General features: G+C 36.5%; 8 protein-coding genes and 1 long non-coding RNA gene across 15 annotated transcripts in view; 5 read left to right on the top strand and 4 right to left on the bottom strand.

Moving 5' to 3' along the window:
* Positions 1 to 2,176: 2,176 nt before the first annotated feature.
* On the bottom strand, positions 2,177 to 6,203 carry LOC128228715 (FMRFamide receptor-like). Its single transcript, XM_052940186.1, has 3 exons — positions 5,562 to 6,203; positions 4,601 to 5,011; positions 2,177 to 3,313 (listed from the first exon to the last, which is right to left on the bottom strand). Exons 1-3 carry the CDS (start codon positions 5,988 to 5,990, stop codon positions 3,068 to 3,070), a joined length of 1,086 nt encoding a protein of 361 aa, XP_052796146.1. The 5' UTR covers positions 5,991 to 6,203; the 3' UTR covers positions 2,177 to 3,067.
* A 686-nt stretch (positions 6,204 to 6,889) lies between these two features.
* Positions 6,890 to 21,028, bottom strand: LOC128229195 (uncharacterized). 4 transcript variants are annotated; one of them, XM_052940935.1, is made up of 7 exons: positions 20,625 to 21,028; positions 13,161 to 13,503; positions 12,596 to 12,840; positions 12,163 to 12,364; positions 9,100 to 9,180; positions 8,744 to 8,866; positions 6,890 to 7,819 (listed from the first exon to the last, which is right to left on the bottom strand). In XM_052940935.1, the coding sequence occupies exons 2-7, from the start codon at positions 13,494 to 13,496 to the stop codon at positions 7,514 to 7,516; spliced, it is 1,293 nt and encodes a 430-aa protein (XP_052796895.1). In that variant the 5' UTR covers positions 13,497 to 13,503; positions 20,625 to 21,028; the 3' UTR covers positions 6,890 to 7,513. The 4 variants fall into 4 exon arrangements, 2 of the variants coding, with proteins under 2 accessions (XP_052796895.1, XP_052796896.1); XM_052940936.1 differs by lacking the exon at positions 20,625 to 21,028 and adding an exon at positions 18,606 to 18,678; XR_008260047.1 differs by lacking the exons at positions 6,890 to 7,819; positions 8,744 to 8,866; positions 9,100 to 9,180; ... (2 more) ...; positions 13,161 to 13,503; positions 20,625 to 21,028 and adding exons at positions 15,067 to 16,519; positions 16,699 to 16,830; positions 17,050 to 17,144; ... (1 more) ...; positions 17,767 to 17,849; positions 18,606 to 18,688.
* A 279-nt stretch (positions 21,029 to 21,307) lies between these two features.
* LOC128229194 (heat shock 70 kDa protein 12B-like) lies at positions 21,308 to 25,136 on the top strand. The gene is made up of 4 exons (XM_052940934.1): positions 21,308 to 21,884; positions 22,792 to 23,013; positions 23,222 to 23,384; positions 23,561 to 25,136. The coding sequence occupies exons 1-4, from the start codon at positions 21,450 to 21,452 to the stop codon at positions 24,613 to 24,615; spliced, it is 1,875 nt and encodes a 624-aa protein (XP_052796894.1). The 5' UTR covers positions 21,308 to 21,449; the 3' UTR covers positions 24,616 to 25,136.
* A 951-nt stretch (positions 25,137 to 26,087) lies between these two features.
* LOC128227352 (uncharacterized) lies at positions 26,088 to 62,377 on the top strand. 4 transcript variants are annotated; one of them, XM_052937793.1, is made up of 19 exons: positions 26,088 to 26,136; positions 30,768 to 30,883; positions 32,405 to 32,469; positions 33,406 to 36,569; positions 37,121 to 37,193; positions 38,185 to 38,277; positions 38,582 to 38,623; positions 42,674 to 42,822; positions 46,154 to 46,297; positions 46,706 to 46,824; positions 47,130 to 47,280; positions 47,751 to 47,810; positions 49,633 to 49,748; positions 51,109 to 51,286; positions 51,578 to 54,535; positions 54,921 to 55,022; positions 56,317 to 56,502; positions 59,210 to 59,321; positions 60,859 to 62,377. In XM_052937793.1, exons 2-19 carry the CDS (start codon positions 30,801 to 30,803, stop codon positions 61,581 to 61,583), a joined length of 8,520 nt encoding a protein of 2,839 aa, XP_052793753.1. In that variant the 5' UTR covers positions 26,088 to 26,136; positions 30,768 to 30,800; the 3' UTR covers positions 61,584 to 62,377. The 4 variants fall into 4 exon arrangements, with proteins under 4 accessions (XP_052793753.1, XP_052793756.1, XP_052793754.1 ...); XM_052937796.1 differs by having other exon boundaries at positions 38,188 to 38,277; XM_052937794.1 differs by lacking the exon at positions 26,088 to 26,136 and adding an exon at positions 26,373 to 26,613.
* A 5,701-nt stretch (positions 62,378 to 68,078) lies between these two features.
* On the top strand, positions 68,079 to 71,401 carry LOC128226656 (F-box only protein 39-like). Its single transcript, XM_052936628.1, has 2 exons — positions 68,079 to 68,210; positions 69,333 to 71,401. The coding sequence occupies exon 2, from the start codon at positions 69,347 to 69,349 to the stop codon at positions 70,760 to 70,762; it is 1,416 nt and encodes a 471-aa protein (XP_052792588.1). The 5' UTR covers positions 68,079 to 68,210; positions 69,333 to 69,346; the 3' UTR covers positions 70,763 to 71,401.
* Positions 71,402 to 88,390: 16,989 nt separating this feature from the next.
* LOC128228503 (FMRFamide receptor-like) lies at positions 88,391 to 90,016 on the bottom strand. Its single transcript, XM_052939849.1, has one exon. The coding sequence runs from the start codon at positions 89,671 to 89,673 to the stop codon at positions 88,564 to 88,566; it is 1,110 nt and encodes a 369-aa protein (XP_052795809.1). The 5' UTR covers positions 89,674 to 90,016; the 3' UTR covers positions 88,391 to 88,563.
* A 31,886-nt stretch (positions 90,017 to 121,902) lies between these two features.
* LOC128226349 (uncharacterized) lies at positions 121,903 to 122,872 on the top strand. Its single transcript, XR_008259678.1, has 3 exons — positions 121,903 to 122,139; positions 122,321 to 122,408; positions 122,585 to 122,872. It is a non-coding gene; the product is annotated as an uncharacterized LOC128226349 (long non-coding RNA).
* A 281-nt stretch (positions 122,873 to 123,153) lies between these two features.
* On the bottom strand, positions 123,154 to 126,613 carry LOC128226700 (putative nuclease HARBI1). Its single transcript, XM_052936680.1, has 4 exons — positions 126,061 to 126,613; positions 125,448 to 125,583; positions 123,874 to 124,024; positions 123,154 to 123,386 (listed from the first exon to the last, which is right to left on the bottom strand). The coding sequence occupies exons 1-4, from the start codon at positions 126,584 to 126,586 to the stop codon at positions 123,231 to 123,233; spliced, it is 969 nt and encodes a 322-aa protein (XP_052792640.1). The 5' UTR covers positions 126,587 to 126,613; the 3' UTR covers positions 123,154 to 123,230.
* A 13,362-nt stretch (positions 126,614 to 139,975) lies between these two features.
* The window catches only part of LOC128225985 (sialidase-like), a 6,208-nt gene continuing 2,004 nt past the window's right edge, over positions 139,976 to 144,179 (top strand). Inside the window, exons 1-3 of the mRNA XM_052935878.1 lie at positions 139,976 to 139,995; positions 143,469 to 143,871; positions 144,134 to 144,179. The exon at positions 144,134 to 144,179 is cut by the window's right edge and continues 297 nt beyond it. Coding sequence (XP_052791838.1) covers positions 139,976 to 139,995; positions 143,469 to 143,871; positions 144,134 to 144,179 — 469 coding nt within the window. The remainder of the gene's footprint in view (positions 139,996 to 143,468; positions 143,872 to 144,133) is intronic.

Genomic DNA, 144,179 nt, shown 5'->3' on the forward strand with positions numbered 1-144,179 from the left:
GCATCTGGTATACGTTGAGGTTACAAGAAAACACAACACGACCATTAGCCCCTCGACGCATCTGGTATACGTTGAGGTAACGCCGATGGCCATATGGTATTGGTGTTGTTGTTTTTTGGTAACCTCAAAGTATACCAGATGCGTCGAGGGGCTAATGGTAGTGTTGTTTTCTTGGTAACCTCAAAGTATACCAGATGCGTCAAGGGGCGTATGGTCGTGGTGTGTTTTCTTGGTAACCTCAAAGTATACCAAGAAAACACACCACTACCATACGCCCCTCGACGCATCTGGTTTACGTTGAGGTTATCAAGAAAACACAACACGACCATACGTCCCTTGACGCATCTGGTATACGTTGAGGTTACAAGAAAACACAACACCACCATTAGCCCCTTGACACATCTGGTATACGTTGAGGTTACCAAGAAAACACACCACGACCATACGCCTCTAGACGCATCTGGTATACGTTGAGGTTACAAGAAAACACAACACTACCATTAGCCCCTCGATGCATCTGGTATACGTTGATAATACAAAGAAAACACAACACGACCATACGCCTCTCGGCGCATCTGGTATAAGTTGATAATACAAGAAAACACAACACGACCATACGCCTGTTGGCGCATCTGGTATAAGTTGATAATACAAAGAAAACACACCACGACCATACGCCCCTTGACGCATCTGGTATACGTTGAGGTTACAAGAAAACACAACACGACCATTAGCCCCTTGACGCATCTGGTATATGTTGAGGTTACCAAGAAAACACACCACGATCATACGCCTCTAGACGCATCTGGTATACGTTGAGGTTACAAGAAAACACAACACTACCATTAGCCCCTCGATGCATCTGGTATACGTTGATAATACAAAGAAAACACAACACGACCATACGCCTCTCGGCGCATCTGGTATAAGTTGATAGTACAAGAAAACACAACACGACCATACGCCTCTCGGCGCATCTGGTATAAGTTGATAATACAAAGAAAACCCAACATGACCATTCGCCTGTTGGCGCATCTGGTATAAGTTGATAATACAAAGAAAACAAAACACGACCATTCGCCTGTTGGCGCATCTGGTATAAGTTGATAATACAAAGAAAACACAACACGACCATACGCCTGTTGGCGCATCTGGTATAAGTTGATAATTCAAAGAAAACACAACACGACCATACGCCTCTTGGCGCATCTGGTATACGTTGATGTTACCAAGAAAACACACCACTACCATACGCCTCTCGACGCATCTGGTAAACGTTGAGGTTACCAAGAAAACACAACACGACCATACGCCTCTCGGCGCATCTGGTATACGTTGAGGATTCCAAGAAAACACAACACGACCATACGCCTCTAGACGCATCTGGTATACGTTGAGGTTACCAAGAAAACACAACACGACCATACGCCTCTAGACGCATCTGGTATACGTTGAGGTTACCAAGAAAACACAACACGACCATACGCCTCTAGACGCATCTGGTATACGTTGAGGTTACCAAGAAAATACAACACGACCATACGCATCTAGACGCATCTGGTATACTTTGAGGTTACCAAGAAAACACAACACGACCATACGCCTCTAGACGCATCTGGTATACGTTGAGGTTACCAAGAAAACACACCACGACCACACGCCTCTCGGCGCATCTGGTATACGTTGAGGTTACCAAGAAAACACACCAAGACCATACGCCCCTCGGTGCATCTGGTATAAGTTGATAATACAAAGAAAACACAACACGACCATACGCCCCTCGGTGCATCTGGTATAAGTTGATAATACAAAGAAAATACAACACGACCATACGCATCTAGACGCATCTGGTATACTTTGAGGTTACCAAGAAAACACAACACGACCATACGCCTCTAGACGCATCTGGTATACGTTGAGGTTACCAAGAAAACACACCAATACCATACGCCTCTAGACGCATCTGGTATACTTTGAGGTTACCAAGAAAACACACCACTACCATACGCCTCTCGGCGCATCTGGTATAAGTTGATAATACAAAGAAAACACAACACTACCATACGCCTCTTGGCGCATCTGGTATACGTTGAGGTTACCAATAAAACACACCAAGACCATACGCCTCTCGGCGCATCTGGTATACGTTGAGGTAACCTAGAAAAAAACGAAAACGTAAAAGAGAAGATTTATTGCAATAGTCCACTCGACACCATCATTAACTTGACGTAACATTCGTCATACAACCCTAAACGCTTTCCAAAAGTTAAAGCCTCTTGCGACATGCTGAAACATTTTTCTAAACATGAAGTTCATAAAAATCGAACTTCATAAATAGAGAAGAATTAACAAACGTTTTTATATATAGTACTGTATATGAAGATTGAATCGTATGGAAGCAGATGTACATGTTTGTAATGTCATCGCTGGCCGGTCCACAACATAGAATATTAGCATGTTTTATGCGCGTATCCCTCACCATAATGTATTTTGAACTTCAATATGACTTATTACAATAGGCGTATACATGTACTTGGATACTTAATTCTCTCAAGTCCTTGATTATGGGTTAAGATGTTTCCACTTAACACCATAGTATCTACGTCATTGTCTGGATTATTTCCTGTTGTTAAATTTTTCATTGTCTCATTATTTTCTGTGAAAGTCTGATGAAGTAAAAGATAGGTTTCACGTGCAAACTAAGCAAGTCGCGACACTCCTGCTATAGATATAGTTGTTGAGTAATCCCACGATCAAAAGAATAACAGTGTGGGGATTCGAACATGCTCTTTCGATGCTAGGCCAAGATAATATATTCATTTGATTCTCATCCAGATTTAAAAAAAAGAATAATAATCGGGCGGGACGGCCTATTCCGTCTTTAAATAGAGAATAATGATAGTAAAGAACAATCGTTACGTTAATTTCGGCTCCATTTTCTGCCGAGGCAGTATTTTGTTAAATGAAAGAAACTGCTGTTGGTTTTCGACAGACGGGCGAAGATGAGAATTGAAATAATTTAGCTTGGCCTTACAAACGATCAACGAAAACACGTCCAAATGTTTGTTTACACCTTGGATGGCATTTCTGTGACAGCCGTCTTGCGTGAAATCGCAGACGATCCGGTACTGTGCGACATCGATAGGCTTGACGATGATTTGTAGTCACCATGGAAACGCGAGCAGACGACAATTCGGAGCTCCTTCCTGAAGCGTTTGCCACTCAAGCAGTACAGGAAGAAGTTTATGGAAGAGTTGATGACAATGCCGAGCTGAGCAATGGAAAACGCCTCCGCAACAATCCGATGGTTTCCCTAGAATGTAAATTAGCAAATTACATAATCATGAGCCCGTATCCGAAATATGCTCTTGCGTGACATTCAGTTACGACAGCGTAAATACTCTTAACATAAATTTTATGACAACTTAAGTTTTTATCAACTTAACCATGTTTTCTTTTTATACAATCTTGCAAAATATATATAAAAAAAACAAACAAGCAAATTCGTTGAATTGATATTCCTCACCAGGTAAGGCAAAGTAGATGGCATGTAAAACACTTGTTGGTGAAATATTCCAATCAAAGCATGCAATACGGCTTCAGAGTGATTTGGCTCCTATGAACATTGGAAATGAAATTCAATTTTGTTTGCAACTGTTTGAAATATAAGAATATCGTATAAAGTGTACCATTGCGATTTGAACTAGATACATAGATTTTGACCCCACGTTACCCAGTTTCAAACTATTAAACGTTTTCATCACGGCCCGAATGAACCAGAAACATGGCAGATATAGCCTCTAGAGTGTTCCAGAGGTGTGTCCGAGATTTGACCTATTCAGTTTTTTTTTTATCCCATGTGACCTAGTATCAAATTAAGCCTATATTTCATCGAGGCAAATTCTGATCGAGTTTCATGAAGATTAGATATATCACATCAGTTTGTTCAAAAGTTTTCTTTAGTATTTTACCTAAAGACCTCAGTTTTTCCCCATGTGACCCACTTTTAAAATCAACGAAGATTGTATCAAGGGGAACATTCTGACCACGGTTTGAACAAAGTCTGACCAATCAATTCCAATATTTGGTTTCAGACAATATTTGACCTAGTGATCTAGTTTGTGACCTCGCGTGACCAAGCTTCAACTAGTCATTTATTTTTTTCAAGAAAACCATCATGATAATGTTTCATAAATTTAGGACCAGACATATTGTATATTCCTTAGATTTGTTCTAAGACTTGACCTAGTGACATGGTTTTTGATACCGCATTACCTTAGGTTTCAAACTTATCCTAGAGTTTATCAAGGATTTTTTTGGATAAGGTTTTATGAATATTGGACTAAATATACTGTCTCTTGAGTGTTCCAAAGATTTTCCTAATAATTGACATAGTGACCTAATTTTTTACCCCATGTGACCCAAATTTACAAGCGGTTGTGATTTTATCAAGGCGGGCATTCTGACCAAGTTTGAACAGTATCTGAGCAATCCATACCAATATATAGTTCTGCTTGGGAAAAAAAGACAGACGGGCTGACAACGCCAAAAAATAGCCACCTCCCGAAACCTTCGATTCGGCGGGAGATAAAATACTTACTGCCTTAAGCATGAAAAAGCACTGTGTAATGCACTGGAAGGCTATGAGCACGAGGAAGGTGAAGGTTATGGTGAGAAGCAGGCGTGTCAGCTGCGCCTCTGACTTCCGGGTCTTGTCTTTACCAGAAGAGCCGCGCTTGGAGTCCATCTGGCGATTCATACTCGTAACCCGGTGGATAATCAGCATATTGAGAGTAAAGATGGTCGCCCAGGGAACAAGTACCAATATCATGCAGTGGATCCAGAATTCGTAGTTTTGACTCCCCTTGCCGCTACCGTACTCCGTCGCGCGGAAGGATGGATTGGCGCCAGTTACGTGCTCGTAGGTGGCGAAGTGAGGGGCGTTGATGATGAAACACAGGAGAGTGATCACGCCAAGGCCCATCCGTGCGCGCCTCTCGTTACACATGTCCTTTAAGGGAGGAAAATGGAGTTTAAGTAAAATTACAAAACGTGCGTTGAAACACTGTAAATTGTACATCCCATATTACAGCAAAACAGTAAACAAGAGAATTACATAAGATCCAAAATATATTATCTTGAGATATAGGTAGTTAAAAAGATTATTTCATTGTCACATTGCAGTGGTAAGATACCGATATGTTTTATTTTATTTTAAGATTAGCTGGTATTGAAATAAATATCGTTGTACAATTATTTCTGTCCGTGAAGTAGGTTGCCTGGCAGCATTAAGTAGCAGCATTTCAGCCAGTAGCCTGGCAGCGTGAACTTTAGCAGCATGACAGCATAGCAGCCTTTTCAAGCCAAAACTATAGGCTTTGCTTTACATGAAATAATTGAATCCGGCGACTATATACTTATTTTCATTTTAATATTCTGAGTTTTTTTTAGTTACGGTCAAGGTAAAATTGTTTGCACTCCGACCACAGCGACACAAAGCTATGACAATATCTCAAACGAGCATAAAATTATAGAAACGATTTGATTGGTAGTTTTCTTACTTTTGCGCGTGTGATCCAGCAGACCTGAATGTATCTATCGACAGTGACGCCTACTGTGAACCAGATACTACAGACGACAAATAGGAAAAAGAACGGATAGCCGATGTAAGCGAAGAACTCGCCGTACGCCGACGACGCCATCACCGACGGCGCAATTTTCTGGAGGCTGTTCAGGAGGAAGAAAAATATAAGGAGGCACAAGTCTGCCACCGCTTGGCCGGTCAAGTAGGTCCCCGTGCTTGAGCGCATGCGAGGCCGTCGCCAGACGATAATTGATAACACGTTGCCGACGACGCCAAAGATGACGAAAATGATGCCGACGTAAACGCTGGTGACGTAATTCATCATTTCGGCGGTGGCCATGCCGTCGTCTGTTGGATCGGTAGTAGTCCAGGACGTAGAATTATCAATGTCTGCGCTGTTGTTCATGTTGCTTATTTTAAGTCCGTTCAAAGTAACCTATCTATATAGTGCCAGTTAGCTGACTTAATTTATGAACGTCAATTCAATGTGATATAATTTCCTTGTGAACAGATCTGGATATGGTTGAAAATAATTCAAAACAATTTATTATATTTTCTTCAGAATAATTCTGCTCATTAGGACGAAGCTGATGGCTTTGCGAGTTATTTTCAATGTTCGACCTTAAATATGCGTCGATGCTGAACTCTTCTCACTTTCTAACCCGCAGGGTCGTAGCTATGAGAGAGAGAAGTTTGGAAATATTTTGACATATACTTATTATTTTCAAAAGAAGGGTACTTATCCAGAAAAGATAGATGTTGATACTATAGAAAGTTCTAAATCTCCTGCTGAGGAACTGTCGAGAAATAAACCGTTTTTTGAGGAAAAATATAAATAAAAGAAGAGCGTCGAAACCCGCTTTCAATGGTTTCAAATTATAATGCAGTAGACAGATATCCAAATGCTCCTAAATTTTGTTGAAAAAATAGTAGAAAATTGAACTCGGTGATGTGGCGATTAAGTATTGGCAGTTTCCACGGAATTTTTATTCTAGATACCCGATAATTATTCGATATGTTCGAATTGGGTAAGAAATAAATATATTGCTGAAATAAGGTCACGTTGTTTCGGAGTGTTTTGGTTGCGACTAGTTTTTGTAGTCACTACCAAAATTTGTAACACCCTACGCATTACAACAACATAAATAACAACTATAAACAACTAAAAATAATTATGATGATTAAATAATAATAATAATAATAATAATAATAATAATAATAATAATCAGCAGCAGCAGCAGCTGCTGCAGCTGCTGCAGTAGCAGCAGCATTAATAATGATGATGAAAATGTTGATGTTTTTAAAACTGCTAAAATACGTTCCATTGCACGATCCTGAACATGTCATATGTACGCTTACAACGATATTCGCTTCCGAAATTCGACCAAAATATGTCGATTTTCGGGTATTCGGCCTAGTTTGTGTAGTTACTACCACCGCTCGTCCGTACCTCCTGCTACGCGCTTGCCTTCATGAATGGGGAACATTGGACACACGGAAACAAACACTTGGTGTTCATGACTCATTTTATTGTTTATCACTAATTTATTGTTTTCCAAATCCTCTTAAACGAGTTCTTATAAACAATAAGGATACTCAGCGCACAACAACTTCCCCATGTTGTTTAAACAACAAGTGTTTTTGCGAAATCTTCTCACGTGTCAACCATCTATGTTCTAGATTTCGCCCAATAATATCATAACTTTGTCGTAAGCCTGATGGATTTTAAAAGGACATTTGTACAGTCTTGATATGAAAATAGTCAAATAGAGCCACTGGACGTGTGAAATGATTCTCAAAATGAAAAGAACCTTCCCGTTTGTTCTATTAACTCCTGCGGTTCTGTATTGAAATGTTTCTAACCCATTGTTTGACTAGATTAACCAGTGAAAAGATTCCATACGACTGTATTGTCAACTTGTTTTTCTGTTACTCTGGTGTTTCTGTATAAACACAGCCTTTCACAAGCAAGTTCCCATTTTTGCAATCATATAGCGCGGGCCAAATAAAAAACTTGATGGACGCGTCCTCGGATTTTTCACATGACCACCACAGTTTGTGCGTCTCCTCGTCGAAAACCGTGTCATCCGTGCACAGCCACATTGGCACGTGCTGAGCGACCATTTGCCACGTGACACGTGCGCATTGTGCCACATAGCGCTCTATGGATTTGTGACTTAGAAGGCCTTCAAACTGATTCCACTTGGGGTCGGCTGCAATGCGCTCCTTGCACTTCTGTAAAATAAGTTGATCATTTGGTATACAATTTTAGCCGGGCATTATTTTAGCTTTTAGGTGGTTACATGTTGGGTTTTATTTCATCATGATATTTTAACTTGTTCTCTCCATTTTTGGGGGGAGAACCAAGCAAACCAGTCAATCTCACTAATCTGAGTTTAATTATATAGCGATCCTCTTATCAGCGATCGTACATGTAGTAATATCTTTTAGATTGATACAAATTGTTAATGATACGACGCCCTAGTTAGTTTAAACAGGAATTTAAATATGATGAAATAAACACTGTAAAGTGATCAACTGTAAAGAAAATACAACAACGACACAATCACGTCGGAAGTTATTTACAAGATATGCTTTTCTTTTCAATGATAATAAGTGAGTTAAGCATATTGATCGGCGGAAATAATGGACAGTGAGATCGACGAGCTTTTGCGCAGGGGAGGGGGAGTGGGAAAGTGTACGTGGGGGTTGTTGGGGAGGGTGGAACTAATACAAATGAAAATACACTAGCTATCAGGGTTGGTCGGGGGTTGGGGTGTAAGACTTATCATTATCATTTGAACTTTGTAAGTGCTTTGGGTATGGACCCGGGAAGTGCCATTTAACTTGGGTAGGTTGTGTAACGGTACGTACAGGTGCCCAGCCTTCACTAAAGGTCGATGCCATAAGTTCGACTCCACAAGTCTTGTTCTCTTAAATTCTCTGAATAGTTGTTTCTGCTCAAGCGTGATTCTATAAAATTGTTTTGTTCCATTAGTTTCGTTACTGTTACAGTTGAATTTGGGTAAACAGCTGGATGAATACCACCTAGGCATACCCATGACTGACCCATCCCGTTAACCCAAATTATCAGATTACCCAAAGGCTCAGTCGTGGGAATCCGACGATGGGAGAACATTGCATAACAAGTTATCCAACCTGAACAATTGGCTGGACATCCACGTGCTCTGTGTGATGACGGAGGTTTTCCTTGACGGCTCCTAGCAGCTCTTCCGGGAGCGTTCCCGAGTCCCTCGCGCATGTCAGATATCCACTGTCCAGCTTGGGGAATTCATGAATGGAAATATATTTTATGGCATGGTTAATCGGTTAACTCTCATTATACTTTGTTTGTTTGGTTTTTCTATCAACATTCTGCAATGGTCCGATGTAATTTCAATATATTTTGCTAATACTAGCACAGTAGACAGATAATTATATATAGTTCAGATTCATGACCATTGACCAGTATTCACTTTAATGCTATATAATTGGTACATTTGTTTTCTTTTTACCATTTTTGCTGGGTCTTTGAGTATTTCTGCAATTCCACTTTCAACGTCTGTTAGCAGATCCGTGCATACAGAGTAGCACAACTGTTAATGTAAAGATGCCGAGCATTATGTGGAAAAATATATGTGTATGGAATTTAAAAGAAAAATACTTCACAAAAAATGCCCTAAATATTAAAAATCACATTTATACCATCGTCTATGGAAGCGTCCAGGTGCCAAAGTGAAAAATATTTTCCAGTATACAATCTCCTAATTAGGAGATACTAACTCATAATTATGACTTACTAAGTCCTAATATCGAGATACTATCTCATAATTAGGCGATACTATCTCCTAATTACGACTTATTAAGTCCTAATTAGGAGATACTAACTCATAATTATGACTTACTAAGTCCTAATTACGAGATACTATCTCATAATTAGAAGATACTATCTCCTAATTATGACTTACTATCTCATAATTAGGAGATACTAACTCATAATTATGACAAAAACGATAGTGATGACGATGATGATGATGATGATGATGATGATGGTGGTGGTGGTGATGGTGGTTGTGGTGGTGATGATGATGATAATGATGATGATGGTTGTGGGGATGATTGTGGAGATCATAATGGTGGTAGTGGTTATGATTGTGGTGATGATGATGTTGGTTGTTATGATGTTGTTGATAATAGTGATGATTAAAATTAGGGCTTTGCATATTACTGTCATTTTTAAGAAAATATTGGACAAGTTGGCAGCCAAGTTGAGCCAAAATGGCAGTTAATAAAAAAACCCATGGAGTGTTCAAATGACTAGTGCATAGAAACACAATCAATGAAAGAAAGAAGTACATGATGACCCTATTATTAGTTTGAAATGACGTTGAAAGTATGTACGTGAAGTTAGCGTCCTCGCGTCCTAGCGGCCTAGCGGCGTGAAGTTTGCGGCCTACCGGCATGGCGGTCCAAAAGGCTATCCTATTTTCTTAAAAAACAAAGAAATATTAACTGAGTTTCAAGCACACACTATCACTCTGAGGCGATTATCAACATTTAAAAAAAATCGAACAAGCAGTCAGCTTTTTAAAGCATGTGAACATGCCTCTCCTTCTATATTTTTATATGTATATTCTTTTTTTATGCCCAAATTATCACTCTTAAGCAATTATAAACTTTTTTTTTAAAAAGTCGATCGAGCACTAAAGCGGCCTAGCGGCGTGAAGTTAGCGGCCTGACGGCCTAGCACCCTAAAATGGTTTTCTATTTCAAAGTATGTATACATGCGTTTTCTTCCAAAACTGTAATAATCGCGAGTTAGTATCTCGTAATTAGGAGATAGTAAGTCCTAATTATGAGTTAGTATCTCCTAATTAGCAGTTTGTAAGTCATAATTATGAGTTAGTATCTCCTAATTATGAGATAGTATCTCGTAATTAGGACTTAGTAAGTCATAATTATGAGTTAGTATCTCCTAATTAGGAGATAGTAAACTGGAAAATATTTTTCACTTTGGCACCTGGAAGCTTCAATAATCGTCGGTTAAGAGAGTACTTGAACACTTTTCATGAAGTGATAATGAAGTGCCAACGGAATAAAGTACCGGGGTTGCCGACGATAAATTTATAACTAAATGTTAATCAAAAGAAATGTCAAAATGATGATTATGGGGTAATGATCATGCAATTGTAATTATGCGGTAATGATCATGCAATTATGACTATGAGGTAATGATTATGCAATTATGACTATGAGGTAATGATCATGCATTTATGACTATGAGGTAATGATCATGCAATTATGACTATGAGGTGATGTCATTGCAGTGGTAATTATGAGGTTAGGATAAATTATGCAATCATGCAGTCTTACACTGATCTTTACACCAGCAGTAAAACATGTAGTCTGTCTGTGATCTTTACACCAGCAGTAAAACATGTAGTCTGTCTGTGATCTTTACACCAGCAGTAAAACATGTAGTCTGTCTGTGATCTTTACACCAGCAGTAAAACATGTAGTCTGTCTGTGATCTTTACACCAGCAGTAAAACATGTAGTCTGTCTGTGATCTTTACACCAGCAGTTAAACATGTAGTCTGTCTGTGATCTTTACACCAGCAGTAAAACATGCAATCTATCTCTGGTCGTTACTAAAAGGTGATGATCATGCACTTATGACTATGAGGTGATGATCATGCAATTATGACTATGAGGTAATGATCATGCAATTATGACTATGAGGTAATGATCATGCAATGGTAATTATGAGGTAATGATCAATTATGCAATTATGACTATGCATAATTGCAATGGTAATTATGAGGTGATGATCATGCAATGGAAATTATGAGGCGATGATCATGCAATTATTTCTGTGAGGTGATGATCATGCTATAGTAATATAAGCGATAATCATGCAATTATGACTATGAGGTGATGATGATACAATGGTGATAATAAGGCGATGATCATGCAATTATGACTATGAGGTGATGATCATGCATTTATGACTATGAGGTAATGATGATGCTATGGTAATATAAGCGATGATCATGCAGTTATGACTACGAGGTGATGATCATGCTATGGTAATATAAGCGATGATCATGCAATTATGACTATGAGGTGATGATCATGCATTTATGACTATGAGGTGATGATCATGCTATGGTAATATAAGCGATGATCATGCAATTATGACTACGAGGTGATGATCATGCTATGGTAATATAAGCGATGATCATGCAATTATGACTGTGAGGTGATGATAATGCAATGGTGATAATGAGGCGATGATCATGCAATTATGACTATGAGGTGATGATCATGCATTTATGACTATGAGGTTATGATGATGCTATGGTAATATCAGCGATGATCATGCAATTATTACTGTGAGGTGATGATCATGCTATGGTAATATAAGCGATGATCATGCAATTATGACTACGAGGTGATGATCATGCAATGGTAATTATGAGGCGGTGTTCATGCAATTATGACTATGAGGTTATGATGATGCAATGGTTTGTATCAATACTACGAAGTCTTCGAGAATAAACAAAAACAATGACCAACCATGAGCAGTTCCGCCAGTACGCGCGTCACGGCCACCTCATCATCATATCCAGCGTCTTCCAGTGCCTCCTTGGCGTCTACCCACTCCTGGCTCTCGAGATGCGTGTACGCATGCGCCACCGTAGACGGACGGCACCGCTCCTGTATGTTCTCGACAAGCCGCGGGTCCGGTCGCTTTATAGGTTTAACACTGTGTGTCAGCCTGCAAGAACAGGGATTCTAATCCATTATGAAAAGTTTTGAAAGATATATAAACAATGTATTTGCTTAATTATAGATGAAATAATTATGATCGTTCCATTGGTGGACGTGGAATAAAACATGACAAACGATTATCTTAATAACATCAATTAGGAACTCTGGAAACGCGAAACGGTCTCATTTTTGAAATCACGCCGAATATTCTAGACTTCAGAAAAGGCAGACGGCTTACCTCATTTTAAGGGTGTCGTTTTCCGATTTGACGGTCACCAGAGACGATTCTAGTGTGGAGCGTTCCTTCCGGATCTTCTCAAGCGTGTCTTGAGACACTTCCTGTGCTATTTTCGTCCGCTTGAACTCGTCTTGTAGTGTCAGGTTTACCCGCTCTAGCTCCTTGACTTCAGTCTGAGATTTCTCTAGCTGCGACCTTAAAGTCTCATTTTCGCTCTTACATTTGTGCAATTCCGAAATAATCACCTAATAATAATAATAATAATAAAAATAATAATAATAATAACAGCAGTATTAAATGTATATACATGTACTAATAATGATAATTAATATGATGAATGATAAATGATATTATACAATACATTGAATCATGCTTGGTTAGTTTGGTAGAAAGAATTACTAACAATAATACATATATCTATTTTTTATTATATTTCATTATGATTTATCACCAACATTTACAAGAAGCACTTAATGACTGAATTAAATAGGATATCTTGACGGTAAGTCATGTCTTCTGAATTTATTTTCATTGGCAAGTTTTATTCTATTGCTAGGATTCCTACCTCCCCTGGGCTTTGTGACTTTCCAGGGCTTTGTTTCTCCTCACTCTTCTTACTTAACATTTTTCGTCTCATGTCCTCATTTTCCCGCTTCAGTTCGTCCAACTTTATCCACAGCTGCCCCATGCCGCCACCGCCGGTCCCACCCCGGGGCTTCGGCGGAACGACCGGGCGGTCCGCCTTGATACGTTGTTCCTTCAGGAGCGCCTCCAGGAGACCCTTGGACTTCTCTAGGAGACGCTGGGTCTGTGGATCCCGTCTCTTCATCATGAATACGTTGGCGAGGGAGTCGCAGAAATTCCGGGCCTCAATTCGGAGGTCTTTGTCGTTCGACGTCATTGTGTTACTGGTTAAAAATAATACAACAATACAACATATTTTTCAGGAGCACAAGAAAGGTTTAGTGCAAATATAATTATGTACATTTTTATTTTTAATGTTTTTATATGTTTAACTCATTTCACAAATATGATCAAAACAAAAAGCACACGGTTTGTGCACAGATAAAAAGTATAAGCGATTATTTTGCGATTTTGTTTAACTTGGGAGTTTGTTACGTAGCTATTAATAAAAACAAAAACATTCATAAAGGCTAACATTTCTAACTGTACACAAATCATGAGTTTTTTGTGGGTCAAATTAGTTAAACATAATAATGCATTCAAATTTGTCTTTGAATCAACCTATAGTGTGCCCCTTTAGGTCACTACAAATGTAACAGACGAGATGAAATCATTGTATTATAATGCATATACCATGTCAAACATGGAGTACTGTTGTAGTGTCTGGGGACTTACACATTCCTCAGATACCACAAAAATCACTAACATTCAGAAAAGAGCGATTAAGCTAATAATGAAGTCGGGAACTAGCCACTGTGGAAACATGTTCAAACAGTCTGGGTTGCTATCTTTTGAAGACAGGTGCTATTATCATCTCTCATTACTTGTTTTCAAAAGCATGAATTGTTTGACTCCTTCGTACTTCACAGAATTGTTAACATTTGCCAAAAATGAGCACTATAACTTGCGTTCTTCAGAAAACAAGGATCTTTTTGTTGTAAAACCGAGAACAAACTATATCAAAAATACATTTGCCTATAAAGCAATGAAAATTTGGAATAATCTTTCTACATACATAAAATGTCAAGATAAGCTACCAGCCTTTAAACATGCATTAAAAGGCTACTTATTGGCAAAATAATTTTATCACATGAACAAAAAATCTTGACACTTTATTTAAATCACATTATAATAAATAGTTCATTGTTTACATGAATTGTGTTAATGTACGTATATGACATTCTTGCAACAACTTGTAATGGATACTACCAAATATGTAAATATATTGATTGAATGTGGTTTTACTGAATATATCTACATTATTTACAGTATGAAATTATTGCAATTTATAATCATCATATTAAACTGAGTTGTGTTTGTCGAAGAAATGTATGATAGTGATAGTGTGAATGTATGTTTTGTATGTTGCTTAATATGTATAGTACATGTGTTTTTGTAATACTTTTTGTGTGAAGGCCATGCAGGAAATAAGTAGTATGTCTGTAATGATTGTACCCTTAGTATGTAACCTTCGTTAAATAAAGTTGTTATTATTATTATTATTATTATTATTATTATTATTATTATTATTATTATTACAGAATCACTTGAATGCCATTCTTTAATCGTTTTAACAACACAATTAACGTAAAGATATGTGACCAGTCACGGGATTTTTGGCCCGAAACCACTTTTTGGGCGAAAATGAGATAGGAGTAATTTCTGACTGTACTATTCTTTAGGATTAAAAAACTGAAAAGAAAATTCAAAAATTCCTATTTTTAACGAAATTATGACAAAAACTAGAAGGGCACTTGGTTAAGAAACAGCTGGAATTTCGGTAAAGTTCAAGAATTTATTGAAACATTTGTATTCACAGATGCAATAAATATTCATCACCACAATATAAACAATTCCCACATTATAACGACAACAATATATTTTCAAAACCATTCTCAATTATTATTGAGAAAATAAATGAAAATTAATTGGTTACCATGGCAACCTTTATTGAAAAAGGCGTTTTGGGGTCAAATTTGCATTTAAATATACAATAAATGCCATATGAAGCATTCAATAATAATTGATCTGTTTATTGATATCCTCAAACCTTACTGTAAATGGTGTATGTATTTGACATAAAAAAAATCCGAATAAATAAAAACTGTTCGCCAAGTACCGTAGTTTATTGGTAATTTTTCACAATAAATTGACATTAGGTTGGAACTTGCACCTAATACAAACCAATGTATATCTAGAAGTTAAAGTATGTTACCCCTGTAATTGACTATAATTTATCTTATTTGAATGGTATTTTAAGAGTTTGTTTTTTATCCTGGTTACCATGGCAACAGGACACAAATATGATTATAATCACACCAACTTTACCAATTTACCTCAAATGTGATTTTTTGTATAGTCATTCATTGCACATAAAACATGAAATGGTAGTATATATACTCTTAATTTAATAAACATAACAATCCTATACAATTTACACTATTGTTAAATTAGATCAGTTAATAAATGGGCACATTTACATTTTACAAAAATGAAAACAATTTATTTAACATACTAACTTCTTAGCATGTACACGTCATTATGTAGTTTGAAGAGGTATGCAATTGGTCACATAGTACATGACAAATTATATTTTCGATGCTTATTCATAGGTAAAAATTAAAGCTGAAATGTTTATAGGGTTCAGGAAGGTTTTAAAAATAAAGATATTGAAGAAAAACTGAAAGGTTGCTAAGGTACATTTTATCAGGCTGTGAAGTAACTAATATTGACAAACAATACTATAAATGTCTTCAATTCAAGCATTTATAGGCTTCAACTGCCAGATTGTTTTAAGTGTGTATTAATAATAAACATATAGTGGTCTTCATTATGGCAGAGGGGCTCTACCAACAAAAGACAGGGTGTAGCACCCTTCTATCAATCATTTGCTAAAACCACAGTTTTTCACTCAAAATCACTGGTAGCTTCATTTCACATGAACATGTTTCTATTGAATTAATAATTGTCAATAAAAAATTGATGCACGTTTTCATCAGCTCAGTAACGGGCTCATTCTCAAATCTTACAGTTAGTTTATAAAGATCACATATCAGTATATTAGTGTTTTCACTTTTTTAAAGGATCAGAGCCTTTTTGCATTAAGTCCTTTTAATTGGATGCATTCAGGGTACCCTCCATGGGAAAGCCATTGTTGTGGGCTTGTCAATTTTAACTTCAATCTCACTGTCCTTGGCATGCTCTCTCATGAATTCACTCACTGGGTTGTTAGCTGAAGTTCTGCAAAATAATGTTCATATATGTACATCACTTAGTGTTTGGAATAAATTATGCAAATTAACTTGAACATCAAAACTCACATCTAAATAAAATGGACAAAATATCTAAAATTGTTTTTGACTTATTTCATAGATATACATGCACAGGCAGTGATATAGTCTATAATACTTTTGTTATACCTGAAGTGATGATATTGCCTCAAGTTTGGAATGGACTTCAGGGGTCACTTGGTGTACTCCAACCAGTCAAAGAATATAACCAGTTTGCCAAGGTCATCAATCCACAAAGGATGTGTGCTGCCTCCATTTGGTCTAAATAAATAAACATGTTGTTTATATTATGATATAATACCTATTGTTTTAACACAAGCTTTCTTTTACATAATAAGGCATTATAACCAACTTCAGTGTTTAAATAAAGTACCAAATGTCAATATTTATATACACAAAATCCTTTAATTTGGCTTTAAATCAACATTATAGCACCAAAATTAAAAACAAAACAAAAACAACAAGACTCTTACAACTTACCTTCCACAGACTAAATCTCACACATGACTGAACTTTATGTCACCTGCTTCCATTTGAATAAATGCTGTGTCTCTCCCTTCAGAATACATCAGACCCTTGAACATAGAATTACATACAATTTATTGAACTGATTGCCTTCAATCCATGACATTTAGAGAATAAAGAGAACAGATTTAAGCCCAACTATTTTTATAAGACTAATGCATATTTTGAGATTTCTGATTACTTGTATTGAAAAAATAACAAATGTTACATTGTTATGTTATTCTAATGTTCTCATGTGTCAATATGCAGTGCACAAGTGATGTATTTCAACACTGCTTTTTTCAATCATACCCAATGACTGCATTGTTTTTATTCCACCAAACACAGTTGTCAATGTGCAGGTATGCAGAGTCTTCTCTATATGGATGATGTTGAAAATGAGGTACCACACCATTGGCCACATAACAGCTAAACCCTTATCACTGAGATATCTGTGAACCTGAAAACACACACTTTGAAATAGAAAAGATGTATATATATTTACACTTTCATTTTATGTTCAAGTAAGAACTTTGAATAAAGGTGATATAAAATATTTAAACAAGAGCGCCGCAGAGCAATTGTGAGCACTTTCAGTGAATTTACAAAATATAAAGGTTTTCCATTTCTCCTATAATAATTTAGTCAAATGGCAAAACTGTATTAACCACTCATTTAATAAATAAAATTTACCATATGATTTACAGAACACTTCAAAGCAGGGTACTCTTGCTGTGCCTTAGTATAGGTAGAAGACCTGCTCGGCATAGTCAAAGCTGTAATGGATTGTTGTTCTATGTACAGCAGGTGCTTCACATGAAATTCACATTTGATCATAATGTTCTAAAAATATGTATTTACAGAAATACAAATCTTTAACTGTTTATAGTTGGAGTGATGCCCCGGCAGATCAACATGTACACAATATTGCATGCCAAAGAAATTTCCTGTTAGTCTGAATGTCATGCATACTCAAAAAGCAGCTTGCAGCTACAGTCATTAATATTGGTCCTGGCTTTTAGAGTATTGTGCTCTTATTCTATATAAACATTTCCCCCATCTGCATTAGTCTATTATTTTCCTAATCATCATGATCATCTTCATCATAACAGAAATTTATTTCAATGTACCTGAACCTCATGAGATTGTATGTTATGCACATAAATCAACATTGCAAAAAAAAAGTTCATCTACAACTTTAAATTCATCAACATAGCTAAAAACACAGTTAAACTGCAACTCAAAATTATTTCGTAAAATCCATCAATAATTGTATTGATAGTTGGCCGCGGTAAGATGATGAAAAATTGATTATGTCCTTTTTCAGTCATCATAAGTATGCAAAAAGAGATTATCTGCTGGATTTTGATCTGTTTACATTTTCAATGTCAGACTGTCAAATTTCACTTCCGCTTTCTTTTCCTGCGATTAATTTCCATTCATTTGACCGAATTTAGAATATATTGCATTACAATAAAGATATACACATTTGTAAAATTATATGCTTAAACAATGAAAATAATTCTACTTACCAACAAATTCCTAATTTGATGTAAATGCCTTTGGTTCAGCTTGATCTACATCCTCAAATTTGGGTCAAAAAATAGCTCATGACAACTACGGGAGATAACACCAAAAGTAATAAACAATACGAAAGAAAGTGGTTAAAAAACACTATTTCTATGAACATTACATTGTAAAGAATATATTTGACTGAACAATCTAGGGTGACAAATTGTTTAATGGTTGGATTTACGATAAAAACTTCATTACTTTCTTATTTTTTACGCTTCAACTTTGCGCACGTTTTTCTCGAAATCGAGGCTATCGGTTTCGGGCCAAAAGTCTCATGACGCGTCACATATATCAATGCGTTATATGCATTTTAATGTCGCTTGGTACCTGACGGCCTTATAAACGCTTTTAAATTATCCGATGTCCAAATCAACTTGTCATATCATCGAACCATTGGTAACAACATGTTCAAGTTTGATGCCTGATGATCCTATAAAATTTAGGTATTATTTGGAAGGGATTACTATTCTATGACATAACTGACCGAAACAGCATTATAGATGCAATAATTGCCTTCATTTAATTTTAAATTGTGCGTGGAATGCAATCTTTAAATAACAAAGAAGTTTAGGCCAATGTACACGTATTGCTAGATATTCATCCCTTTTTTTAAATGGGGACGGTGAGTATTTTCTTTTCTTAGATGACTGTTTCACCGTTGAATTTCTGTTAATGCTCTCTCTTATTGCATAAGAGACCATAACTGACATGGCTTTGTTGACGAACCACGAACACCATCGTAACAATTCTCCTTTATTACATGTGAATGATTTCATCCACCCCGGTTTGTATGAATAAACGCCGTTCCCGGACAGTACCGGACAGTACCGGGCAGTACCGGACAGTACCGGGCCGATACCCAAATTCAGAACCCCAGTTCAACATTGTTATTTGAGTCAATGAACTTTAAGGGGCGGCTGGGATGAAAATCTAACAATTAATTTGTACTCGCCTTAATTGATTTTCCCTTCAAAATGTTCACATAGTTTTTGTCTACTCATACAACCCTATTAAGAGATATGAAATAAGCATCCAAATAACAGGCATCCAAATAACAGGCATCCAAATAACAGGCATCCAAAATTAATACAATGGTACATCGGATACCTTAGGGCCTTCAACAATGCAAAAGTGGGTGGGGGAGAAATTCAAATGTTTGAAAAGTTCATGTTTAATTAAGTTTTGAGGAACAAACTCTTTCAGCAGTAGAACAAACATCCTTTGCATCATGTTTAGGGTAATAAATCGTTGAGCAAATTTGACAAAAGAATATTTTATCAGATTGGTTCGAAAAGCATTTGCATTTTTTTTGGAAAAGTCTGTCGACAATATAGAAATTGTTAAGTGTCAAAATGATCGAGACTACCCAATCAAGAATGTCTTGCGGGTTCTTGATGATTTATTTTCAAACAAGGAAAATGTTCAGGAAAATAAAGCAAAATAATGGATTTAATATCTTTCCTGATTGCAAAAATGCGAATATGATTCTTAAAATCCCTACAATCACCACAAAGCCGCAAGCCATTTTTGATCGGGAAGTCCTGTCTATTTTGATACAAAAAGTGTGATTTTGTATAAAGACATATCTGTAAAAATATAAATGCTTTTTGATTGAAAATCTGATAAGCTCTTATTCTATAATACACATGTTGCAACGGATGTGTGTATTATGCTTACTAAAACTAAAAAAAATAATATTTTTAAACATGTTTTGGTCCTTCAAACTATTTTTTGCACCATGGAAGGGCCTTAAATACTGTTACGGCGGATCCGCCCAAGCCTGTATATACAAAGCTAAAATAGAAATAAATCGAACTTGAGTTAAATTCATGTGCTAAACTGTACACTTCCATATATTATAGTATTGTCGAACGAAAAACAAAAAATGCAATTCATTATGTGAATTTATACGATAATTATTTCGCGTGATGATGAAACAAATAAGAAAAGTTATGGAATATACAAATCCTACTTACATGCTTGCTATGTGAAGGCACTTTTGTCTTATTTTCCCTTCGTCAAAATGCTACAGCAGACATTAGTTCAGTGTGTCCAAGACTCCAGTCAATCGATTGCGATGTATGACTCACGCCCGCCTCACGCATCCCCTTGTCGCTGACTCTGAGCCTCTGAAACCCATGGAATCGATCTCCTCCAACAATTATGGTATTTAGTATCCCAAAGGATTGCAAAACCATCACATATAATGAGGCAGTATTCCGATATTCTGTAGCATAAATATGCCGTTGTTTATTGCTGGTCCTTGCGTTTAAAGCGTTCATCTTAATCAGATTCCTTTAAATATCTACCAAAATGTCAATTTTGTAAGCTGTTAATAATTTTCATGAAACAATAATCACAGAAATGAACGGTCTAATGTTTTCATATTACTCAAAACTAGGGAGCTTAAAGAGTTGAGATTCACGCGCGTATCGATCCCTTTCCCTAATATCGATGCCAATTTCTGGAATATTGCTATGAGATGAGAAAACACCCAATGACCGATAGTTTCACTGCAAAGATATGATGACGCCTTACAGAAGCAGTGTTTGCATACCACTGTTACAAAGACGCCATTATCTGTAAGGCATCGATCAGTCTGTGCAGTTGCCTTTTTAGAGCTTAAACGTGAATCTGATGCCAGCTATATATAGAGATTTCTTGCCAATGAATCTTTAACAATGGCTGACAAGAGTGACACTGGCATTAGTGACTCATATTGTTGAAATTGGATTGTTTAACTTGATGAAAGACTGTGATTTTCGGATGCAAATGCTTTACATGTACCTTTAAATTCAAAAATGGCTGACAAATGCGATACGAGCATCAATGACTCAGAACATGCATCGACTAAAGAAAACTTGATTGATAAGACATCTGAAGGAGACGAAATATCCATCGCAGAAACGGACCCGGAAGTAGATGACAGCCACACCTCAAGCTCCGCTCTCGATGACACTTTCAAAATCGTCGCCGCCATAGATTTTGGGACTACTTTCAGCGGGTACGCGTATTCGTTCTCTGACGACAATGAAAAAATCTACACGAACAAGAACTGGGGCCAGACCCAGGGTTTCTTACTGCACAAGACACCCACGTGCCTGCTCCTCAGGCCGGATGGGGAATTCGAGGCGTTTGGATTTGAGGCCGTATCCAGGTTTAATGACCTGAGCGAGGAGGAGGCCGAGGACTATTACTACTTTGACCGATTTAAGATGAAACTGTTTGACAACAAGGTAAAACATGTAACTGTAAAGTTAAAAAAAGTAAATACATAAACAAACAGAACACCAACTTTAAGTTAATGTGTGTGTGTGGGGGGGGGGGGGGGTCAGTAGTTAAATACTTTGCAGAAACACTTCATTTAAGTATCCTGCATGCGCCACAGCGTGCAGAGTTTCAAAAAAACATATTTAAAAGAGTATGTGTTTCAGGAAAAGTGCATATGGAATATCTCACTCCTTGAGAAAAATCCGCGAAAGACTTGTAAAAGTACATTTCTTGTATTTGTTCAATAAAGAATACCAGTCAAAATAAGGAAGAGGCAAGCGAATATGCTGTTGATGCATTGCATTCACTTTCGAGCGCCATTGCTGTTTTTAAGTGTTGTATGAGATTGCTTTCAGTACTAGTTAGAAGTCGGAAGGAAATTAGTTTAAACATAAGTGGGCATCTACATACTCATATCTTACTGGTTAACGTATCGACCGAATAGTAACACAAATTACTTTGAAGAATATTGGGTTTTATGCCAGAAATATATAACTATTATATCTTAAGTGTGTTAAACTGAGAAACAAACGTCCCCTTTCATTTTTAAATTATGATACGAAATTAAAGCCAGCTAAAGGTCATAGGATACAATTGAGTCGAGAGGTAATAATTATAGCGAACTTTGCTTGGAAATAATCATTCAGGTAGTCTTCCCCTTTATGGGTCCTGTGGGGAATTGTTATCCTGTTTGTGAACAAACACTTCGGTTTTGCCCAGAAAAGCGAGCAATGCAAGTTAATTCAATACAATTTCAGAATTAGTTCAGTTGTATAAAATAAACTCATGGCCATCACTTAATCCATTTGCCTAATCATATAAATGTATCTATTCGTCATAAAAACATGTTATTTAAAGAGGCATTCATTCCAGGACCTCCACACGGACATCCTACTGGAGGAGGTGCGCGGGAAGCAGCAGCCGGCCGTGCACGTGTTCGCCCTCTCCCTCCGCTACATGCGGGAGCACTTGCTGCGCGCCATGAAGACCAACCTCCAGCTTGAACCGGAGTCGGCTGCCATCCGCTGGGTGCTCACCGTCCCCGCCATCTGGGACGAGAACTCTAAGCAGTTTATGCGGGAAGCCGCTCACAGGGTCAGTGATTTTAGGATAATGCGGTTTTCTTTTTATTATTTGGTTGAAAATGAATTTGAAATGATACGTATCTGAGCAATACATACTGTTTACAAAATAAGTCAACAACAATACCTAATCGGCTAATTAATACAACACACGAACAACAACGACGACAAGCGTGAAAAAAGAAAGAAAAAACATAATGATTACTTTATTTTTACGCCAGGGAGGCCTTATAGACAGCCTCTATAGTAACCAGCTAGTAATCGCCCTGGAACCGGAAGCAGCCTCGCTGTACTGTCGCACACTTCCGGTCGGCACGTTCGGGGAGGGGAGTTCCCGTCCATGTTTTGAGCCGGGAACCAAGTACATCGTCGTTGATGCTGGAGGTAGACTATCAGTAGTATAAATTATATATTGAAAAGGGAAAGTTTTCTTCTGATAACAAACATAAAATACTCTAAAAATATTAAGCGGATTATAAAAACAGGTTGATGTCATGACAACGAAAAATAATCGTTATGGTTTTGAAACAATAATGTTCTTATTCTGTTTCATGTCGCAGGTGGTACAATCGACATCGTGGCACACAAGGTGCGGAAGGACGGGCGGATGCGGGAGCTCTTCCGGGCGACCGGTGGCGCGTGGGGAGGAACCGTCATCGACACGCAGTTCCTTAACCTCCTAAATAAGATATTCGGAGAGGATTACATGAATGCCTTCCGGAATGACTACCCGAAGGATTTTGTTGAACTGCTCCAAGATTTTGAGATCAAGAAACGGGGAGAGTGTGAAGGAATGAGGGTGTCGCTGCCTTATAACTTTTGCAATTATAAACATTATGGAAGGAATGTTCAAGAATGCATTAAATCCTTTGCTGCCAAAGCAGAAGCGGAGATTAAATTTTCTTCTGGCAAATTTATTATGTCAGCAGAAGTCGTGAACGAGCTTTTCCAAGATTCGCTCGTTCAAATTAATGAACACGTTGCCACTTTGCTCCAGAAATCCAAACTGAAAGACGTTCGGTACATATTCCTGGTCGGAGGTTTCGCGGAATCCGGCCGCCTTCAACGATCAATAAAGGACGAATTCAGCAGCGAACTTATAAGTGTCCTTATCCCGGAAGAAGCAAGCCTGGCGGTCGTGCGCGGCGCGGTGGCCTTTGGACGCGATCCGAGCTCAATCTGCCAAAGAATCTGCAGGTATACGTACGGGGTAGGATCCTACCTCCCCTTTGAAGAGGGCGTTCACCGATCGGATCTGAGGGTCGAGTCTGACGGTATGGTGCTGTGTAAAAGTATTCTCCAAGTATGGGCGGAAGCAGGCGAAGTCATAGGTCACAATGAAATCTGGAAAGAGACGTACACGCCAATCATTACAAACCAAAAGGGCATAATTTTCGAGTTCTATAAATCTTCCCGTCGGAAGGTGCGATATACAGACGAAGATGGCGTGGTGAAGTGTGGCTGTCTCGTTGTGGAGATGCCAGATATGACGGGCGACAAAGCACGCTCCGTCGACCTCGAGGTCATCTTCGGCGGCACGGAGATCCGCGTGGTCGGGTACGATCACACGAGTAATACGACGCGGGAAACCTACATTGACTTCCTCACGTCGTAATAACCGCACAGAGTGTCTCAACGTTATTGACCTCTTCATTTTTATAATGATCCAGTCATTCATAGTTCCGATGATTGTGATATGTGAGACATATATAAATATCTAAGAAATAAAGAGTAACGTGGGTCAATATAGCATTCACTAAATTTAAGGCGCATTCCGTTTTGTATTACTTTAAAAAAAATATAAATGATGCCGAGTATTCATTGCATGCGTTTATTTGCAAGAACACGTTAACATTTGTAAATATATTTATCGCGCTAGTTCAGTGTCAGTAACCTTGTTTTCAAGTTGTATCATTTATTTTCCAAATTGATTTCATTCTTGTGTGTAAAATGTGTGTTTATTGATTACCTCATATCCTCAATGTGATTCTGCGATTTTTGTTTTGTTGGAATTCATTTATGAAGTTGTTTTATTTTACCTCAAATGTTGTAATCATTCTTTACTGTTCAAAGTAAATTGTACCTTTTTAAAATATTGCTGTGCTAAAGCCATGTATGTGAATATAATGTAAACGTATGAACATAATAAAAATTATAATAGAAATGTCTCTGTTTTGACGTTTTAACAATCAATGTTCGCTAAGTTCCAGAAGTGAAATAAAAGTTTGGCCAATATGCCTTCCATTTATAATCGCCGTATTCAGAACTTGAAGATTTTAACTATCGGCTCAGGCTTTGAAAAAAAAAAACAGTACAAGTTACGCCAGATTCAAATATAATATGAATATAAAACGGCAATTTCTTTAATCGTAGAAAAGGGAAGCATGCTTTGTTTTCGTCCGTGTTGTTTATAAACCAAAAAAAATCCTTATCAAATTACCTTTCTCTTCTTCATAGTATGTTAAGCCCACAAATATGCTACAAAGAAGCTAGTCTTTTTATAGCTCCGTAAACCATAATGTTAAATTTTGATGCCTGGAAAGGTTAGTAATACGTAAAAAATGTCCAAGACTTCCGGTCTAACTACGGAGTGGCTGTAAACCCTGATTAAACATAGTCATTGTACTTTGTATTTTTGCGCTTCATTTCAACTTAAATCGGACGTGAACTGATTCGTTTGCAATTGAAGGTAATAGACAATGTTTTTTTATTATAATTATCTGGTAATTTTGCGCATAAAAGTATTTTAAGCGATAATAATATAAAATGGGATCGCTCAGATATCTGTGTATCGAATACCTTAACAATAAAAGGGGGGTAACAACAATATACTTTATGGTCGTCTAAGAACAGTTGTCTTTCTAATTTTGAGTTATTCTGTCACGTATTTGCAAGGGACAATTTGTTAATTTAAAGTATCTTGAAAAGATTCCCACATTCAATACTGCAATAACACGATAACACGATCCATGACATCACTTTTAAGATAATCTACCTAGCGTTTTTAGCTTCTGTACTTTCAGTTTTGATTCTATTTTAAGAATTCTAATCATGTGACTTCTCCACGTGTCCAAGGAGAAAATTCGCCCACAATGCACTGCGTAAATATGCATTTTTACAAAATGGCGGATAGTCTGTAAGTCAAATATAGTAAAGTTTGCGTGCTTATAATTAAGCAGTAAGAGTCTCCCTTATCCTATGCTTGTAGGATTTCGTTTCTTGAATGATTTACTTTCTATTTAAATATGTTGTAATTACGAATACTATTCTTCGGAACAAACTTAACGGCGCCGTACGATGGCGATAATAAACGGCGAGTCGGAAATCGCGATGTTACGGCTACTGTGTTGATTATTGCTGATTTTTCACCATTGAAAGCATGTATGACAATATACATTGGCAAGATAATTGAGACTTTAATTCCAAACCATGTGCATTACAATTGGTGACATAAATCTGTATATTCGCGCAAATATCGGGCTTCCAAATTTCATAACATTATCTTCCTAAATGTTAAGTTAGTAATATTTTGGTTGGCGCTAAGGAAAACAATGTTGCAGCATGTACCGTGGTTGAAATAGTGTTAGTAAAGCAATGTTAATATTCTGTTCAGGTAGGTTAAATTATTCAATGTTGTGTGTAATACGTTAGTCATGTGTTTGTGTTTATATTTGCTAAATCGTAAGTATTGAATCCTAGATAATTTGACCTTAATACCTTGCCATTCTTGGTGAAAATGTGCTTCCTTGTGTCATTGACATTGATTGTAACATTGTTTTATGCAAAGTGGATAGGATACTATTAATTTCTATATTCTAATGTTCAAATGACCCAATAGTGGGTTGGTTTATTTATTGACTGTGTTAACCTGAGAAACCTGCATGGTGTGAACAGGTACTTGGTATGTATAACATGAATGTCATGATGAGTGCATATACATGTATCTGTTACACGTTACTATTACCATAATCAAGACAAAACCATATCAAATATATTCGAAAGAATCTCAATGCGTTAGTTAACACGATCGATTCACTATCCAACCTAATCAAGTTATTGTACTATTGTCCCCTAATGATGGTGTAATACCCCTCACTCTTTGTATACTTCAATTTCTACATGAATCCTGCATAACAAATAATATTAAAATATTTTGAGAATCCGCATCCCTTATGTGGTAAGATCATCTCATTCATACCATAGAAGACATTCCATTTTCTGTTCTTGTGGAGTTTTCAGATGAGAAAATGATGTGCAGTGATTATAAAAATTAGATTGAAAACACTTCGCTTTATTTTTTCATTCATCATAACCAGAAATACTTGTTAGGACTAAATGTAAAAAAATGCTAATGAAAGAAAAATAATCGTTGCATTCTTAACCTGAAATAAATATTGTCCACTTACATTATATGAAATACATAATTCAGTGGTCGAAATTAACACAAGCCCTGCACTGGTAAAACGTCTTCCGGGCTTGGTCAAATTCTGAATTTTATATAGCAGGGCTTGTTCAAAAATTTGATGCCAACCTATGGTATATGAATTCGGGCTTGTTCATCCAAAAGCCTAATTTCAATGATTTCATTATTTAGAGGTAGGAAGTTTACTTGTGTTCATTTTCCTTATGTATTTCATCTCACTTTAATGTTCATCGACAACCGACGTACATGTTGATGGTTCTTTGAGAGTTTTGTTTTAAAACATCATTTGAATTTTTTTCAACCAATTTTAATGATCAATGCATATAAAACACTGTATTTCGTGTAGCATACTTTATACTTCTTTAAAATATTAGTATTTGGCTTAAATTATTTTAAATGTAAAGATATTAAAATGTTCAAACATTTCTAGAAGATATCATATAATTATAATCAGAACATGACAGATAAAAAATAATAATATTGATTGCTAATGTATCCTTTCAATTTGATTAATCTATTTGCAGGCTTATAGAAAGTGAAAAACTTCAATAGCTTTTGTAATTTATCATGAAAAATATCAATTTTAATATATATATATATATATGTGAATGAATTTAATGTGATTTTGGCAAACTCTGCAAGAAGGCTCATGTAGGTACCATTTCTTTGGGAATTGCATAACATCCTAAATTTTGCCAAAGAACCTTTTAATTAATTGAATTTTGCCATACTAGAAATTCATTTATCTTCTATTTCAAGAGCGATCATGTAAAGCAACAGTTTTTGTTTACCGAGGACATTATTGATAGATCCTGAGAAGTGAGATTAGGGTCTGGATCAAATACCCTAGACCTTGTTCTTGGCATCCCAGGGTCATGCGTTACTACCAATGGTAGTTTTGAAATGTACTGAAATTATACAAGATTACAAGTAACTAAACTATCTAAATGTTTGATAGTTGAATATGAAGAAGACACCTCTATGACCATTAGAAAGAAAAAGATTAATTTAATTCTTGAATATAGTTGTTTTATCTAATAAGTATTGTTTTAATGTTTATTTTATTGTGACTGATTACCGATAATATATCATGGGGGCAATGACCATTTGCAAATATTTTTACTTCCTGGATGACTTACTTCTCACTGACATGATAAATATTAATGCTGTGTATTTCATTTTAATATTGATACAAGGTGGTATTTAACCGTACATTGTTGTGTTTTTGTTTTTTGTGTTTTTTATGTGTGCATGTGTAATTCATTAGAAATATTTTTAATATTAAAGCAGCAAATAAATCCTGAAAAAAACTGCAGTCTGTGAACAAAGTTAGGACTATATATACTACATGTATTTGGAAATTGTATTAAATGGACATTGTGAACTGTTGATTAATATAGAAAACACAGAATGAGCAATATTAATGACCGAGTTAACAAAATTCAATATTATTAATTACCATGGATAATAAGATTGTCAAGGTTAAAAGTTTTCATGTGGCTCTACTAGTCAAAATGGAAATGAAATGGTTGTAAGTGAAAGGGGAGTCATACGGTAAACTGAACATGCACATACATCTACCCAGTATAATAATTGCCATTATCCAAACCAGACAAGTTGTTATATTTTTGCTGAAGCATTTTCACTGGAAGCATACAATTTAAGAACATGGTGACATTGTGATTTCACAAGACAGGCATGAAAAATAGAGAGCCTAATACAATGTTAACATGTTTTTTTTCAGACAGCTAACGGTATAATTATGGTAACTTTTCATAGACTGATTCTTATTAGTACAATTATAATAAAAATCTTGAATAAGGACCTGAACCAGATGGTACATCATCTTTTCAGACAAGGCTTCTTACAATTATAACAAAAACCTTTTTAGATGGTGAGCTTTACAATTATAGTACATAATCAATTCAGACAGTGAGCTTTACAATTATTGTCCATCATTTCAGATTGTGACTGTTACAATTATGGTACATCATCATTTCAGACAGTGAGCCTTACAATTATAGTAAATATCTTCATTTGGGATGGTGAGCCTAATACAAATATGGTAACATCTTTTGGGTTTTAGCTAAAGAGTTATAAAAAGGTGCTGCTTCCTGTCCTTTATTCTAGCACCATTCAGCCCTCATGGAGACCAGCATGGACACATACCCTCCTGCCTTATTTCATAGAATTTAATGCTTATGACAATAAAACATTTCTATTGTTTTGATTAAAACTTAAAGCATGATTATAAATTCCTGCAAACTTGACATATGTGACTGTTGAAACCTTATATTATTTAATTAAGCACAATTCCTATTATTTTCTGTGAAACTCGTAATGTTTAAATTCTTCATAGCCAGACACAATGTGCCCTTAACATCATGTCCCTTTTATTAAGCACCCGGCCCTTTTAAAAACCTGGCTAAAACCCTACATCTTCATTTCAGACAGTGAGGCACAGTTATTGTAAAAATCTTGAGTTGAGATGGTGAGCCTTAGAATTATAGTAATATCTTAATTTAAGTCAGCTTTAGTTAGCCAGCCTTACAATTGAGGTAGCATCTTCATTTTAGACAGTGAGCATTTAATTATGTTCATTTCTTCATTTCAGACAGCAAGCCTTACAATTGAGGTAGCATCTTCATTTCAAACAGTGAGCCTTACAATTGAGGTAGCATCTTCATTTTAGACAGTGAGCATTCAATTATGTTCATTTCTTCATTTCAGACAGCAAGCCTTACAATTGAGGTAGCATCTTCATTTCAAACAGTGAGCCTTACAATTGTGAGGTAGCATCTTCATTTCAGACAGTGAGCATACAATTATGGTCATTTCAGACAGCAAGCCTTATAATTGAGGTAGCATCTTCATTCCAGACAGTGAGCCTTACAATTGAGGTAGCATTTTTTATTTCAGACAGCGAGCCTTAAAATTGAGGAAGTATCTTCATTTCAGACAGTGAGCCTTATAATTGAGGTAGCATCTTCATTTCAGACAGCATGCCTTATAATTGAGGTAGCATCTTCATCTCAGACAGCATGCCTTATAATTGAGGTAGTATCTTCATTTCAGATGGAGAGCCTAACAATTATGGTAACATCTTCATTTCAGACAGCAAGCCTTCAATTATGGTAACATCTTCATTTCAGATGGCGAGCCTGGAAATTATTTTAACATTTTCATTTCAGACAGAGAGCCTTCAATTATGGTAACATCTTCATTTCAGATGGCGAGCCTTCAATTATGGTAACATCTTCATTTTAGATGGCGAGCCTTACAATTATGATGACATCTTCATTTCAGACAGCAAGCCTTCAATTATGGTAACATCTTCATTTCAGACAGCGTGCTTGTGTGGTAGCTGTCCTGGTAGGATGAGAAGCCAGCTTGTCAACAGACCAGCTAAAACCAAAAAGTGCCATCAACACAAACCGACATCCAACCTCAACCTTACAAGGTACTTGTTGTTTTTTTTAGAAAAAAGGTCTAGGTATTTATGTATCGCTCATGTTTTTTTCAGTGCTCAGTGGAATCTTGCAAAATCTTTGGTAAAAATGACTATTCAAGGTATGCGCATGAAACTTGGAACACAGTCATGTCACCAGGGCCCTCGATGACATTGGACATGTTTTACTTTAACAAGACCCTGTCCCATCACTTGGCCTAAAACTATAGTTGAGTTATATCCTTTGAGCAACTGAGAACAGTAGATGAGCGTTGGCATGTACAATTGGTGCTTCTATTTACTGATGGTATCATTTTAGGCTATGTACAATAATGTGAAATTATGATGCATCATGACCCAACATTATCTTGCTATCATTTGAAAGGGTTTAATGCGTAGAGGAAGAGTCCTATGGAATTATTATATTGATAAGCATAATGCATGCACACTGTTTTTGTATTGAAAATTCGTACATTTCACTTTATATGATTTCACTTGAAATAGTGAACAAAAATACTAACTCCATTAACTTTATATGCAAAGTAATTTCCCTCATTTATTTTAAATATTACATGTAGTTATCAGTAAGCAATACCCTTTGGCATGATATCAATGTTACACGGGTTTTCATGGCAACACGAGATAGCATTATAACCATTGGCTGGTTAAAATAACAAGATACCCAGTAACCCTCATAGATAGGATACCTTAATAGATAGAGGATATTTGTTTATTTCAGTGTAAGAATTTTTTTTTTTCACGAGTGTCATAGAAAAACATATTTTCATGAGTGGCGAAGCCTACAATGGATTTTAAAAGTAGTTCCTTATTTTGCAGTGAATATATCAGATTTATATTTTCACTGTTGTTATTTCACTGGTAAAACTCCATATTTCATCGAAAAGCATGAAAAAAAGTGTAATATAACTGCATGGAGGATATTGATTGTGCATGTGTGGCTTACAAATTTCCCTTTTTCCGCATCTGACAGTCATAATTTATGTGTAAATGAACTCAAACCATAGATTTGTGTATTGTATTTTCTAATTTGTATTTGATCCAAATGAAATTTTATGTTGTTGTAAGCACGGTAGTGATTAAATTAATTTTGAATATTGTTAGTTGATCACGAGCCTCATTGAAATTACCAACAGTTTGGAAATATGACTTAATTTCTCTAGAATAGCACTTTAAATGATACTTTATAAATGCATATAGGCCTATGTACCTAATTGAAAAGTAATAATAAAATGCTCCTGTAGATGACTTACAGGGTTTTCCATGCACCAGGCTAGGATCGTACATAGTCCTAATAAGCCAAATGATCCTGAGTGCCATATTTTTATAATACAGTATGAACATAACATATGTACAACATTGCCTTCCATTGAATGTTAATCAATTTTGATAATGAAATTGATGATTAATCGAAAAGGCCTTGATTATTTCTGATAATTGATTATGGTTTTGTCTGATTTTCAATTATTTCAGTGTAAGCTGTGTGTCTTAAAATTTGTATAACATTCATATCAGGTCTTCAATACTGAGCCCAGAGCTGCCACAGTCCAGGATTTCAGTTTTAAGAAGACATTTAAGAGGTTTGAATAATTAATTAATATGGATAAAACAATGATCAGCTGCTGTTTAAAGTCAGTCTTTTATGATTGCGGCCGACCAATTATCATTTGCGTAATTTTATTGTCAAGATGTCCCTGAAGTCTCAAATAGAGAACTTTATCAGGACTTTTTCTTGTCCATTTTAGGAAAAGTCATGTTATAATTGGCAACATTGGGAATACAACTACTAAACAAAATCAACATTTTGGGCAAATTTTCTCTGTGAAATTTATGTATAAAACCAAACATGCTGATAAATGCATTATTAATAGTAAATGAATTCCTTAATAACTTAAATCCATCAAACTATGTGAGTTATGTCCCATTGAAGTTAAAAGAAAACAAACTCTTTTTCTTCCCTTTATTTCTCTATTTAAGTAAATTTTTGTCTGAAATAAATTTGTTAGAATTCTTAAGCTACTCTTTGATTTTAAATTCAGGGGCATAAAAGTGTATCATTTAAACAGTATAATACAGTACCGGTACTCTTACTTAGATTCAAATTCAGCTTGTTATACTTTTAAATCACATAGCTTTAAACAATTTTTATGAATTTTCAATTTAGATTACATAATTCAATATTATTGAAATGTCTGGACTGATTATATGCTATTAATAATATTGATTTTAGACTTATTTTTGAACCCGAAATATTTAATAGTATAGCTTATTAAAAATGGTATATTTATTATTGTTTTGTTTTTAGCTCTATTTCATATATGCAAATTAAATAAATTCTGTTTCAATGTTCACATTAGTGTTAAGGATGACAAAAAAGGCGTTGATATACTGAAACTAATGTGCATTGCAAATGTTGTAATAAAACTTGCAAAAATGGTTGAAATAACATCTTTTGCATTGAAGACAATTAACAGGACAACTTTTTTGACAGTCAGACATGTCTTTTTTACTTTCAGAGGGATCAGTGGAACCCTTCAAAGAGGTTTCTGACTTGCATCTTAAGTCCCATCATTTACATACTTTTTCTACACAGATTATCTCTGAAGAAAAAAATGCTATTGAAACAACACCAAGTAATGGAAAAAGAATTTGTGTTTTTGAAAGTTTAGATACCGCTTTAGCATCTGTCAAAAGTTTGGACAAGTCTAATAGAACACTACTTGTTTGCTTGTCAGATGTGTATAGTTCCACTAAGCTTGATTATTCAAAAAAAGAAGCATTTCTTCTAGAAAAACTCAACGGTTTAACAAAAACATTAGATATGAAAGGTAGTGGATCAAAGTCGCCCCAATCTAAGTCGCCAGTTAGACATCCCAAAGAGTCTGTTGAAAGTAAAACTTCTACTGCAAGCTCTTTTTCTCTGGCAGCTGGTGATAATGGTGGTAAAAGTATCAGTGACATTAAAGCTTTGTTTGTGCAGACTGATCATGACCTTCTTGAAGTGGAAAAATCTCTTGCTTGTTCAAGCAATGAAGGAAAGATAGTAGCTGATAAAAAAGGGAAAAAAAGCAAATCTACTACAAATTCCAAGAAAAAGGAAGAAGGCAAGAAGTCGCCGCCTAAGAAAACAACTAAATCACCAACAAAGAGAGATTTACCTGACAATAAGAAACAAGCTGGAAAAGTTGAGGATGCTCCTGGACATGAAAAAGTAAGGAAAAGTCCCAAAAATCCACAAAAGAAAAAGGACAATGAAATTTCAGACAGTAAACCAGCAGGAGAAAGTGAAAAGCCTCCTTCACCTAGGAAGAGAGCATCTCCAAAAAAGAAGGAAACTGTTAGTGCTTCAAATGACAAGGTTGAAGTAAGTGATGTGAACAATATTAGTCCAAAGAAAGAAGAATCTCCTAAGAAAAAGGGGAGAGGTTTTACAGTTAGAAAAACTGATGAAACTGCTGTTGATTCTCCTGAAAAACCTGTAAAATCCCCAAGAAAAAAATCATCACCTACAGATAAATGTAAAGAAGAAACCAATGATACAGATTCAAAACCCTCAGGAACTAAAAACAGAAAATCTAGATCTCGTAGTGTTAGCGCTTCACCTAAAAAGCAAAATAAAAATGCTGAATCAAAACCAGATGTTAGCACAGGTGGTACTGCTCGTGCTATTGATTTTGATGTGGTAGATATTGAAACAAGAATTCTGAAAAGTGCTGAAAATGTACTACCAAGTGACTTCAAGTACCAGTATAGTTTGACAAAGGGGTCTCCGTCTCTTGATCTTGGAGGTTTGATAGGGAAAATTAGCAACAACCTGAAAGAAAAACCAGAAGCACTGTCTGAGCTGTTTGGGGAAGCACACGAACATGAATCTGCTTCAAGTCCGGATGCTAGTATCATTAGTGAAGAAAATGACAGTGATAAAACCTTAACTGAATTTGATATTAAGAGTGCAAAGCTGAAAGAAAACAATTTGAAGAATGATTCTTTGGAAAAGAAAGACACAAATAATGAAGAAAAAACCACAAAAATTGAAGAAAAAGAAACCAATAGTGAAGAAAACAATGAAACTTCAAAAGATAGCAAAGATAAACAGTCAAAAACCAGTGATGTGTTAAAAAAATCAAACACAACAACTGATACTTATAAAACTGATGCACCAAATGATAGTAATATGGAGACTGAAACTTCTGATGAAAAAAACAAAGAAACTATTAGTATTTTTGAAATGTATGGACTTAAGCTTAAGAAAAAAGAACTGCATCAGGATTCCAGTTTAGTTGAAAAAAATGAAGTGGCCATCAGAGAACGAAACAACAGAGATAAATTAGATAGTAAAATGGAAGTGGAAAGCAATGAAATTGAAGATGGTCAAAATCGGATACATGAAGAGGATGAACTAATGATTGTTTCAGAATCTAAAGTAGAAGCCAGTATAGTGATTTCTGATGATGAAGAAAATGTAGAAATGGAGACTGAAAATGACACCGGTGGAAATGACAAGCTCAGAAAATTTTCCACTATAACTAGCACTCTAGATCCTAAACCATTAGATGTGTTATCAAGATTGGAGAGGCAGTCGTCTGATAAAAGAAGTGCATTTGCTTGTGATGAGTTAGATGAATATTTACTAACCAATAAAGAAAATCTTGGTCCTTCTAGTGAAAAATATATGAACTCAAACCATTCTAAAGTAGTCTTTTCCCAAGAGGAAGTCAAAGCTGAGGTCGAAAGATCTGAACCAGACATAGATAATGTAGATGGAAAAGTCTTCCTGTCTTTTGCCAGTGAGCATGCTCTTAAAGCTCATATATCTTTGGAGAAGAAAGTTGAATGGTTGAACGAGAACCAGTTGAGAAAAATGGCGCATTTCAAACAGATGAAAGAGAGACAACTGGATGAGGGTACTAGGAGAGTAACTGATGTGAAATCCTTGGATGAACAGAAGCAAAGCTTCAGAGGTGTTCCAAATAGAATGATAAAGTATCAGAAGCTTTTGAAGATGGAACTGGAGGATTTGTTGTTGGGAAGATTGACTTGTTCCCCACTGAAGACACCAGCAAGACCGCCACAGAAAACAGCTGATATTACTAAAATTAAAGGGTGGAAAAACAAGTTTAAAAATCTTGAAGAGTGTCAAGAAATCACTGGTTTGAACATATCCGAATCTGGAAAAGTTCATTGGAAAACTGAAGAAAGGCTGCTGAAAAATATTGATCCGGAAGAAGCTAAGGAAATTGGTCTTGATTTGAAAAAGAAGAGAAGAAAGATGGTCACTTACAACAGAAATAAGAAGCACCTTGATTATGAATACAAAATAGATGAATCAGTAGTGACAGAGAAGGATGTGTACAATGAAGAGGACGAAATGCCGACACCTGATAAAATTCCATATCAAGTAAAATACCTTAGTCAGCACAAGTATGGAGCAAGAAAACTATTTGTTAAGAAAATGAAGCTAGATGCTGAAGATGAAAGAATTCTTAAGAAACTTGGAACTCAGAAAACTCCAAAAGAGGAGGAAGAGGAGGAGGAAGGAACTGAAGCAGGCGACAACTCAAAGTTGAGGAAAGGGAAGGGGCAGTTGGAGATGTCAGGGAAACTTACCTTGGCCATGGCTATCAATGCTGTCAAGGCTTTGGATAATAAGCTCATTGCAATAGCCAAAAAAATGTCTAAGGTATGATGTAGTGTAGTCAGTTTCATTCAAAATTCGGCTTATTTTTGTATGTTGGTTATGAATATAAAATTGATTCAGTATCTTAAAAGTTAAAACTGTATGTTACCCAAGCACACTTAACTATTGAGAACATTCACTTTAAAGTTCAGATAATTTTGATGTAGGAAATACAGAACTAAAGTTTTTGTAAATTGTCCAATCTGAGTTTGCTTCACATTGGATTTTAGAAAACTTTTATGGAACCCATGTAATTTTTTATTCAGCACAGTTATTCCTTTTGAAAAATGTAAGAAGTATTAAACAAAATCCTTGCTTTAAATTGTAGTAAATTTTGATTTACCGGCTATGCTGTCTAAAATAACCATAAGAGAATGTTAGTGGTCTTGCGGTTTAGGTGTCCACCTTTCACCAAAGAGGTTGTGGGTCCAAGCCCCACCAGAGTCATGTTCTCTTTGCAGAAGAAAAATAATACCCAGTACCGGTTTTGACCCAGGAAACTGACACGATAAAGCTAAAAGGAAAATAACTTAAATACCCTTTCTTGTTGCCAGGATGATGGAGGTGGCCATGCAGAGATCAAGGAGGAACCAGAAGATGAAGACTTAAATCAGCATGTGAATGAAAGTAAGAATATTTTTTATTTTATTTTGATTTCATTATACTTTTTTTTAGAGGGGTAGGGGAGTCTTGGTCCTCCAGTAGGAATTAGGATCACCAGTTTTTCCTTTCATTCAAACATATTTGAATATCAAATGAAAGCGAATTACATTTTTGATCTGACAGATAGTTTTCAAAATTGATACGCATAAATATCATGATGTTTACTGGTCCTTAAAGTTTTCACAATCCTTGATAAATTTGTTCAAGATTTATGCACCCTTTTTATACTCCCGCAAACATAGTATAAATTTTGGAGTCACCTTATATTGTCAAGTGGGCAGGGATACGGGGGTGTCTGTTGGCAAAAGTTTCTGGTGCGAACTACTTGGTTTATTGGGTTTCAAAAGTAAGAGGCATTTTCGATACTTGTACACATCACCACCATGATGAGTATTAATTATGCCTAAATACCACAATAGGTGTCAAGATATTCATTAGCCCAAAGGGACCAGTGCTAACTCGCTAAAGATAACTTAGAAGCACACAACATTTCTTGTTTTTATTGCTTAATATTTTTGGTAACAGTGAGAAAACTTATGAAAAAGTTGATTTGGCAAAAAATGAAATAAGATTCTGGCAATTGAGATTTCATAGTTCAAGCAGCCCTGAACATGACCCTGCATAGGCCATATGATGCCATGATATCACAGTAATGAGAGTTATCGATACCATGTGATAAAACTTTCTACTCAGATTTTGGGGATAGTCTGTACTCCCCGTATACTTTTATATGATTATTTAACATAATATCCAGTGTCAAGGCAGTGTGCAGGGGTAGTCATCACTGCTGTGATCACTCTAGTTTCAGTCAGATTTAGCAAATAAAGGTATTTGAAAAATAATATCTAGGTTTGATCTGATAGCAATCATTTTGCAAATTATGTTTAAAATATATAATTTCAATTTTTTTACAAGTCAAAGACATTTTAAAATCTAATGTTATGCTTCAATTCAGAAGTAGTAGAGGTGAAAGAGGGAAGGACGAGGAGTCGCACGTCATCCCGGCGTCAGTCTGCAGTGGAGGAGGAGGTTGGACATGGCTGGCAAGGTATAGGAAACATAGCTTGGATTTAGAGAAAATAAAAATAAAATTAAATTAAGCTTTATTTTAGTAATGTCTGTAAATTCTGTCCAGTGTTTTCTTATGTTAGCATTAAACACATGATTGTGTAAATTATTTGAACAATGTTAGTTAAAAAAGATAAACAATGTTTGTAAACAACTTTCCTGTGAGACAAAACTAATCTGATCAATGCTATTGGAAAACTCTGTGGAGTGTTTAAAAATTTATGTTGCTTGCATCATTCTCTATTTTTTTGTATTTATATAAACATTATCATACTCCACTCCAGGGAAGATCCCTCAAGTCAAAGAGAAGAAGTGCACAGAACCAGGTATGTGCTGTTGTTGTACATGTTTCCATCGCTCAGTACCAGTGCACCCACTGTGCTACTTACATGTCACATTTTCACCAGGTGTTGGTATGTCATCTAAAGGCCCTCACAATTTGGCTTTGAACATTGCTACAAGCCAGGCAATGTAAAAAGTAAATATAGTGTGAGCCAGAAAATCAATTTCCTAATGCTGGGCTTAGCTGTTATGGTCATTTTATCCACTGTATTTTTTTTATATCCTTTCTACATGATAGCAGAAGTGGTTTTCTTCAGATTACATATGGAAGTTTTAGTTCTGAACAAAGTCTTAATATGGTTGAACACCGAGTGATCTTCAGCAATTCTAAAGCAGTGTTAATTCTGAACAGTTTACCAGCCCTGGTTGTGAATGTGATATTGGTGTGTATTGTAATATGATTAGCACTAACCTGCTTTTTTGCGTAGCTAACAAATTTTCTTGCTTCTTCATTTTCACTAATTTACAGATTGAACTCTTTTATATCATTTATATTTATTCTTCGAATGCATGTTATTGTGTTAATGAAGGGCTTTCTAGTAGGGCAATGAATGTTATGGTTTCAAAGCATGTCCATCAGACATTGTGCATGGCTTGCAGCTTTTAAAAAAGCAAAAAAATCGTTAATCATACATTCTATTCTTTGTCTATATTAATAGAGAGATTGGTATTTTTTCCAAACCTTTCAATTTTTACAAGACTTGGCTTATCAGAGGATACATGAACTCCGATGTCCATGATAAACTAGTGGGACAGACGAGTTTCGTGAACTTCGATGTCCATGGTATACTAGTGGGTCAGACAGGTTTGGTAAACTTGGATGTCCATGGTATACTAGTGGTCAGAGTTTTTTTTTATGAACTCTTATGTTGGATGTCCATGGTATACTAGTGGGTCAGATGGGGACTTGGATGTCCATCTTGCTTTATTACATCCTTATTTTGTTATTTGGGCAACTGATTTGCTAGCTTTGTGAAAATTCTTTCGTGTATCTTGTTTGGTCTAAAGTGACATTCAACATTTGCCTATACATTAATGTGTACTGTATATTTTCTGAAGTATTTGTCAGTCAATTAACAATATATTCTTTGATCATAGATTTAATGTTGTTAAATATTCTGATTTCAGCTTTCTTTTCACTCTAGCTAGCTTTATAGCTTACTTCCTGACTAATCTTTTTTCCTTGCTTAGGAGAATGTCAAGTTTCTTGATGATTTGTATACCCCTAAAATGACAACACGCAACTTAAGGTAACTGATTATGACAAATCTGGTATTAACTTTGAAAATAAACTGAATGGAATATATATATAGCATCAAGCAACATGACAAATGCAACTTTTAACCCTACATTTGCTCAGATGATGAAGTAAAGATGCAATAAGGCAAGATGTACCAGTCAGAAAGCAAGATGCAAATGTCAGAGCGCAAGATGTACCAGTCGGAAAGCAAGATGTAAATGTCAGAGATGAAGATGTAAATGTCAGAGAGCAAGATGTAAATGTCTGAAAGCAAAATATTCAAGTCAGAACCCAAGATATAATTTTTGCTTCAAAACCCTTCCATAGGAAAACTTTCATTTAAACTCTTTTTTTGTTTTTGTTTAGTTTTCTTATAATATGATACTATTTTTTAGTAAGATAACCTTTACAATCACAGTTCAGAAACAACAATAATATTTATGGAGTGATTTCAATATGTAATCAAACTTTTGGACATAAAGACTTTTAAACATACCTTTGTTAAATATTTATTGGAAAAAACCTCTACACATGGTACCTTCTTGAAAGCTCATCATATTACATGACATTTTAAGCAATTGTGTTGGTATTGTCTGTCATAGCCTTGGTGTCGCTGCTGGCAAAAGGTTTAACGTTGACAATTATTCAAACAATAATGAGGCTAGACACCAGATGGTCTCAAAATCAGCAAATACATGATTAAAAGAATATTATGTCACTGTCACAGCTGAGTTTACCCGCTTAAAAGAAGCGCATAATGGTTTCCCAGTTTACAGTGTGTACATATATCATATTAGTACAGATAAATATACGGACGCTATTTTTAAATAAAGCGGGATATACTTGGTGGGCAAACCACGTTTATTTCAAATTTGGGAAAAAATGCAAAAATAGGGAAAGATACTTGTGTCGTAAGCGATGTGATACGTCACAGTAAGTAAGATTCAATTCGTTGTACAGAACTTTTTTAATTTATTTAAGTTTTTGACAGTTCAATTTTTTTCCTATGATTGTATCATCTGGTGTGGAGTCCTTTTAGAAAAATTCAAATGAAACCTGGTAGTCATGTTGCTTAAGTGACAATAATTATGCACATCACTTATCTTTTATACATGTTAACAGATGAGCATCGGTGTTTGCTCTGCGGTGCTCTTATTCTTTTGTATGTTACCCCAATCTGGTATGATTTAGAAATCATTGATCTAACATTCCTCCTAACTGCTTTAGGATTCTATGGTAGAGCATGTTCAGTAATGGCTCACTGTAAGGGTATGTTTTTTTTCATTTCTTCTTTACATTGCATGCATATTTGTACTGTAGCTAGCCTGTTCTAGAAACAACAGAAGTTGAGTTATTGTCATAGCATTAGTGTCATTTGCATTGTTGAAAATATGAAAAGTTGTGATCAAGTCCAAAAACCATTCTGGGTATTGTAATGAGTCTTGGTACAAAGGTTAACATCTCAAAAAGAGAACAGTACTGGTTTCTGCAAAGGAACATACATGAGACTTGAATCATATCAGCTTTTAGCTGACTTCACTTTCAAGCTAAAAAAATTAGTACAAACCAACACATGTGTAAACCAGTAATATCACTAGTTTAACATTTGTTGAGGTTTACCCTTTTAAGGAGAAAAGCAGATGAATGTATGCATCCCTTGTTGTAGTTCTGTTTATTATGTATTGGACATGTACCATCCAGAACAGGGATGATAACATTTAAGAATAATCCTGAAAAGAAGGTTGACAGCATTCAATTTTGGAATTACATGTATAGATCTGTTTAGTTGCTTTCTGATGGACATTCGTAAGAACCTTGAAAATGATATATATGGATTTGGAAACAATTTCAACAGGGTCTAAGCCTTGTAAACCTGTATTTGGGCCTGAGTCCATCATGCTCAAATGAAATGTTCAGGATTGTGTTTCTGTTTAGTTATCATTCCTGCATGTTATATGTCGAGGTAAAGTGAACATGACTAGTATTGCAGATATAATTTATTTTAAACATCAGATCAGGTTCAAGTAATATTCATTGAAAACTGTATTGTTAAAGATGCAAATAAAATGAAAGTTCTCAAAAAACATTTGTTTCTCATATGGTTGTTATCTGGTTTAAATGTAATATTACACAGTCAAATAGAAAACTAACTTGGTCCACTTTGACAAGTTATCATTTACATATATTTAATTCTATCTCATAGTTGTTAAGGTAGTTACCTACAAAGCAAAATATACTTAATTCACTGTTTTTATCATACAACATCAAATTTACTTCCAAAAACACGTTGATTTGGCCATGTAACAGATGTGCAAATGGGAATATGTATACATGTATTAATATGGGCTGTTCCGTTTAAACCACGCCCTACCCCAGGAATGCAAAATTAAGAAACGCTATAGAAAGAAGTGCCTGTTTGTTATTTGCTTCTAATTAATTAGATATTCTTCTAAGCCTAAGGCATGACAGTCCAATTATAAAATGCCTTTCTCGGGTGGGGTGTATGTTTGAATGCTTTGGCCTTTACTTACAATGCATTGTTTTTTAACACAAACAACAGGAGTACATGTTATTCTATACTTCTTTTTAAGCCTTTTTCTTGAATAAAAGATGCCATTATACATTCACTTATGAAAGTAAACCTAGCTAAATCCACTCTAGACTATATGGAGTCATTTGATTGTTGTACTTGGATTTTTAACTATTTCCAGAGAGTCTTATACGCTACTTTTTAAATACATTCTATAAGTATGTACTGATACATGATTCTAACAGACATTTGTACATGTACAAGGTTGCCGCTACGGTTGCATCTGCCACCTATGCAAGCTCTCCGACAGCGGAGAGGAGCGGGAGTCAGAAATCAAGCCTCCGTGTGACAAGGAGTACTGTAAACTGGGATGTATATGTGAGAGCATTGATACAAAGAAGGATTTACAGAAGGTAGATTTAAAACTTAGCTGTATATGTTTTGGAAGAGTGAAAGTAGTGTGATACATGTTATTTGATATTTTAACCATACTCCACATTTATGATGGAGGTTGTCAGGGCTTTCTAAATATAGAGATATCAAGTAAAAAGTTTTAGAACTTCAAATTAATGTCAGTAGAGTGTTTCTGCTTGGTGGGAAAATTAGGACAGTCATACCTCAAGAATCTGTTTTAACTTCTGCTCGAGGGCAGATTATTACGGAAATGTTCGCCTTATAGCTACCTGCCAGTAAAATTATTTCAAAATGGTAAAGAACTCAGCTAAATGTATTGATATTTATAGCACGGATCTATAATATATTATAGGTGCAATAGTGTGAGAGTGGTCTAGTTGTAGAGGTGTCCACCTCTCACAGAAAAGGTTGCGGGTTCGATCCCCACCAGGGGTACCTCTCAAATAGCACACAGTACTGGTCTTTGCTGAGGAAAAGGACTCAAGAGTGATGTTATAAGCTATCAACTTTCATATCAATCAAGCTAAAACAAATGAGAATAAGCTTATAGGCGCTATCAGACATAACATATTAAAAAATCTTGTTGATGAGAACGTACATATTGTATTGTTGTTTTTAATATGATATTCTATTTATTTTCACCCCCTTTTAATGATCATAACATTTTTGTCAGATCATTTCTAAGTGTTATCGGGAAAAAGAAATGTTTTTTCATTCACCCCTCGATATACATCATAATGTGCAACCTGGATGGTAGTCCTATAAATTATGTTTTTTTATCAATTAAATGATAACGATGTTCTATGTTTTAGATATATTTACATAATGGAATATGTCACAGAATATGTCTGCAAACTTTAAGTAGAGAATACTTGCTGTTTTATTTATTACTGCCAATATGCCATTTAATTATATGATTTAATTAAGCAAATTTCCGAATTTCAAATATCTTGCCATATAAGTACAAATTATTATATTAACAAAAAAAGTGTTGGAACCTGATCCCTGTTGTGACTCATTATGTCTCCCCCTCTCTGGGGGAGACATATTGTTTTTGCCCTGTCCGTCAGTCCGGTAGTCCGTCAGTCCGTCAGTCCGTCCGTACGTCACACTTCGTTTCCGATCGATAACTGGAAAACCGCATGACCTAGGATCACCAAACTTGGTAGGGAGGTTGGTCATGAGGTGTAGAAGATCCCTATTGTTTTTGGGGTCACTAGGTCAAAGGTCAAGGTCGCGGCGACCCCCAATGTAAAAAACATTTCCGCTCAATATCTTGACAATGGTTTGACCTAGGTTCACCAAACTTGGTAGGGAGGTTGGTCATGAGGTGTAGAAGATCCCTATTGTTTTTGGGGTCACTAGGTCAAAGGTCAAGGTCGCGGCGACCCCCAATGTAAAAAACATTTCCGCTCAATATCTTGAGAATGGTTTGACCTAGGTTCACCAAACTTGGTAGGGAGGTTGGTCATGAGGTGTAGAAGATCCCTATTGTTTTTGGGGTCACTAGGTCAAAGGTCAAGGTCGCGGCGACCCCAATGTAAAAAACATTTCCGCTCAATATCTTGAGAATGGTTTGACCTAGGTTCACCAAACTTGGTAGGGAGGTTGGTCGTGAGGTGTAGAGGATCCCTATTGTTTTTGGGGTCACTAGGTCAAAGGTCAAGGTCGCGGCGACCCCCAATGTAAAAAACATTTCCGCTCAATATCTTGAGAATGGTTTGACCTAGGTTCACCAAACTTGGTAGAGAGGTTGGTCGTGAGGTGTAGAGGATCCCTATTGTTTTTGGGGTCACTAGGTCAAAGGTCAAGGTCGCGGCGACCCCCAATGTAAAAAACATTTCCGCTCAATATCTTGAGAATGGTTTGACCTAGGTTCACCAAACTTGGTAGGGAGGTTGGTCGTGAGGTGTAGAGGATCCCTATTGTTTTTGGGGTCACTAGGTCAAAGGTCAAGGTCGCGGCGACCCCCAATATAAAAAACATTTCTGCTCAAAATCTTGAGAACGGTTTGACCTAGGTTCACCAAACTTGGTAGGGAGGTTGGTCATGAGGTGTAGAAGATCCCTATTGTTTTTGGGGTCACTAGGTCAAAGGTCAAGGTCGCGGCGACCCCCAATGTAAAAAACATTTCCGCTCAATATCTTGACAATGGTTTGACCTAGGTTCACCAAACTTGGTAGGGAGGTTGGTCATGAGGTGTAGAAGATCCCTATTGTTTTTGGGGTCACTAGGTCAAAGGTCAAGGTCGCGGCGACCCCCAATGTAAAAAACATTTCCGCTCAATATCTTGACAATGGTTTGACCTAGGTTCACCAAACTTGGTAGGGAGGTTGGTCATGAGGTGTAGAAGATCCCTATTGTTTTTGGGGTCACTAGGTCAAAGGTCAAGGTCGCGGCGACCCCCAATGTAAAAAACATTTCCGCTCAATATCTTGAGAATGGTTTGACCTAGGTTCACCAAACTTGGTAGGGAGGTTGATCATGAGGTTTAGAAAACTCCTATATTTTGGGGGGTCACAAGGTCAAAGGTCAACGTCGCTGTGACCTCTAATGTAAAAAAATATTTCCGTGCAATATCAGGAGAATGCTTTGATCTAGGTTCACCAAACTTTGAAGTGAGGTTGGTCATGATGTCTAGTTGATTTTGCAATCAGTTGGTCAAAGGTCAAGGTCACTGACCTTGAGGTGAAGAACCGGTTTCTGCTCAATAACTCAAGAACGTTTACACCCAGGAACTTCATACTTGGTATGCCAGTTAGTCATGACTAGTTGATGGCCCCTATTGATTTTGGGATCCATCATTGATTATTTCTCACCTACGACCACACAATGGGGGAGACATGCGCTTTTTCAAAAAAGCAATCTCTAGTTGTATTCTCATTTTCTCCACAAGCAAATCATTTTTGGCCCATTTTTCAGTATCAAATTATGCTGGAGAAAACTTCCTTAATAGCTCAGTCAGTGTTAATGCTCCAGGCACTGGAACTCAGAATATTGCATTGTAGGTTGGAGTCTTATCAAACCCACAAACCATTGTCAGTTTGATTTATATCATTCAACTGAAGCTTAGTCAGTCATTTATCCCATCGTGCCTTGTAGTGTTAGCAGAATGTGTACCATGGACGCCAAGGATGCTTGTGTTGAAGACTCTGTGTGATATTTGCAGCGCTGTTTACTGAAATCATCACTAGCATTTATTAAAGAAAGTCTCCAATGCAAGGTTGAATCAAAACATTAGAAATATTTCATAAATTACTCTTTATCAGGTTAGTCCAAAGTTTCAATGTGATAAAAATATCAGCTGAAAATCGTCTGTTGATATTTCAGAGTCATGAGGATCACTGTAGGAAGCCCGGCTGTATGCTCGAGTGCAAGTGCCCACCCAGACAGCCCAAACCTGACATTCCCCGCGACCACAGCAAACGGAAGAAACGCGGCAAACAGAGGCACAAGAAATCCTCACCAGATAAGGTAATCATTACTTGTTTATGCCACATTAAGAAGCATTTCTCTCATTATATTGTTATCATTTTTGCTATCAATGTGTATCGAGATTGAAATAGAATAAATTAATAAATGAAAACTTCATGCAGCAACAATTATTATTATTTGGTTCAGTGCAGGTAGGCTTACTGTTAATTAAAACCATAAAGTTTCAGTCAAGGTTAATTATACAATAACAAAGCTACACAATTATATCCTATAAAAAATAGCATAAATAACATAATTATAGACTAAGAAATGCCCTGGTTAGAACTCTAACCCGCAACCCCTTTAAAGGAAACACAGACAAAAGTTGCCCACTCTTATGTTTCAGTGTTATACAGCATGGCATAATTGTATATTTAAGGAAAATTAAAATGTGTCTTTTCTTGCCAGGACTGCTTTGTGGATGGGGAAGATTTTGAGGATGAGGTTGGAGGGGCCGGGCCCCATGAAGCAACTGACTTTGAGAACTGGGAACCGCCCAGTAAGAAGAAGAAATATGTCAGACAAAGGTATGCTTGCTGGAACAATATCAATGCGAACCAGAAGTCAGATATTTCCCTTGACAATTTTGTCCTTTGAACTTAAATTTTTATCTTTGGCAAATAATCCATTTATGTCCATTGTTAATATTAAGTTGTGACAAGAGCATAGTATTGGTCATTTTCCAAATTAGAGGAGCATTAAAGGTATACTCATTAGGTCACTTGGTCTAGAAATGCTTCTGATAAGGTACTTTGTTTGTTCTTTGTTTTGTCTGTCTATTGTTATTCATATGCCTTTGACATATTCCTTACTTTCTGCCCTATCTTTGCAGGTATGCAGACTTACCCCGTCGTGAGACCACTTACAGGCTGGCCAAGAATTTAGATGCTGTGAGCAGGAAAGCTATGGAGGTGTACGCTACCAGCGAGATGTTCCAGGAGCGTGGCAGGGGTGGGGGCAAGGGGCCAAGGAGGAGGAAATCTGTAAGCAAGGGCAATGTGCCTGAATGTAGAATGTCATAAGTGGTCTGTATACATGTTTTTAGAAAAATCACAAAGTTTTTGTCTCTTCATAACTTTGGTTTCATTATCAGCTCAGCATCTTCATTCAAAAACCTGTTCAAGATTTTAACCTGAAACTTGAAACATGTTTCTCAGGATAATTTGTGTAGCAAGACCCATAATTCTGGCTTCGATAATAGTCACATCTTGGCCTTGATAGTCTGAAAAAAGTGTGGACAAAACTTTTACAATGAAGCTTCAAAGTAATAGTTGTGTTGACAATCAAATAAAGTGAAGAATAGTAACATTTTTGACATATTGATATTCCATTCCAAGATTATGCAATCAATTAACGCCGACCTCATTTGTTAGTAATTGTTCTTTTTAATAATACTCACTTGCCTATTATCTTATCCCTATTCTTAGAATTATTATTTAAAAAAACATTGCAGGACCAGTCATGGGAAGACGGTTCCCAGCCAGGGCCCAGCCAGGAATCAATACACTCACATGTAAGTACTACCAGAGTCTCTGAGTGGCATCTATGGTAAACAGATGAGGTCATAAGCTCTATTGGAAGATTTCAACAGCGCAAGAAGAACATTGGTATGGGATTATGGTGGGCATTTAGGGCCATATATGTATATCACAGATTCACAATTACTACGAGACTGTGTACATCATATGGTGGCTACGGTTGGCAGATAGGATTTCATTTTGTTTGCTATTCTATAGACACTTGTAGTGTTTAATTTATCTTGTTTGATGATGTAATCATTCTACAAAATGCCTCAGTTTGGTAACATGTAGCTGACATTGCAATCTTCACGACTAAATATTTCGCATCACCAGTAATTTGTGATCATTTTTTTTTCACTTGTTAATCCAAATTATCGTTAATATTAACTTTATATCTGGGACCCGACCAATTTGGATCAACAGTGCTTAAATGTACATGAATCCAAGGAGCTGCTCAATATTTATACCAAGAAGGTCCTATTGGGTTCCAAAATTAGAACTTGTTTTCAACGCACTCAGTGTATTATAATTTAATTTATAGATGGATGAGTTGGAAAATATGTTCTTGGATCTGCAAATGTTATAATGATTATTATCTTTTTGGTAAGATACCAGAACAAAAAAAACATTGGGGGCATGCAGTACGTTTGTACATGTTTTCCTATTCATCAGCTGTCAATTTCTCAGGCAACCTTAACTTAAGCCTTTTTTTAACATCTTATCATATTAGTTAATCCAATTATTTTCTTATTATTCCTATTGAAGAGCATATTCTGCCTTTTCAATGATATGAGTAAGTACATCTGGTCAAAGTATGAACATACAGTTCAGCCAAATTTGTTAAGGATTAAAAGCTGTTGTATTTATGATTGTTTCAGAAATAAGCCCCAAATATTCATAAATATTTTTTCCAGAAATAAGCCCCAAATATGAACAAATAATTTATTGTAAGTTTATTCCCAATATTTTTAAGTTAAACAGGTTTATTGCTTATCATAGTAAAGGAATAAAATGTATGGTCATTTGAATTTGCTTGCATCATGGTCTAGTGAATATGCATGAATCATTATCTTGAAAAACAGTAATTCGGGCATGATAATATGGTGAGTGGTTCAAATATAAAATGAAAATCTTATAATGGGAAAATGGTAACACACCGGCTGGTACTGATATTTCCTCCACACAGGATCCATGGCAAATTCCTAGTCAGTTCTAACTCAACTGAGAGTACACTGTTTAAAACCTGTGTATATTAAAAAATATGAGGGCTGTTTATAATCTTTGTAGCAGGAGCAAATTCATTCCAACAACAAATGATATAAGCAATATAACATATAAAACATGTCATTCAGTATGTATTGTAGAACTATTGACACTTTCATCAAAACATATTAATTTTAAGACTTTCTATGTGCAGCTTTGAAGAACCATGCATTCTGTTTAAAGTCAATTTCAAGGTTTTTAATGTCTTTTTTTTTTGCCCATGAGTTTTGATCACATTCTAATTTGTAAAATGATAAAAGAGGTATTTGGGTTATTAAAAATCAATTTTATGTTGAGCTATATTTCATATGAATTTTGCATCATGTAAACTGTTAAAATGAGTACACTTATTAAGTTATTAAATTCTAGTACTATTAGAGAAATTTGGCCAAGCCTTCAATGTTACATTGTTCAATATTTATGGTTTCTTTTAGGAATGATTTTAAAATTGTTTGTGTTTGGAAGAAAAAAGATTTAAAGTAATGCAGACATTGTCTTTGTCAATTTGCAGCATTAGTTAAATATAACAAATTAGTTAACTTTTCCCCACAGCTTCTCCAAGATCACCCTGTGCTTGAGATCTTGGACTCTGAAGATGAGAGTGGCGGTTTCCTGTCAGAGCCTGTTTCGTGTTCCAGGGTCTTGCCTTATAAAGGACCTTATAAGAGGTTTGTTTTTCAAAGAAAAAAGGGGAATTATCTTAGCCATGGTGTTTTTTTCATCATCAGTGGTGGAGTTGTGCAAAAATGTAACTCCTGGTAATTACTCTTTAACCATTCAGGATATTCAAGTAAAACTTGGTACTCATGTTTCCCTTATCTCTGGATTCAAGAATTGTTCAATCATGTTTCCCTGAAAAACCACTAAACAGATAAGCGTTGGTGGTCCCTCTGTGCACTCTTGTTTTTAGATTAGCACCTCTTTAGTTAACTGTACGTAAAGACCTATTCAGGTGTGCCATTTTCCATTTTGGCGCTAAATGTTTTATTGAAAGTACATACAGTACTATATTATTCTATGTTGCAATAATGTCCTACTTTAAGAGGATTAGGACCATTAGGCATGTCCCTATATTTCTATTGCAATACCAGACATTATTGAAGAAATTGCAGTGTTATTAAGAACAGTGTAATTTCACTAACTCAAGGAACTTCCTATTTTGTATTTATTTAAATATTCTAAGAACGCTTTTGCTTTTATTATTTTGTTTTAGGCATATATTTTATTTTTTTACATCTATACTGGTAGATGGTAGATTTCAAACACAGCACAAAACCTTAACACCTGTCCAAACATGCCTTTGTTAACTGTGATGGATTATTGAATGATCTAGATCAATACAGAGGCTTGCATTGGTCACACTTGCAAAGTTTTATCTTGTTTTGTTGAGCCCTTTGGTAAAATGCCGTTCATTGTTCTAATGCGCTGAAAGATCAAAATGTAGCACATGGGGGAATGACGTCATAGGGCACATCCGCATCTTTGAGGCATTGCAGTTATGTTGACCTTCATTCAAGATATTTATAAACAGAAATCATGCTTTACATTTAAATCACATGTTTTGAAAACCAGCAGAAACAATAAATAACTTTGCAGTGTTTATTTAATATAGCATACTTATTAATAATAATGACCATGAATTTTTGCTTTTCAAGTTTTCGGTATTTGTACCCTCAATAACATAAAATTGATAACTGAATCTTTACTTGGACAGATGTTGTCACATTAACCTAAGATGTTTCATACACATTTTAAACTTACTACAACAAAAACTCTCCAAGATAATTGTTAAAAACCTTCAAAAGTGTTCAGATTTGTGACCTTAAACAGTATATAACGCACATTTAGAAGTTGCTTCCATTTGACAAGACACCAAACCACCTTGGTATTAGTATTCATAAATGTTAAACCAATTGAGAGATTTGCCTGCCATATAATAACACTGATCTACCTATTCTTTTGTTTAATTGTATACAGCATTGTATCATTTATTTACTATTTTATGAAAATCAAAATGGTATCTTACAGGGCAAAAGCTGCAAGCATTGAGCCTGCTGTTATTGACCTAGATGTTGAGGAGCAGTTAAAATTATCAGGCAAAACCCGGCGGAAGAACAACAAGCGGATTCACATCCCTTTCACTGGTGCCCAGACCCCCTCTACAGGCTCAGTGTCGGAGAAGATGGGCCTCACTAATAAAATTCAGGTAGTGAACCATTCTTATAATTTGATAATTGTCTTATGTTTGCTGTCTGTATTTTTTCTCTTATGTTTTGTGTTTGTTGAAGGCCTTGATGTTTGTATTTTAAACTGGACTTTGGTAACATGTAAGGCCAGTAAGCTTGAAGTTTCCATTGTTTTCTTTTAATTTTATCTGTTTAAGCTAGAAATTGAGATCGGTCTTGTGGTTAAGGTGTCTGCTTCTCACCGAAGAGATATTGGGTGAAGTCATTTACATGGCGTCTCAAAATGTTTACCTTTTGCTCATGTATTTCAGAGGCCCATGGACATTCAACCAGCCAAAACAGCATCACCAATAGCCAGTGCAACTCCAGAACCGCCCAAGGTTCTAGAGGACAAATGGAAAACGCAGATGGTTTGCCTGAAGGCCCGGAAGAAACAGGAAGACAAATCAACAGGGCAGAACTCTGAGATAAAGCTGTTGGAAATTATTTCAAACTGTCAGTGGGAAGTTCACAGGCAAAATATGCTGTCCAAAATTTCTCACGCCATTTCTAAGGATACGACACTAGGGGTGACTAAGGTTGATACGTTAGAGTGGGAATCTTTCGTACTCACGTTTCTGCCAAAGTCAGACAAACCTGCGATCATTCCCCCCGAATTAAAGTCGAAACTCCCTGATTGTATGTATTCCATCAGAATTAAGGTTGTGAAGAAAACTGAAGTTGATCTAACAAATGAAAATGAACCGATTGAGATAAAGGATGATGAGGATGAAAAGAAGAAAGTGAACATTAAACTGCAGAAGAAATTGATTGACAAAATAAAGTTTGCTGAAAGATTGAGGAACCTAATAATAGCTGAGGAACAAAAAGGTGTGAAATCTTCGAAATTCTCAGTGAGTCGAGAAGGTATTGAGAGAGCTTTAAAGAAGTATAAGACACAGCTGTGGAAGGCCTACACGGGAACAAGCAACCTTACGCTTGACCAGCTTAAACAAGCTCTACAGGCCGCAAAAGCTGGAGCGAACCAGGGCCAGTCCTCTCCCTCAGTCCCTGTGCCGAGTAATCCCAATCCAGGAGCTGCTCCTGCTGGTGCCAGCAATTGGCAGCCCCATCAGGGGGAAAATATCAATGTGGATATTAAAACAATGAACAGAATTGTCCGAAATCAAGGCTTTACTGTGGTATACCCCACTGGAACTACAGCAAACCAGTTTGTCCCACTATCTAGTCTATCTCAGGGAATACAGAGTCAGACTGTGACTGCGCCAGTTGTTGGACAGAGTAACTCGCATCATGGTGTTGTTATTACAAGCACAGAGTCAGTACATGTCCAGAAGTTTAAGGCAGTGCCTCCACAGAAGTCTGCCAGTGTTAGTTTATTAGGTAATTCAAGTGGTGACACAAGCTATGCACATAGTTTGTCTTTGCATGGAAAGACACCGTTAGTTGCAAATTCATGTGATCTCGCCAAAACCAATACTGCGGCACCAATAACTAGTGCTAAGAGTGCAAATGTTTTTACATGTGCAACAGGAAATGGAGTTGTGCACAATGTAGGGAACATAAATAATATACCAATTACTGAAAAACCTATTATAATAAATATAAGTACATCAAGCAGCAGAATAGGCAATGGATCTGCGCATGGAGAAACTGTTACAACGACAAATGTCATTAAACCAGTTGGAGGTGCCCTTGTCGCTTCAAATGGAGACCCTCCAAGTACCAGTGTGACTTATGTGCCTGTTAATCCAAAAACTGGCCAGACTTTTGTACCTGGAATGAGAAATCCTTCCTCACCCCAAGAGGTTCTATTGGTACCATTCAAAGGCGGAAAACTCGCAGGATCTGGGAAAGTCGTCAAAGCTCCACTTGTATTTGTGGAAGAGGCAAAGCAAAAGGGGCTGAACGCTGGTCAAGTTCAGTCATCAATGACGCCAGGAGGTATTGTAAGGCCAATGTCCAATCCATCACTTGTCAGTATTCAAGGAAATATTGTGGGAACTCAAAGAATTCCATCTCCATCAGAACTAAATGATTCCCTAAGACAGGCCTTACCCTCTGAGCCTGTAAATGGTTCATCAACTCAGCTGACTGTTCCAGGTGTAGTTACCACACAGACTTCTTTCATATCTCCAAATATTTATCCGATCAAAATGGCCAACCCAGCTCCTTTGCAAGATTTCTCCTCCAGATTCCAACCCATTAGATTGGTTACACCCTCTCAGATGCCGAATATGCTCCCTGGTATCCAGGAATCGACAAGCCAGTCTTCACTGAAGGTGGTTACTCTTTCTGGGCGAATTATTTCTGCCAGCAATTCTAATACAGCACCATTCACCTCAAATTCATGTTCAATTGCTGTGGTTTCTTTACCAAAAAGTGTCCCTGGCCAGTCTGGCGTTGTTGGCTGTCATGTGGCTGTTCCTCGCGCTGAGGTGTTGACTAGTCCGTCAAAACCTTCACGTCCTATTGTAAGTGAACAAGTTAAAGAGCAGGCCCAGAATGCAGAGGTGAACAATAGTTTAAGGGATAAAACTGTGTCTGTCAAAGTTGTTGATGATGCTTCTACATGTAATGAAACAAGTCAAGATATTTCTGATAACCACATACTAGAAATCTCTTTTAACAAAGAAAATGTTGAAAACAATGCTGACATAGAAAACAAAAAAGAAATCTCAGACTCTGTCATGAATGGAAACACTAAATGTGAGGTCAAGTATATCAATAAAGATCTTTTAAAGTCTACTGAAGAATCAGATCAAAGCAAGCAGGTTTCAGAGACTAAGTCTGAAGAAGCTGAAGTTAAACCTAAAGATGCTGGGTTAAGGCAAAAAGAAGCAGAAATAATGCCGGTAGAAAAAGAAATAAAACCAGAAAAAGCAGAAACACGACCCGAAGAAGAAACAAGGCCTGAAGTTGCTGAACTAAGGACTGACGAAATAGGAATAAAGCCTGAAGTTGCTGAACTAAGGTCTGAAGTTGCTGAACTAAAGACTGAAGAAGTAGAAATAAGACCTAAACATGCAGCACTAAGGCCTGAGGAAGCAGAAATTATCGAGTTTGAAGAGGTAGAGAATCAATTTACCGAAGAGATAAAGAAAATGATGGCCAATAGAAGTGAGGAGGAAGTGCCTTCACAGAATGTCGAGGGTGGAAAGAGAAAGAGGAACTCTCCAGACCTTCTGGATGAGATCAGGGAGCAGGATCAGGCTCGGAAGAAAGCTTGCACTGGCAATTATGGGGTGGCTGTTCTGATTGATTCAGAGGTAAGTTTGAATTTAACTAAATATCTTTAGAGAAAATACTTGTGACAATCATTGGCCCTGGCACAGCTTTTGTATGAGTATAACTTTCAGATTTAAATGAAGTGAATAATAATATATGAGTGACCAATAATGACCATGTAGTTTTGATTGCTCTCAAATTAGGAATATAAATAAAATAACTTGGTCATATGTATATTTCTTTATTATGGGTTATGTTAAACTGATGTTACCTACACTCAATCTCTGATTAGTGACTAAAGTTTGTTTAGTAGTGATATTTCAGATACCCATTGTTATTCAGTATTTATGAACATGCTTTTATGAAAGTTAATTTGAAATAAGATGTATAAGTTAACATTGATGATGATAGTGTTTGCCTTTGCAGGACTCTGATGTGGACATAGAGACCTTTGAGACAGTGTTTAGCACCCCTCTGTCAGTAGCATCCACCTCTGCTGCCCCATATTGCATGGGAAGACAAGTTCTGGTATGTTGTTACTTTGTTATTGCTTTTACGTTTTAGCTCATCTGTTTTTTTGGAAGAAAAAAGCAATGTATTATGATTGCTGGCATTGTCATTGCAGTGTAGAAACTATAACCCTGGCCATACTCAAAACTCAAGATGTTCAAATGAAACTTGGTACACATGTTGCCAGAGACAATATGCATAGCAATGCCTATGCCATCCTGGCTTCAATAATGTGTGGTTAAGCACCTTCTTCAACTGAAAACTACATGCAGTAAGGGCCCCCTCCTCTTCACCCTTGTTTTAGTTTCAGTCAGTTTATGGGTAGCGTTTGCTGAGTAATTTAGCATATTGCCCTCTGAATCAGAGAATTCTGAAGGATGTTTAATGTAAGAAAAAACACTGATGTTAGCCTAAAATGGTTTTAAGTTCAGTTAGCATTATCGAGTTTTTACACAATAATAATTGAAGTGCTAAGAAAAAATGGTTGCTTAGACGAAGCAGGACATGTCAATTTCCTCTGAATTCTTCCATACGTCAAAGACAGCAATGTTACTTTTAAATAATATCATTCTGACAAGTTCCATGTACATTGATATAATATCTATAGGTAAAAAATGTATTGCACTTTTTATGCCCCCACAAAGTGGCGGCATATAGGGTTGCCCTTGTCCGTACGTACGTCTGTGTGTCTGTCTGTACGTACGTACGTACGTCCCGAAGATTGTTTCCGATCTAATTCTTGAAAACCGTTTGTCCAATCCTCACCAAACTTTAAACACATGTTTGTGACCATATTATCTTGATCAAGTTCGATAGTCATGGAAATCGCTTTAGTCATTTAGGAGTTACGGCCCTTTTTTGCCAAAAATACTTCAAAAATATATGTTTCCAATCTAATTCTTGAAAACTGTTTGTCCAATCCTCACCAAACTTTAAACACATGTTTGTGACCATAATATCTTGATCAAGTTCGATAGTCATGGAAATCGCTTTAGTCATTTAGGAGTTACGGCCCTTTTTTGCCAAAAATACTTCAAAAATATATGTTTCCAATCTAATTCTTGAAAAGTATGTGTCCAATGTGGATCCAACAAGCTTTTTCCTGCCTGAATGGCGCCATATAACCTATACAGTCTTGCGATGCCGTAAAACCCAACTCAACTCAACTTATCCTATATGTGCAGATTATCCTGAATAATCATTATGGCTTATTTTCTGTGACAAAAAATCGAAGTGGGGGCATCCGTGTCCTATGGACACATTTCTAGTTGTTAATTGAATCAATTAAAAATCTCCACCCTCATGCTTGCAGAAGCAGCATATGATACCCACAGACAAGCAGTCAATAACAGGCACGTTTGTGAAGCTGGCCAGTGAAAGAAATCGCCGCGACGAGCTGCGCTACCTCATCAGGAATCTTGGACAGGTTACCTTCAAGTACAACAAGAAAGTGAAGACTTTCAAGACGGGGGTTCCGAAACATTTCGTTTTGGCAGAGGTAGGATATAATTTTACATGCATAATAAAAAAAGTAATTTTAGTGCGCAATACTCTGTGAGTTAAAAGATGAAACAAGTCTCAAAATTTTGTTTGAAGGAGTTTTAAACATTGAAATTAAAATCTCCTGCTATGGGTATGGTATAAGAATTACATGTGAAAGCGTGTGCAGTTCTCTTCTATGAGAGACCAGTAGTCGTTATTAGAGTTCGGGGGTCTATCAAAGCCACTGATACAGTGAGGTCTACTTAGAGAGCTTCAAGACCTATGATTTCAAGATCAGACCTACAAGAACACTGATTAGCCAGGTTTCTGTGAAGATGAGAATATCATAGGACTGTGCTTCAATATAGAATATCAAGTTTAGGTAAGATGCTCATGATATTAAGATGCATAACACTGAGGCCATTGTCGATAGAGTTCTGAGAATGGAGTACACGGGAACGCTTGATGGCGTTGATGAGGGACCAGGATTTGGATGACTTAACCTGCTATGATAAGTAACATTAGGAAAAAGTAAAGAGCGACAGAAACTTTGAGACATAACAAAACTTTTTGATTGAAAATGTGATTATCATAAGACTTATCGGATGCATTCATTCTATAACGCTTTGAAACAGCAGTGGATGTGCGAGAGCTATCTAAAAGAAGTAGAGAAGTAACAAGCGAGCTGGCTACACCTGTAGCGTCACATAAGAAAAAAGTAGTAATATTATAATGAAGTGAACATGGTGACAGTCAATGTGCTTTACGTATAAAAGAGCACGATAAGTACATTTCATGTCAAATAGTTGTATAGTTGGCGCGCGATTTATAGATGACAACTCTGCCAGGATCGTAAGCGTATAAAAGATGGTGGAGGTCCCAAGCAACCTTGACTGAATAGAATGGTGATTCAGAACACATACTTGTAATAATGTCATAATAGTGGTTGAGTGTGTAGAAAACAATTTGTTGAAGTGGACAGTAGAAGTACATAAATGAAATACAGAGAGGCAATTTAAGTGGAAGGTTACATCTGTTAAAAAAGAGAAATACAAGTTATCATGTTAGCCAGACCCTGGGCTGATTGTGATAAATCTAAGGGAAAGAAGTATGATCAAATGTTTGCTTCGTATGAACAATAATTAATTCCCTTGCATGTAGAAAACAATGCTATTTACAAAAACACCAATAATATAGAGTGAGAACTGCTAAAGCTATACAATCTTAATTCATAATTACAGGTATGTAATGTTAAGGTTTACCAAAAGAAAATCAGGTTTTATTCTGGTAAAGGAACAAGACTGTGAAGAACAATAGAAAGCACTCATAAATCAAGAGGAAAAGAGAAACACATATATATAAATATATATACATATATATAAATGACAATAAGGAAACTAGCAGTGATTCAGCAGAAACGTTTCTTTAAGTTCATATTCATTAAGGATTTAAACCAAATAATGTTTGTCCAGTAGCGTACTTGACTTCATGATCCTAATACTGTCCATTTTCCAGTACTAAAAAAAGCAGTGTTTTAAGACACTGAAATTTAATGGGGAGGTTTTCTTACATTGGTCAACAGAACTGTAAGTTTTAAGTTATGATCAAATTGAGCGACAGAGGGTGAGAGTGGTTTAGGTATAGGCATCTGCCCTATACGTTTTTGTGTTCCATCCCCAGTAAGGGACTTTCTCATGGGCTCTCAATATGGACTCCAGCATGTTTGAACCTAGGAAACAAACTTGAGCTTGATAATATTTATCAGCTTTTATGGCAATCAAGTTTCAAGAACAGTTCAAACTAAATCAAGCCCTATTTTTGTTATGTGAAAATTTTCTGATGATTTTCATTGTTTAAATTCCATGCTACATGTTTGATTTCACTCACTGCATACATTATGTCATCTTTAAATATTTAACAAGAGGAGTTTTAGTTGTGTAGGTAGCAGTGCTGGTTTCCAGGAATCACACTTCTCCACATGTGTTGAAATGTTCCAACTTAGATGACATTGCTTTTTATAGGATTTCCTATTATTCGTATAAAATAGTAAGAGTCAGTAAAGCTTTTACTTCTAACTTGACTGTCTTCATGATATTGAAGTGTCTTTTAAATTTAATGCAGCCACCTGATATGAACAATCATCCATGGAAAGGTTTTTTAACTGGTTGCTGATCACTGGTGATGGATAGCGATTTTCTGATACGCCATTCATTGTTTATGTGACACTCTTATTCAAAATCAGTACATTCACATGTATAAAGGACATACATTTTGAGTGATAAACTTCATAAAGTTTGAACTACAAGTTAAATAATGCATGGAAAATGTTATTTGCTCATCGAATAACAAGATTGTAACCGTGTATTTAATAGCTGAAAACCTAAAAATATTAAATGATTGGTGAGTGCTAAAAGATTTACTGTGATCTACGCTAGTCTCATAAGGTAGATATACTGTGTTTTCGGCACCTTCCTTTCAAATTGAACTCCGTATCCGTCATAAGAACCATTGTTTTTCGACATTAAATCGTCCTTTTTGGCATATTCAAACAGTTGTATTAATTGTGGTTAATCTTTTTTGGAAGTATTTTTTAAAGAGTGCATCTTTAAGCAGGTTTTTTGTAGAAAATGAAGGAGTATTCAGTTTGCAAGAGGGGTGGGGGAGCTTAAAGAGAAGTATGTATAAACTGAATGTTTTAAGCATATGACTTATCAATATTGTAGGCTGTAAAGCTGGTGAGTGCCTTAAAAAAGAAGATGCAGGGCCTGGAAGAATGTATTGCAGATGGAAAACAATACCAGAAGTCACTGTATGAAAAGCTGGAGAAACACATCTGTAAGAGATTGGTGTCATGTTAAAATATTTCAGTATACAAACTAAACATCATAATATAGAAAAAATATTCAGTTGGTTAAGTAGAGTACATCAATAAGACCCAATTTTTTAAACAATCTTAGCAAAACAAGCTTCAGTCTCTTATTACAATAGCCAAATTACTTGCTTAAACTTGACTCTACAAAATAAAGAAGTGTTTTTCTCCCACCTCAGATAAGTAGATCCAATAATTTAACCATGCTAGATATTCTTATCTTGCCCACGGGCGAAGATAAAATGCCTGTATGGAACTCCTTTTTTAATGGTCACAACATTGTAATTACCTCCCTTGTTGAAGACTGTCGTCAGTAGCATCAAGGAAATCTTGTCTTATGGTAATATTTAGAACGCTAATTATTTTTTTCTCGCTTCAAATGTCACCATAAAACAGTTTTCAAGCACCATTCAAGAAATAATGCTTCATTATCCTTAGAACTATTTAAAAAAGCCGATTTGACTATTAACATTAACTGGATCATTGCGCGCATATCCATGACAACCACGTGCTATCGCATATCCATACGCAATTATTTTTACTTAGCACAAAAGAGTTCCAGCAAAAAATACATTTTTACTTAATTTTGTTTAACTGAGGTGGGAGAAAAAGCATCTACCATAGCCGCTCGTGTAAGATAGGTTCATCCCGACCCTCGCGCAGGGTGTTTTGCAGAAACTCTGTAAACCTCGTTTCTGCAAAACACCCTACGCTCGGGTTGGAATGAACCTATCTTACACTTTCTGCCATGGAAGATACTTATAATCTTGATCATCATTAAACTGATTTCCTTTAAAAATCTCAGAATTCTTAAAAATTACACAAATTACACCTAGAAAAAAATAGTAAGCTTAGCTTGATTCTGTTATAAAGGATTTGAAATTATTTGAAAAATTATCATTACATTAATAATTATTAAAAAAAAAGGTGCTTGATTTTGAATCTCAAATCTCATTTAAATTGTTTCCATCGATTGGCTTGATCTTTATTCAAATGATGGAGCATAACCAATTCAAAGCAGCATTTACTTCCATTTGCTATATATCCTTAACAGTTTTATTAGGGTTACCATGAAGGAGATTATGAAATTTTTAGCAACCAGTGAGTGTAAGAAATTATATCTTTATAAGACCTCATTTCTTGAGATATGTTTTGTTAAAATGTTTATTTATAAATAATTTTAGTATATTGATAAATTTTCTTAGAAAAAAATTACGACATAACATAGCCCTAGTGTCGTTGTCAATGTTTGTCGGAAGTAACAAATAAACCTTTAGTATTATTACAATGAAACTTGGTACACATGTTGCCAAAGACAATATGCACTTGTAAAACAAGGCTCATGATTCTGGCTTGAATTATTATCGAGTTTATTATCTAGTTGTTCCCCTTTTCTGACATCAAGGACAACATCAGATGACTGCTTGCCTTTGATTTGTGGTGCTCTTGTAAAAGTAGGTATTTGTCTAACCTTTCTGAAAAATAAATATATATTTCTTCCAGCTTCATTTGTGGAGTCTGGGATACCTGAAACAATCATCAAAAACTTCCTTAAGAGTGTCTCAGCAGCAGCCCTCTCTAGCCGCCCTAAGAAAAAGGAAAAGAAGGGGAAGGAGGCCCACAGTTGTAGCGAGGAACAGTGTAACTGTTCAAGTTCCGAGGAAAGTGACAGCGGGCTGGACTACCAGCCATGCACAGCCTCAGAGATTCTCAGTGTTCATAGCCCAATCACTCCGATATGTAAGTCCGAGTCTGGTGCTAGTTCTGTTGCAAATGAGGGAGGGGAGGATGGAAGTAGTGCTCAAACTTTTGTGAGATTTAGGCTCGGAGATACAAAAAGCACAACTTCTAGGGGTAGAGTGAAGAAGGCAGCAGAAAACAAAGAATATAGGGTTGTTACAATGCCACCTAAAGGAGTTAAAGTTTATCGGGCTGGGAGCATTGAAGATGATGCATTTATCAGTGATGGCATATATCCACAGGGTCAGATAATCAATACACCGGGATGGAAAGACAATGCCTTCCCTGATGGTCTAGATGCAAAAATCAAACAGGAACAAGAAGATATGCAAATACATATAGACTCGAGCGATGAAGATGAAATTCAAAGTACTACTGGAGATATAATGATTCCAGATGAGCTAGACTCTGAGGCTGAAATTGTTGAGCCTACTCTGGAGGAGTCAGAAAGTCCATTCCCAGTAAAAGTTGAACCACAAATGTCATGATCTGATCTGGTGATCACATGAAAACAGGGTGAAACATGGTAAGGTGGTTACTTAGTATGTCCGGGATTCTTGTGTTCTTTTTCAGATTTGTAAATGCAGGAGAGGTTAACCATTTTCTTGAAATATTTACCTTTACATGTACAAAAATGTAGCTCCAGGGGGTTTATACTTTATCATTATAAAAAGGCCATCCCAGAAAAATGTTTGTTTGAAGTAGCTAGATCCACTCTTTTTCTATGAATAGGTAGGTATGAAATTGTACGTATGATGACCAACCAACATGCTACAGTCATTTCCAGTGGTTAAAAGGAATTGAGGGCAAGTGAGTAAGCAACTACAAACAAACATTTTTTTTAAAGGAAAGCCTTGATTATAAATCACTGTTCATGCTTGGAAATAGTCAAGTGAAATCCATATGTTGTTTGTGTTTTAAGTTAAGTTACCTTATTTTCTTCCGTTTCATGGCAGGCAGCTACTTAAATTGTATTTGATGTAATCTTGATCAATCTATTTTGTTAAATTATGAAATAAATTTTGTTTATTAAAAATTTATAATTGGTGAATTTTTTAATTGTTGTTTAAGTTGAAAGACATTTCATATATAGAACATTAGAAACCAGTTGCAGATAGTAACTGATAGTGGTACTGATTTGTATTTCGTTTGCATTGACTGCAGTTAAATTCATGTTTGCTTACCGTAACTTACATTTTTTGGTGATATAAATTTGTTACTGATGAGATTATATAAATATGCATCTGTGACTTCATTAAACACAATAAACAGAAGAATCCTGTTTAATGTTTTCATTTTAGAGTCTAACACTGTCCTTGCAAGTATACAATAATATATATTTATATATAATGGGCTGTCGCTGGAATTATATTTCTTGCATTTAAAAAGAGATCTAAACGCTTGTCTTTCCCCTGAACATATGGGAGTACTGAACGCACTGTGGCGGGACTTTCGTCAATATGACCCGGTATTACGCCATGTTCTATTAGTAAACTGAGGCATGTAGTGTGTTCAAGTAATTGGTACATAACAAAGGTACGAGAAGAACGTCAACGCTCATTTGATGTTTCAGTGGCACAACAGACAAAACTCTACAATTATTAAAGCCAGAGAAGTGTCCAATGCTTTAAAAGTGTGTATTGTCTGTGTGAATTATCTGTGTGTATTGTCTGTGTGAATTGTCTGTGTGAATTGCCGTGTGAATTGTCTGTGTGAATTATCTGTGTGTATTGTCTGTATGAATTATCTGTGCGTATTGTCTGTGTGTATTGTCGGTGTGTATTGTCTGTGTGTATTGTCTGTGTGAATTGTCTGTGTGAATTGTCTGTGTGTTGAATAGAGTAACATGTGTGCCAAGTTTCATTTGGCTTCATCGCGAGTGTTATTGAGATGTGGCCAAATAACCATCATTGTATTTAGACGAGATCGTACGATACGAATTATTCAAGGTTAATATCTCCGATAGCGGAACACTCAAAGTAAAACAAACAACAAATAGTAAGATTTTTCAAAACAGTTCTTGGTATGATTTGGTACGAACCGTCCACAATATATCTGGGTCTGAAACGGGCCTTGTACGAAACGGCAAAGTTTTCTAACGAATACAAAATAAGTGTGAAGGCCATCGACCACTTAGTCAACTTCTTATAATTAACTGAAACGCGAAACACATCGTAAAACTGATGAAAGTAAAATCTAAAACATGAGAAAACAGTTGCTAATTGGTTGGACGTAACCACTGTGTATTTGATAAAGATAGTCTTTCATTATTAGGAGTACAAACAATGCCTTGAAAAAGTAGACCCAGCATGCTCAGCAGTTTTTTTCAGTTTATCTTTTTTAACAAACCATTCAGTTTTAAAAATCTACATAGATAGAAAGCAGCCAATGGTCGGATAAGGTCATAACCATGCTTTGGTTCACTATGTTTTATGGTGGCATATAACTGCCGGAAGATAACCTGTTAACGTTCGCGAATTGTTTCGTGTTAACCACTAAAATTTCGCGATAATTATCTAGCTTTCTAGTTAAAAGTCGCCTTACCTTTTTGGTAAAATAATACCATAAAATTAAAACAGGCTTGAACGTGCCCAAAACTGCCACCTATTACCTTTTTTATTTGTACAACACTAAGTAAGCTAACTAGTTATGGTTTGCGAATTCCACTTAATAAGTAATATGGTTAACGTAATAAGATTCGTGTTACCACTTACTATCTAAAATGAAATTCGCAAATCATCCCAGTTGTATAAATATATTTTGGATAAGTCGCGAACGGTAACAGGTTATCTTACGGCAGTTATATGCCACCATAGTAACTTGAAAATGATGAGATAATGAAAAAAAGAAGAAGAAATAAACGCATGTTACACCTAGGAGGATTGTTATTGGTCTTGAGAAGTCTCTTCAGAATTGATGTTATTTGCCCTGAAAGTCCAACATGTGTTTATAGAGAGAACTTGTTTCTTCCTCGAATCAAAGTTTATGTATTGCCAGTATATAATGTGACCCATGTTCATTACGCATGTGTACAATTGTTCAGTATATAGTCATTTCCATGCGTTATTTTTCCTCCGTGTGATGGAACCAATTTTGTGAGGCAGTTGTCAAAAATATAAACAATCTTTGGCCTATCATTCAGACAGCAAGCGTATGAACACAATACTATACAGATTTATGTTTTATGTATTGATAGCTGAGTATTTATTTCGCCTTTTTACATTTTGTCTGACGTCGTGGTCCACTCTGTCATATTGTCCATGGCGTCACAGTTTTATGTCCGGTCTTTGACTTGATTAGGTTTTAATCCAAATGCTACGTGTACGGGTCCGTGTACGGATACTTGTGAGGTAAGTGTGGACTTCTTCACTCAAGTATGAACAATACATGCAATAAAGCGCGAGGACAGTCAGATTTGCGCGATAACAGCGAATCTTAAACGCCGTTTAAACCCAATTGCAACTTTACCCTGCACCAATCTAGCTTCAGGTACAAGTTCATGTTCTCGATGTAGCAAATTCCGGGTAAAATCTCCGTTTTGCGGGAACAAACTGCATGGTAAAAACTCCGCCAAATGCCCCCTCACCCCGGTATACAGTGTGTGTATACCACGTGATAAATTGCGTCATAAATGCTACGAGTCGGAAGGCAATATTTTGCTTCGAATGAAAACTTTAAACAAGAAAGACCATTGATGCAAAGCATCAAAGGGCGCCGTTTAATAGTTTATGCACTTGTTATATGTTGAAAAACAAGAAATGTCAAGGCCAACAAGCATATTATGGTGCATTGAACCGCATCTATGAAATTCTCAAAATGTTTGTAGTTTTCTGCATGACAACATAGGCAAAAGCATTGAAATGGAAGATTTTCAAGTTGAACATTTCATTAGGGGTGGGGTACATTAATGAACAAGACAGAATTAGGGTGCTTGTGCACTGTACTTTTTGTCATTGCCACATACCCATATACCAAGTTTTATTTCAATACCATAAGTAGTTTTAAAGTAATGCTCTGGTCAAGAAAAAGCGGCAAAGGGCAATAATTATGTAATTAGCTTAAAGACAGCTATAGTCATTGTGCACTGCACTTCCTCTCGTTGTGCTAAATACCATTGAATGATGTTTAATGAAATTCCAAAAAAAGTAGTTTTCTAGTTATGCTCCGGACAGGAAAAGATACAAAGGGAATAACTCTTGCAATACGCTGAAATAGAGTTATTGTTCATGTACACTGCAGTTCTAATCATATAGGGGGAGGGGGCAACGTCACCATGCTGGAATGACAACTTGTAGGGAAGAATAAGTTACCTCATTCATCATCAAGAAGTGATATGAAATAACAATTTAACAATTTGTGTAGTACTTTAATAAATATTATCATTTCGTCCGAAAGTTGCAAACATAAATAGAACATAATTATTGAACTGTAAAGTTGCAAACATAAATAGAACATAATTATTGAACTGTTATATAAAAAGTGAACATTGTTTACTAGATGAAATGCATTTATAACATAACATGCCTTGTTTTTAGCAGTTTAATAATACTAATGTTAACTTCTTCATTTACATAGTAAAGAAGAGTAGAAAATGGATGTTTTAGTTGATATTAACACAAAAACAGCATGTGTCTTATTGGACAATGGCATTTTTTTCAAATATGATAAAAATAACGCTTTCAAACTGAATATGTATCAGACTATGTATGAAGAAAATAATACTGTATCTATTTTTCACAAAGGTTTTGAAATACAACAATGCACATATAAGCATAAATAGGCCAAATATGCAAAAAAATAATAGTAAATAATGTGTGAAAGTGATACTGAACACTTAAAATAATTTCTTTGTGCATTAAATGAATATATACCAGAAAAGCAATACTAAATCAAGTCCAAAATGTATAATAACATGAAGAACACCCCTTTATGAATATCTTCATAACAAATCAGAGTACATGTAAACAATAATCATTTATATCATTAGTATCAAATGTGTCCAGTTTAAAGTGTGTTTCCATTTGCATTAAATTACATTGTAATATATACCAGAAAAGCAATTATAAAAATCCTTAAATGTATAAGAAACTGAAGACAATAAAGAATAACACCCATTTATGAATATCTCCAAAACAAATCAGAGGTCACCTATATATAAAACAATAATCATTCGTATAATTAGTATCAAATGTGTCTAGTTTTTGTGTGTCTGTTCATTATCTTTAAATGAGCATCTTTAAAGTGAAACTCTTATTTGAAATCAATACATATATATAATTGTATATATAACACACATCAAATTGAATGAAAAAAACAATAACTACTTACTAAATAATGCATTTACTGAAATATCGTTTACTGATAACAAGCTTGTCACCCTGTTTATAATAGCAGAATGCATGACAAATATTAAATGATCAATTGGTGATTGCTAAAAGATTTACTGTGGTCTACTATAGTATCACAAGGCAGAAATACCATGTTTTAAGTTCATTCTTATTAGCAAATTGAACTCAAGATCCTTCATTAGAAACATTGTTGTTGACATCTATCAACCCATTTTGAAAAATGAAAACAATAATATTAATTATCATAAGTCTTATTGGGGAGTAAGAGTGCATCTTTAAAAATAGCGTGTGTGTTTTTTCACTTAAATATGTAACAATTCAATTTGACAAATGAGACAAAAGTTAGGAAATAGAAGTAGTAATTGTACATAAAACAAAACATCAACACAAATTGACAAAGCTCAATATAACAGGAAATCTATATTATGAAAACACAAATCCTTAAAGGCCATAATTATTTGAACTGAATTAAGGTATAAGTAATACACACTTTTATAAAGCTTTTACGGACAACATAGTCATTATCATGGTACGTTATGGGACTTTTATCCAAATTTTGAAGATTTTTTACTGTTAATTAAAAATATTTTGTCTTTATTTGATTTTTTTTTCACATTATCAGAGATTATGAAATAAACACAACAGTTTCTGGTAAAATAAACTTCAGTTAACAGAAAAATTACGTTCAACCGAACATAATATTGATACACATGGAAAAAAATCATTTTGATTGATCTTGTGAGTCTTCGGAACAGAGCAGTATTTCGATGTTTGAAAATATATAGCAGTTTTATAAATTCATAAAAAATAGTTAATAATAAGACAACCTGCTGAAATCATTTAAATATTTTCTATGATGTCTAATGAACAATTCAAAAGACAATTTATGATAGTTTACCGTTCAGTTTTGAAGAAAATAAACATAATGTCATGTAACTATACATTTTTATAACTAATAAAATGCTTAAAAATCAACCTTTTCTTGTAAAAAGCTCAATTGGACTTATTCATAAAATGTAATCATTCAAATAAATGAATTTTACTTATGATACTAACTCAGAATTCAGATTTAAAAACAATGAATGTACTTTTAAATTAAAATATGTAAAGAAACAAGAACACTCCAGGGCACAATACGTTTTGGAGGTTTGGCTCTTAACTGTTAAAGTTATAGAGAGAGGTGATAGATAATAGCTGGCAAAATTGGCCAAAATAATTCTTAATTAAAATCAAAGCTTGATTTCAATGTAGTTACTGTATTGAGAAGCAAGGGAAATGTTCACAAATATCGGGAGCGAAGCTAGGAAAGAGGGGACGTAACTCAAAGGCGCCCCTCGCTCAGACTGGCTGAAATGTAAAAAAGAAATTTTAAACATTTTCTATTCCGAAACATGATGGGACATTTTCTTACATTTTATCGCCGATAAAGTCATAAATAGTAAACTAAGACCGAAAGAAGGTATGTTTAATAGAATACCATGCTAAATTCAATTTCATAGAGCAGTAAAAACTTCTGTCATGGTAGTTTATATAAAGAATACTTTGTAAGTTTATCATATATACACCCTGTTACTCTAATGGTTGTTTGTAACCTTTTCTGTAATACATAAACTACCTCCCTTTGACTGCGACTCACTCACCTGTCATTTCTATTTATAGAACACTTAGCGATTGCTTTATTTATTTATTTTATTAGGAATGTGCAACAATGACGATGATTCTGTTCTTTTAAGAGAAATGTAAAACTTATCCGAGGAACGAAAGTTGGTAAGTTGACTTCTTTGGTACCTGATTGATTTGATTATAAATGGTTTTGCTACAGTGGTTTGAGGAGCCTCACTATTAGTCATAATAAATCAGTTCAACTAACTCGGCTGTAAACATATGATATTTTACACGTACTTGGACATGTACACACATATATATATATATATATATATATATATATATATATATATATATATCCTCAAAATAATGCATTGCCTTAAAAATAAAATAAGATTTGAGAAAAATCAGAAGTACCCTTTTCTGTAATAGCCCCTGTCATGATCCACATGGGCAGGGTGCGTCGTTTTGACACACCCCTTTGACCACGCCCCTCACCTCCCCTATTTCCTTTTTTAATAAAATCCCAGGCTTATCAATAATGATGGGGGAACTCTAACTAAGTTAAAAAACGGTGTATCGAATTATATTAAAATAAATTTTGTTATAAAGTTAATAAATATAGGGCCGACCGTTATATTTTACTCAGTTTTATCCAAAAAACAAGGCCCATTCATAAATGCATCAGTTTGAAGGACAATAGCCGCGCTTGAACATGACGAAACAATTCAAGACAACAAAGTTTAAAGAGAGGTTGAGATATATATTTGCATCAATTTGAATGTTTAAAGCAAAGAAAAAGTACACAAAACGCCCTCCTGATTCATACAGATGACACAATTGCACACATTGACATAAATTTCAGATAATGACAAGGAAGGTGGAATAATTTATTATTTGCTTGACTATATGTATAACAAAAACGACGATTTTAAAAGGTCATCAAGGTCATTGTTTTGAAATAATCGTTGAAATGATTGTGTGTTCTGGGGTAAGAGAAAAGGGGAAATTGATTCCTATCATCACTTAAAACGTACTTAATAACATAGTAAAATTAATCACTTTAGATGTTTAGAGCAAGGGTGATACATACATGAAGCGGTACCCGTAAAGGCTAGGGTTTACTGATAGTTTGTGCTGCGGACATGGTTCGTCAAGTCCACACGTAATTATGCTTTGCTGTGAGTCAGACTGCTATTACCCTGCGTATAAATATATACATATGTGAGTCAGACACAATAACTGAACTAAACCAATAAATGTTATGATTTGTCTTCATTATAGATTCTTCAAGCAACATGTCAGAAAACGGCGCCGCTGATGTTGATGGAACGAGCCCCGATTTCAGTTCTCTACCGGATGTGGCCTGGGTGCGCATCCTACAGCATCTCCCCCTCCAAGACCGGGCACGTGCAGCCCGCACCTGTCACGCGCTAACAGACGCCTTCAACCATCCGTCTCTCTGGAGCACCCAGACGCTTCACTTTCTCGGAAACGACGACAACTTTCGTCGAAAGGCGGAGGCTGTTACAGCGTCAAACTACTATTTAGCTTTGACGAAACAGTTTGGCCAGTACTTTCAACATCTTACAATTAAGATTTCCGGCCATCTTCGGAAAATGGCGGGCGAATTGCAAGAACTGTTAATAGAAGTTGCGGAGAATTGTCGCCTTGAGTCGCTGACACTGGACGTCGGGCGACAGACGTCACAGTTCCACACGAATTATGGCTTTCCGCCAGACACAGAATCGATTCGTGTGCTCGCGGCGTTCGTGCGCCACGCTTTCCGTATGAAACACCTAAATATTCGCTCTTGGCCGATGTTTGAAGGCATCATTACGAAGGATGAGTGCAACATTTTCAAGGCGCTGAAATCGAACGAAAAGTTGAAGAAAAATCTCGAGAAGCTGACAATCTTTTGGCTGGACGAGGTCACATGGTCAGAAAGACGCCCCATTTTGTTATCACCAGAAGATTCCCTTGACCTTGTCTGCAATTTTCGCAACTTGACCACGCTCGGTTTGCGGTCTCCGATGATCAGCAATGAATTGCTTATTTCACTTGCGGATCGGACTAGAAGAAAACTTGAAAATTTAAAAATTGTTGTTCATTTTATAAATGACAGCAAGTTTCAGGTACCTCGCGTGACTCCTAAAACGTGGCAATCTCTAATTGACCGAAATCCAAACCTCAGAGTTGAAGTTCTCGTCTTTCTCGCTACACCTGATTTTGAACTTGCGAACTTACTGCCTCCGGAAGTGCCTGTTTCGCACTTCATGTACATGAAATACTCAAAAGTGGACCCTGCGACACTAACAAAGCTGCACACACAATATAACACCACCCTAACTGCATTTCATAGCCTTTGTGATTCGTATAACATGGACGATGAGCTCATTCTTCTATGTGAACGATGCGAATATCTAACTGACTTTATTTACCATGGTGAAATTTATGTTAACACCGTCATCCGGTTGGCAAAACTTCGAGGTAACAAATGGCAGCGCTTTGAATTAAACGAGGCAAACGTTAAAATCCACACTGAATATGACGATATTGATGATGATCAAGTCTTGCAGAGGGATGCAGACGGAAATCTCGTGCAAGTCGGCCTCTTCCGGTTCCACGCAGCAGACGAGAATCAGTTACAGACGATGATCGTGGAAGTGTCATCTGCGCTTGGTACATCGTGGCGACCAAGGGTTGTGCGTTAGTTTCGACATGGTTTTTAGAATTTATTTCTTGTGAATAAGCTGCAAACATTTTTTTTGAAATATGTTAGTTTAGTTTAATCGTATTTAATTGTATACGATATACACACATGATATAAATCATTTCGACAAACAATATTATTAGACACCTGGGTTATAACAACATTAGAAAATGGCTATCCCATGTGTTCTCCACCTTGATACCTAGGGGCTAAGTGTGCTTACGCCTTACAGCCTTTCCATTTATCTTTGGCATCTTAGTCTTGGAAACTTATCTTTTTGGTATCAACATTTTAAGCCATAATGTAGTATATACCATTTTTTAAATATTGAAATAACTGGCAATAAAATAAAAATAATTGAAACCATAAACCAACACTGTGATTAATCAAAGCATTTTTTTAAACAAAGTAGATGCATGTGTAATTTGATAAAATAATATCTTTGTTCGAACATTTTTTTACTGTGAAACTACCTGTATACTTAACGTTTTTATTTATTTTTTGATTTCTGATTCTGTTTATTATATGATTTTTGTTTATGAATGGAAGGTTTTGACCTCTTAGTTTGAAGCAGTTGTTAACACAATTCTGAGCTACTTGTTTGTTATTCAAAGGCAATATCATTAAACTCATATCACGATGCTCACTTGACTTCATTTCATAACGCTATATATAATAACGTTGTGTAGCGGATATATATGAGATCGCTTACTGAACGGTTTGTATGTTATTTGAACATTTAAGTTGTTCAACGGTTAAATCGTTGGCACATTAATGGATTGATGATGAGCAATCACATGAATTCCCTTATTTGCAAACAGTAGTATATAATTCCAGACCTCGTTACTGTCGAACATAAATAAAAACAATCGATACACTATTGATGTTATATACTTATATATATATATATAACCTACGGACCGTCTGGATACTGTATCGGCAGCAACATATAGGACAGCAGGCCGTCCGGAAGTCGAGGAAAGTCGAACAGGGTGCTGCTTGGGGTGGCCGTTACCTTTGTAAATGACCGTGGGCATCGACCTTGGTGATATTTAGGGGTAAAACACATCAAATGAATAACTTCTCACGAGATAAGCCCGCCAATGTTAACAAGGACGAAATAAAGCTGCGTCATACATCTATAATGTTTTGCCCCTTCATGGCGGTGGGTGAAGATTATATGGCGCATATTTTGTTGAAATCAACATCGGGGATATTTCAGGCACGAAAACAAATCTGGCCGATTCTATATCCGGGTTGGCGGTCTCACCGGACCTGTCAAAATCACGCACGCATGTCGGCAATCACCCACTGTCTGGCATGTAAGTCCCCTGTGCCACGTCTTGCTCGCTGATTTCGACCAGTGCTACTGTAAGCAGTTGTTTGAGACGGATAATCGTCCCATAGTTCCAACCTCATTGTACTAGAATGACATTTCTAAAAAATATAGTGCTAACATAATCAGACCTATTGGTTTTATTCAAGTTAGTTGGAATGCTGTTTTGATTCAGTATTTTGTAAAAGCAAAGATTCTGTTTCAATAAGATACGCATTTAATCAGCGGCTGGTGAAGTATAATCAGCCTGTATCCGTAAAAAATATTTAGAAAATATTCTTGCTACTCGGTGTTACCGTACCATTTATTCGACCATGGAATGTAAAACCATTGTTCAGTATTCCATTTTTGTGCTACCATTCACATGAAGTTTCAAAATAGGAAAACTAATGGTTTTCTCTAAAAATAAGCATAATATCGAAAATGCACCATGCAGGTTGTGCCATATTTCTTCTAGGGGTGGTTTAACGCTCTCACCACTCAACAAAATAAAAACAATTTCACCCTAACTACTCGTTAAAACAGAGCAGCAAGATAATATAAATTAGTTTGTTGTCTATCAGGAAGGTTTTTTTTACTGAAAATTACAATCTTTAAAGGTGGGCGTGTTATTGGTACATAACACTGGCTCACCTTTGTGAAGTCTCTTGATACCTGTTTTGAGCCTTTGCTCACCTTGTAAAGTCTCTTGATACCTGTTTTGAGCCTTGGCTCACCTTTATGAAGTCTCTTGATACCTGTTTTGAGCCTTGGCTCACCTTTATGAAGTCTCTTGATACCTGTTTTGTGCCTTGGCTCACCTTTATGAAGTCTCTTGATACCTGTTTTGTGCCTTGGCTCACCTTTATGAAGTCTCTTGATACCTGTTTTGTGCCTTGGCTCACCTTTGTGAAGTCTCTTGATGCCTGTTTGGTGCCTGGACTCACCTTTGTAAAGTCTCTTGATGCCTGTTTTGTTCATTGGCCCACCTTTATGAAGTCTCTTGATACCTGTTTTGTGCCTTGGCTCACCTTTGTAAAGTCTCTGTTGCCCGTTTTGTGCATTGGCTCACCTTTATGAAGTCTCTTGATACCTGTTTTGTGCCTGGGTTCACCTTTGTGAGGTCTCTTGATGCCTGTCTTGAGCCTTGGCTCACCTTTGTAAAGTCTCATGATGCCGGTTTTGAGCCTGGGCTCACCTTTGTGAAGTCTTTTGATGCCTGTTTTGAGCCTTGACTCACCTGTGTTAAGTCTCTTGATGCCTGTTTTGTGCCTGGACTCACCTTTGTAAAGTCTCTTGATGCCTGTTTTGTTCATTGGCCCACCTTTATGAAGTCTCTTGATACCTGTTTTGTGCTTGAGGTCACCTTCGGGAAGTCTCCTGATGCCTGATTTGTGACTGGGCTCACCTTGTGCTCTTGATGCATGTATTGTGCATGGGCTCACTCTTGGGAAGCGTCTTGATGCCTGTTTTGTACTTTGGCTCACCTTTGTGAAGTCTCTTGATGCATGTTTTGTGCCTGGGCTCACCTTTGAGAAATCTCTTGATCTCTTGATGCCTGTTTTGAGCCTTGGCTCACCTTTGTAAAGTCTCATGATGCCGGTTTTGAGCCTGGGCTCACCTTTGTGAAGACTCTTGATGCCTGTTTTGAGCCTTGACTCACCTGTGTTAAGTCTCTTGATGCCGGGTTTGTGCCTGTGCTCACCTTTGTAAAGTCTCTTGATGCCTGTTTTGTACATTGGCCCACCTTTATGGAGTCTCTTGATGCCTGTTCTGTACATTGGACTACCTTTGTGAAGTCTCTTGATGCCTGTTTTGTGCCTGAGCTCACCTTTGGGAAGTCTCTTGATGCCTGTTTTGTGCCTTGGCTCACCTTGTGAAGTCTTATGATGCATCTGTTTTGCATCGGCTCACCTTTGTGAAGAATTTGAAGATTTTTACCGCGACGTCAATAATTATACTTTGGATTAATTGTGTGAAATTGAACATGGTGTCAAAATTTCCATTAAGTAATTTTATCATTTTTACTAATTTATATGGTATATTCATACCTAATTTCAAAACAACATAGATTGTAACTTAAGGACTGTCACAATAAATAAAAACAGTTTTAAAGAAATCCACTGTTCCATAAGATGTTCATCGCTTTCCCAACACTCGTAGCGAGTTTATACAGCATGCAAGTGCAGGCAGCGTTATTGATCGGAAAAAATACTGCCGTAGATGATGATGCATTGTTGGGTCTCTTATAGATAATTGTTGTAGTAGTTTAAACTGGAGTCGCATCTTAAAAGTGCTAAAGCGTTAAACATTTTATCACGAGTGTGTCATATGTGATATCCAGTGTGTTTAACACTTGTTTTGAATGGTTTGACCTAGAGACCTAGTAAAGCAATCATGCAATGGAAACCACAGGGACAAGACCTGCAGCCAAACAACATACCATAGCCACGTTTAATGGAACAATAACCAGAGGCAAAACCTAATAAACACGGTAGACAGCACATACAGTGTGTATTGATAAGACACTACTTTTAATGAATTCAATATGCTTCACTAATACATTACCTGCATATTATACAGGCAACATTGATGCAACCTGTTGAGAGCCTTCGCTTTTAAAGTTTCCATACGTGATATTTAAGTATACACTAAAACCACGTGTTACTGAAACAATACTCCAATGAGATGTTGTTGAAAAGCACCAGTGCCAAAGCCTTAAATACACAGAACAAGCCACACAGAACGTCATTAGACAACGAAACATAAAGATTTTCTTATGAATAAATGTTAGCGTTTCCACCTATCAACGGATGATGAAAACAGGAGTTAGCGTAAAGGGTAAGTTATGATAACTTAGGCTACTTCACAGCTGTTCTTACTTTAAACAACAAGGAAAACGTAGCAAAGCTTATGCCTAATCCTTTCAAAGGCGTTTGTGATCTAGAAACAGATGTAAAACGGCTTATGCAAGTAGTACTTTTGGTGACATTTGGCTCTTGGTCATGACAATAAAGCTTTAACTAAATAAATTGATATTTATTTAGTGTCTACCTTTCTCAATGAACTGTCGCAACAGCAAGATGAAGACTTGCGTTGTTGTGTTAGCTGTGTTGGTTGCATGTGCTATCAAAAACAGTGAAGGATGCTCCTGTGTACCTATGACAAACACGCAAAAGGGTTGTGTTGGAGACTTTAGTAAGTATAAAATTGATAGATACTTCTTCAATAAAACGTATTCGTTTTACTGTTTTAACTTGGTTTCAACGTTTCATTAGCCCACGCAAATGTTGGTATATAAAAGGCATTAAACGCACCTAAATCGTGATACTACTGTTTGCAATATTTTTAGGATTTGAATCATTGAATAATCATGTTTTTATTCCGACCCAAACAACACCGACTCCTGACGTCAGAGGTGTTGCGTATTCTCAGAGCCATAAGTGTCTACTGAAGAGTCGAGCATCCGCACATGTTCAGTTTACATTGGTTTAACTTCCAATTTAATCATAGCCTAAATCACGGGGCTGTGACAAACGAATTGCTTTGAAGAGATCAAACTGTTTGTCTCTTAGCTGCAACATTGCATTGCGATCGTGCTGTATTTAAAGTGACATTTTACTAACGTCAATACAAACACATGTACATGTATAACAAACATCAATTTTGACTGATAAACCTTTAACAGCTTACTAAATAATGCATTTATGGAAAATATTAATTACTGATATTAGAAAACACAAAAACATGAAATGATTGGTGAAGCTGAAAGATTTACTTTGATCTACTATAGTCTCATCAGGTAGAAATACCGTGTTTTATGCTCATTTCTTTTATATTAAACTCAGTATCCTTCATAAGAACCATTGTTTTCGACATTTTTTCATCCCTTTTGGAATATTAAAACAATGTTATTAAATATGGTAAATCTTATTTGGGAGTAAGGGTGTATCTTTAACGGATTGACGAACGGTTATGGTAAGTTTATTTGCAAACAGTAGTAATCATTAATACTCAAATATCGATGCTTTATACTTTAGATTTAGAGAGTAGTGATCATGACCTTTTTATATAATTGATATTATTTGGATTCAGATACGAATTTGGCAAAGGTTAATTGTATTTCAAATGGTTAGTTCTTCTTTTAAGGATGCACTCTCAAAGATTGGCAGTTTGACCTTTCTTTTATTTTTGTTTGTTTTAGAATCAGCTGATGATGGTACCAATGCCTTCAATTCAGTCATTTAAGATAACTTACAATAGAACAGATCTCAATTATGTTTGGAAAACTGCCAAAAGACTCACTTTTCAAAAAACTACCATTTTTTCGAACGTAGATATGAAAATATGCGATCTGATCTTTGTAAGAAGTCTTATATTACTGTTTTCCAGATATTTGATATTCAATTCTCTCATTCCAAGACAAAAAAAAACTTGTCAACACGGTCGATCTGCGAAAGTGAAGCTTTACACTGCTACTTTCTGGTTTCAATAGGTTTTTTTTCATTTCGAATAACTCGGTCAAATATGCTTCACCTCTTCAGTAATCAAGGCGAAGGTTAAAAGTGTTCTTATCCAACCGCCAGGAGTCCCGATGTTTCACCTCCACTATTACAAGATAGTACCGAAGCGCAAATACAAGGTCTGTATACATGTCAAAATTTCGTTAGTTTAACCAAGTACGTAAGGTTTACTCGGTCATTTTTTTCAGTTTAGATATGACAATTTAGAGCATTGGACTCGCATATATTATACAAAATCATGACAGGCTCTCAAGTTTTCAATTGAGGAAGTCGTGAAGATGTAAAATATAAGATACCAGTAACAGGAATGACACATGAACGGCGTCCCCAAACATCTACAGTGTGTGTATACCACGTGATATATTGCGTCATAAATGCTACGTCGGAAGGCACTATTTTGATTTGGAAAAAGACTTCAAATAGAGATAACTTTACTATTTCTTCACCATTTAAAATGAAATATAGCGCAATCTACGCTGCTTACGGGGCCCCACATTCGGTCTTTAACCAGAATTTGATTGCGAGTTTAGTTTCTTAAAACACTTCGACATTATTTTGGAAACAGGTTTGTCAAAGTGTTTGATGAAACTAATGACCTCCAATTTCAGTAATAAAACAAATGCGGGGCTCTTTAAGCGGCATAGATTACCGTTTGTTTAATTTAAAATGGTGTTGTAAAAGAAAACTTATATTTGATTGAAGTCTTCATTTTAAGCTAATTTTGGCCTTCCCACGTAGCATATATGAAGTTATTTGTAAGGTGGTATACACATACTGTCTATATAGTATTCAAAAAGCGATAGATCAAATTCCAGCGCATCGATCTCTTTGACCACGGTTGTATTTTTTACATATTTCTATACCGATTATAAAATATATATGTTTATTTAGTGCTTTTAAGCGTATTTTATACACTACTTGCTGTTTAGCGGTTTTAATAATTTTATCACAATTTGACTGCGCTATATTTCTGAAAACTGATGAGTGGTGCACTGATGGTTTCGTCCAGGTGACATCCTTTCGAATAGAATATACTGTTTTGCAGGACAATACATTTGTTTAGATCCTCTAGTAAAGATTAACGAACCAGAACTTTTACAATTGTGATTTTATTGAAAATTGGTACACTCTTTGTCAACACAGATTCGTCACTATCAGTTTAACGCGTATAATAACCCAAAACATTCAATGTACTAGTGAGTCGGATACTCTCGGATAGTACTTGATGTACATATTGTTCTTTTTTAGCTTAAATTCGGGGCTGTTCTAGGCAAAAAGGGTTTAAGGCGTGTTTACACGGCCGAGCACGGCGCTACGTGCGGGGTAAGCCTTCAGAAGGACAAGATCTACCTTCTATCAGGTATTCTGTCGAGGAACATCTTCTTCTGTAGTGTAATTGAAATAATATAACGCGATATTTGCGACTTTAAATTCGGTGTGTTTAAAGAAGGATTTGTCAAACAAGAAGTTTGAGGTTTTTTAATTTATAATAATGTGAGTGTTTTGTTCGCAAATACAGCTAAAATTCCTCAATACAAAGAGATAAAACTGTAACAGCCGAAGCTCTTCCTCTGATTCTAATCTGAGCTAAACGCTTACCATTTTGACGTTAACTCTTTATTGAAAGAGACTGAAATGAACAAAAACTGTGGTGTATTAAAAGATGGAACGGCGTAGATAGAATGATCTTTACAAAGTCAAATACTAGATAGATACTTGTTTTCCAGGTTCCGTAAATCAGTCAGAGAAGCGTCTTGAAATCAATTCGTGCGTTTCCTGGGTAGAGGGTTTCCCACTGAGCAGACCATCCCGTCGCCTTGCAAGGAAGTTCAAACGGGGAAAAGTCGTCTGCAACAAATTCGGTCTTATAAATAAGGTATTTAGATAAAAAAAATCCGGAAATACTCTGAGATTGGGCGTCTATAAACCAGTTTACGTCCTTATGTTTTTATAGGCCTTATGTTTATTTATAATTGCATGGAAATGTTTGTATTCATTGCATATTTTCAGCGTTATAAGCATTCATCATGTAATAATTCACGTAATTAATGATTCAGCCGTGTCATTTATAACACAAATCAAACACATACAGCCTTTTGTCCCTTAATAAACGAATGCCAAACCTTTCACATAAAATCTAATGAAATCACATTGCTAAGTGAAACTTATTAATAACGCACGTCACGGAATGACGCAGTGGTCAGTTTTTATTGACATCATTCCGTTGTATTTAGCTATGGCGTCAATAGAGCAGACTCCGTAAGGCCGTTTCTCGCTTATGAATTAAAATGGCTAATAATACAGGAACAAAACAATAAAGCACCGATATCACACTTTTTGGTCACATCCTTATCGTAATTGATATATCTCACTTGAATTGTTACGCATCGCATTGAGTCCTTAGATAACTGTTAGTGGCATTAACGAACTAATTGTGTTAAGGGCCTTTCTTTATTGTTGCATGGTTATAACTTACCACGCTCCTGCCCCCTCTCCTCCCATCCCTTCAAGAACACTGGCAAAGCACCTGGCATCATATAAAATACCGTTACAAATTTGTAGAAATCTAAGAGCATGATTATGCTCTTACAATATGATGGCTTCGTGTGTTGGTTATATTTCAGTTGACTGCTGGTGATAAGAAGTAGGAGCCCTTAACAACTGAATGGAATGGCAGAATGTCCATAGTTTGTTGGTTTCTCTTAGAGTGTATATTGAATAAATTCATCACAACCGCGAATTGTTTTTCAACATCAATCTATGTACAGTGTGTGTATATGAGGTGATAAATGACGTCATAAATGCTGCGTCAAATGATGACTTGAAACAAAGATAATTTTTCTTTTTTCTTCAACATTTTAAATGAAACCAAGGGCAGTCTATGAGAATCTATTTGTTTAAAAACGTCTCAGACCGATGGTGACCGTAGAGTTATTTTATGTTTGTTTAAAAACCTTCTTGATTATTTCTACCAAATCATAGAAACCATAGATACTCTTTAAAATGGTAAGACCGATAGGCTGCGGATTGGAAGTTTTCAATTGTTTGGAAATACATTTCCAAATATGCACAGTTAGAAACAAAACAAATCCTGTAAACGAAATAAAAAGTAAAGCCAGTTGCAGAACTCGATCCCAGGAAAAACATCTGGATTGCTAGACGAGGTCTTTACCACTGGTGCATTGATGTATGCATCATTTGTAAGTAAAACAAGATACAGACATTTCATTATTGTATCGGAATTTGTCAACATCGCAGTTAAAGTTGTCGAAACAAAAATCTTAATGCTTATATTGTACAGGTGAAGTGAGCATACTTTTGGATAAAGTTTCATTTTTGTTGACCTTGTTCGCAACCAGGCAGAAATAAAAAACGTTCAAAAGACCTAAACAACACGTTATTTGCTCTTCAATGTAAGAACATAGACCAATTAGCGAGAAAGTTGCTTTATTAATTTGTCGGATAACATTATTTTTTTGTAGATAAATTGATAAACAACAAATACAAGTCGTAATACAATTTGGTCGTTGCTTGTGAATAATTCGTACAAAAGCTTATCCTATCAAATGCGTGTTGGTAATCTATGAAAAATGATAAAAACTATTTTTGAAAAAAGTAGCTTGTGGTAACAATTGGCTTTCTTTTAAAATTTTAAGTATCAATATAAAAATGAACAAATACACGGACGCGTGACCACTTTCATCTGTATACAAAACTGATCTGTATAATGCCAACTTTAATCACTGAGATAATTTTAAAAATGACGACGCCTTGTATTTTTAAACGTTAATAGCGATAAATGTTTTCTTAAACTAGAGCAAAGCAGAACCTCAGTTCTTAATCGGAAGCTAGAAGGCTGTCTCAAACTCGGTCTGCAGACCCTCAGATTTAAACCGTATTAAATATGATCAGATTTAATATTTTTGCAACTTTTCTTAGAATCTTATCTCAGCAGAGTGATATTCATTATATGCAGAACAGAGGGAAGTTGTTGAGTCAATCGCTATAAGTATTGACGACGCAAATGTGTCTTCTTTTTGTATTGACAAGCTGCTCATGTTTATGATGATGTAACAATTTCAGTGCGGACATACCACGTGGTTTGTGACGTCACAATTTGTTATAACGTGAAGCAAAATACCACTCGATTCGGAAATGATTATCGCTGTAAGTTTGTTATTTTCATATCAATTTTTATAAAACCTAGCAGAGGCTAAGCGGAAAAATGTACACTTTACTCGGTTACTGAGCGATGTGTTGAGCAATATATAGGTGTTTTTTTCAAAAATCGTGGGCAAATGCTGATAATGTACAAAATATTGTTTGTTAAAGCGAAAAGCAAATTACGTTTCTGGTCCGAAAAGTTGTTTCTCTATATATTTACCTATATTTACCATGTTTGCCTTAAAACAGAAGTCTTGGAATGCATATTTTATCCCCAGGATATATTAAAGCGAAAAGCAAATTACGTTTCTGGTCCGAAAAGTTGTTTCTCTATATATTTACCTATATTTACCATGTTTGCCTTAAAACAGAAGTCTTGGAATGCATATTTTATCCCCAGGATATATTCATACAAATGAGGCACACAAGTACATAGAAATATTAAATGTTTGTATTTTGCTATGACGAAAAGCAAAACTATTTGGTTATAAAGAAAAGCAGTTTTTGGAGGAACAATTGTCGACCTCCCTCCTCCTTGCCATGAGCCCAATTAAAACCCGGTTTGCAATATCAGTTTACATAGACAGTAGTTATGAGCATCGGTTATGTTTTACAGCAATTAAAAGACACATATATGACAACTAAATGTCGCCATTATACTGCTTAATGTGTCACTCAATTGTTTTATCAGTCAACTTCATTATTCCAACAAGACGTTGCATGTTCTTCACCAGCTCGTCTGTTATTTTTTACAATAATAGAGTTTATTCGTGTGTAATTTTATTTTCATTATATACGTTACTTAAAGTGATAATTAATAAGAGCAACATAACGTTTAAATAATATCAAATTATCAATCATTGATAACAAGATCTTTTGTTACCGTGTATTTAATTACTTTAAACGCTTAAATATTAAATGACTAATGTATCCTGAAAGATTTACGGAGATCAACGATCATCTCCGTAAATGCGTCTTAGGGATATCGTTTATGCCATTGACGCCATCTTACATACTAATGACAGAGCGGTAAAATCAAAACGGATGCCACAATATTAGCATGTAAACAAGTTGTTTAACTGACAAAAAAACAAGACATAGTGGGGTGAACATGATATGGTGACTTTTCGGGCACATTAGAAATCTATTCACCTCATTGGACTCAGCGTAATATTTGGAAATAACAATGTTTTTTATTTATAAACTGCATGAATACAATATTTCTTTTTTTTAAACAAAAATGATGTTTATAGCTGATGATCCATGTCTTCCTTTTTGTGATATTAATTATCGTGTGTGTTGTAGTTTCGACTGCCACAAATGCTATCAATCAATTTATTATAACCATATGTTGACTGACGTATCATTTAGAATGTATATTTTGAGTGCCACTCAAAAAGAGACATCAGTATCTTCTACACAATGGTGTGGAAAAACACACCGTGTCTTGTACTGGAACTGCGGTGCTTGTGTCTAGGGGTTGAAACTCGTTTCAACAAGTTCATATGTTTTGGCGGGGTTGCTTTCAAATGGGAATTTTGGTGTTTCGAATTGAATTGTATAACAGACGGCTTTCGATATGAGTGTGCTAGTTTATTCGACATGGCGTATACCACTATTAAATATTTCTTTTGTTTGGGCCCATGCATCAGGCAAATTGAAAAATGGTGATCTTCTTTTCTTTGTCCGCCTGTTGCGCTTCTCGAATGCAAGGGGAGGCCGCATCATTCTGAAAAAAAGATAACATTTTGTTTGATTAAATCATTGCGCCTCTTTATTGTGCCAATACACATGGATTTGCTTCAGTTGTTCGACATCAATGTTTATTCCTGAAGTATTCACTTTAACATATGTGTATAAATATGCATTTAATCAAGTTTGATAACGAGAAAAGACAGAATGGCACCTTTTACTTCAATGAACGTATGTTTAAGTTACATCCAATTGTTTTTAGGGGTTTAATTGATATACGACAAAGGTGAACAAAAACAGTTTGCACCTCAAACCTACCGACGACGCATAAAATCCATTTTTGTAAAAAAAAAAACCAGACGAGCTTATGAAGAACATGCAACGTCTTGTGGGAATAATGAAGTTGACTGAATTGAGTGACTCCGTAAAATCAGTGTAATTATAATTTATTAAAAAATGTATTTCACAGGAAAACATACGAACCTCAATCCAAGTGATGACTTCAGAGTTTACAAACTATGGACTTCATAATTATGAGACTGATTGCAATAGAATTGCTACGATTTAATGTTGAATTACGCATACTCATCGTAAAGTGAAAATAGCAATGTACAAATGTATCAAGTTGGCAGTATTCTTTTCTTGTTCCAAAAATGCAGCAATGGAAAGTATTTATTTTCATTTGTTGTGAAAAAGGCGAAAAACATATTCTTTACATATAACCATATATAACAAACTTTATTATCACTGCATGACTAACACTGTTAGATATACATGTACTACATTATATAAAACCTAATTATCCATTTTTTCATTCAATTGCACATGAGTATAATTTGGTTGATATTGATACTTTTGTAGTAAGTAGACAGCTTACGTTATTTTAATGAAAATTGTAAATAAACACCCCATGTATAAAGTTATTCCGTTCGAAATTAAATCAAACGATAAGACTGAATATTTTTCTTTTATGTATTTCAATTTTCATTTTTTTTGCTATAAAATCAATGATTATGGTATCTTTTTATTTTCATGAATAGTTAAAACTAAAGAAAAATGATATAAATTGCTTTTCCATAGTCATCATGAATTTTTGTCCAGAAATCATACTGAAGTTGTACTCTGATAAATATGTTCTGACCCTAAAACTGACCATGGAAGAGTGGTAAATGGGCCCCTGCTGACAGAAATTGGATACCTCAATTTCATGCATAATAAACACCTAGCTGTGAAGTGAGGCTTCGAAAATTGACCAAAATCCAGAAACCTGGCATAAACTGTAGGACTGTACTAAGCAGAACAATGGTGACATTTAGTTGTCATGGATATGTCTTTTAATTGCTGTGAAACATAACCGATGCTCATACCTACTGGCTATGCAAACAAACATTGCAAAAAACAGGGTTTAATTGGGCTCATGGCAAGAAGGAGAAAGGTCGGCATTTGTTCCTCCAAAAACTGCTTTTCGTTATAACCAAATAGTTTTTGCTTTTCGTCATAACAAAATACAAACATTTGATATTCCTATATAGTGTGTGATTCATTTGTAGGTATGAATATATCCTGATGATAGAATATGCATTCCGAGACTTCCGTTTTAAGGCAAACATGGTGAATATATATATATGTATAAGTATATATGTATATATATATATATAAACATCTTTTTGGACCAGAAACGTAACTTGCTTTTTGTTATAACAAACAATATTTTGTACATTATCAGCATTTCCAAACGGTTTTTGAAAAAAAAAAACACCTATAAATTGCTCAACATTTGCTAAGTAACCGAGTATAGTGTACATTTTTCCGCTTAGCCTCCGCCATGTTTTATAAAAAAATGATATGAAAATAACTTACAACGATAATCCTTTCCGAATCGAGCGGTGTTTTGCTTCACGTTATAACCAAATGCGACGTCACAAACCACGTGGTATGTCCATACTGCATAAAGGTATTCTAAGATAACCGTAACGTAAAACGTAACATGAATCGTAAAAAAAATATAAAAAAATCAGACATTTTGTTCTGACATATGATTCTTTTCCTTTTTAGTATATGTATATTAGGGATATAGAATGATAACTAATTGTAGTCTCTAGCTCTAATGGCCAATGGCAAGTATTGATATCGTTATCATGCAAATCGTTTTTTATTTGCATCGCCTTCCCCCAAAAATTGTACGATTGGCACTGTTCGACTTTTTGCAAAATATTTATTACCTTTATTGCACAGATAGTCTGTAAATATAAGGGTTATCGTATCGATGTTACCTGCATCGTTGATTTCTGCAGTTATACGACTATACCCCCAGCAGAGCTATTGAAAATGTGTTTTCTTACGCTTTTAAGCGGATCGTGCACGAGAATCTCGAGTAATCCTACTAGCTAATACATTGTATTAAGAAAGGCTATACTAATAACCTTATGCTTATCTTTGGAAAAAAATCTATTTATCAATTTATATCTTTGTATTTATTCATTAATGCATTTATTTCGTCATTAATATATGCAATACACTAATCGTCGTATAAGTCGGATACAGCTACTCAATTGTTCGTTATTTCGTGGAGAAAAACTCATACTGTATCTATAAATTAGACCTCTCTCAGACGAGGTAGATCACATGTCTTTGACAAAATAAGGGCAGAACGTAAATGTCAATTATGTCCACGGAATTCTTTTGAGTAAGAATTTCAGTTTCTACTATGTTGTTCCACTTAGAGTGATATACGTAGAAAACATGGAATTAAATCGAACTGGCTTAGCTAAGTTAAATTTAATAATTTATATCAGACGCTATGAAGGTTTTTGCTCATGTACGTTTATGTCTTGGCCATATTAATATATATTTTATGTTATCGACCAAAGGCAAAATGCTGATTGGCCAATAAAAACTTGTGACAAAATAAATGCATATTTTAACGTCTCTCCACGATTCATTGACGCACAACCACGACGTATTAACTTTCGCCCAATGCAGCTGCCATGGAAATATCAACGAAAGGCAAGTTCAATTCTGCTACTTTCTTGTATACTAGGATGAGTTTAAACCCAAAACATCTCTTACATTTTAGTTATTGCACTATCTTCACTATAAGGATAATTTCCCATGAAAAGTCAAGCTTAAACTGTTTTCTCGAAATAGGACACTTTATATTTCAAAAGCTTATCATTTATGAACTACAATAAAATGGAAAAAAAAATGAATTAAGTACTATTCTAATAAAATCAATAATTGTTTGAGCGAAAAAAAAATCAATCTTCGTATTAATAATTAATAAAAATATAGAATTTCAAGAATTGCAAACAGGCTTTTCTGTTGGTTTAAGAAGTACATCAAGATTTTTTTCATTATACTATTTGTTTTAGTAAACCTTTTTGAATAGGTGACTTCATCAGTTCAGCACTTTCAGCGTCTATGGTACCGGTATTGTCCATTCATCCAACCGGAAGTGATGCCCCTGGCAGTGGAGTTGGCTAGGTGACCAGATGGCTGATGATGAGTACCAGCTGAACAGTGTATCATCGATGAGGTTAAACAATCGTTTAATATTATTTTGTATCTTGATTATGGTCTGTTCATTTGCATTGTTGTTTTAAGAAATGGACTTGTAATTTGGATGTGTTAATTTTATTTCTTTGGTTGAATATATTAGCCTTTATTTCTGCGTTTTGTAAAATAGCATTCTTGAAAAAAAACTTACTAACGTTCTAAATGTATTTAGTCCATCCACAAACTCACTTGTGACTTGTTCAGATTTCTTTGCCTTATTTTTAGGATCTAAACACATTTTCAATAACGTTAGACCTATCTTAATTTCCTTACAACTTGTCATCATTGACAATGTTCACATGAATAGCAAGGCTCATTTATTTGATTGTAAATTATAGTTGTTTGTAACTATTGAAATAGGTAACTGCATCTGTTCAATGTTACAGCGTCCACGGTACCTGAAGTGGCCAACCGTCCAACTGGAGGAGATGCCCTTTGCAGTGGGGTTGGCGAAGAGGCGTAATGCAGCTACAGTGGCATTCAGGTTTATGTAAGGTTATGTGGACAACTTCACCATATGAAGTGGTATATGAAAAGTGTAAGCATGCTATTTTAATAAAGCGAAATCAGATATATAAGTATGCAAGACTTTAAATTAAAAATAATCAGTCGTAAAAACGCGATTTTTAAAGGAAATATTTAACGTCAATAGTGATTTAAAATTACTGCGCTTTATGACGTCAATAGTAACAACGTCGCACGCGCTTTTTAGTGAATTGTACAAAAGTGCCTTTTCTACGTCATTTTTTTCCACAAATTGATAATTGTAGATATGCAAGAAAAAAAATCAATCTTGTTTTTTTTCCGGTCCGGATCGCAAAATCCTTCCTTCCGTACCGGAACCACATGATAGATACTTATAGTGTTATTGATTGTCAATGCGGTATTCCAAAATAATCGTTTTGTTTCTAGCTTGACCTTACGAAGGATAAGGATGGCTGTAATTATCGTTTGAGCGTTGTTGTCAGCGTTCATACTTTACAGAGTTGTTCAGAACCATCACACAATTAGGTTACATACCTCCATATTATACTAAATACAAATTATGACCCCTGATAGACTTAGGAACCTGAGATTATATTTTGGGTACAGTGTTTTCTTGTTAATTTTTAAGGGAAGTTTGGATTTTCACAAATAACTTTTATACTCTTCATTCAGTTGACTTGATACAATTGTTTACGGCCATCAATCACATACCTCCATGTTATCGACTAAGAAACTTTGGGTTTTTACTCAGATATTACGTTCATTAAATGGATTTTATTCTTACCAGTTGTACACGGCTATCTAACAAAAAGATTACATATTCTTGCATACCGGACGTGTGTTTCCGGTCATGTGACCAGTGCTGGAAAAACCAATCTTAACAACGCGCCACTTCTTATTTCATTTATTGTATGGTTTATGAACAATATATTACTAGTATGCCATTTCAATAAAGCGCAATCAAATATATATATATATATATATATATATATATATATATATATATATATATATATATATATATATGTTTGCAAGACTTTTAATTAAAATTGAACATAAATAATCGTTAAAAAACGCTATTTTTAGTTCTTCAAAATTACTGCGCTCTATGACACGGATGCGAAACAGTGGCTCCAGCTCTTTTAGAGCTGTGTATAAAAAAGAGCCAATGACACTTCCGAGCTAGAGCAAAAGTAAGGATATCATCATAAAACGTAAGTATGACTCGTTATTTTATCTAATATCACAATTATGAGGGCTTATTTGAGAAATCGGGGAATGCAGTGCCATATAAATATGTTTAATCTTCACACGTATTTCGGTTATTTTGTAAACATATTGTTCATGGAGTTATAAACCCGATTCTCCCATCAAACAAATGCATGTTTACAAACGAAAGTAGTTCATTTTCACCAATTTTCAGCTAAATATCACTCAAAAAGCTTACATTTAAGATAAAACCAGTATTATCGAGTGCTTTTATTTTGTCGGGAATAAAAATAACCGCCTGTTTACCGGAATAAGCATGTTTATACTCTTTTTCTGGGTTGAGCTGGAGCCAAACGCCAGGGAGCTGGAGCCAAAGCGTGGAGGCTGAGCCAATACGCTGTATAATTATGCACTCAACTCGGCATATTTGGAATAGTTGAAGTTCTGTATTTATAACTAGTATTAAGATATTGCTGTATTTTTTAAAACATATAATTATTTATGAATATTTAATGCAACTCATCTGATAAGTGAAAGTCTTGCAGCCCGAGAACCCTAACATTGTAGTTATTGTATAGAAATGTTTATTCATGGGCCTGCTATAACTTTATGTTGTTTTTCTTTGATGAGTATGCAACATATATTACATATACGTTGATGGATAATAAAAAATAAAAACAAAGAAAGCTACACTTGAATCGTATATTACATTTGAAAAAAAAACAACAGCACATATTATAGCTGTCCTTCTCATCTAAATCATTGACAAAATTCAGCATTAGACATACGCCAATAATCACGTTCCTCATCTTAAATCAAAACTGGTGGTGACGCCCATTTGTTCTTGTCGTGTAGGAACTAGAGTCCAGTGGTGGTTGTACAATTCACAGAATCACTTTGTTCATCCCCTGAAGCAACTGAACATGAGTTGACATAGGTGGACGCGGAGCTTGTCCTCCAAACAGAGGCAGGACGGGGACGAAGCGTTAACTTTCTGCAGCAAACTAACATTTTAAGGTCAGATCTAAACTTCGAACCAAACATGATATAAAGCACAAAGTTTATAGCGTTATTCATGTACATCAACATATGGACAATTCCGGAGAAAAGTAATAACTCCGCGTACTTCTCGATTGTCTTTTCTTCTTCAGGGTACCAATAAACCTGTCCTATTTGAAATGTTACAGACGGCAGGACTAACAAGACGAATGCAACGTTGAGCACAAAAGTGGTCCTTGTCCACTGTGAAACCGCGTCCGTTGCCGATAGGCGGTTTCTTCTTACATACGTGTTGCTCGAGTTTGAATAAATACTGAGTGATCTAAATTTTCGACTAGAACGTAGTTTGAATACAATTATAATGTTTCCAATTACAAACACACATAATGGTAGAGCAAATGCAAGTGAAAGGTCTATCCATCCCCAGACGTTGAACATAAAGTTACGGTAAGACTCGCTATTAGCAGCACATTCAAATAAGTCTTCTTGATAATAAACATGCTCGTATCCTACAAGAAAATGAGCATTGAATGCAACTAGTATAGCTATGAGTGTCACCAGAGCAGCTGACGTTCTCTTTCTGGTGAAGACCTCTTTCACACTATGTGGCTTCAGAACACAGTATGTCCTTTCAACTGTAACAAGGACCAGAATCCATGGGGACAGCTGGATGAGAAGATATGTGAAAAATACATCAGCTTTGCAGACACCTTCTGTGATATGTCTGAACTTCTCATTCTTCAAAGAAAATCCCCATTTCGTAAGTAGACAAACTGACAATACCAGTGTATCTGTTACTGCCAAGGCAATCAGCAGTAGCCCGGTTGATGTAATTGCTCGTCTTCTTAAAACTAACACAGAAAGAACATTGCCACATATTCCAAACGTGGCGAGAATTGGTGGATAAATGCGTGTCATTCTTCTATATGTAATGTAGTTTGGTAACGATTCGAGTACAGACGTATTCATATTAATCTTAGGCTGATTTCAACAAGAATGCTATTTTGAAGTGAATTATCACAATGGATTGTACTTTCCTTTTATACGTTTTGTAAAGCCCACCTGCATCATGCGCTGTATCTCCCTAATGCATTTGATAATTGACTTCTAATATTCACTAGTCATCTGTAAATAATATGATTTTCCATTATGTATTAAGTTTCCAATCCTTTTGAGTGTAAAACTGCACAGCTCTTCGGGTCCTTTCATAAACCTGACGAACATTTGCATAACATTCAGGTAATAAATCTAAATAGATTGTAGTCAACTATCTGCTTTAGATATTCCTATTGAATATAAATGATTTCATACATCGTACACCACAAGCTTAAGTTACAATGAAATTTACATATCCTGCATTATAGAACGAGTTCGGATATTACGCATGTGGTGTACTCATTTGTATCCTGTTGTTAATTAGACTAGTGAATTTGATCTTCATAAAACCGTTCATAAGGAGTTCATTTCGAGCGATTAGTGTCAATTAATACCATAACTAGTTGATTGGTAAATGCAATATTCATGTCTATCAGGACATTGAATTAAATGAAACAGGTGTTTAGTTAGGCCAGTATGCATGTCTACCATGTCCTTGTATTATATGGTACAGGTGTTAAGTAAGGGCAGTATTCATGTCTACCAGGAGCTTGTATTATATTGTGCTTGGGTTTTTGTAAGGGCAGTTTGCTTGTCAATCATGAGCTTGAAATATATGGTGCTAGTGTTTAGTCAGAGCAGTATTCATGTCTACCAGGAGCTTGTATTATATGGTGCTAGTGTTTAGTCAGAGCAGTATTCATGTCTATTAGGAGCTTGTATTATATGGTGCTAGTGTTTTGTAAGGGCAGTATTCATGTCTATCAGGACCTTGTAGTATAAAGAGCTAGTGTTTAGTCAGAGCAGTATTCATGTCTACCTGGACCTTGTATTATATGTAGCTAGTGTGTAGTAAGGGAAGTATGCATGTCTATCAGAACCTTGAATTATATGGTGCAGGTGTTTAGTTGGGGCAGTATGCATGTCTACCAGAACCTTGTATTATATGATGTCAGTGTTTAGTGAGGGCAGTATTCATATCTAAAAGAGCTGGTATTATATGGTGCAGGTGTTTAGTTAGGGCAGTATCCACGCCTATTAAGAGCTTGTATTATATGGTGCTAGTGTTAAGTTAGGGCAGTACTAGTATTCATAGGACAGACATACGTCGATGTGGGTTAGTGTGCGACGCAGTTGCGTCGATGTTACGCCATGGAGGATCACAGAGGGTCAGACATGTTAAAGGCTGCGATCTTCGTTGATTTAAAATAGTGTGATTTTAGGCTTGGGGTGGTCCAATCTAGTCCAGTCCAGCCCAGGGACAGAATTGATGAGCATGTACTAGGACATTTCCAGGCTGATCTGATTGTTCAGCATCATGCCTACATCCATGCCCAGGCCGAGGTCCTGCAGGAAAGAAGGAGGCAAAGGGACCGAAGAATATATCGCAAGAAGCGGTTCTTGGTGAGGACCTGGTTAACAGAAGATGAGCGAGTCTCAGCTGGCCAGTACCACAACCTTATGGTCAAGCTCCGGTACGATGAAGAGCAGTCTTTCACTAACTACCTGCGCATGTCTTCAGACATTCCAGTTCCTGCTCAACCGGCTGACGCCTCGCCTCCAGAAGAGGGACACCAAGGTCAGACGACCACTGGAACCAGGGCTGAAGTTGGTTGTGGTACTCCGGCACCTGGCTACTGGGGACAACTACCCAAGTTTGCAGTACAACTTCAGAGTGTCCAGACACACCATCGCCAGCTTTCTGCCAGATGTCGGTCAGTCCATCATCCAGAGACTGGAAGAGCTGCCATACAGTCTCCTCCCGGAAGGTCAGGGCTGGTTGGGCACCAGATCCGGACTTGCCCTTCTTGTTCTTGACACGACCAAACTTGGACTTAATGCTCCTGTACCATTGTTTGAGATGGCTGCCAATCAACCCCATCTTCTGGCCCTGCTCTTCCCACAAGAAGTCCTTCTCAGGTGTCTTCCTGTAGCTTTCATTGCGCGTGTTCCAGACTTGTGGGAACTGTCGGGGCCAGTCACAGACGGCTTGCTCTTGTTTGGAGTGAGCACCACCTCTGCGGTCTTCTTTTTCTTCTGGGCTGGAAACTCCGTTTCATTTTCTGAAGAAGTACCACCATTGATATACTCGTCCTCCTTCTCAGCACCAACGTCTGCTTCCTCCATGGCCACGGCTACAATATCTTTATCGCCACGTCAACATATACACCCTCTGCTCCCTGCACCACGACCACGACCTCTTGGATGCTCCCCTCGCTCCACGATGGTTTGCCCTTCATCTTCTTTATTGCCTGGAACAACGTTTTTCTTGGTTTCTTGGTGCTGTGGAAGACAAATGTATCACTAACCAACCGTGTGTGGCGCACCCGTATTTATAGCAGCCGACATTGACAAAACTACAACCCAAGCTGACCGAATATTGACGTAACACTGCCGCAGGCTGACGCAGCATGACCGAATGGCGACCCATGTCTAACCCCGCCAGGCAGTGCATGACTGTCCCTGACATTGTTGGCTGACTGAATGTGACCGAATGTCGACGCAGAGCATCGGTCAACATTAACGTGACGTACGTTCCTACCATTGATAGAAGATCTGTCAACTATGGACAACTAGTGTATTTTAATACCTTTATTAATTATTCTGTGTCCACTAGAAAGTATGTTTCTCGTACTATAGAGAGCAGAAACGATTTACTTCCTATATGCTTGTTGTTGTGTGGAGATATCCATCCGTGCCCCGGACCCTCAGCTGACACTTCTAGTTCCACCACAAGTGATTTTAAAGTTTTCAATAAACGTGGTCTTCATTTTATTCATGTCAACACTAGAAGTCTTTTACCAAAACTACATGAAATTAATTCTGTAGCTCGTAGATCTAGAGCCGCATGTATTTGTGTTTCCGAAACCTGGTTAGATGACTCAGTTCCAGATTCAGAAGTTAACATCAACAACTATTGTATTCAGCGCAGGGATCGAAACAGACAAGGCGGTGGCGTTTGTATATATATATCAGGAAGGATTTATCATTCAACACACGCGATGATCTCAATCATGAAGGATTAGATACTACATGGATTGATATACTTTTGCCAAAATCAAAACCTATCTTATGTGGAGTTATTTATAGACCTCCTGTGCAACAAAACTTTTATACAATTTTAGACTCTTTATGCTCGTCAAGTAGTGACTTTTTACAATGTGAATCTATAATTTTAGGAGATTTTAATACAGATGTGTCTAAAGTTAAGTCTTATCCTCTTTTGCAATGTTTTAAGTCATTTATTAATATGTTTCATTACAAACAATTGATCTCAGAACCTACTAAAGTTAGTACTACAAGTGCAACTATTATTGACTTGATATTGGTGTCTGATAATGATAAAATTACTCAGTCAGGTGTAATTCATACTTCATTTAGTGATCATAGCTTAATATTTTGTACAAGAAAAGTCAGTAAAATTCCTATTTGTTCTCATAACAATAATTTCTCATAACAATGTCACTTTAAGATCTTTGAAAAATTATAACAAAGATGACTTTCAGGCTAGTCTTCAAGCTACTGACTGGTCTCCTGTTTTTTGAGTGACAGTGTAAATGATGCCTGGAATATATTTAAACAGTTACTTTTATCTGTGATAGACAATATAACTCTTGTAAAACAGACTAGAATTAAACAGAGAACAGAACCATGGATTGACTCAGACATTCTTAGTGTGATTAATGATAGGGATAAAGCTTTTAATAAATATAAATGTGATAGAAACTGTGATAATTATGAATTAATTAAGACTCTCAGGAACAAAGTTCAGAATCTTATTGTCAAATCAAAAAAGGAATATTTTACTAATACACTCGAGGAGAACAAAAATGACTCAACCTCTTTATGGAAAACTGTTAAAAATCTTGGTTTGCCTTCCAAGAAGGGTTCATCTTCAACTGGTTCAAATATTTGTTTAAATATCGATGATAATGTGTTTTTGAAAAGAAACTTATTGCTGAATCATTCAACAAATTTTATACAACAGTTGCATGTAAACTTGTTGAAAAGTTGCCAGAAAGTGTGCATAAATTTAGTAAGAATTTTGTTAATACTTATTATGCAAATAAGGGTGTTTTTGCAAACAGTTTTTCTTTTTCCATTGTTTCTGAAAGTAAAGTTCTTAAATACTTAACTTCATTAGGTGTCAAAAAAGCTACTGGCTTAGATGGTATACCTTCTCGTTTTATCAGAGATGGATCCCCAGTTATTGCTGGTCCATTAGCTCATATCATAAACTTATCCCTTATCCAAGGTCAAGTCCCTGATGGTCTTAAATCTGCAAGAGTTGTTCCCCTCTATAAAAAGAACGACAAATTGTCTGTTGGTAATTACCGGCCTGTGTCCATTTTAAATGTTGTATCTAAATTCCTTGAAAAGGTGGTTTATGACCAGGTTGAAGCTTATTTTAAGGATAAAGATCTGTTGTATAAATTACAATCAGGTTTCAGGAGTGGCTTCTCTACTGATACTTGTCTAATTCACCTTACAGACTTTATCAGGTATGAAAACGATAAAGGTAATGTTGTTGGTATGGTGCTGCTGGATTTGCAGAAAGCGTTTGACACAGTCGACCATTCCATTCTTTTAATGAAACTGCAAGCATCAGGTCTAAGTATTGACGTCCTAAATTGGTTCAAATCATATTTATCAGATAGACAGCAGCTTGTAGATGTCTCTGGTACTTATTCTTCCAATTCCAAAATAACATGTGGTGTTCCTCAGGGCTCAATCCTTGGACCCCTTCTCTTTTTAATTTATGTAAATGATATGTCAGCTGTGGTAAAAAATAAATTGCTTATATATGCTGATGATTCTGGTATCTGGTAAAAGTTTATCTGTTGTTGAAAAGGCGTTGACAGATGATATGGAATTGGTCAGCCAATGGTTAGTGGACAATAAGTTGTCACTGCACTTGGGTAAAACCGAGTCAATTTTATTTGGGTCCAGGCAAAAGCTTAGGTCACAATCTAACCTGCATATAACCTGTTCTGGTACATCCATTGAATCAACTTCTTCTATCAAGTATCTTGGGATTACTATAGACCAAAATCTGTCATTTTGCTCCATGGCCGAATCTGTTCTTAAGAAGGCCAACTCTCGGTTAAAATTTCTTTACCACAAGAAAGAGTTTCTTACTCAGCATACCAAGAAACTTCTGGTTATGTCTCTAATTCAGTGTCACTATGACTAAGCATGCTCTGTTTGGTATAATAGCTTGACACAGTCTTTAAAAAATAAGTTACAAACTTGTCAAAATAAAATAATGAGATTTGTACTTGACTTGGATTCCAGAGCCCATATTGACCCATCCCACTTTAAGTCCCTTAGCTGGTTACCGGTCCACAGAAGAGTTGAACCGATAATGTTGTGTCATGTTTTTAAAATAAAAAATGGCCTGTCTCCGGATTACATGGGTGAACACTTTATTTCGCAAGATTCCGTACATAATTATAGTACAAGACTTAGTCAAAAGGGTGGGTATTGTCTACCTAAAGTCAAAAGTCATGGTTCTAAGTCCTTTGCTTTCTCTGGAATTAAACTATTGAATGATTTACCTGTAGAGTTAACGGAGATCAACAGGTTACAAAGTTTTAAGGTTGCCATCAAAAGTCATCTATGAACAGTATTTAAAATTGTTTTTACCTATTTCGGCTCAGGATTTTAAATTGTTTGCTAATATCATTTTACAATTTTAGTAATGTGTTTTAAATCCTAGCTGCAAACAGGAGTGTCACTAAATCAAGATTTGACTGTGATATACATTTTTATGACTCAATAGTACTTTTAAACATGATTATATTTAGGTCCGCCTCTCTATGTCATGCCGTCAATACAAAGGACCACAATGGAAATAAGGGCTTGCCCTTTTGTGTGTTATCATTGGTGTTGGTGTGTATGTCATAGTGTTCTCGTATGTGATATAGTATTTAATAATGCTCATTATTTTATCCTATGTTATGTTGTGAACTATGTATATGCTTCCTATGCCGAAATAAATCGATCTATCTATCGATCTATCTATCGATCTATCTATCGATCCATCCATCCCTCCCTCCCTCCCTCCCTCCCTCCCTCCATCTATCACGAATTGTCTTATAAAACATTTTTCCGAATGTATCCCAAACAAATCTCAACGCAGTACTCAGGTCCACTTTACTCCTTACGGAGTACATTCCCGTCAAATGGCGGTAGTGTTGATCAGAGGACCGGTGTGCTGTGTTGAGATTTTTTTTGGATACATCCGGAAACTTGAACAAATTTCGTCAACTAAACACATGTTTATGAAATATCTTTCATACTTATGTTATTTGCAGATGATATTGTTATAATGGGACAATCCCCGGAAGATTTGCAAAAAAGCTTAAATTTGTTGGTATAATTCTATACATAACAGCCCAGTCTTGTGTACTTACAAACATTTTAAAACTTCTTCGAACGCTCTTTGTATCTGGATAAATTTTCTTCAAAGTATCGAATTCTTCTAACTAAATTGAGACTCTCGTCTCACCAGTTACGTATTGAAACTGGACGTTATGGAAATAACAGAATTGATCATTATGAACGTTATTGCACCATGTGTAATAATGGTGACATTGAAGATGAGTTTCATTTTTGTTTGTGTTTGTGACGTATATGATGATTTACGTAGAATGTATTTGAGAAGAAATACATCGTTAGGCCTAGTATGATGAAATTTATTGATCTTATGCAAGATACGAATTATTCCGAACAGCTTAATTTGTGCAAATTTGTTTCTAAAGCATTTGAACGTCGTCATAACATTGTAAATATTGTTTCATGATCTTTATTAAGGTATACATTGTGGCTTTTTTTGCATACCATAATATATCTTTAAAAATCTAGCTTTCATAATGAAAATTATTATATAAATATTTACTAATTAGTTGTTAGTCCATCCTCACTGTGTAAGTGAAATGTTAGTGCAATGTAAAAGTATATAATGTTAAAATATTAATTATCAGTTCTTTTCTCATGTCTGAGATTTCAAACCTATCATGTTATCGTTGTATATATGTTTAATTGAATGTATTAAATCCATCATGTAATGAGGAGCACTTTGTGTTCAAGCTACTTAATAAATAAGTTGAATCTTGAATCTTGTATCTTTATATACGAATACTGGTTGCTATTAAAAGATTGGAGTGTTTTCTGAATGTAGGCTGCATAATTTTGTTACAACTTTTTCATTGGGTACTTTTCTTGGCATGATTTTCGTACTAAAAATCTGTTCAATTAAATTGAAGATGTTCGAATCCAGTCTATTCAGGCCTTTCGAGATTTTCTGACATTTTTAAACTTTAGTAATGCATATCTATTTCATGGTTGACCATAGGGGTGGTAGGATTGTGTTGAGTGAAGATGCGCGCCGGATCGGTTTCAGGGTGCGCCGGTTTGATGGAGCCTAGGTGGTACACCTCACTGATGAAAAGGTCTCAAGACTCAGGACTCTTTTGACCACCCATCTTAAATGTTTTACATATATGAAAACCTTTGTTTTTCTACCTGCAGAGCAGAACTTCTTGACACGGACGCCAAAAACGGAAAAGACGAAGGAAACCAGCCGACCGTGTCACCTGCCCCGTAGTAAGTAAATAAAGATATACATAAATACATATACATGTATTTGGAAGATATATGAGAATTTATTGTTAAGTTTACCATCCACTCACCTAAGCCAGGAAGAGTACTAGTAGTTAAGCGGTAATGCCTTTGACTAAACTGTTTACATGAATGTTAACGTTGTTACATTTATAACAGGTAAACAGAACATCACTTAATTTTTATAACTCTGTGAAAATTGCGTTTCTTATCTGATTGAAAACACATAAAACCTTCATCTTATTTGTTGTTGTGGAAGGCCTTTGGACGAGCTGAGCATACCTGGTTGGAGTCGATTGTGTACATGTATGGTTTGCTAGAAGAGAGGTCACTGACTGGGCAAACGATATGATTTCAATGATGGGGATGTCTGTAATGTAGCTGCCTGTACCGTGGAAATTGGGAACACTAAGCTCGGGCTTGGATAAAAAAACTTTCTTACAATTGCTTACCAATTATTGGGCTAGTGAATATTAAAGATAACTGTTGTAAAGCGTGAAGCATTTAATGTACAACGTGAACATATGGTGAACTATAGGAAACGGGAATCCATAAGCGTTTGTTATGAATATAAAGAATTGAAAATAATAAAAGAAAGAAGTGTCAACACTTATTCATTGAAGTCAATGTTTCCTACTCAAATATTTCCTAGAAATATACAAATGAGGAACTGAACGGAAGTAAAATCTTACAATGGTATATATATATACGTTTCCTGTTGACAATAAAAGTATTCACTGAGACTTCGACTCTTTATAGCACGTAATCTTCTGGGATGTCGCCGACGACCTCGACACCATACGTTTCGTTCAATATAAGGAGGCCAACGTGCCAGCAACCACTCAGGGGATATTTGTTTACGTGCATGTAATTGTATCAAGTATGGATACATATGATAATCTGTTAATGGAGGTTGACATTTCACTTGTGATTTCTAGTTCGCTAAATATGGTAATGCCATTTTACATCATGATTTGTAGTTCTGAGAAACAAAGGATTTGAATATCAATTCAACTGGCATTTCCTGTGGGACAGTTTTGTAATGTTTATCACATGTTTTTCCGTTCTAATACTGGCTGAAGCTGCACGTTTTATATTAAAACCAAATTGCCGCCCAAGTCCTCTTAATATTTCATTTCGTGCTTCTCAATTTCACGCAAAAGGTTTTCAGTAACTCTACTGAATCGTCGCATTGCATGCACATAAAAGGTGGGCTCAAATAATAACAATATGCTCTTTGTTTCAGTGGAATATTGATGTTGTATGAGCCGGATAGATAGTTGCTTGCTAAGAGCTAACGACTGTTTATACAACTTGTACAATAAAAAGCCGTCAGAGGAGGAAGTGTATGGAACGCCAAATCTACATAAATTCAAATATTTCAAGACCGCTTCAAACAATTATATTTATAGACCTCTTCAATTCAATTTAACATAGCTCTAATCGAATTAATTATAGCATCAATTGAATTAGATTGTATAATTTGGCGAGCGAATATATCTCAAAATCAATTAGCTGTTCAATTGAATTAAGAGCTTTCTCCAAATCAATAAGAGCTTAATTTGATTAATTCAATTTGCTCTAAACCATTATTATACAGAACATTTCTACGACGTAAGCATAAACAGCTCATCGTCAAAACAATTTTAAAGAAACAAAACATAACATCTGACAATTAAACTACTAGTAATATTAGTTATATATTATACGCTTTACATAAATAATTGGACATTAATAATGTGAAAGTGTGTATAAAATCATCAAGAATGAGTAATGTATTTGGTTAATATAGATACGTATTTCTATACATACTGATTCACGTTTAATAAGTACAATGACAAGGTTGATTGGTACATACAATTTAGTGAGTAACTGAATAAGACTAATATTGATTGGTACATACAATTTAGTGAGTAACTGAATAAGAGGCTAATATTGATTCTATAAGTGTATCAATAATAAACAGTATATGTACACAATTAAGTTTGATCACTACAGTAAATGGTACAATCAACAAACCATCATATACATAGGCATATATAAGGAGCTAGGTGAGAACGTTAAAGGGAAAACGAAATAAATAGTTATACTATTGTCATGAATTGTATTTGTATAGTATTACGCGCGAACTTACGTAACGTGACGTCGCGGCGTTATGACTTAACTTCGACGTCACTTCCGTTGTTTTGTATATTTGACACGACGTGTTACTTACTTTCTCAGTCTTACAAAGACAACTATATTAAAGAATCACATAATTTTAAGGACTTAGTACAATACAGCGCTAAGTTCCTTCGGATAGTTTGGTGATTACTTAGCATTCTAATTATATATTTGAGTGTGATAATACCTCGATCTAAGGTCTGCATAATATATATATATATATATATATATATATATACATACTGGGCATTTGAGGATGCATTTGGATACGTACTCAATATCATTTAGATTAAAGACTGTACATTTTCTATCATTCCTCCTAGCATTATGGTGTCTACCTAACTCTATGGGATGATAAGCGTAATGAGGAGTGTTCAAATCTGGCCTGAATTTCTTTTGATACATCTAGGGAAAATCAAGTCTAACGCAGACCTCCAATTACTGACATAAACAGTTCTTCTAGTCCTTCGGACACCACGCACTTTAACCTCCCCAACTGCGCTAATACCGAGATAATGACATCAATCCGGCAACCCATTCCTTAAATATTTATACCTCGACTTCCGCTCCTTAAATGAACTGCCTTTCGGCAAGTGCGAATATTTTCCGATGAACGCATCATCTTCGGAAATGCTCGGATCGCGAATCATCGCATAACAATATACTTGTAAGTTGAATTTTGTTTATCTTATTATTTTTTGTTTTATGTCAGCTGGCCCCGAAAACCCTAAATTAACAAGTTAGAAAGTGTTAATTTAGGTTTTGTTAAACGAATTGTTGTCATTAGTGTTTAAAAGTGATTTTAATTGATTGATTTTTCCCGCGTTATTGTGACTTAATTTGATAAACTGTTTCCGGTTGTGGTTGGGTCGTTTTACAGAAGGAGAGGGAAAGGATTATTGTATTTTTTTTTCTTAAATGAAATTAACAATTATTGAATGAACTCCTCACACTTTAACCAGCCCAACTGCGTTTATACCCAGATAATGACATCAATCTCACAATGCATTCCACAGCAAATGACATTAGACAAAATGTAGTCAAAAACTTCGACAGCCTAACTAAAAGACTGCAACAAATAACAGACTTGATTAAAACTATGCCGGTCAAAAATCTCTCTACTGCCGGAAAACCAACTTCACCTAACACAGTTCCAACAGAGCGACCAGCTCAGAGTTCAATTACTAAAATACCGGAAAGGACAAAGACTCTATTAATAGGTAGCTCAATTGTGAAAGGGATACAGCCCCCTGGTTTATCTACAAACGTAGAACTCGTCAAGATCAGCGGCGCGAAAATTAGGGACGTGGCTCAGAGGCTGAATGAAATTGACACACGTCACTATAACGACGTCATCATACACGTTGGCGGAAATGACGTCAGTGACGGAAAACAGCCCGACGCGTCTTACCGCGAAATTTTGAACGTCACACAGAAACTACAGGAGCAGCGTTGTAAAGTCCACCTCTGTACCGTCTGTCCACGCAGAGACGCCGACGTTTCGGAGTTTAACAGCAGGGTGCGACAAGTAAGCCGGGAAACAGGAGCCGATCTCATCGACTGCTACCAGGCGTTCGTCTACGGAAACGGAGATACAGTGATACCATACTTTACCCGCGACGGAATTCATCTCACTGAGCAGGGATCGAGAACACTAGTTGCGACTGTAAACAGTCGAGTTCATATTATTCGTGATAGAGACGGTAACCAGAAGATACACAGAACACAGAGACACTTTAACACACCTCCAACGCAGACGTGGGGCACGTTTCCCAGACAATCTAGGAATAACTTTCATTTCAGAATGGTAAAAAATGGAAGATATTCCCAATAGGATAAGCATGACAGACACTCTATTGATTTAACTCGTTCTTGCAATAGATATCATCATTTAGCTAATATATGCCAGGAATGTAATGAGGTAATATGTTCATGCAGTTTTTTTAGGCAAGTTATGTGTGTTGACCAAATTGAAACGTGTAAAAACATCGAAAGTATACATTCTGAGTTAACATACGACGTCTGGCAAAATGAGAATAGATCTAGCACAAATTGTATCGAAAATAATGTTGCGTTATACGGTCACGTCAACTCGCTAGGAACCGATATTAAATCTGATAAAATTATTACCGATACCGATAACAACGTAAGCACCATAATAAGCCAAAAATGCTGTCAACTAAATTGCACGAGTGTGTTGGGCGGTAGTCATAATTCGCAGTGTATTAATACAAATATGGAAACAAATGGAAACACATATACTCCAGCAGCCTCTTCTCAAGGTGACACTGTGTTCATGTTTGATAAGAAGGGTGTTCGGTGTGCACACTTAAACGTATGTCATTTGCTTCCGAAACTTGAGGAAATTAAATACCACCTTTGTCAATCGTATTCGCCAAATATATTAGGTTTATGTGAAACTTTTTTACACGCAGATATCAATGACAATATGCTGCAAGTTAAGAATTACACGTTTGAAAGGAAAGACCGAGAACATAAAAAGGGAGGGGGTATTCTTGTTTACGTGAACAATAATATACAGTACCGTAGACGTCTAGATCTCGAGGTAAATGACATTGAATCGATTTGGCTTGAAATTAATGGTCTATATTGCAAATCGTTCTTAATCAATTTCATTTATCGACCTCCGAACTCCCAACAAAAATGGATTGACTTATATGATAAGCAGTTAGAAATAGCTGATAGTTCTAATATTGGGTTTCATTTAATTGGAGATTTTAATATCAATTATTCGCCGGAAAGTGGCAAATATAACAACACTAAATGGGCAGATCTTACCACGAAGTATGGCTTGGAACAATTAATCAAATCACCAACAAGAATTTCAAAAAATAACTCTACTATAATAGATCATTTATATACGAATATGAGTAATCATGTAACTGAATGGTGTGTGTCTCACTTATCACTAAGTGACCACTTTCCCGTTTGTTTCACACATTCTATTACAGACAAATTACCAAAATTGGCCCCTAATAGCCATACAGTTATACAATATAGATCTTTTAAGAAATTTGAAAAAGAAGCTTTTCAGGCAGAATTGATGTTTTCAGGACTGGATGAAATAGACTCATTGTCAAATTCCAATGATGCACTGAAAAGATTTTATGAAATTCTAAATGGCATTTTATCTAAACATGCCCCAGTCAAAGATAAACGTGTGAAACGCGAGAATCAGCCTGATTGGTTTACTGAGGAAATTATATCTATAATAAATCACAGGGATAAATGCCGAAAAACTGGCAACATAGACCAGTATAAAATACTTAGAAATAAAGTAACTTCTATGATAAAGAAAAGTAAAAAGAATTTTTTCAACAATGCAATAAAAGACAATAAAAATCCGACATATTTATGGAAAAATCTAAAAGATATTTCACATTTGAATCAATCAACTGTGACAGCATTACCTCATAAAATGACATTTAATGAATTTCCGGTTCAAGATCCGTCAAATATTGTAAACGAATTAAACAGTCATTTTGTAAGCATTTCAAACATTATAAATAAAACAAAGTTTTTGAATACAAATTTTAGAAACTTAAAACATATTCTAGATACAAAACTAGGTACAAATAGGTTTGAGATTAAACATATTACCCCTTATGAAGTCCATACTATTATTGATAAATTAAATGTTGGAAAGGCCACAGGCATAGATGGAGTAGGCCCCAAAATTTTGAAGCAATGTGGTGATACTATTACACCTTGTATAGCATCAATTATCAACAGTAGTATAGCGCATAGAGTTTTCCCTGATAAACTGAAAGAAGCACGAGTAATACCAATTTTCAAGTCGGGCAACAAAGAGGACCCCAATAATTACCGCCCCATTTCAATACTCCCAACTATATCAAAAATCTTTGAAAGGCATATAGCGACACAGGTACAGTTGTACTTTGAGAAAACCGATGTCATACACAAAACACAATCTGGATTTAGAAAACACCATTCATGTAACACTGCTCTAATAAGACTTATAGATACTTGGCTTAAAGATGTTGACAGTGGTAAACTAGTTGGTGCGATATTTTTGGATTTGAGAAAAGCTTTCGATTTAGTTGATCATGAAATTCTTCTTTATAAATTGAAACTGTATCATTTTTCTGAAATAGCATTGAATTTGTTTAAATCATATCTTGAAAATAGAAACCAAATTGTAAAGATTGGCAAAATTAAATCGCAAAAACTCACTGTTACATCTGGGGTACCCCAGGGTTCCATACTGGGACCCTTGCTTTTTATTTTATACATAAATGATATTGCAGTTATGCATCCAACATTAAATATAGATCTATATGCAGATGACTCAACACTTTATGAATCTGGATATCAGTTGACGGATATTCAAAATAAATTACAACATCATTTAAATTATGTTAATAAGTGGTGTCAACTAAATAATATGTCATTGCATCCTTCCAAGACTAAATGCATGTTAATAGGGTCTGCAAATAAATTAAAAAACACTGGGAATCTTGAACTTTGTATTAATGATGTTCAAATAGTTAATGTTGTTGTGCAAAAGTTATTAGGGTTGTATATAGATAATACACTAAACTGGCATGTGCAAATCGATTATGTTTGTAAAAATCTGAATAAGAAAATTGCACTTCTAAAAAATATAATATATTTCCTCACACCTGATACAAAACGAATGTTTTACAATGCATATATTCTGCCAAATTTTGATTACGGCTGCTTGGTCTGGGGCAAGGGAACCAATTCATATGTGAATAAAATAAATAACTTACAAAAACGAATTGCAAAAATCATACTTGGTAAATCTAAACGAGATTCATCAACAAATCTATTTAAAGAACTAAAATGGCTAAACTTCTCGGATAGATGTAAATACCACGCAGCAGTATTAGTTTACAAGACGTTGAATAGCATGGCTCCATCATATATGTCAGAATTAGTAACAGTTTCAGACAATAATGTATATATGCTAAGATCAATGGCACACAAAGATATTGTTTTACAAACTAGACCTCGTACTAATTATATGAAAGCATCGTTTACATATTACAGCAGAATTGTTTGGAATAATATACCTTTGGAAATACGAGAATCAAAAAACTTTAATACGTATAAAATAAAGGTCAAACAGTACCTCATAGGAAACTTGTGATTATACAAATTGTGATGTTTTATTCATAATTATATTTAACTGAGAGTATCTGTCTAATATTGATTCAACATCATCATCATGTCATCATATGCATCATTATCGTCAGCATCAACAGCATACTTATAATCATCATCATCATCGTCATCGTTGTTAGCATCGTCTTCATGTTTGTCTTATGATTATTTGCCATATTTTCATTCTGTTTCAGAGGGCCATATCGAAAATAAGATTCTGTAGTTTTGTACATGATCTTAATATGTCACCTTCTTAAAATAAAGATATTATTATTATTATTATTATTATTATATAATTAGACGTCCTGTATAACTTTAAGTTTGGATGACACATGACGTCTTATATAACGTATGACGTCATACATTAAAGAATCACATAATTGTGTGATTCTTTAATGTATGACGTCAAGCTCGGGTGATTTGACGTCCTGTATAACGTCAAGTTCGCATGATTTAACGTGCTGTTAGACGTTAAGCTCGTTATGTAGACACGTTTAATTCGAGACCGTAATCTGGTCGTAAGGGGGGCATATTTCTCCACTTAAGGAATGTGGTACAGTTCGTGGTGAACGGGTAAAATCTTATCTATTTCTAAAGTGACACTCTTATTCAAAATCAATACATACACCAGCTCTCCAGCAGGATTTGAAAACGGCAGGGTGGTGTTTCGAAAAGGGCAAGCTACATGAGTCGCATAGGGGCGGTTGTGGGAGGGGTCCACCCCTGATACAAGGGGTTTTGGGGTCCCCCTCTTAGAATTTGTTTCGTTTTCATGCTCAATTTAAATCATTTTCCATAATTTCCAGAAAATATTGCTGTTGTTTTTCTCAAAATTTAGAAGGGTGTGTTGGAATATCAAAATTAAAAGTTGTCTTTTTGTCGGTAGTAGTATGATTGTACTTTTCTGGAGTCTTCTTTAGTGCAATGTCGCATATTTCTCCTAAAATCATGTAAAATGAAGAAAAAACAAAGACAGTTAAACATTTGAAACAATCATAATGGCTTACATACACAAAAACAAATATGTAGGGGACGAATCTTAGTTTGGTACGATCGGGATTGGGTACGAATATTACATTCAGCCTGGCTGATTTTAATTGTCTTTGGAAAAGTAATGTATACTGATGTTTTACACATTGTGTAACAAATTTATAACAAACATCAGTTTTGACTGATAAACATTTAACTGCTTACTAAATAATGCATTTATGGAAAATATTAATTACTGATAAAATGATTGTTACCGTGTATTTAATAGCAGAAAGCGCAAAAGTATTAAATGATTGGTGCGTGTTAAAAAAAGAATTACTGTGGTTTACTTTAATCTCATAAGGTAGAAATGCCGTGATGTATGCTTACTTCTTTTAAATTAAACTCGGTATCCTTCATAAGAACCATTGTTTTCAACATTTCTTCATCCTTTTTGGAACATTAAGACAATATCATTATTTGTGCTAAATCTTTTTTAGGAGTAAGAGTGCATCTTTAAAATAAACACCAGTGATTGAACAGGCCATTTTCGGACTGCCTCTTTGCCAAAATGTAATACGTATTTTTTTTAACCATCTATAGAACCTTGAATAAAACATCTTAGATTTCTATTGTCATAAAGTCTATCAGCATACAAATGGAAGCCTCTTATCTTACCACACTTAGATCGATAGGGACGGATCTATCAAACAGTTCAGTTCTGTAGAGACGGGTCTTACCACACACAGTTCTATAGGGACGGGTCTTACCACACACAGTTCTATAGGGACGGATCTAACAAACAGTTCAGTTCTGTAGGGACGGGTCTTACCACACACAGCTCTATAGGGACGGGTCTTACCACACACAGTTCTGTAGGGACGGGTCTTACCACATACAGTTCTATAGGGACGGGTCTTACCACACACAGTTCTATAGGGACGGGTCTTACCACACACAGTTCTATAGAGACGGGTCTTACGACACACAGATCTATAGGGACGAGTCTTATCATACGCAGTTCTGTAGAGACGGGTCTTACCACGCACAGTTCTATAGAGACGGGTCTTACCACACACAGATCTATAGGGATGGGTCTTACCACACACAGTTCTAAAGGGAAGGGTATTACCACACACAGTTCTAAAGGGACGGGTCTAATCACACACAGTTCTATAGGGACGGGTCTTACCACACACAGTTCTATAGGGACGGGTCTTACCACACACAGTTCTATAGGGACGGGTCTTACCACACACAGTTCTATAGGGACGGGTCTTACCACACACAGTTCTATAGGGACCGATCTAACAAACAGTTCAGTTCTGTAGAGACGGGTCTTACCACACAGAGTCCTATAGGGACGGGTCTTACCACACACAGTTCTATAGGGACGGGTCTTACCACACTGTACAGTTCTATAGGGACGGGTCTAATCACACACAGTTCTATAGAGACGGGTCTTACCACACACAGTTCTATAGGGACGGGTCTTACCACACACAGTTCTATAGGGACGGGTCTTACCACACACAGTTCTATAGGGACGGGTCTTACCACACACAGTTCTATAGGGACGGGTCTTACCACACACAGTTCTATAGGGACGGGTGTTACCACACACAGTACTGTAGAGACGGGTCTTACCACACACAGTTCTATAGGGACGGGTCTTACCACACACAGTTCTATAGGGACGGGTCTTACCACACACAGTTTTATAGAGACGGGTCTTACCACACACAGTTCTAAAGGGACGGGTCTTACCACACACAGTTCTATAGGGACGGGTCTAACCACACACAGTTCTATAGGGACGGGTCTTACCATACACAGTTCTATAGGGACCGATCTAACAAACAGTTCAGTTCTGTAGAGACGGGTCTTACCACACAGAGTCCTATAGGGACGGGTCTTACCACACACAGTTCTATAGGGACGGGTCTTACCACACTGTACAGTTCTATAGGGACGGGTCTTACCACACACAGTTCTATAGGGACGGGTCTTACCACACACAGTTCTATAGGGACGGGTCTTACCACACACACTTCTATGGGGACGGGTTTTACCACACACAGTTCTATAGGGACGGGTCTTACAACACACAGTTCTATAGGGACGGGTCTTACCAAACACAGTTCTATAGGGACGGGTGTTACCACACACAGTTCTATAGGGACGGGTCTAACCACACACAGTTCTATAGGGACGGGTCTAATCACACACAGTTCTATAGGGACGGGTCTTACCACACACAGTTCTATAGGGACGGGTCTTACCACACACAGTTCTATAGGGACGGGTCTTACCACACACAGTTCTATAGGGACGGGTCTTACCACACACAGTTCTATAGGGACCGATCTAACAAACAGTTCAGTTCTGTAGAGACGGGTCTTACCACACAGAGTCCTATAGGGACGGGTCTTACCACACACAGTTCTATAGGGACGGGTCTTACCACACTGTACAGTTCTATAGGGACGGGTCTAATCACACACAGTTCTATAGGGACGGGTCTTACCACACACAGTTCTATAGGGACGGGTCTTACCACACACAGTTCTATAGGGACGGGTCTTACCACACACAGTTCTATAGGGACGGGTCTTACCACACACAGTTCTATAGGGACGGGTCTTACCACACACAGTTCTATAGGGACGGGTGTTACCACACACAGTACTGTAGAGACGGGTCTTACCACACACAGTTCTATAGGGACGGGTCTTACCACACACAGTTCTATAGGGACGGGTCTTACCACACACAGTTTTATAGAGACGGGTCTTACCACACACAGTTCTAAAGGGACGGGTCTTACCACACACAGTTCTATAGGGACGGGTCTAACCACACACAGTTCTATAGGGACGGGTCTTACCACACACAGTTCTATAGGGACCGATCTAACAAACAGTTCAGTTCTGTAGAGACGGGTCTTACCACACAGAGTCCTATAGGGACGGGTCTTACCACACACAGTTCTATAGGGACGGGTCTTACCACACTGTACAGTTCTATAGGGACGGGTCTTACCACACACAGTTCTATAGGGACGGGTCTTACCACACACAGTTCTATAGGGAAGGGACTTACCACACACACTTCTATGGGGACGGGTTTTACCACACACAGTTCTATGGGGACGGGTCTTACAACACACAGTTCTATAGGGACGGGTCTTACCAAACACAGTTCTATAGGGACGGGTGTTACCACACACAGTTCTATAGGGACGGGTCTAACCACACACAGTTCTATAGGGACGGGTCTCACCACACACAGTTCTATAGGGACGGATCTAACAAACAGTTCAGTTCTGTAGAGACGGGTCTTACCACACACAGTTCTATAGGGACGGGTCTTACCACACACAGTTCTATAGGGACGGGTCTTACCACACACAGTTCTATAGGGACGGGACTTACCACACACAGTTTTATGGTAATGGGACTTACCACACACCCAGTTCTATAGGGATGGATCCTACCACAAACAGTTCTATAGGGACGGGTCCTACCACACAGTTCTATAGGGACGGGACTTACCACATACAGTTATTTAGGGATGGGACTTAACACACACAATTGTAAAGGGACGGGACTTACCACACACATAGTTCTATAGGGGCGGGTCTTACCACACCCAGTTCTGTAGGGACGGGTTCTTTATGGACTGGTCCTACCACAAACAGTTCTAAAGGGACGGGTACTACCACAAACAGTTCTATAGGGACGGGTATTACCACAAACAGTTGTATAGGGACGAGTCTTATCACACGCAGTTCTATAGGGACGGGTCTTACCACACACGATTCTATAGGGACGGGACTTACCACACACAGTTCTATAGGGACGGGTCTTACCACACACAGCTCTATAGGGACGGGACTTATCACACTCAGATCTATAGTGACGGGTCTAACTACGAACGATTCTATAGTGACGGGACTTACCACACACAGTTCTATAGTGTATTGTCTTACCAGACACACACAGTTTTATAAGGACGGGTCTTACCACACACACATTTCTATAGGGACGGGTCTTACCACACACACATTTCTATAGGGACGGGACTTACAACACTCAGCTCTATAGGGACGGGATTGATCACACTATGTTCTATATGGACTGGTCTTACCACACACAATTCTATACGGACGGGACTTACCATACACGGTTCTTTAGGGACGGGACTTACCACACACAATTCTAAAAGGACGGGACTTACCACACACACAGTTCTATAGGGACGGGTCTTACCACACACAGTTTTATAGGGACGGGTCTTACCACACCCAATTCTATATGGTCGAGTCTTACCACACGCAGTTCTATAGGGACGGGTCCTTCCACAAACAGTTCTATAGGGACGGGTATTACCACAAACAGTTCTATAGGGACGGGTCCTACCACAAACAGTTCTATAGGGACGGGTCTTACCAAACACAGTTCTATAGGGACGAGACTTATCACACTCAGTTCTATAGGGACGGGTCTAACCACACACGATTCTATAGGGACGGGTCTTACCACACACAGTTCTTTAGTGACTGGTCTTACCACACACACACAGTTCTATAGGAACGGGGCTTACCGCACACAGTTCTATAGGGACGGGACTTACCACACAGAGTTCTATAGGGACAGGACTTACCACACACACAGTTCTATAGGGACGGGACTTACCACACACACAGTTCTATAGGGACAGGACTTACCACACACACAGTTCTATAGGGACAGGACTTACCACACACACAGTTCTATAGGGACTGGTCTTACCACACACAGTTCTATAGGGACGGGACTTACCACACACAGTTTTATGGTAATGGGACTTACCACACACCCAGTTCTATAGGGACGGATCCTACCACAAACAGTTCTATAGGGACGGGTCCTACCACACAGTTCTATAGGGACGGGACTTACCACATACAGTTATTTAGGGATGGGACTTTACACACACAATTGTAAAGGGACGGGACTTACCACACACATAGTTCTATAGGGGCGGGTCTTACCACACCCAGTTCTGTAGGGACGGGTTCTTTATGGACTGGTCCTACCACAAACAGTTCTAAAGGGACGGGTACTACCACAAACAGTTCTATAGGGACGGGTATTACCACAAACAGTTGTATAGGGACGAGTCTTATCACACGCAGTTCTATAGGGACGGGTCTTACCACACACGATTCTATAGGGACGGGACTTACCACACACAGTTCTATAGGGACGGGTCTTACCACACACAGCTCTATAGGGACGGGACTTATCACACTCAGATCTATAGTGACGGGTCTAACTACGAACGATTCTATAGTGACGGGACTTACCACACACAGTTCTATAGTGTATTGTCTTACCAGACACACACAGTTTTATAAGGACGGGTCTTACCACACACACATTTCTATAGGGACGGGTCTTACCACACACACATTTCTATAGGGACGGGACTTACAACACTCAGCTCTATAGGGACGGGATTGATCACACTATGTTCTATATGGACTGGTCTTACCACACAGAGTTCTATAGGGACGGGACTTACTACACACAGTTCGATAGGGACTGGACTTACCACACACAATTCTATAGGGACGGGTCTAACCACACACAGTTCTATGGTGACGGGTCTTACCACACACACACAGTTCTATAGTGACGGGTCTTACCACACGCAGTTCTATAAGGACAGATCTAACCACACACAGTTCTATAGGGACGGGTCTTACCACACACACAGTTCTATAGTGACGGATCTTACCACACACAGTTCTATAGGGACGGCTCCTACCACACACAGTTTTATAGGGACGGGTCCTACCACACACAGTTCTATGGGGACGGGTCTTGCCACACAATGGTCTATAGGGACGGGTCTTACCACACACACAGTTCTATAGGGACGGGTATTACCACACACAGCTCTATAGGAACGGGACTTATCACACTTTTTTTTATAGCTACGGGTCTTACCACACACAGTTCTATAGGGACGGACTTACCACACACAGTTCTATTAGGACGGGACTTACCACACATAGTTCTATAGAGATCTGACTTACCACACACAGTTCTATAGGGACGGGACTTACCACACACAGTTCTATAGGGACGGGGCTTACAACACATAGTTCTATAGCAACAGGTCTTACCTAACACAGCTCTATAGGGACGGGACTTACCACACACAGTATTATAGGGACGGGTTTTACCACACACAGTTCTATAGGAATGGGACTTACCACACACACAGTTCTATAGGGACGGGTCTTACCACACACATTTCTATAGGATATCGGACTTACCACACACAGTTCTTTAAGGACGGGACTTACCACACACAATTCTAAAGGGACGGGACTTACCACACACACAGTTCTATAACGATGGGTCTTGCCACACACAGTTCTATAGTGACTGGTCTTACCACACACACACAGTTCTATAGGGACGGGTCTAACCACACATGATTCTATTGGGATGGGACTTACCACACACAGTTCTATAGTGACTGGTCTTAACACACACACACACACACAGTTCTATAGGGACGGGTCTTACCGCACACAGTTCTATAGTGAAGGGACTTACCACACACAGGTCTATAGAGACGGGTCTTACCACACACACAATTCAATAGGGACTGGTCTTACCACAAATAGTTCTATAGGGATGGGTCTTACCACACACAGGTCTATTTGGACGGGTCTTACCACACACAGGTCTATATGGACAGGACTTACCACATACAGTTCTAAATGAACGGGTCTTACCATACACAGTTCTATAGGGACGAGTCTTACCACACACTGTTTTATAGGGACGGGTCTTACCACACACTGTTCTATAGGGACGGGTCTTACCACACACAGTTCTATAGGGATGGGACTTACCACACACACAGTTCTAAAGTGACGAGACTCACCACATACAGTTCTATAGGGACGGGTCTTACCACACACAGTTCTATAGGGACTGGACTTACCACACACAGTTCTATAGGGACTGGACTTACCACACACATTTCTATAGGAACGGGACTTACCACACACAGTTCTATAGGGACGGGACTTACCACACATAGTTCTATAGGGACAGGACTTACCACACACAGTTCATTAGGGACGGGACTTACCACACATAGTTCTATAGGGACGGGACTTACCACATAGTTCTATAGGGATGGGTCTTACCACACACAGTTCTATTGAACCGGGTCTTACCACACATAGTTCTATAGGGACGGGTTTTACCACACACCGTTTTATAGGGACGGGACTTACCACACACCGTTCTGTAGGGACGGGACTTACCACACACAGTTCTATAGGGACGGGACTTACCAAACACAGTTCTATAGGAATGGGTCCTACCACACACAGTTCTATAGGGACAGGACTAACCACACACAGTTCTATAGTGACTGGTCTAACTACACACACACAGTTCTATAGGGACAGGACTTACCACACACAGTTCTATAGGGACGGGACTTACCACACACAGTTCTATAGGGACAGGACTTACCACACACAGTTCTATAGGGATGGGTCTTACCACACACAGTTCTATAGGGACGGGACTTACCACACACAGTTCTATAGGGACAGGACTTACCACACACAGTTCTATAGGGACGGGTCTTACCACACACAGTTCTATAGGGACAGGACTTACCACACACAGTTCTATAGGGACGGGACTTACCACACACAGTTCTATAGGGACGGGACTTACCACACACAGTTCTATAGGGATGGGTCTTACCACACACAGTTCTATAGGGACGGGTCTTACCACACACAGTTCTATAGGGACAGGACTTACCACACACAGTTCTATAGGGACGGGACTTACCACACACAGTTCTATAGGAATGGGACTTACCACACAGTTCTCACCAAACGCAGTTATATAGCATCATAGGGACGGATATTTTAAAGGCTGACGAAAAAGAAAAATAGGACTAACAAATCTTATTATAATGATATTCAGTTGTCAAAGCTAGTTTAATGCAATGGGATATAAAATATTGAACCAAGAAGGCCAAACTGATATTTAAAACGAAAATGGAATGTGTGACAAAATGGCGACTTAAGTATCGAATTAACCGGCGCAAATCCAATAAGGAGGTTGAGGGACATAGTCATGCCTAATGTGGCAGTTGGTAGGCCCCTGTCTTCCCCGTCTTTTATCCTTCAGAAGGTGATTCAAAGAAGCAGAAGTCGTTACGAGTCAGGTTGTCAGTTCCGCCAGCTTGGATACCATAGGTCGTGTTGTAAAAAGCGCGCTACAACGCAGCTGGTCAGCGAGCTGACTCCTGCCACAGTACCTGGACGATACAGCGCTAAAACAACGTCTCAGCCTGAAATCAAACCGACGATAAATATGTGTAAGGTTGAATAATTGGTATATAATAATATTTGGCCGGCACCTGTATGGAACCAATACGAACACATTTGTCAAATTCGTACATCCTGTGGAACTGCTAGAATGCTACACCAAAGCTGCTTAGACTTCCTTCCGTTTATAAAATTTAAATCATATAGACAAAATGTTTTCAATTTCAGACACATTCGTTTATAAACAAATTGCCAAGAGTCAATTTAGATTTTTTGTTATTTTTAAACAATAGCAACAATTTCTGCCATTGCGTTTTCATAGGGTCACTCCATAGCCCAGTTACCGATGACTCTGTTCTGTCTTATATCAGTTACCATTCAATGCTATAACAATGTTACAACCCCGGACCCAGAATGTGTGTCCTATACGCGTATTTCTTCAAGATCCGCCGCACTGGAAACAGACTGAGTACCATGTTCTGTAGCGCCGCTTGTTGCACGGCACATAGAGTCTTCACCAAGAACGGCGTCTATGACGTCCCTTTCCGGTGGCTCTCGCCACGCCATAGCCTATGTTCTATGATGTAATTATTCCCTTGGATGTATGTTTGTGTTCGTTCTTTTTGCATCTGGTCAATCGCTCCCAAGGGACAGCTTGTTTCTTGCGTCCTTATGTTTCCGAGTGAATGTTTTGTAACAGAACTAGGCTGTGTTTCAGATCTACCTGATCACGCTTGCATGCCTCTTTGCAGGAGGAACACTTTAATAATTGATTGAGCCTCGTTGACGTTTGCATTCAATATGTTCTACAGTTACCTATTATGAGTGTTTAATGCAAACAAATCAATGTATCGAGAAACCCCCAGGGAATGTCTCCGCATTCATTTATCAACGTTTTATATAACAATATTATTTTTCATTGTTCAACTCTGTGCATAATTGACTTTATACGAAATATTTTACATCGTCACAGTTCTATTCTATGTTAAAAATGTTCTTTAATGTTATGTAATATACATGTATGTCTTTATTTATTGTCTAAATGTCAATGTGTTCCAACATAACCACTGCTTGTTTCGAGTGATGAAGATTTCAATTCATTTTATATAGAATACACAACCTTAGGAAAGTTTAATTTTGCTATAAATTGATAACAACACAAACAAGTCTATTAGGACTGTTTAATATATTTTTTATGTGGGACTTATTCGATGCAGCAGTTGCTGGAAGCTACCCTTTGGGCACAATGGGGTGGCTGAATACTTTTGGATTGGTGGCCATTTGATACGCATGGATGAAGTCACAATATGATTGACTTGCTTGGCACTGCAATTTTTAAACGTTAAAGCAATGTCTTTATATTTCATTGCTCGGTTTGGCCACCATCACATATTGATAGTGTGGCGCTTAGTGCTTATGCCCGGAAGGTCATAGCTTATGTTTCAAATATTATATATGGAATCCGACAATAAACACATATAGACTTGACATGCAATTTTAGTGGGCACTGTATGGTATAACTTAAGCCTTACCCTTGTTGTACTGAAAAGGCATGTTGTAGCCACAATGGGACTAGATTGAGTGTTAACAGAATCCTCTTGTGTTGTACATGTATATTTATTATCAAATATGCTTACATTATAGACATACTGAGATTATTTTAGCACCGCACTGCCTTAAAAAAAGCCCCATCATGATTATCTGGACAATGAATGGCCTTGACTGTAACTAGAATATATATAACTTAATACTTTTATATTGACCTTGGTGTAAGAATGCTTATTTTGTTAGAAACATAATGGACATGAATCGAGATGTGTGTTAGCCTGATACTCCATGAGCCCTGATATCTCATGGTTATCACCTTTATTCATCTATTGGGCATAACTACCTGTCGCCGGTTGCTCAAAACCTCAGTTAAATTTAACTGCTCGTTAAAGTTTTAACGGTCCGTTTAATTTTAACCATTATTGGCATGAGGTTGCTCAAAATAAAGAATTTAACGGCGGGTTTAACGGTTGAACCAGCCGTTAAATGTAACGGAGGTATAGACCTACGTTAAAACATTAACGGAAGGTTTCCAAGATGGCGGCTCTATTTGTAAATCATAGAAAAGTGAAAGAATTTCGGCACACTGCACATGTACAGAATATGCTTGACAATGAGATGTATGCCAGATACAGATATACGAATGGTGGAATATATTATCTAGAGGATTTGCTGAAGGAATCACTGGAAAGAACGACAAGAAGAAACAGAGCACTTACTGTTAGACAGATGATTCTGATTACGTTGCGCTTCTTCACCACAGGAGCATTTTTTAACATCATTGGTGATAGCATGGGCTACCACAAGTGCACTGTGTCACGTGTTGTAGCCCAAGTAAGCGCCATCCGAAGATGAACCAGCCTTCGTGAATAGGAAAGGCTTCCATAGCATCAACATGCAGGCTGTATGTAACATCAAAGGTATAAAACTTTGAGTTTTCCACTTTTGTTTTCAGTATTTCCATCTTTTCTTTCGAACGCTTAACATAATAATTATATTGTCAATTCGGCCAAAACACGTCCGGTTAAAGGGCGATACTAAAAGGCTGACTGGAGCGCTGACAGTATACATAAAGAGGGAAAATGCTTACCAAAAATGTTATTAAATGCTGACCAAAAATGTTATTAAATAGTGATTTTACATTTCTATTAATGAATACAATAATTCAAGTCGACGTACTATACTATTTATCATTTTTTTGTTAAATAAATAACTCATAGACATAGGTAACATATGGTACCGTACTCAAAAATATTTTGTATACAGAGTCTATGCATACAGATTGTGAAGAGTTTGGAGGGTGCAGGACGAAGTGAACAATTACCCAAGTGAACCACTGCCATTTTCGGATTCAACTCTGATTATTATTGCACAGTTTAATTGTTTAATCATTTTACAGGAAAATTTACAAGTGTAAATGCAAGCTGGCCTGGGTCGTGCCACGACGCGCACGTCTTCAGAACGTCGGGATTGGCAGCCAAACTGACCATTGAACATGTCGCGTTTTCAGATGGTGTCCTTTTAGGAGACAGTGGGTATGAACATGAAAAGTTTGCTTGAATCCAGTAAATTTCCAACTTTATATAGCGCAGTAACTTAGAGCTAAGGGAAGTAACCGATACTTTGAGTTTTAACCGTTCTTTCATTTAGTTTTTCTTTGTGTTCAAATCGCTTTATGATGGCGGACGGCCAGGACATCGATCTAAAAATATTTGATTACCCTGGATATCGGTAGTCCAGGTGCTGGAAAAGTGCAAATTATTACAGCGAAATGGTTAGGGTCATTCAAGCCCAGATTCTTATAAAAACTAGACTTGATCGACCCCAGCTGTGCTAATGCCATCCAAAACAAATGTGTTATGTCTCATTTTTTTCAATTTAATTTTCAAAACCGGTTTAATAATGCACCAGTCAATTGTAACCAAGCCCCCTCCACCCGGTCCGGGGAATAGTGGGGACTTTGACTTTCGGTCCAGCCAAGCCCGGCCAAAGTCCTCTCCCTGTGGGAAGGAACTGCTCGTGAAACCCCCGCCAAATGCCCCTGAACCCACGGGAATCTTATGTTTGGCCCATTCCCGGGAAGACAAAACCACCGCATTCACTCGGCACTGTGGAGCCACCTAGAAGGTAAAAATACTGCCCATTTCCCTGGCTTTCCCCGGTATACCCCCGGAACTGTAAGGCTGTGGTTGAAATTGACTGGTGCATAAGTCATTGACAAATTTGTCCAAATGACAAAACATGTGTATCATACAGGATAAGACATGGTTGAAAAATGCCTCCGGCAATTATTCTGCACACTGGGGCAATTATCAACCAAAGGCCATGGTCAACCATGTATTATCTTTATAATTTACATAATAATGTAATAATTATAAATATATAATATCTTTATAATATTAATTTATTTGTCATCTTAAGTAAACCTCACCATGAAGTGTTCCCTTACTTCATAAACCTTGGAATATTTTTTTTTTTAATAATTTTTAGAATTATTCAATATGCCTGAAATAATACCTGTTTTCTGACTGAAGCATAAGAAATGAAATACACATGAAAACAAAGGTCCTTATTGATATATACATCAGAAAATGATGCTTTCGTGATACTGTCGGATTACAGCTGATTAATCGGATAATGGATCGATCAGGGTCTCCGATTAATCGATTATGAAAATCCAAGCTGATTGCCCATCACTACTACATAGATAAGATTTATTTTGTTACAGTAATAAGAATATGTATTAAAGGTTCTGTATTGGATATATAACTTATGAATCAGAGACATCCATCATTGCCAAGTTGCATTATTATGTCTTATTATATGCAGGTACGCCCTGAAGACATTCCTCATGACCCCTTTCATTAGGGTTGACAGTGAAGCAAAGGAAAGATATCAACAGGCACACACTCGGACAAGGGCCTGCATTGAGAGAGCATTTGGCAGGCTTAAGAGGAGATTTCATGTTTTACATTCAGAGGTACTACTTGTGTATATGAATAATGGTTGTATATTAATTAATGTTATTTACTAGTGTTTAAACTACATGTTGTGTGCCTTACTGTTGCCTTCATTTAATTTCCACTTAATGTATTGTGCTAGTATTTAAATCATGAACATATTTTATCTTGTAACTTTTAATGTATCTGGTTATTTTTATAATGAAGCCTATAATCTTATTGCAACCTATGCATTTATACTATAACATGTGATATTATGATCTTGAATCTTTTTTGGTCTTTTGTTTGTCTGTTATTGGATAATCTATTATGTCGGAAATAGCTATCAGCAAGTGTTATTTATGGTTATCATAACCGATTTTAAATAAGATTAATTATCTTATTGTATCATTTCTTAATAGTTATAGTATTAGTACACGCACTTAAACAAACACCAAACTGATCATGCATGTACGCGCACACGTTCAAATATTCACCTTTTTCAATTAAATTATATAATTTTACAGATACGCCTCAGACCAGAAAAGGCATGCAAGGTAGCTGTGGCATGTGTAGTCCTACATAATATTGCAGTGGACATGAACATGCCTATGGACGACGATGAGTTCATTCAGCCACAGAATGGGAATGATGGAGTACACCAAGATGGTGGTACTGGCGTTGCCACTAGAGACTTCATTGTGGAAAACTTCTTCTCTGTGTAATATCGATATGGACTTATATATACCACTGCTATCATAAATGCTCGTTCTTCATCACCACTGCTCGTTCTTCATCACCACTGCTCATTCTTCATCACCGCTGTTAGTTCATCATCACCACTGTTAGTTCATCATCACCACTGTTAGTTAATCATCACCACTGTTAGTTTATCATCATCGCTGTTAGATTATCGACATCTTCATACACCTCTTGAAGTAAAAAAATAATAATTCTTACATTGTTTCCTCTTCATTCATAATTGTTTGTGTTTTGTGTAAAGGCACTTATTAATGAAAAACAACACCGGTTGGATACATGGATTTTTTACGTGCTCACTTTATTTTGGCAAGTAAGGTAAATCGCTCAGAATGGCCCACATATTGCAGACAGACGATTCACACTGAATTAAAAACATCATGTAGGTAACTTTACAAGCTCGTACATAAATTGCAAACAGTCAAATAATAAATAAACGCCATGAAAACCAGGATGAAATAAACCATATCACATGTTCATGTTTAACTCTCGAAGAAGGTTGTCCGGATGAATCCGTCTATTTCCTCTGTATCAAGTTTTTTTTCATATTTTTCCATCACTCTCAGCTTTACCCGATTGATTTCCTTCTGTAAAACAAAACAAAACATAAACAACTTTGCCGATTTGGTAATACAATCTTTATTCTTTGGCATAAATAATTCATCTAACATATAATTGTTGTGGTTGAAACCCCTTTTGCATTGAACTACATGTACATTTATACTTTTTGTAACATCCTCCGTACCCTTAGTCTTTTTCATACCTCTTGCTGTGCCAATTCCACCTGATTTTGAAAGTATATAATTTGCCAATCAATGAGTTCCTCTGCTTTGGTCTTCCTTCTCTTGACACTATTAACAATAAGGATTATGATAATAAGGATCATAATAATATGATGTTATAACTGTGAACAAAAAATTATCAAATGACGTGTGGATTCAAACTGTTAATGTTGAAGTTTACTCAATTGGTGTATATTTCATAGATCGTATTTTTACAATGCAGTTGTTTGAATACATGGCAAACACTTACACACGTTCCTGTTTGTGTTCTTGGTAACTGCTTTTTGATGGTCCTGCAGTAGGCTGTGCCGCCATTATGATCTTGGATGGCGGGGGTAACTTTGATGACCTATGGCTTTCACTCTCCGCATCTTCTTCGTCCGTTAAATTTGGTATAAACGAAAGACCATATGCGAAACACAATAAATGGTGTAACAATTAAGATAAGGGAGGCAACTGTGTTAACTAGAATTATAGTCAGAGTCGATTTTTTTGGACGTTTTAACTTGGACGAAGTATTCGAAGGTGAAGGATGTGAACAACGAGGCACCTCTAATTTACATACATTTGTATGAATAACGACTTTATAGCAAAATCACCGTTTGGAAATAGATTAAGGTAAGAAATCAATATCGTTTTATGCCTTCTAAATATGTATCTTAGCCTGTTACCCGCCTTCTTCAATTATAATCAATGTTTTCCGTCGGAGGATTTTGTTACTAAAAATAGAAACAAAATCTGTATACGAGGCTGTGATTTTTTTATTTTAACTAAGAGATTCCCTTTCATGGATCAGACGACATTATGTTTTATATATCAAATTATCATGTTTATCACGAAATTACCTGGCTCATCAGAGTCCATTCCACCGACAACTCCATTGAAACTAGCATCAGCATGTATAGATACAATTCTATTGGCTTGATCTGTAGCCTCCTTTAGCGTGTCAGTACCCCGCCCACTCTCTCTCCGCTGGAGCCTTTCACTGTTATGACACAAATTAAAGTATCAATAAAGAGTTTGAATAAACAAATTTAGTGTTCCTGGCCAAATTTTAAGCTTTACTCTGAATCAAAAATAACCTTTTCATTTAAACATGTATATTAAGTTGTTTTATGAATAAAAAATGCATTGATCAGATGTACTGAATTAAATGCATTTTTTATTCATAAAACAACTTAATATACATGTTTAAATGAAAAGGTTATTTTTGATTCAGAGTAAAGCTTAAAATTTGGCCAGGAACACTAAATTTGTTTATTCAAACTCTTTATTGATACTTTAATTTGTGTCATAACAGTGAAAGGCTCCAGCGGAGAGAGAGTGGGCGGGGTACTGACACGCTAAAGGAGGCTACAGATCAAGCCAATAGAATTGTATCTATACATGCTGATGCTAGTTTCAATGGAGTTGTCGGTGGAATGGACTCTGATGAGCAAGGTAATTTCGTGATAAACATGATAATTGATATATAAAACATAATGTCGTCTGATCCATGAAAGGGAATCTCTTAGTTAAAATAAAAAAATCACAGCCTCGTATACAGATTTTGTTTCTATTTTTAGTAACAAAATCCTCCGACGGAAACATTGATTATATTGAAGAAGGCGGGTAACAGCTAAGATACTATTTAGAAGGCATAAAACGATATTGATTTCTTACCTTAATCTATTTCCAACGGTGATTTTTCTATAAAGTCGTTATTCATATGTAAATTAGAGGTGCCTCGTTGTTCACATCCTTCACCTTCGAATACTTCGTCCAAGTTAAAAACGTCCGAAAAAAATCGACTCTGACTATAATTCTAGTTAACACAGTTGCCTCCCTTATCTTAATTGTTACACCATTTATTGTGTTTCGCAGATGGTCTTTCGTTTATACCAAATTTAACGGACGAAGAAGATGCGGAGAGTGAAAGCCATAGGTCATCAAAGTTACCCCCGCCATCCAAGATCATAATGGCGGCACAGCCTACTGCAGGACCATCAAAAAGCAGTTACCAAGAACACAAACAGGAACGTGTGTAAGTGTTTGCCATGTATTCAAACAACTGCATTGTAAAAATACGATCTATGAAATATACACCAATTGAGTAAACTTCAACATTAACAGTTTGAATCCACACGTCATTTGATAATTTTTTGTTCACAGTTATAACATCATATTATTATGATCCTTATTATCATAATCCTTATTGTTAATAGTGTCAAGAGAAGGAAGACCAAAGCAGAGGAACTCATTGATTGGCAAATTATATACTTTCAAAATCAGGTGGAATTGGCACAGCAAGAGGTATGAAAAAGACTAAGGGTACGGAGGATGTTACAAAAAGTATAAATGTACATGTAGTTCAATGCAAAAGGGGTTTCAACCACAACAATTATATGTTAGATTAATTATTTATGCCAAAGAATAAAGATTGTATTACCAAATCGGCAAAGTTGTTTATGTTTTGTTTTGTTTTACAGAAGGAAATCAATCGGGTGAAGCTGAGAGTGATGGAAAAATATGAAAAAAACTTGATACAGAGGAAATAGACGGATTCATCCGGACAACCTTCTTCGAGAGTTAAACATGAACATGTGATATGGTTTATTTCATCCTGGTTTTCATGGCGTTTATTTATTATTTGACTGTTTGCAATTTATGTACGAGCTTGTAAAGTTACCTACATGATGTTTTTAATTCAGTGTGAATCGTCTGTCTGCAATATGTGGGCCATTCTGAGCGATTTACCTTACTTGCCAAAATAAAGTGAGCACGTAAAAAATCCATGTATCCAACCGGTGTTGTTTTTCATTAATAAGTGCCTTTACACAATACACAAACAATTATGAATGAAGAGGAAACAATGTAAGAATTATTATTTTTTTTACTTCAAGAGGTGTATGAAGATGTCGATAATCTAACAGCGATGATGATAAACTAACAGTGGTGATGATTAACTAACAGTGGTGATGATGAACTAACAGTGGTGATGATGAACTAACAGCGTGATGAAGAATGAGCAGTGGTGATGAAGAACGTGATGAAGAACGAGCATTTATGATAGCAGTGGTATATATAAGTCCATATCGATACTACACAGAGAAGAAGTTTTCCACAATGAAGTCTCTAGTGGCAACGCCAGTACCACCATCTTGGTGCATTCCCATTCTGTGGCTGAATGAACTCATCGTCGTCCATAGGCATGTTCATGTCCACTGCAATATTATGTAGGATTACACATGCCACAGCTACCTTGCATGCCTTTTCTGGTCTGAGGCGTATCTGTAAAATTATATAATTTAATTGAAAAAGGTGAATATTTGAACGTGTGCGCGTACATGCATGATCAGTTTGGTGTTTGTTTAAGTGCGTGTACTAATACTATAACTATTAAGAAATGATACAATAAGATAAATTAATCTTATTTAAAATCGGTTATGATAACCATAAATAACACTTGCTGATAGCTATTTCCGACATAATAGATTATCCAATAACAGACAAACAAAAGACCAAAAAAGATTCAAGATCATAATATCACATGTTATAGTATAAATGCATAGGTTGCAATAAGATTATAGGCTTCATTATAAAAATAACCAGATACATTAAAAGTTACAAGATAAAATATGTTCATGATTTAAATACTAGCACAATACATTAAGTGGAAATTAAATGAAGGCAACAGTAAGGCACACAACATGTAGTTTAAACACTAGTAAATAACATTAATTAATATACAACCATTATTCATATACACAAGTAGTACCTCTGAATGTAAAACATGAAATCTCCTCTTAAGCCTGCCAAATGCTCTCTCAATGCAGGCCCTTTTCCGAGTGTGTGCCTGTTGATATCTTTCCTTTGCTTCACTGTCAACCCTAATGAAAGGGGTCATGAGGAATGTCTTCAGGGCGTACCTGCATATAATAAGACATAATAATGCAACTTGGCAATGATGGATGTCTCTGATTCATAAGTTATATATCCAATACAGAACCTTTAATACATATTCTTATTACTGTAACAAAATAAATCTTATCTATGTAGTAGTGATGGGCAATCAGCTTGGATTTTCATAATCGATTAATCGGAGACCCTGATCGATCCATTATCCGATTAATCAGCTGCAATCCGACAGTATCACGAAAGCATCATTTTCTGATGTATATATCAATAAGGACCTTTGTTTTCATGTGTATTTCATTTCTTATGCTTTAGTCAGAAAACAGGTATTATTTCAGGCATATTGAATAATTCTAAAAATTATTACAAAAAAAATATTCCAAGGTTTATGAAGTAAGGGAACACTTCATGGTGAGGTTTACTTAAGATGACAAATAAATTAATATTATAAAGATATTATATATTTATAATTATTACATTATTATGTAAATTATAAAGATAATACATGGTTGACCATGGCTTTTGGTTGATAATTGCCCCAGTGTGCAGAATAATTGCCGGAGGCATTTTTCAACCATGTCTTATCCTGTATGATACACATGTTTTGTCATTTGGACAAATTTGTCAATGACTTATGCACCAGTCAATTTCAACCACAGCCTTACAGTTCCGGGGTATACCGGGGAAAGCCAGGGAAATGGGCCGTATTTTTACCTTCTAGGTGGCTCCACAGTGCCGAGTGAATGCGGTGGTTTTGTCTTCCCGGGAATGGGCCAAACATAAGATTCCCGTGGGTTCAGGGGCATTTGGCGGGGGTTTCACGAGCAGTTTCTTCCCACAGGGAGAGGACTTTGGCCGGGCTTGGCTGGACCGAAAGTCAAAGTCCCCACTATTCCCCGGACCGGGGGGGGCTTGGTTACAATTGACTGGTGCATTATTAAACCGGTTTTGAAAATTAAATTGAAAAAAATGAGACATAACACATTGTTTTGGATGGCATTAGCTATTAAAAATAACGATTACTTGGAAATTAAAAAAAAATATAATTTTCTCACGTATTTTCGGAGTTGGACTGTAAACATTTCCATTCTTCAAACAGTTTTTACATCGACTGATCTTGACGTTCATTTCAATATGTGAGCACAGCTGGGGTCGATCAAGCCTAGTTTTATAAGAATCTGGGCTTGAATGACCCTAACCATTTCGCTGTAATAATTTGCACTTTTCCAGCACCTGGACTACCGATATCCAGGGTAATCAAATATTTTTAGATCGATGTCCTGGCCGTCCGCCATCATAAAGCGATTTGAACGCAAAGAAAACTAAATGAAAGAACTGTTAAAACTCAAAGTATCGGTTACTTCCCTTAGCTCTAAGTTACTGCGCTATATAAAGTTGGAAATTTACTGGATTCAAGCAAACTTTTCATGTTCATACCCACTGTCTCCTAAAAGGACACCATCTGAAAACGCGACATGTTCAATGGTCAGTTTGGCTGCCAATCCCGACGTTCTGAAGACGTGCGCGTCGTGGCACGACCCAGGCCAGCTTGCATTTACACTTGTAAATTTTCCTGTAAAATGATTAAACAATTAAACTGTGCAATAATAATCAGAGTTGAATCCGAAATGGCAGTGGTTCACTTGGGTAATTTTCACTTCGTCCTGCACCCTCCAAACTCTTCACAATCTGTATGCATAGACTCTGTATACAAAATATTTTTGAGTACGGTACCATATGTTACCTATGTCTATGAGTTATTTATTTAACAAAAAAATGATAAATAGTATAGTACGTCGACTTGAATTATTGTATTCATTAATAGAAATGTAAAATCACTATTTAATAACATTTTTGGTCAGCATTTAATAACATTTTTGGTAAGCATTTTCCCTCTTTATGTATACTGTCAGCGCTCCAGTCAGCCTTTTAGTATCGCCCTTTAACCGGACGTGTTTTGGCCGAATTGACAATATAATTATTATGTTAAGCGTTCGAAAGAAAAGATGGAAATACTGAAAACAAAAGTGGAAAACTCAAAGTTTTATACCTTTGATGTCACATACAGCCTGCATGTTGATGCTATGGAAGCCTTTCCTATTCACGAAGGCTGGTTCATCTTCGGATGGCGCCTGGATTCGGATATGTGTTCCGTCTACACATCCAACAACATTCGGGAAACCAGCTTTCTTAAAAAATTCTGTCATATTCCATGCTCGAGCATTGGCATCAGGCCACATCACAAACTGATGTATGTGACCACACATTGCTTCTGTTACTTGGGCTACAACACGTGACACAGTGCACTTGTGGTAGCCCATGCTATCACCAATGATGTTAAAAAATGCTCCTGTGGCGAAGAAGCGCAACGTAATCAGAATCATCTGTATAACAGTAAGTGCTCTGTTTCTTCTTGTCGTTCTTTCCAGTGATTCCTTCAGCAAATCCTCTAGATAATATATTCCACCATTTGTATATCTGTATCTGGCATACATCTCATTGTCTAGCATATTCTGTACATGTGCAGTGTGCCGAAATTCTTTCACTTTTCTATGATTTACAAATAGAGCCGCCATCTTGGAAACCTTCCGTTAATGTTTTAACGTAGGTCTATACCTCCGTTACATTTAACGGCTGGTTCAATCGTTAAACCCGCCGTTAAATTCTTTATTTTGAGCAACCTCATGCCAATAATAGTTAAAATTAAACGGACCGTTAAAACTTTAACGAGCAGTTAAATTTAACTGAGGTTTTGAGCAACCGGCCCCAGACCTTAGAATTACTTATTACATCTTACCCAGAATCTAATTATACAGATGCATTAGATTGTTTGACCCCGATGGCTTTCAGAATGGCTCAGTGGTCTAACAATGTGTTCAAGCTCGTTTCGTTCTAAAAACACATAAACAACTCACCTAAAAATGAAAATAAATGCAATGAAATTAAATTATGTTTCGTTTTAAGTCGAATACATGTTGAAATAAAATGTTGCTTCTTATTAAAAAAACATATCGTCATAATTCATGAAGATGTTCCCACTCTCAAGGATTCGACACCATCATATACTCCGCCTCAGTAAATGTTTAAAAGTATGCAGCCATATCGTTGGATTAAGAATTATATGTTATTAAGTTTACATTGACACAGCAGTAGGGCAATCTTATTACCAATTATAATGATAAAATGAAAAAAAAATATTTAATAAGCAATCACATAATCTGCGGACTGTTAGAAGGATTTGCTTTATAATCCAAAACGAAAACAAAGTTTGGCAAAAGATGGAGATATTAAGAAGTCGACAAACGAACCAAGAGTAATTGTTTAGTGTTATATAGATTACATGACACCAACTATGTCTTTTGTCACCAATACTGCGTACTTCTGGTAAGAGTATACGTCACTGGAAGCTTTGTATAAAACAAGTTTGAAATGTTATGTTAAATTATGTTGTGTTGTGTTGTGTTACATATATGCTCCGTTACGTTACGTTACGTTACGTTATATTATGATATGTTATGTGAGGTTAGGTTTGTTTGGGTTAGGTTAGGTCAGGTCAGGTCAGGTGTTGTGATGTGTTGTGTTTTATTACGATACGTTGCGTTACGTTAAGTTGTGTTACGTTACGTTACGTTTTGTTATGCTATGTTATGTGAGGTTAGGTAAGTTTAGGTTAGGTGAGGTCAGGACATGTTAGGTCAGGTCGTGTCGTGTCGTGTCGTGTCGTGTTGTGTTGTGTTGTGTTGTGTTGTGTTAAGTTAAGTAAGGTTAGGTTAAGTTAGGTTAGGTTATAGGAGAAGCAAAGAATTAAAGTTAGAATAGTTCTGACAATTTATTTGTTCGATGATTGACATCAATTATTTGCAAGGCGGACTACCACGCTTGAATTTCATCATCAGTCGACGAGTGGTCCTGTCAAACGGAGCTTTCTCGATCACTGAGCCACAATGGTCGATGGTCAGCTTTCCGTGCCAGTGAACATGACCTGAAAGTACATGAAGAAAGGTGTTAAACCGTAACAAGTTGAAAAATTGAATGGTCGTAGCTTGAACTCTGCACCAGTTCATCAAGTCGATTTGAAATCAAGTGCAACATATAAAGTCTGTCGATCGACGAAATGGAATGCAATCATCATGGAACTGGAGAAGAAGGATCATACTGGTGCAAAATGGCCCTGTGGTCGTGCTTTGGTAAACTGATTGACGGGAAAGTTTCGCTTAGTTTATTAGAAAACAGTCATATGATATTACTTATTTAATAGATTGGTTCCATTATATTAAACACAATGTTCTAACTGTTTGGCTTAAAAATGCTTACGCAGCTATTGTTTGTTTGTAACATGTCCATTTAAGTTGGCCAGACCTGGATAAGCAATACCATCCTCGTAAGCATTCATGTGTAAGCACGAAGACTGATTAAGTATTTTTAAAAGACCTATGTAAGTAAAACTATGTGAATATATTCATGAACATATATGAACATATCTAGCACAAATTTGGTTGAAAAATTGTTAACTAGTTTAATCCCACATTGAACTACTTCCCCCCTGATCGTTCCCTGCGGTAATTCCAATATCTACTAATAAAGATAATGTATACAATTTGATTTTTTAAAGGAAGTAGTTGACTCAAGACCACCACAGTTTAAGAACAAAAGTAACTTTGTAATTTCCATACACATCGTGTTTTGAACTGAATTACAAGTGTTAGTTTAAGTTCAAAGTATTAGATTAACAAGTATTCTATTTCTATACAGATAATCTATATATCAATATAGACAAAACTGTGATGTTATTGCAAACAGCATTGACTGTTGTGTTATTTTTTTCTCTCGATCCATAATACGTTTCTTTAACTTTCTTTCTGAAATTGAATGGTTTACAGTATAAAGAAAATGATTGTAGGGAAATTTTCTTGTCCATTGTTTTGCTTGTTTATGCTACAGATACGTAATGCTATATGGATACATGACATTATTACAAAAGCTTAAACAAAAGGTCATTGTAATTTTAATTATTGAGTTATTTTATGCTAAAGTGAACGAGGTATGTAGGTTGTGTGTATCTCGATTAGTGTCTGTTGAACCTTACTCCTGTGTCTTTGACTATGATGTTTGTTTTGGCTTTGTTTACTGGGCTAGTCCTTGTTGGTTCCATTATTGAACACAGCAGTCTCGGTCCGAAACTCAAAATCCCTATATGTCTAATGGAGAATGCACCCTTTCAGCTAAAATAATGTCATGTATCCATATGGATAACATTTAACGCTAAGTTATATTACATATGTTTTGTTTTAATGCTTATTTCATGCCACACGACTCCTTCGGGACGCTGGTTTTGGAATAAATGGGATACAGCATGCTTTAATATCGATTCACATATGGATTCCTTAAGTGCAACTCGTAATGGGGCTAACGTGGCAATGTAAACGTTTATATCCTGCTGGCACTTTAAAATGGTTCAACCCCTGGTGAGGATGATTTTGATAATGTCAGCCTAAATTATAGCAAAATTTCTTTGGAAATCACACTTGTAACAAGAATGCAAGCAACGGACATTCATGTTTTCTGAGTTCAGAGGAAAATTCTCATTTAAGACAAGTGAAATTGACATACACATACAATTTTGATGTAAGTGGACAAGTAAAACCAAACCTTTACAAATTTAGCCCTAATGTCCCCTTTAGGGGTTACAAAAGCTTAAACAAAAGGTCATTGTAATTTTAATCATTGAGTTATTTTATGCTATTGTTTCAGAATCATAGATCATTATTCGAGACTATTACATAAAATAAATTACATATTTAATACAACTTCTAGACCCTTATTGACTTTACAGTGTGACCATTTGTACTGCTTAACATTACAATTGTTGTTTACAGAGATATTGTACGTTTAGCATTTTATTAAACCATACCCATTGCCACCACTGGCTAAGATTATAGAGAAAAGAGTTGCGTCCTGAAACAGGTATACACATTTTAGATACCCGATGTATGCATAATATAAATACCCACGTGCCTGAACGCCCCCACCCTCGTCTACAAATAAATGCACTAAGGCAGCCTTTCTAACCGATGTCGACAGAGAGATGACATCGCACTGGATTGACTTCCAACGAACACATATTTTCGTTTGTATTACACTGAAGTTTAGGACACCCTTGCAGGCCGTGTTTGTTTGATCCATTATTTAATTAAAGGCTTTACTAAAGACATTGCTAGAGAGGTAATAGTTATAGATTGATAACATGATAGTATAAATACCGCTATATATGGTTTACCCTGGTACATTGTCCTTTGCGGAGACACGTGCAAAAATACACGTACAATTAAATCAGTAAGAGCCACATTATGAAGGAAATTTAAGGACATTTAAGTTGAATTACATAATATATATTGTATACGACAACTACCAAACACGCGGTGTTTCTTTCTCTCTAGGAAAAGACATGTACACGATCTATATGTGACATCGGAAGGTTAAATGGATAAACTTTGTGTTCATGAATGGTGTTTTCAAACGCAGGCACCATATGCAAGAGGTATACCATATTCAGCTATCTCCTTAAATACCTTTCATACCTAGAGTCGTTTTATATCTTTAATCTATGTGCCATATATAGGCTGAACAGCGTTGTTGAGCCCAATGCCTGTGTACAAACTATATGATTTCCTGAGCTGTGTGAAGTTAGCTGAACATACGACATTGGACATTGGACATTCAAAATCGAATGTTGTGCTGGCACGACATTGGACATTGGGCATTCAAAATCGAATGTTGTGCTGGCACGACATTGGACATTGGGCATTCAAAATCGAATGTTGTGCTGGCACGACATTGGACATTGGACATTCAAAATCGAATGTTGTGTTGGCACGACATTGGACATTGGGATTTCGAAAATGAATGTCGTGCTGGCACGACATTGGACATTCAAAATCGAATGTTGTGCTGGCACGATATATGACATTGGACATTCAAAATCGAATGTTGTGCTGGCACGACATTGGACATTCAAAAATGAATGTCGTGCTGGCACGACATTGGACATTGGCCATTCAAAATCGAATGTTGCGATGGCACGACATTGGACATTCAAAATCGAATGTTGTGCTGGTACGACATTGGACATTGGACATTCAAAAGGGAAAGTCGTGCTGGCACGACATTGGACATTGGACATTCAAAATCGAATGTTGTGCTGGCACGACATTGGACATTCCAAATTGAAAGTCGTGCCAGCACGACATTGGACATTTGACATTCAATTATGAAAGAAAGTCGTGCTAGCACGACATTGGACATTGGGCATTGGGATTTCAAAAATGAATGTCGTGCTAGCACGACATTGGATATTCAAAATTGAATGTTGTGCTGTCACGACATTGGACATTGGATATTCAAAATTGAAAGTCGTGTTGGCACTACATTGGACATTCAAAAATGAATGTCGTGCCAGCACGACATTGGACATTGGGATTTCAAAAATGAATGTCGTGCTTGCACGACATCGGACATTGGAAATTCAAAATCGAATATTGTGCTGGCAGGACATTTGACATTGGACATTCAAAATAAAAACGGTTTGAAATTATCCGCCGGACACTCATTCTCTGAGGTTTACTTAGATCTATTCACAAAATGGCCTATTCTTTTTCAATATCAGGTTTTTTGGTTGGTCACCAAAAGTATGCAAACCTTGTATAAGTTATTTTTCAAACAAAAGTCTTTGATGATTATGAAAGTAATAAAATGTGAAATGAAAGAGCTAAATAAAGCGTTATTGTTTCTGCGGATTATATTGAGCAATAAAAATATAACACCTTTACTGAACATATTCCGGCTCTCAGCAGGGTGTCCACCTTTGATGGAATAAAAACTATCCAAATTAAAATAAGACGTATGCTGTATATCAACAATAAATGCAATCAACACAATTATGAGTAAAAGAAAAAAAATACAATCGATTGCAAAATTGCGTCCCACCAAACAATAATTCATATTGAGGTCATACAATAACAATTGTAAAGGATCTTTATGTAGTGATATATCTACTGCCTTTATGTATACAATGACTATAATTATGTACAATTTGGATTTCAATTTATTGGTGCTAACATCTGCAACATTTCAAAAATATCGCGCTCAATAATTGTTCAAATATAAAACAAACAGTTATATTCGACAACAGTATACTGGTCCCGTATTATTCAGGTCATAGACGCGTGAACTGCTAAAATCTATTTTAAAGGATCATTCGAAGTCTTTCTATCATGGGTCCAAAATTGATATTTATTAACTAGACAACTAACCAGTACGACATATTTTGAATGCCCAATGTCGTGCCATTTCGGTTTTGAATGTCCAATGTCGTGCCACCACGACCTTCGTTTTTGAATGTCCAATGTCGTGCTGGCACGACATTCATTTTTGAAATCCCAATGTCCAATGTCCAATGTCGTGCTAGCACGACATTCATTTTTGAATGTCCAATGTCATGCCAGCACGACTTTCATTTTTGAATGTCCAATGTCCAATGTCATGCCAGCACAACAATCATTTTTGAATGTCCAATGTCCAATGTCATGCCAGCACGACTTTCATTTTTGAATGTCCAATGTCCAATGTCGTGCCAGCACAACATTCATTTTTGAATGTCCAATGTCGTGCCAGCACGACTTTCACTTTTGAATGTCCAATGTCCAATGTCGTGCCAGCACAACATTCGATTTTGAATGCCCAATGTCCAATGTCGTGCTAGCACGACATTCATTTTCGAAATCCCAATGCCCTATGTCCAATGTCGTGCTGGCACGACATTCATTTTTGAATGTCCAATTTCCAATGTCGTGCCAGCACAACATTCGATTTTGAATGTCCAATGTCCAATGCCGTGCCAGCACAACATTCGATTTTGATTGTCCAATGTCCAATGTCGTGCCAGCACAACATTCGATTTTGAATGTCCAATGTCCAATGTCGCATGTTTAGCTAACTTCACACAGCTATTTTCGTGTATATTAAAGTACCTGATATCAGATAGGTTCCGCCCTTTACAAGCTTTGCACCACACATGTTTTTCTCTGCATAGGTCAACAGGCGTCGATGAGCTGCTTTGTCCAAATAATGGGGATTCCTTATCTGCAAATGTGAAAATCATGTACGCGTTTATAGCCATGTCTACATCATCAACAGATTTATATTAATCAACCCTACGGATTCTTGAGAACTTACGGTAACTCGGCTTTCTATTCCGCATGTTAATTAACTTTCCAGTTGGTTCAGAAGTATACAAGGTAAAATCATACAAGGAACCTGAATATGCTGAACAAGAAACTAAAACTGTGATATTGCATCCTTCCGATATGTAACGCAAGGTACATGAATTATCCGAGACAATGTCCTCGATTATTGATATAACAATGTTCGGCAATCCAGCCTTTCATCACAACTATTGTATGGTAATATTAAGGCTTGATCAGCAACACAAAACCGAATTCTAAGAACAATATAACAGTACTACCTTGTTGACGCAACCATGTCATTTATATAGTTTAAAACCAGTATAAGATTTATAAGGATCTATGTAAATTAAGTTAGGCAATATATGTCTAATAATCTCATTTGTTAGTCAAGTGAAATGCACTCCTGGTTAAATACACGTAGTTTAATATACTTACTTGTCAGGCAATCTAAATGAACTCCTGGCTAAATACACGTTAAATACACGTTGTTTTATATAATTATTTGTCAGGCAATCTAAATGAACTCCTGGCTAAATACATGTTAAATACACGTTGTTAATATAATTATTTGTCAGGCAATCTAAATGAACTCCTGGCTAAATACACGTTAAATACACGTTGTTAAATATAATTATTTGTCAGGCAATCTAAATGAACTCCTGCCTAAATATATGTTAAATACACGTTGTTTAATATAATTATTTGTCAGGCAATCTAAATGAACTCCTGGCTAAATACATGTTAAATACACGTTGTTTAATATAATTATTTGTCAGGCAATCTAAATGAACTCCTGCCTAAATACATGTTAAATACACGTTGTTTAATATAATTATTTGTCAGGCAATCTAAATGAACTCCTGCCTAATACACGTTAGATACACGTTGTTTAATATAATTATTTGTCAGGCAATCTAAATGAACTCCTGGCTAAATACACGTTAGATACACGTTGTTTAATATAATTATTTGTCAGGCAATCTAAATGAACTCCTGCCTAAATACATGTTAAATACACGTTGTTTAATATAATTATTTGTCAGGCAATCTAAATGAACTCCTGCCTAATACACGTTAGATACACGTTGTTTAATATAATTATTTGTCAGGCAATCTAAATGAACTCCTGGCTAAATACACGTTAGATACACGTTGTTTAATATACTTACTTGTCAGGCAATCTTAATGAACTCCTGGCTAAATACACGTTAAATACACGTTGTTAAATATACTTACTTGTCAGGCAATCTAAATGAACTCCTGGCTAAATACACGTTAAATACACGTTGTTTAATATAATTATTTGTCAGGCAATCTAAATGAACTCCTGGCTAAATACATGTTAAATACACGTTGTTTAATATAATTATTTGTCAGGCAATCTAAATGAACTCCTGGCTAAATACATGTTAAATACACGTTGTTTTATATAATTATTTGTCAGGCAATCTAAATGAACTCTTGGCTAAATACACGTTAAATACACGTAGTTTAATATAATTATTTGTCAGGCAATCTAAATGAACTCCTGGCTAAATACACGTTAAATACACGTTGTTTTATATAATTAGTTGTCAGGCAATCTAAATGAACTCCTGGCTAAATACACGTTAGATACACGTTGTTTTATATAATTATTTGTCGGGCAATCTAAATGAACTCCTGGCTAAATACACGTTAGATACACGTTGTTTAATATAATTATTTGTCAGGCAATCTAAATGAACTCCTGGCTAAATACACGTTAAATACACGTTGTTTTTATAATTATTTGTCAGGCAATCTAAATGAACTCCTGGCTAAATACACGTTAAATACACGTTGTTTTATATAATTATTTGTCAGGCAATCTAAATGAACTCCTGGCTAAATACACGTTAAATACACGTTGTTTAATATACTTACTTGTCAGGCAATCTAAATGAACTCCTGGCTAAATACACGTTAGATACACGTTGTTTAATATACTTACTTGTCAGGCAATCTAAATGAACTCCTGGCTAAATACACGTTAGATACACGTTGTTTAATATAATTATTTGTCAGGCAATCTAAATGAACTCCTGGCTAAATACACGTTAAATACACGTTGTTAAATATAATAATTTGTCAGGCAATCTAAATGAACTCCTGGCTAAATACACGTTGTTTGATATACTCACTTGTTCATAAATTGTATGAATGATAATTGATTTATTGTTTTGGAAAAGCAGGTCTTGCTTGTATTTAATATACCTATATTGCATAATAATTAATTACTCACAACACGAATTGCTCTTCGTTCGATGTAAGGCATTACCTTGTACACATCAATAGGTCGAGGTTTCCGTATTCTGTAGAAGATCTCTCGCAGATGATAGTCTTTCGGCTGCAGGCGATCTGGGACAGGCTTCGGGTTACTTTTTATCTTTACCTTCATAACTGAAACGTTTAAATAAAAAGTATACACTGAAGTCATACTGACAATCCATACATTGCTCGGAAAAAATGCATACATACCTTTTCGAACGATGAGCGGAGAGAAAAGAAAACGTTCCATGTTAATTTTAGATATTCAGATCAGTCTGCTTCACATACAATTTTGACATATTTTTGCTATAATAAAAAACAACAACATTTTACCACACTTACTCTGAACTTTGTATCAAAATAGCTTTTATGTATTTGGTTTATCCGAAATATACTGAAAATTATAAATTAAACTATCCAATACTCGGTTAGTTGATCTACCGATGTCTGGTGACTAATGACCAAAACCATTTTGATATAATTTCAAAGGTTGTATGTGTCGAGAGAGAATATGAGTAAATTACAATACACAAATAAAACTATGAAAATATATACTAACAATAATACACTATTTATAATATCTTTTTGCCCTAAAATGCAAAATAAGCCATTTCCCGACCAATGATACTTTGTGGTCATTGAGTTTACATATCAGAAATCAAAAAACAATATCCTTCAATTGGTACCAAACTTATTTCGGAATACCATGTTCAAAAATATAATCTGAGAAGAAAATTTAGTGTATTTCAAAATATGACAGAAGTTATTCAGGCTCGATACGATGACATGCTAGTTTGTTCATCTAATACCTTAAAACACTGCATTAGAAACAAATAAACATGTTGTTAAAAAATTCCTTGCAAAGATAAATCAACACCGTGCCCTAAAATGTTTTTCCATACAGAAGGATTCAATCGAGACCTAAATTGAAACAAATTATATATAATTATAACTAGGTTTTCAAAAATTAACTTACAAAATCCCGCTTTACATGCTTTGTCCAAATTTGTTACCGATGGATCACAGTGACACCCCTCTGTTGTTCTTAAAATGGTGAAATAAATTACAGCCAGAAGCCATGGTTTTATCATCAACATTATGACCATATGTGAACAGCAGCTTTGTACAATATGTTCAATTGTTGTAAAGCTTAAACGGTGACGCAACTTCGTGTAAGTTATGCGAGCAGGACTGTTTCAAAGCCGTCGCCATATGAGCTTTGTCATAAAGCGATAATAAATCCTTAAACGGATTCCAGTCAATTACACGAGTAAATATGTTTGTTACCGGTATAGTGAGTCCAGTGATATGAACATTAGCATTTTAATTATATACAGCAGTGTAATGTCTCTTACGAGATACTAATGAAAGTATCGTTAAATAAAGTTGTTATTATTATTATTATTATTATTATTATTATTATTATTATACCGGCCAAATTGATGTGAACTTTTTTCAATGAAACAACGTTTCATGATCTTTGAATATTTTAGGAGTAATCATTTTGCCTAAAATATATCGGAAAGTAGTAAAGCTGTGGTCTTGCATTTTAACTCTTTATGTATATTGTTTAAAAGTAATTGTTAGTATACCTAAACCGTTGATTTGTATCAAGAACTGTATGGAAGGGCTGAAGGGTCAACATTCCAACAAACTGTTGTCGCACATTTCTTTGTACGAAAATAGTTTTTCAGTTTGTCCCTATGTCAAAAACCGTGCTTTAATACTTAACTGTTTGTTGTTGCATCTTATTTCACCATTTCTTTATGCATTTTAGAAAAAAAACCACACAACATTAATCATCGTCAGTGCAAATGTAATCAATACAGTTGAACTCCATTTAATTTTGCTAATTTGGGAATCTTAATACGATCTTCCTGTTGTTATGGTTTCTAAAATGCATGTATTGCTTTTTCATTTGATATGGCTTTAATTCATTTTATTGTATGCAATAGCCAAACTGACAAGTGCAAGATGCTTCTTGCTAAATGTTATTGCGCTTTCCGCTTTAAGTCATTCTGCTTGTTTTATTCCCCGTGTTTTATTCCGCTTGTTTAATTCCGCGTGCTTCATTCCTCTTTTACATTCCGGGTGTTTCATTCCGCTTGTTTTATTCGGCCTGTTTTATTCCCTTTGTTTTATTCCGCTCGTTTCATAACACGTTTTTCATTCGCGTGTTTCATTCCGCGTGTTTCATTCCTGATTGTATTCTACTTGTTTTTTCCGCTTGTTTCATTCAGCTTATTTTTATCCGCGTTTTTCATTCCGCTTATTTCATTCAGCTTATTTTTATCCGCTTGTTTCATTCCGCGGTTTTCATTCCGCTTATTTAATTCAGCTTATTTTTATCCTCTTGTTTCATTCAGCTTATTTTTATTCGCTTGTTTCATTCCGTTTGTTTCATTCAACTTATTTCATTCAGCTTATTTTTATCCGCTTGTTTCATTCCGCTTGTTTCATTCAGCTTATCTCATTCAACTTATTTTCATCCGCTTGTTTCATTCCGCGTTTTTCATTCCGTTTGTTTCATTCCGCTTGTTTCATTCCGCTTATTTCATTCAGCTTATTTTTATCCGCTTATTTCATTCAGCGGTTTTCATTCCGCTAATTTAATTAAGCTTATTTTTATCCGCTTGTTTCATTCCGCTTATTTCATTCAGCTTACATTTATCCGCATGTTTCATTCCGCTTGTTTCATTTCGTTTATTTCATTCAGCTTATTTTAGTCGCATGTTTCATTCCGCGTTTTTCATTCCGTTTGTTTCATTCCGCTTGTTTTATTCCGCTTATTTCATTCAGCTTAATTTTATCCGCATTCCGCGTTTTTCATTCCGCTTATTTCATTCCGCTTGTTTCATTCCGCTTGTTTCATTCCGCTTATTTCATTTAGCTTATTTTTATCCGCTTGTTTCATTCCGCTTGTTTCATTCCACTTATTTCATTCAGCCTATTTTTATCCGCTTGTTTCTTTCCGCTTGTTTCATTTCGCTTATTTCATTCAGCTTATTTTTAATCGCTTGTTTCATTCCGCGTTTTTCATTCCGTTTCATTCCGCTTGTTTCATTCCGCTTATTTCATTCAGCCTATTTTTATCCGCTTGTTTTATTCCGCGTTTTTCATTCCGCTTATTTAATTCAGCTTATTTTTATCCGCTTGTTTCATTCCGCTTATTTCATTCAGCTTATTTTTATTCGCTTGTTTCATTCCGCTTGTTTCATTCCGCTTATTTAATTCAGCTTATTTTTATCCGCTTGTTTCATTCCTCTTATTTCATTCAGCTTATTTTTATCCGCTTGTTTCATTCCGCGTTTTTCATTCCGTTTGTTTCATTTCGCTTGTTTAATTCCGCTTATTTCATTCAGCTTATTTTTATCCGCATGTTTCATTCCGCTTATTTAATTCAGCTTATTTTTATCCGCTTGTTTCAATCTGCGTTTTTAATTCCTCTTATTTAATTCAGCTTATATTTATCCGCATGTTTCATTCCTCTTGTTTCATTCCGCTTATTTCATTCAGCTTATTTTAGTCGCTTGTTTCAATCCGCGTTTTTCATTCCGTTTGTTTCATTCTGCCTGTTTCATTCCGCTTATTTCAATCAGCTTATTTTTATCCGCTTGTTTCATTCCGCGTTTTTCATTCCACTTATTTCATTACGCTTGTTTCATTCCGCTTGTTTCATTCCACTTATTTCATTCAGCTTATTTTTATCCGCTTGTCTCATTCCGCTTGTTTCATCCGCGAAAAAAGCGCGGAATGAAACAAGCGGAATGAAACAAGCGGATAAAAATAAGCTGAATGAAATTAGCGGAATGAAACAAGCGGAATGAAACAAGCGGAATGAAACAAGCGGAATGAGACACGATCAGAATGACGCACATGGAGTGACTTAAATCGTAAAGCTTAATCGCATTTTGCACAAAGCTTGTTGCACTTGCAATTGTCGGTTTGGATATTGTAAACAATCAGATGTATTTCACTCATACCTTTTACCCTTCCATACGTAGATCTGGGACACCTTATGTTGGTACAAGTGGTTCGATCGAGAGAGAACGTTTAGTGTTCATTAGACACACTTGGTAACATTCGGTTGTTCATATTGGTGCTCTCGTGTGAGTAGTAGTGAGTAGTACTTGTCTTACGAGGAGCACAAGTTGAAGAAATGTGCATAATCATTGGCATAGCGTTTAAGACCATTTATATTGAAGGACTGAATATTTTCTACTATGTTTGATTTATCTATTAATATTCAGTGTATTTGCTGATAAAAGAATAGCTAATAGGTCTAAAACTATGTGTTACACATGTGTTCCTGTTGTTAAGGGATTCGCATTAAGTACTGCGTTCAATATTGCGGCCTCCCACCTTCTGTCAGCTCATAAAAGGGGGATTATACAGTAATACTAGCAGCTTAGCATAGCCATTTATATTGACAACATGCGGCACGGATTGCTGTGGTATTTTATTGCCGAATCGTTGCATATATTTGCTCGGAATTTGAGTTATCGTAAACATGTATGAGTATACATGCGGTCAGTAACAATAACATTCTTTTTTATTAATGACATTTCAATACAAACTTTAAAGATGTCTAGAGTAATGTATTACGAATTGTTTTGTTACATCTAACGTAACACGATATCATTTATTCCACGAATACATCAGTGTCTATAATTGTAGAAGTGCTAACGAAGTATGTTTTATAGTAGCTTTTGTGACCATTACATTTGTTCTCATATCTATAATGTTAAATATCATGTGTAGTTAAGATAACAAAAACAAAACCTACATACAATACATCCGATTATAAGCATAATACATATTCATATATCACTGTTGCTTCTATCTATTAATAAAGCAGGTCTTGTACAACATGCAAATATGTGTGGTTCAAAAGAAAGCCATAACTCATTCCGCATGATTTGTTATATCCACCTAATGGAAAATCTGTCAACTCGTCCCTAAAGAAAACTCCATTGTTCTATTTCATCAGTTCACTTAGTTACAGCATTAGTTCTTCAGTCTGGTCGGAATTCCCTTATTGCCAAAGCTAACATTGGAGAACCCTTTCGTATCATACCCATTTCCACTCTTGACTACCACAGGGGTTTCTTTCAATCATTTATTTTGTTTCGATACTGTACCTCCAATTGGGACTTCTTCATCAGTGTCTATATTTGAATCTTTATCACACCATCTTCTTCCACCCGCCACGGTTATCGCTCTCCAATCTCTGCACGTTTGTTCTCTGCGCTCCTCGCCTCTTTGGTTGGACTGACTGTGAACTTTTGGCCGTCCAACTATGTCACATTGTCTTGTTTCACTTTACGTTATAATACACGATTTTTATAAAATTGTCTGGCATTGGATATATATGCCAGATCTTTTCAATCCAATCCGTCTTTCTTGTGACTTAAATCAAACTCCAAAGGCATGGATGCGCAAATATAAAGTTAACTTATATGAAATTATTTTATAAATTTCACCGGGATGTTAAAAGCAGTTACCACCCTTCTAAAAAGGCACCGACACATGTTCTCGGCGTAAACAATGATCGTGCTTTTTTAAATTTGTTTTAGATTTGTTGTTTGTTTAGTGTTTTGAACCTACTCAGAACCCTATCTTTTGTTTAGGAATAACTATTTTATGTGGTGGCTTCTACCACATTGTTGGTATTGAAGTTACTAATATTAAAGGAACTTACATCGTGAGTGCAAGGAAAATCAGCTGTCTTGGCAATTAAAACAAGCAGGATTTGATAAATATCTAGATTTAAAATTACTTGTTTTTTTTTCAGTATTACTAAGTAATAACACAATTAAATTTGAATTAACTTATCAGCTACTTTGCATAGTATATACAAAACAGCCCAAGGCGTTCCTTGTGTTTTTGCATGGTGTTAAAGAAGCCATTGTATTATCACCCTTCTGAATAGGGCCCAAACAACAAGATCTCGGCGTAAACAATGAACGTGCTCTTTAACCAGGTTTTCAACGAACACCGGGTAATAAGAATGGGGATGTCGTCTATGGGCGAGCGGACTCGCGTCAAACATTGATGTCTGCCTAATAACTTATGCTGGCATTGATATATATTAATGGAAGTTAATGTTTGGGTAGCTTATGTGAAGAGCTAGCTTTGGATTGCCTTAGGGGGTGGGTTTAAGGTCAAGGTCACTGTTATTAAAAATAGAAAAAATGATTTCCGGTGTGTGTAGGTAGCTTATGTGAAGTGCTAGCATGCGATTGCTTCTGACGGGTTGAGAGGGTCAAGGTTTCTGTTACTAGATATAGAAAAATGGTGGAAATATTGGTTTCCGCCCAATAACATAAGATAGAATTGATGGATATGATGAAAGTTGGTGTGTAGGTAGCTTATGCGAAGAACTAGCATGGGATTGCTCTTTAAGGGGAGGGGTGTTGGCAAGGTCAAATTCACTGTGGCTAAAAATAGAAAAAAAATCGTTTCCGCCAAACTTAAGGCTGCTACTATTTTCTAACTCATTTAATAAATTATTTGGCTATAATTTCTGATTGCCCCATATAAAAAACCTGTTTTCGTCGCATTGCGGCGTTTCTAGTTATTATATTTTTAATAACGAAAAGAAAGTGACCACGTGAGGCTCTTTAAAAGATACCAACACTATACCTGAAACGGTCTGAATTACTCACATTCACAATAGCAATGCAATAACATTTTGGAGGTATTGTTAAAGGCCCCAAAAGACATAACATCGAACGTACTTCTTACTTGCATATGTATCCATATTAGGCCTAAAAAAAAATACATTTGGTTCGGGTTACCCGACCCTACCTACGGAATAGGCGCCGACCCTACCGTTTTTATAGTCAGTTTGAAAAAATAATGAAAACTAAAAAAAAAAAAAAAAAAAAAAAATTCATTTTTTTTTTTAATTGCTTTTTAATATTAAGTTTAAACCTTAAATGCTTGTACAGAAGATAGCTTTAACATCATTCTCCAATGATGAAAATTATATTCTTATATAAAACCTAATAAAAAAAATAAATAAAAAAAATTAAAAGCCTACCTACCCTACCTATTTTTTTTAGGATGTAACCCTAACCAAACAATTTTTTTTTTAGGCCTTATATAAAATACATTTTTGGAGGTCCTGCCACGAAGGCTGCGGGCATTTTTCATTCTATGGCTTTCAGTAAGATCTAAACCTCTAATGCACACTATAATCACTAAAAAGATACTTTTTACAAGCCGTAATCTTAAGCCTACTTTGGGTGCCAATCATAATCGACAGGCCAAGCACTACTCCACAGCGCCAACACTACTCCACAGCGCCAACACTACTCCACCGCGTCAACACTATTCCACAGCACGTACACTTCTCCACAGCGCCAAAACTACTCCACAGCGTCTAAACTACTCCACCACGCCTACACTACTCCACTTCAACCTCAACTAGCTTAACAGCGCCAGCGCCTTAACTACTCCACAGCGCCTACACTTTTCCACAACGTCAACACTAATCGCTTACATTACTCCACAGCGTCTAAACTACTCCACAGCGTCTAAATTCCCCACAGCGTCTACACTACTCCATAACGCCAACACTACTCCACGGCATCTTAACTACTCCACAGCGTCTAAATTCCCCACAGCGCCTACACTACTCCACAGCGCCTACACTTCTCCACAACGTCTACACTAATCGCCTACATTACTCCACAGCGTCTTAAATACTCCACAGCTTCTAAATTCCCCACAGCGCCTACACTATTCCACAGCACCAACACTACTCCAAGGCGTCTAAACTACTCCACAGCGTCTAAATTCCCCACAGTGCCTACACTTCTCCACAACGCAAACACTACTCCACAGCACCAAAACTACTCCACAGCGCTAACACTACTCTAGAGCGCCAACACTAATCCAGAACGCCTACACTTTTCCACAGCGACGACACTTCTCCACAACGCCTACACTACTCCACAGCGTCTAAACTTCCGCACAGCGCCTACACTACTCCACAGCGTCTAAACTACTCCACAACGTCTAAATTCCCCACAGCGCCTACACTACTCCACAACGCAAACACTACTCCACAGCGTCTAAACTTCCCATCAGCGCCTACACTACTCCACAGCGCCAACACTACTCTACAACGCCTACACTACTCCACAGCGTCTAAACTTCCACACATCGCATACACTACTCCACAACGGAAACAATACTCCACAGCGCCAAAACTACTCTACAACGCTAACACTACTCTACAGCGCCAACACTACTCCAACATGCATACGTCTAAACCTCCCCACAGCGCCTACACTAGGCGCCTACACTACTCCACAGCGCGAGTACTACTTCACAGCGCGAGTGCTTACTCCACAGCGCCAACACAACTCCTGAGCGCCTACACTACTCCAGAGCGCTTACACTACTCCACAACGCTAACACTACTCCACAACGCCTACACTACTATACAGCGTCTAAACTTCTCCACAGCGCCTACACTACTCCACAACGCAAACACTACTCCACAGCGCCAAAACTATTCCACAGCCCTAACACTACTCTACAGCGTCAACACTACTCCAAAACGCCTACATTTTCCCACAGGGCCAGTACTACTCCACAGCACCAACATTACTCTACAGCGCCTTCA

This window comes from Mya arenaria, chromosome 3 (genome assembly GCF_026914265.1).
Source record: "Mya arenaria isolate MELC-2E11 chromosome 3, ASM2691426v1".
NCBI classification, from domain to species: Eukaryota; Metazoa; Mollusca; class Bivalvia; order Myida; family Myidae; genus Mya; species Mya arenaria.

Coding starts and splice junctions, on each gene's coding strand:
- LOC128228715 (XM_052940186.1), bottom strand. CDS start 5,990: ATGAACAACAGCGCAGACATTGATAATTCTACGTCCTGGACTACTACC. Junction 5,012..5,561: donor GCTGGATCACACGCGCAAAA/GTAAGAAAACTA, acceptor CCTCCCTTAAAG/GACATGTGTAACGAGAGGCG. Junction 3,314..4,600: donor GCTTTTTCATGCTTAAGGCA/GTAAGTATTTTA, acceptor TTTACATTCTAG/GGAAACCATCGGATTGTTGC.
- LOC128227352 (XM_052937793.1), top strand. CDS start 30,801: ATGAGAAGCCAGCTTGTCAACAGACCAGCTAAAACCAAAAAGTGCCAT. Junction 38,624..42,673: donor GAAGAAGTGCACAGAACCAG/GTATGTGCTGTT, acceptor TACATGTACAAG/GTTGCCGCTACGGTTGCATC. Junction 56,503..59,209: donor AACATTTCGTTTTGGCAGAG/GTAGGATATAAT, acceptor TCAATATTGTAG/GCTGTAAAGCTGGTGAGTGC.
- LOC128226656 (XM_052936628.1), top strand. CDS start 69,347: ATGTCAGAAAACGGCGCCGCTGATGTTGATGGAACGAGCCCCGATTTC.
- LOC128228503 (XM_052939849.1), bottom strand. CDS start 89,673: ATGAATACGTCTGTACTCGAATCGTTACCAAACTACATTACATATAGA.
- LOC128226700 (XM_052936680.1), bottom strand. CDS start 126,586: ATGGCGGCTCTATTTGTAAATCATAGAAAAGTGAAAGAATTTCGGCAC. Junction 124,025..125,447: donor GTCCTTTTAGGAGACAGTGG/GTATGAACATGA, acceptor TATTATATGCAG/GTACGCCCTGAAGACATTCC. Junction 123,387..123,873: donor TTCATGTTTTACATTCAGAG/GTACTACTTGTG, acceptor ATAATTTTACAG/ATACGCCTCAGACCAGAAAA.
- LOC128229195 (XM_052940935.1), bottom strand. CDS start 13,496: ATGACGTCGAACGACAAAGACCTCCGAATTGAGGCCCGGAATTTCTGC. Junction 12,841..13,160: donor AGTCACAAAGCCCAGGGGAG/GTAGGAATCCTA, acceptor TATTATTATTAG/GTGATTATTTCGGAATTGCA. Junction 12,365..12,595: donor AACGACACCCTTAAAATGAG/GTAAGCCGTCTG, acceptor CTGTTCTTGCAG/GCTGACACACAGTGTTAAAC.
- LOC128229194 (XM_052940934.1), top strand. CDS start 21,450: ATGGCTGACAAATGCGATACGAGCATCAATGACTCAGAACATGCATCG. Junction 23,014..23,221: donor TGCGGGAAGCCGCTCACAGG/GTCAGTGATTTT, acceptor TTTTTACGCCAG/GGAGGCCTTATAGACAGCCT. Junction 23,385..23,560: donor CATCGTCGTTGATGCTGGAG/GTAGACTATCAG, acceptor TTCATGTCGCAG/GTGGTACAATCGACATCGTG.